We start from the raw sequence: 116,638 nt of genomic DNA, 5'->3' as shown, positions 1-116,638 counted from the left end.
CATTCCTTGAGACGAGAAGCAAATACTTCCCTAATTTCAACGAATCCAAAAGAGGATGATCCTGAAGTGTCAGATCTGTGAAACTGCGAAGTTTCAGTAACGCCCCGCGTTTCCATAACGAAGTCTGCATTGAGAAAAGCTGAAAACTGTTGTAATTACTCCAACAGAGTAGCTTCTATGTCATTGAAATGTCTTGAAGAGGTTTCGCTTTTTCAACAGCATCGTTAGCCAAGAGCTCTCTAAGCTTTAAAAGAAAGCCAAAACTTGCAGCCGGAGTAACGCGAGCATCTCCGCAATTCAGAGTGAAGATTGTGAATTATTTCGAGGAAAGTACCTGTACGAAGGTACAGGCTGGAGTCTGTGTCACTTCAGCCTCCGATCAAGGTTCATCGTACAGGCAATTTCGTGTAAACAATCGTCTCGCTTGGCTTATATAATGTTTGAATTAGGCTCTTTCCTTTGCTTTCAGCTTTTCAACGAGGTTTCGGCTTTTTCTTTGTCATAGCCAGCAATTTCTTCTACATGCGCATTAATTTCATTGTAGCCAATAAGTAGAGCCATCGAGTATCTGACATTCGTTTTGCGTAGGGCAACCCTTTTCTCGTCGATGACTTTTGATAAAGAGACCGTGATTCACCCATCATGAATTGGCCATAAATATAATAGCAAGCACATGTTTGAGCCTCATTACTTTAGCAGCGTTAAATCCATATAAGCCTCGCACTTGGATGAGTGCTGCGATTGGAAGGGATTTAAGACTGTTGGAGCCGTATGATTGTATGTAGCCACGCGCTTCAGGGGCCTATGTGAACGCAGGGACCTGAATGTTGACTATTTGTATTTGCTCAACCGAGTTTTAATTTTACCGTGAATAATTGCAAAATTAAAAATTTAAGTTGAGTGAAGCACTGGACTCCTAAAAGCGTGGGGCCCATAACTGACGCCGCTTAAACATATGGTTAATTCGGGCCTGCCGACTAGTGTAGCCGACGTAATCTGCATCACATTGATCACTTTTGTATTTGTGAAGAACATATTGGCAATTTACTAGGAATGGTTCCATTCCATTCCATTCCATTCAAGATTATACAGTTGTCTGCGTATCATACATTAGCTGAATTCTGATCTTCAATTGGCAAAGAAAATGAAGTTTTTATAATGTTTCCGTGCAGTTCACAATAACATACATTTATAGTGAGCTGCACTCTTCATAGTACTCTTCAATCGAGGTCATTGAACAAGCTAACTAAATCTAAGTAAATTGCATTTTTCAATCGTTCAGTAAAAATTTACGGAGAAAGGGAAGAGAACTAAGGTTATCTCTAGACAATCGAGAACGTTTACTTTGCAAATACGAATGTGATCTGTGTGATGCAGATAGTACGTACCTACACAAAGTGGCGTATACCGGCCCGCATGTTTTGGTCACGAAATGTAATTTCAAAGCAACCATTACTCGATTTTTTAGAAGTGTTATGGATTTGCAGTGAGTGAACATAAAAAGGAATACATTCTGTGATATGGAATCATGTAATGAAGCAAACGATGAAAATCCCAAATCTTAAAAATTTTATACCTTTGCCAAAATTTCAAGCAACAACTCAATGACGCCATCTCTAAGTTGTCGTTCATCAAGAAGATTTCCTAACTGTTCTTCATGCTTTAAAAGTTGAAGAACAGCTTCGGTAGAATCACCTTCTAATATTTTCTTCAATTTATTAAAATGCAGAGGAGACGGCTTGTGCGATCGTTCACTGGAACTTTTATTTTTTTGAGCTTGATTTGGATTCCCCGGTGACGTCGGCAGTGGCTCTGGATTTAATCTCAGATGAGTTTCGAAATTTCTGTTTGAATTTCTCTTTTCAAATTTATTTTCTCTGTCATCTTGAAAGGGAATTCCACCATTTCCAACACCACGATGGCCAGTTCTTATCTTTCCTCTTCCTCTTCTTCTGGAGTCTATAATAATAATTCTTATATCAGCAATTAGGTATGAAATTACATGCTCATGCTGTACAGAACGGTTTATTTAAATAGCCTATTCAAATTGAGAAGAACTTTATTTTGTCGTTCATTCAAAGAATACAAACCTTAGAAATAGTTTTCCGATAAGAAATTAAAGAGAAATTAGTTTGCCTAGTGTAAATTATGCAGTCCACACATTTAAAAGAAAACTAGAAACTTCCTGAAACGAGGCTAGGTAACGTGTGCTTCTAAGTATAGCAAGTTTCAGTATTTGTCATTTTTATTTAATTAATTTAGCATTAAAGCTGCATTGTAATTTTGAGTGAAATTTTTTTATCTGTCTACATGTTTATCCAACTCTAATTCATAGATACGCGCTCTATGATGGACTGAAACATTTTTAAACGAGAAAACTGTGGCGACATAACAGTAACTTAATTATTGTCACATAAATTATAATATTTATAATCAAAGTGAATAAAGGAATAAAAAGCAGAATTATCAAATATTTCAATCATAGGATATGCAGTGACAACAAATATTTATAATCTTGTAACAGTCACATAGTTTCACTTTTGCCATCTTGGGAAACCGGATAGGAATAAGTATTATTAGTTACGATGATTTTGACTTGAGTTTTAACCAAATTAATGATGAGTAAGACAAGAAAAAATTATAGAGGTTAATCATTTATATGATATCAACACAATAATCTATTGTCATTACTCAAAGCAATCGAGAAGGCATTATATTATAAAGCACATGACAAAGTTTTTAGATCGACGCACCACTTAAACATCAAACAATAATACACTCACCAAAACCTCTGGAATATGCGCTAGCCATTTATATTTAAAAGATAATACAGGCACGTCTATTCTGCGCCATATCAACACAATGCTGAAGTCGATTAAAATGTGCGGCATTTATGTTCACTTCGAGTCTTCGAACGATGCGAATGTAAATTCCCGGAATTCATACTTTCATAATCAAGGAATAGTGAGCACGTCGCAAGATCAAATCAATGAAAGTTTGAAACTACGGTGCAGGAACAGGGATTCACGGAATGGGGGAACAGAAAAGAGGAAGGAAAGAACAGACTTGAGGGACGGAGATGACATTCATAACATCCGGACGATTGATCAACATTTGTCACCATCACTGAGAAAAATGATGTAAAGGATGAACTTTTGTATACGCAAGTCAGTGCCACGGCTACATAACATGACGGTGTTTGGTGTGTGATTATTTTATTTTTTCATTTGCAAACGATAGAAAAAGATTAATTAACATGACAATAGTCAAGGCGTCTTTCCACCTTTTACGAGTCATGCCTAAATATAAACTTCTTGAATCAATAATAAGAAGTATTTAACTGTATCATAATCATAAGTTTTAAAATAATTATATTCTTTCGAACATGAAATCTTTCTGAAAATTAATATAAGTTAAATATAGTTTGTCCAGAAACATGAAAAAGTTGCAGGTCAATTGCAACTTACTAGGAGTTTCCATATCAAAAATCATCAATATATTCGGTTTGCAAGTGCAACACATTTGGTTTTTGTCTTAATCCTGTAATGTCTTATCTGACTATCAAAACATTTTTTTCATAGATTTGTAGTAAATAAACATGCATGCAATTACGTATGTGGAAATTATGTGACATGTCAAACGTTATTATTTTACAGTCCATGCTATTTATAGTTTACATGTTTTATCATATATAGTTGACACGCAAAAACCTGACGTAAAACATTGCGCAAAAAGTTTGCGCCGATTGGTTGCCAAACAGGCACTATTTTAATATTAAATTGAAATTATGTTTTTAAAAGTTTCTTTGTGAGGCAGAATTTTATTGAAAAAATACGTTATATACAAAAACACAAAATGACAAATAAAAAAAAGGACTTAATTTGTCATTCGTCACGATGCATTAAATGTTTAGTCAAGGAGCTGTTGCTTCGTCATAACACCATCAATTAATATATTTTCTGAATTCTGATTATTCAGGTCAAGTCACATTTGTCGAAAATTTATAAGATTTTGATTTATCTCATTATCTTTAATTTGGAATGAAGCTGTGCATGGGAAGCATAATAATTTGAAAAACTACAATCTTCTGCATTAAAAGAATAGAAATTGCCTGATGATAAACAACAGAACAACATTCGACGCAATGAAGATTTATTTTATAATTGTGGTTATGTCTGTTTTTCACTTTGCTGAATTTTCTAAGTCAAACAAAGAATGCTATGATACAATGAAAAAAGGCTTACAAAATTTTCATGGTAAAGAGAATTTTAGAATTAATTTCGAGTTTGCCACAGATAACATGGTCACGAATTGACGTACACAGATACACCGAAAATGTACATACAAGAATAATTTTCTGCACGATTTGCATAATTCACTGCATGTTTTTTTAACTTTCCTGTTTGATAAACTTCTAAAACAGTCAGAGAAAACAATTATGTATGCAAATTAAGTCAGCTTACTGAGCTATGACAAAGGCAAACACGTTTCTAGCATTTAAACTTATTTGACATGTTTTTAATTCATTTATTGAAAAATGTTTAAAGTAAGATGTCGCTCTAATTTCATTGCTAATTTGTATGCAGCATGTATAGCTATTTAACTAAAATGCACGCAGCTACGTATGTAATCATATTTCTTTTCAGGTATTAAAATCAATCAATTGAATCAAAGGAACTTCAGTTATTGCAGGCAAACAAGATGATAAGGTAGAGAAAAGCAATTTGCCTTACAAGACAATAGTTAAAGATCATAAATATTCTTCGGTCACCACTAATTATACAATGGACAATGGAGATAAATTTTTGAGATGGGAAAATAAATTAGAGAATAACAGTAACAATAACGATTTTAATTAATACAAGCTGTACGTAGTTTGTTAGCTAAGATGAGATATTGTTGTTTTACTTGTCAAAGGGCGCAATTTTTGGTTACAAAGGTCACAAAAGAACTAAGGTAGTAACATGATAAAATTTGTCTTTGGTACAGTTCCTGTGATAAATAGTGATTGAAAACAGATTTTTGTTTGACTCCATTCCAATAATACTGTAAGAATCAATGCTTTTAAGATTAAGCTACAGCAAGAACTCTTATCCTTTCTTTCTGCATCATGTTACTTCATTACAAAAACTCTATATCAAGGGGCGGCGTGGTGATAAATGAGGAGCGGACGGAGAAGTTGGAATGGATGGTGAAAAGGTACGTTCTAAATTTTCTATTTTAGTTTTTTAAAATTTTTGTACTCTTATAAAATTACGACTTCAAGTTTCAGAAAGACAAAATCAATGGCTTCCTTTTATTATTTTTCAGGCAATAGATTTTTTTGAAATACAAACCAAACAAAGCCTATAAAAATCTTATTGATAATGCGATGCAACTTTTAATAGTTTATTTTGCTGACACAACTATGCACTTTTCTGTTAGAATGCGTGACAGCTAATTCCTTGTACACAGAACTTTTAATTTCTGAGGTGATCATTGTGTGACGTTCAATCTTTGATAACTACATTACTTTACATTCAATAGTGCCTTGGTCTTATTAATCTTCTTATAAAAACGATATAATTACCATTTAAGACTGTGTTCTACATGTATGCACTTATTTAATGAGTAGCAGAAATCTCGTATTTGCATATAAATCTTATGGTGTTTTTGAAAAAGATTCCAGCTTTATTTTGGCGAAAACTGTAAAAATTTGAATACTTAGTTAACTCAGATAATAAAATAAAATGGTGTTAACTTTTACGAACATTAAAAGTTTGAATGAAATTTTAAAGTTCAATTTTGAACATCAAACGTGATGACACTTATAGAATTTTTTGTATGGTTTTAAAGGTCGAACAAGGACATGACGGACCATTGGTAACATTCTAAATACTTTGCGCTGCAGCTTGTTGCTTTTTAGTAACCTCGCTTCATTTACAGGGCGATCCTTGAATGGTCGGTGAACATGGTCTAAAAGGGGAACAGGTATAAAAGATGCTTTTAGTGTTAGAGCTGCGCCCCTGAATCTGCCTCTTATGAGAAAAAGCAGATCTGTATTTGCAGCAATAGTAAAGCACAATGATCAAATGAAAATGGAGTTTTACGTTAATTTGCCTTATAAAATTAATTTAGCTAATAGCAACCAAAAGATACTTGCACAGGAACATGTTGGATTTATAAAAATTGTTTCGTGGCAAGTAAAAAAATCAAAAGCATCAAAATAATAATGCATAAGAATGTTGAGTACGTTTAGCATAAGATAAAAACAAACCTTTATTCGGAATATGAGCAATATACTGAGCTTTAAAACTGAATACACTTTTTGGATTCGACCTATAGCTACCAGAGTTACCGAAGATATACAAGTGATTTGTCAAAGAGCGTATTTCCATTCCTGCAGTTGCGTTTTCTCCACAATATTCACCAAGTAGAGGAAAAGTATCATTTGAGCCATTGTAAATGTTGAGAAATGTATCGTTGCATTGTGATATATTTAATATCGAGAATTTCAATGAGATGAAAAATGTTTCTGCCACAGTAATTACCATTAACAGTATTGAGAGTGTATATCCATATCGTTTTGGGATATTTTGTGTGAAGATATTGAATCATTGGTGTTATTGATCGAGCTACGACAATCTAAAGTGTGGAAAGACTTTCCAACTATGAAAATTAGAAAAATTCAAAACTACAACCGTTTTAGAATTATTTCAAACATATGGAGGACTTATGTAAGACTGTTAATGTAGCGAGACGAAAAACTTTATGCTTGACTCATTCACTTTTTTTTCAATTTTGTCCTTTACCTTTGTAGCATCAATACTAAAGCTTTAAGCAGGGAAATGTAGCACTAACTGCAACAACAGATCACCATATTTACTTTTACAAAAGTAACAGGGAATAAGTGAATAATGGAGACAGTTACCTTAATAACAATAGTAATAACAATAGTAGAACTTGATGCGACCAGAACTGTTGGAAGTATGAACAAAAACATGATCTCCGGAAAATCCTTCACTATTATCGTTATCCTCCGTATCAAATAAAATATACTCAATTTGCCTTGTTGCCCACTTTACCATTTGACATTTGGGAGATGACAATGAATTGGATGTCAACCAATAAAAAGATTTAATAACTGGCAATTCAATGGAATCATACCAGTTGCCATTTGTTTGACAGCAGTAATGAGTAAGAGTGTCATTATTATAGACACCGTCAGGTAACTGTTCTCCTTGTTTGTTGGCATTTTTATTGTTTTCATCATCCTATTTCACAGAGCCAGTTGAACTCATACCATTTGGACAAATACTACTCGACTTGTAAATACAATATGTACCTTTTAAAGGATGTGTTTTAAAAACAACATTAAAATTTTGACGTTTGGTCGTCGCAATTCCTGCAGTTTGTGCTACTGTGAAACAGGACCATCAGAAGCAAATTAGGATTTCGTAGGGGGATGATCCAAATATGTTACTACGTTTCAACAAATGAAGTGAAGATCATTTTAAAATCTTCCAGCAGTTTTAGTAAATTATTGGGAATGGTACATTTCAGCGTGCTCAGCACCTCTTCCCGCTTCTGATGGGCAAATCGAATGTGATCCACAAACTTAATCATAACTTTAAATTCCAAACTCCAAATGATAAAAGTTTGGAAAAGTAAGTGAAGTAATAGTAAGATTTGTACGAGTAGTATAAGATTTGTCAATGCCAACAAGGCCATAAACATTGTTTAATCACGATTAAAGATTTCACGAATGCCACAGGACAGCTTTATTTTTTTTGCAAATATGGTAAATTGTTTCATGTTGATGTTCAATGACTGTCATGCAGTAAAAGATTAAATTTATAAATCACAATTTTGTGGGTAACTTTAGAGTTGCAAATTATGTGTTAATTTGTTATTCATTTTTAACAACATTGACAAACAATATAAAAACATCCACTAACCTTTAGGCCAAGATTTTGTTTCTTTGTGTATTTGGCTGAACATACAAAATGCGCTCGCGTAATATCTACTTCAAATTTTCCTGTTATAATGGTAACAGCCATGTGGTTTCAAATGACGCCATTGAACTTTCACCTTCATCTTTCATACCCTGGTACCTCCACTTTTCCTCATATCCTGGTACCTCCACTTTTCCTCATATCCTGGTACCTCCACTTTTCCTCATATCCTGGTACCTCCACTTTTCCTCATATCCTGGTACCTCCACTTTTCCTCATATCCTGGTATCTCCACTTTTCCTCATATCCTGGTACCTCCACTCGCGCCATCCACTTTTCACATCACCAGGGCATCCTGTTGTAGCCTTAGGTAGACCAAAATTCCCTGTTGGCCATTGGTCTTCTATAAAACAAAAACAATTCCAGTGATTTCATTTTCTTTCCAATAATGATGATGTCATGGATGGAAGTGAGTGAGTAGAAATTGTCGATTTATAATTAAAATATTTTGTTTTTCACACGAAACAGTTTTGAATTATACGTAATGCAAGTTACAAAAAGTTATATGTCTGCAAATAAAGAAAGAAACGGTTTAAACAATTGTATATATTAACCGTAAAAACGACAAACGTTAAAAAAACCTAGCTCATTTTGTGATAGACGATAAAGTTGACGATAGAGCGTGCGTGTTTAAAGACAGAGCAACAATTGCCATTTTCGACCAACGGCAAATCGTATTTCCATTTTATAGAGGCATAAAGGCACAATGTATATATTTAAGCTCATCACTTGATACAAATTGAGGCTTTCAGCTATTTTCGTCGCGTAAACTCATTAAATGTCATGAAGTAAAAATGTTCGACGTGCAGCTGTTCTTCATCAACGTTATACCAGTCATAAGAATATAGTCGAATATAGAAGAAATCTAAAATGATAAATTACGTTACCAGCGTTAGTAAAGTTCCCAAATGTTTGAAGCACCAAGATGAAATATCTACGACTAGATATCACAAATCCCTTACAAGAAACAAGCTATATTACAACTGAGGAAGACATTTGGGACTTGCATGAGAACGTATATGGTAATCCACAAATGACGAAAGTTTATAATTGACAAAAACAGTCACATAAGAGAATAGTGATCAGTTGAAGACATAATGCCTGGTTCACACGAGTAAAATAAGCACGAACGTCGAGAGTTTTGTTTCTATTGCTCTAGAGGTTTATAAAGACAAAGACATTGGGATTTTCTTTAAATCTTCTTTTTGTTCTTCTTTTGTTCTTCTCCTAGCTTATGCTTGAATTTTTTCCTTATGCTTGCGCTTATGACGATGGTTATGTCACATGCTTCGTTACTTATCTTTGTTTTATCTTTTGTCTACGCTTGTTCTTATCCTTATTTCACTCGCGTGAACCAGGCTTAAACTTATTGTTGATAAAGCACGGGATTAGTTTATTCAATTAACACGGACCATAACGCATAACTATATAAGTACAATAATGAAAGACAATTCTTTACAATTGAAATTTTAAAACTTAATAGGAATGAACACAATGAGTGTAACTCAAAACTTTAAAACTTTCAACTTCATCTTTCACCACCTTCACTCAGTGGTGCACTAAACATTGATTTTTTGGGAGGCAAACTCACCTAAAAATGGCTTTAACATTTTGTGGTTAATTACTTTTTTACAACTGAGTAAATTGAACGTTAGTTAGACCATATTTATCTAGCCTGCAATACCTTTCTAAAGCAATGTCACTTTCTATAGAAATCAGCATGATATAGTAGAAGATATGATTATGAATATGATTTCTCCTAATTTAACGTTAGATTTACGCCAGTAGTTTTTTAATTGTACAGGAACAACTCCTTTTGCAAAGAATAATCGTTTCCTGCGACGATGCGATTGGAAATCATCTTTTGAGTAACACCATTGATTGCTGCTAAAGTAACTAGTAATTAGTATACACGCCAGTAACACTCGTTGTTGTACTAATTCTTATTCAAATGATAAACTTAGAATTGTAAAAATTTTTCCCTGCGCCCCTCTTCGCTTTTAAATTTCTAAAGAATATAATTTTACCAATGGATTAGCCTCTAAGGTGTTTAGAAATGTAAATATACGCCAAAATGTGCTGCAGAGTTGAGAATGATGTGATTTCATATGATTTCTCAAGCTGTCATATTGTTGGTTTACCGCCAATGCTCAGCAGAGTGTGAAATCAACAGAAATTTTTTTCACGGCATAAGTTTTTTGCAAAAGCAGCAGAATAAGGACGATATTTAGTGGAAAAGAATATATGTTAATTAAATGCTGTGTTGAGCATCGGCAGTTTGATGTAGACCTCCATTATGGCTGCTTTAACGTCACATGTAGCTTGCATCTTGAATCATTTTCAACTCTGGTGAATGGTTTACTGTTTGCCAATTGGGTCAGCTAGTATACCCAGAATATTTACTAAAACTCTGACGCCCAACTTGGCTACACTTGGCTACATAAAAAGGGACACATTTCAGTAGCAGACACACAATCATATAGATGATTGCTATCTACAAAGCCCGACATACGAGCTATGTTTCGTGAATGTCATAGACAAAATTGTGTTATTTGATAGTCTTGGGTGAGTTACGATCCTCATAAATGAATGCTCATAACAACTCAGTGACGTCATACTGAAATGTAATTTATTTGTTAAGTAGATGAACTAATGTCATCATTATCATTTTGCTATAATAGTTTGGATGTGTAGTTATCATGGCAGGAAAAGGCAAGAGACAAATGCATTTTCTCTTTTATATATTATCACAAAACCAAAATACTGTAGTAAAACAAAACAATACATGATTTAGACAGTTCATATAACTCTTTTTTATCTATATATAACTTATGCGGAAAAAACATCAAAAAGTAAAATACAAAAACAGGAACTTCTCACAATCATCCCGAAATAATGTGAAAATATGCTATTGACGATTTTAAAAGTTCAAATCAGAAAATTAAACCTGATTAAACCTAACATTATGTACTACTTTCAACCCTCAACTAAAAGAGATGATTAAATCACTTCTTGACCAGTACTAAACATAAACTATTCTTCTTTTTTGCACAATACATAGGTCATTCCAGCGTAGGCTTTAGTGCTTCCGGTAACAACATGCATGGAGACTTGTAACAGTTGATAAGACATGTTCACAATGGTTTTATGGCAAGTAGCTTGGAAACTTATTGTTTGTATTAGCAGTTGTAAAATGTACCGTTAGAAGAAAATATTGGAAAACGTATGAAAATTCCAATCATGATCTATGAGTATTCTTTGTGTCATGTAGTTAGAGTGGGACCAAATATTGATACTTTAATAAGTTCTGTCATTTGATTGTTAATGCTATATTTCCTGCCCACGCAGTCCTTTATGATTTCTTAGAAAAATTGTAGAGCCCTGAGTTCTTCAGGATCATAATTAACGAGATTAACTTGATTAGACCAAGCAGGATGCCTAGCGCCATCCATTTCAGAAGCCAATTGGTTATCAGCTTCTAATGTGTGATTTTCACCACCTATTACTGCATGACATTCAGGACATTTACCTCTTTCCATTGCGCCACCACAATCTCCAATAGCATATATATGACCATTGGGACACTTGAACCAGTGGCCTTTTGTTAAGCCCATCGCTTTAACAATTTCGGCTTTTTCTTCAGCGGTAATTGCACCAAGTTGGAGATCCTGACTAATTTGATCGAGATCACGAATAGCTGATTCTCTGACATCATTATTAATTTTACGGGGGGAGCGGAATAATGACGAGATTGCATCAAGCTTTAATTGTTGTTCATAAGACACTGTCTTGTTATACTTCTTTATATCCTCTTGGAGTACTTTCAACTTACACGCCAACGCTGTTCGCTGGATTTCTTGTTGTACATCTGCGATCAGCTGCGACGTTAATTTATCGCACTTTAACACCAATGTTTCTAGTTCCATAATCTGCGACTGAAGAGGTATCTTTTCCTGTAAGCGCGATATGAACTTTGCTTTGATTTCATAAATAGGTCGAAGAAGCTGTATTTTATAAGAGATCAAGTCCAATTTCTGATTGCTGTCGACATTGTTTATTTCAGTCTCAATTTCAAAGAAAACTGAAGATGTTGCATCGACCAAGTCTCTTCTAAATGGAATAATTGGTCTCCTACTTCGACGGTTGCGGTCTTGATCTAATGGATGTAAAGGGTCGGGATATTTAGAACTGATTTCTGACAGTTGTGCTTTCAACTCTTTCTTTCTTTGATCTATGTTGGCACCATTCTCTCTGACTTTACTTTTGATAGTTTCAATATCTTGCAAAACCTTTTTAATAAGATTTCCATAACGAAAGCTCTTTCTTATTGGAGTTTTACACTTGGGGCAAGCCTTGAGTTGTATTCTAGAGCCCTCTTCTTCGGCAAGGGACATCCATTGATCAAGAGCAGTGACCTCAAAAACGTGGTGACAGTCCAAAAGCTCAATAAATCTTGCACCATGCCTGTCTTCAGTGCCAAAGAAAATTTCTCGAAGCTCGTCTTTGTCACAAATGCGACATAGCCGTGGGCATTTTTCACCACATAATCCAACGCATCTGTGATTGCATGGCAACTTTTTACGACATTTTACATTACATGGCATGCGATCACAAATCTCCGAACATTTTTTAGTACACTTTTTATGCTTACATTGCCACGTGCATGGTTCTTGACATGGTGCACACGGTTCTCCACATTTCTTTCCACATGCGCTATGAACACAACGATTTTCGCATTTCCGTTGACAAGGTGGACAATCATTTGTACATGGTTCGTCACATGGATGAGAACAAATCAGCGTACGACCACATGGATGCTTACAGACAATGTGAATACGACCCTGCTTACAATCATGGCAATTACCTTGACACTTGTGCCCACACTCCAACAAAGTGTCACAAGGTTCATCGCATTTACATTCTTCAATAGGAAGCCAGCATTCAAATGATTTTGTATGCCCACAAAATAAAGTTCTGTCAACAATTTCTTTGCATTTCTTTTTTGAGCATATTTCGCCACAAGTAGCTCGACATGAATGACCACATTCCAAGATTCTTTCACACGGTTTGGGGCAGTTGAATAAAGAAGGATCTTGACCGCATTGCATTTTTACTTCATGCCCACATTTCGGGAGTTTTTTAGTAACTATCTCTCTGCAAGGACCACAGGGCTCTCCATGATGACATTTTCGACGGCACTGATGTTCAGGACACACCTCCTTTTTGCACAATTTTTTACAATCATACTCTTTATGTTCGCGATCAGCTGGATGACACACCATCTCACACTTGTGCCCACAGTCAAGGCGGTAATCACAGGGAAGAGTACACCCACCTTGAGGTACCTTCTTAAAATCTTGAGCGCTCCTCATTCCAAATTTTGTATTTTTATGATTTTGACAGTAAACTGGCAAAGCTGCTCCAATGGCTCTCTGGACTTCGAGATCTTTCATAATTTCGTGCCATAAATTGCTCTTTTCAGCTAACATTGAGATGTTTCCAATACAATAGAATCCTTTGCGTGCACGAGATAGGGCGACACAAATGCGGTTGGAAATACCAAGGAATCCAATTTTCTTTTCTTCATTGCTACGGACAAGGGACAACAAAATTATATCATTTTCTTCCCCTTGAAAGTTATCGACAGTACACAAACGAACACCCTCAAATTTTGTTTTGGGCATAAGACGTTTGAGATGCAGCAATTGCCCAGTATAAGTTGTAAGAACAGTAATAGTTGATGGACTGTAACCCTGTTGTAGCAAATACTGACATAAAGCAACGATGAAATTTGCCTCATGATCGTTTGAGTGACTTTTAAGTTCGTCATCTGACTGTTCCGCTTCTTGGTGATTAATAAAGAAGATATTCTTGGAAATTCCCATGACATCGTCAAACCGTTCCACACTTGAATGATTTTTTAGATCCTGATAAATGAATTTCATTAAACGAGCGATCTCGGGACGCATGCGGTGTTGTGTGTCTAGTGTATGACATTTCATTCCGTTTCTCACCATACGCTCAAACAAAGATACTTCAAGATTGTACTGCTTAGCAAGCGTAAAGACACACGGATTAGGTTTCAGTTGTTTGTGATCTCCAATCAAAATCAAATGTTCCGCTCCTTCTGACAAAGCAGTAACAATATGGGCTTCTAAAACCTCGGCAGCTTCTTCTACAATTATAATTCTGGGTCTGATCATTTGCAAAACGTTTCTATACTTAGCTGCTCCAGTTGTAGTCATTCCAATTACAGTGGCTTTCCGTAACGTATCTTCTTCTTGTCCATGTTTAATTTCTTTGAATTTTCTGCACTCAGTTTCATACTCTTGATAAAGCTCTTCTAATTTCCTGTTATGCATTTCATGGTAAAGATTGCACCAATGTTGGTAGTATTGATGACGTGTGTTTAAATCTAATTCCCATAGACTGAGATCTCTCGTCTCTTGCCAATGGCCGTTTCCTTGTTTCTCTTCAAATGCATTAAATCTTGCTTGAACATTAACGAGGTTAAGTTGATCTTGAGTCATATGCATTTTTATGTCATCCTCGTACTGTTGCACGGGAGCGAATTCATCATTAAGGATGCGTTCATTCTGCAATCTTTCTGCATCTTTTTCCACATTTACAGTAACTATTTCATCAGTATCCTCATCCTCCTCCTCTTCATTACTATCTTCATCGTCGTCGTCGTCAGTCAAATCATTTTCTCTTTTATTGAAGACGTAATTTTCAAAAATTTCCTCGTTCATGTTCTGAGAGTTACTAGCATAGAATGGCAAGTGTTGCATATTAAGCCAGGCATCAAGAACGGTAGTTCCATGAAATTCTGCGAAATACACATAAGGCAATAATTGGTTAGCTTCGCGTTCACCAATGACTGTAATCAAGTCTTCAAACTTAAGTTTTCTCTCGTTAGCTTTCTGAATACAGTATTTTCTTTCTTTGATACTACGTGCAGTCATATCAAGCTGGTCGCTGGCTAAATACCAAGCAGCAGTTCGTCTAGCTTTATTGGACAAGTTAAAAGGTTTTAACAAGTCACTGTCGCTTCTACCACCGACACGAACAACATCGTTTTGGTTAAATTGAAGAATACCTGAAAACGTTTAACAACATATTACTATTACTTTATCTAAAGATAAGCTAATTCAGGAAAAATATTTAAAAATTGTACAAGGATTATTTCATTTATAACTTAAACGAAAAAGAGAATGGAATGTACTTTAAATACCATTGTTTTGTATACTCAAGGTTCAGGTTATATTATCAAAGAAACAGAAATCTAAGCAACTACTTGGCTGAATTTGTTGTTTTAGTAGGGCATCATCGATATCAATCTGCTCTTCCTCAATTTTTTTTGGCCAGTATGCGTATGTATTATTCTTTATTTTAAAAAACTGACGTTAGGTAACTGAATTGAAATGATATAGATGCTTAAGATAACTGGTACTGAATTCTACAGCTCTTTCCTGACACTTGCAATTACCTTCAAGAAACTGATCTAAGGCGTGGTTTGTATAACAAACAACAAGCATTGGTCCGGCGCTCATTTGGTTCCTACGCCAGTAATCCTTATTTTTTAACAAAGCTTGCACGATCTTGAGACCAACATACGTCTTTCCAGTGCCTGGTGGACCTTGAATGACTACAAACTCTTCAGTTAGAGCAGCTTGAATTGCAATCAGTTGCGATCGGTTCAAAGAAACACTGCCAGCTCTTGGCCAACTTTCGGGTACCAAAATTTGCACTGATCGTGCATCCCTTGAACGTAAAACGCCTTGAAGATTATATCTATAAAATAAATAATGCGTATTGAAAAGACAAGACCAACACTTTTTCACAAGCAATTTACAAAATAAAATATAAATTTCGCAACAAAAAATAACAACCTGATCCTTGTATCTTACAAGACCTTTAGATTTGGACATGGACTATGAACAATTTATATCGCATGAACGTGTTTCAATGTGAAATATCAGTCTTCAAAGCTAATGGATTTCAAAATTTGAAAGTTCAAAGCAAAGAAGCTTAAAGAAAATTTCAAACGTTTATCAGCAATCTCCGAAATATTTCAGCCAGCTTCAGAACAACATGGCAAAAACTAGTAGATAGGGGAAATTAAATACAAAGCTCAGTAAAGCTGAAACCCCCCAATATGTTTGATAATGGAAATGTATCAATTGTTATCATTTTAGAACAAACCTTGGGCTAATTGGCAACACGTCATTATCTGCTACTTCAAAATCAGGGTGAATTGGTGGTTCCATTTCATGGACAGTAAGGTATTTTGGTGGATTAACAATTGTTTTGCATTGGACAAGATAACGACCAAAAGGCATTTTTTCGTCAGAGATTTCCTGTAGTCCTTCGAGGTTATGGCAATAGGCCTCGTAATAACCAGGTGATTCAACCATTTCATAAATTTCACCAGATTTAACATCAGGTAAATCACCAAGAAAACGGACTTGCACAAAACCATGTTTTAGTTGCTCTGTTTTTCGTTCGCTTACCGTCGCAAAAACGAGTGTTTTAAATTTATCGCTTGAAAGACAAAGAAATGTTCCAAAGATTAATCGCTTTGAGTTCTCCCACTTCACTCTTTGGAATCGGCGAACATCAAAGCGGATAAGGTGCACAATTCCAGAGACAGTACAAACTGTATCGACAACTTCTACATTCCTGTATACCCGCAGATTCTGATTTCGCTCATTTCTATGAACACCTAGTGCAATTTCGTCGACACCTTCGCGAAGTGGTCCGATAAAATCCTCTCTTAGCAATCGGAACTGTACGTCAAGATAGTGAGCCACGTTTTCATATGTGCCATCTATTATATTTTTTCGAAGGAAAACGGTTTTATTTTTATCAAAATCTCGAGCAGTAGGATAAACAGGAATCCTACGAAAATCATCTGGTGGTTTCTCTTCCTCATTATCTTTCACCTTAGATCGAGGCTTTGATTTCCTTTCGATAATACTCTGCCTTGAGCTAACAAGATCCTATAAAAACGCAATATTCGGAGTATGACAAAGATCATGGACGTATAGAAAGATTGATGTTTGCAGTGGCTCATATTTACATATAAATGTTATAATACATAAAACAAGATGGTTTTCAAAGGAACTTAATCTGGAATATCATGTTTATATGAATATTTACCCCCATTTATCTATAAAGCTATGTCCTTCAAAAGAAAAAAGAACATTTTCAATTCTTTGTGAACGAGTGAACTTGGGCAAATATTTTAAAATCTAAGAAAAATTTTGACAGTGGAGCTCAATTAAATGTTGAAAGTTGTAACATAATCGATTTTCCTTGAATTTTAACACCTATTATTTACAAACCTGCACTAGAGCTTTTGCATCCGAACTTAACGTGAGCGTCATTGATGCAACGACCAGGGAATCAATGGGAATGTCACTGTAATTATCAGGGAATCTTCGCAAAATTTCATCGAAAAACTGTATGATATTCTTGACATTTTTTTCCACATTTCTTTTAGTGTGAAGCGTCATTATGTAGCGTGAAAGGGGCACACGTAAAAATACAGTATTTGGAAACAATGCCATGATTTTCATCAAATTTTCTTTCATGTGAGTATCGTAAACCTATAAGGTGAGGAAATATATTAACGTATAACATATCTTTCAAATTCATCGATTCCTATTGCCTGTTGCATTTTTAAAACGCGTTTTATCGTTTATTAGAAAAGGGGCCGAAAAGCAGGGTTGGACTAACGATAAGTGGGACCTGTGGTTTTTTCCTAAGCGGGATGCCCTTATCCTCGAAATAATCCCCCCATTCAAAAGTTATTGTTTAAGGACAAAACACCAATTTGTCATAGCAAACTACTCTCGACAGCAAGCACAACAAAGTTGTTCAGTCTTTTCTGCGTCATACTCATACCTGACCATAATTTAATAATGATCACAACTTATGTTTAGAGAATGACCGTGCTTCTGAACAGTTTTCGATCATTACGCTCAAAAATATACAGAGCGGAATGATTGTTCTGGGACATACTGTTTCCATATTCTTGGAGACGAGAAGCCAATACATACTTAATTTCAACGAATCCAAAAGGTCTTTCACTAGCTCGATAAATTAATTATCAGTAATTATGCGGAGGATGATCCTGAAGTGTCAGATCTGTCAAGTTGCGAAGTTTCAGTAACGCCCCGCGTTTCCATAACAAAGTCTGCATTGAGAAAAGCTGAAAACTGTTGCAATTACTCCAACACAGTAGCTTCTATGTCATTGAAATCTCTTGAAGAGGTTTCGCTTTTTCAACAACATCGTTAGCCAAGAGCTCTCTAAGCTTTAAAAGAAAGCCAAACCTTGCAGCCGGAATAACGCGAGCATCTCCGCAATTCAGAGTAAAGATTGTGAATTATTTCGAGAAATGTACTTGTACGAAGGTAAAGGCTGGAGTCTGTGTCACTTCAGCCTCCGAACAAAGTTCATCGTACAGGAAATTTCGTGTAAACACTCGTCTTGCTTGGCTTATATAATGTTTGCATTAGGCTCTTTCCTTTGCTTTCAGCTTTTCAACGAGGTTTCGGCTTTTTCTTCGTCATAGCCAGTGATTTCTTCTAGATGGGCATTAATTTCATTGTAGCCAATAAGTAGAGCCATCAAGTATCTGACATTCGTTTTGCGTAGGGCAACCCTTTTCTCGTCGATGACTTTTGATAAAGAGACCGTGATTCACCCACCATGAATTGGCAATAAATATAATAGCAAGCACATGTTTGAGCCTCATTTCTTTAGCAGCTTTAAGTCCATATGGGCCTCGCACTTGGATGGGTGCTGCGATTGCAAGGGATTTAAGACTGTAGGGGCCGTATGATTGTGTGAGCAACCTGCTTCAGGGGCTTATAAGAATGCAGGCACCTGAATGTTGGCTATTTGTATTTGCTCAACCGAGTTTTAATTTTACCGTGAATAAATTCAAAATTAAAAATTTAAGCTGAGTGAAGCACGGGACTCCTAAAAGCGTGGGGCCCATAACTGACGCCGCCTAAACATATGGTTAATTCGGGCCTGCCGACTACTTTAGCTGACGTAATCTGCATCACATTGATCACTTTTGTATTTGTGGAGAACATATTGGCAATTTACTAGGCACGGTTCCATTCCCTTCAAGATTATGCATTTGTCTGCGTATCATATATTAGCTGATTTCTGATCTTCAATTGGCAAAGAAAATGAATTTTTTATAATGATACCGCGTAGTTCTCAATAACATACATTTATATTGAGCTGCACTCTTCTTAGTACTCTTCAGTCGAGCTCATTGATCAAGCTAACTAAATCTAAGTAAATTGCATTTTTCAATCATTCAGTAAAAATTTACGGAGAAGGGGAAGAGAACTAAAGCTATCTCTAGACAATCGAGAACGTTTACTTTGCAAATACGAATGTGATCTGTGTGATGCAGATAGTATGTACCTACACAGAGTGGCGTATACCGGCCGGCAAGTTTTGGTCACGAAATGTAATTTCAAAGCAACCATTACTCGATTTTTTAGAAATCTTATGGATTTGCAGTGAGTGAACATAAAAAGGAATACATTCTGTGATATGGAAACATGTAATGAAGCTCACGATGAAAATCCTAAATCTTAAAAATTTTATACCTTTGCTAAAATTTCAAGCAACAACTCAATGACGCCATCTCTAAGTTGTCGTTCATCAAGAAGATTTCCTAACTGTTCTTCATGCTTTAAAAGTTGAAGAACAGCCTCAGTAGAATCACCTTCTAATATTTTCTTCAATTTATTAAAATGCAGAGGAGATGGCTTGTGCGATCGTTCACTGGAACTTTTATTTTTACGAGCTTGATTTGGATTCCCCAGTGACGTCGGCAGTGGCTCTGGATTTAATCTCAGATGAGATTCGAAATTTCTGTTTGAATTTCTCTTTTCAAATTTATTTTCTCTGTCATCTCGGAAGGGAATTCCACCATTTCCAACACCACGATGGCCAGTTCTTATCTTACCTCTTCCTCTTCTTCTGGAGTCTATAATAATAATTCTTATATAAGCAATTAGGTATGAAATTACATGCTCATGCTGTACAGAACGGATTATTTAAATAGCCTATTTAAATTGAGAAGGAAGAACTTTATTTTGTCGTTCATAGAAAGAATAAAAACCTTAGAAATAGTTTTCCGATAAGAAATTAAAGAGAAATTAGTTTGCCTAGTGTAAATTATGCAGTCCACACATCTAAAGAAAACTAGAAACTTCCTGAAACGAGGCTAGGTAACGTGTGCTTCTAAGTATTGCAAGTTTCAGTATTTGTCATTTTTATTTAATTAATTTAGCATTAAAGCTGCATAGTAATTTTAAATGAAATTTTTTTATCCGTCTACATGTTTATCCAACTCTAATTCATAGATACGCGCTCTATGATGGACTGAAAATTTTTAAACGAGAAAACTGTGGCGACATAACAGTAACTTAATTATTGTCACATAAATTATAATATTTATAATCAAAGTGAATAAAGGAATAAAAAGCAGAATTATCAAATATTTCAATCATAGGATATGCAGTGACAACAAATATTTATTATCTTGTAACAGTCACATAGTTTCACTTTCGCCATCTTGGGAAACCGGATGGGAATAAGTATTATTAGTTACGATGATTTTGACTTGAATTTAAACCAAACAAATGATGAGTAAGACAAGAAAAAATTATAGAGGTTAATCATTTATATGATATCAACACAATAATCTATTGTCATTACTCAAAGCAATCGAGAAGGCATTATATTATAAAGCACATGACAAAGTTTTTAGATCGACGCACCACTTAAACATCAAACAATAATACACTCACCAAAACCTCTGGAATATGCGCTAGCCATTTATATTTAAAAGATAATACAGATACGTGTATTCTGCATCTTATCAAGACAATACTGAAGTCGATTAAAATGTGCGGCATTTATGTTCACTTCGAGTCTTCGATCGATGCGAATGTAAATTCCCGGAATTTATACTTTCATAAACAAGGAAAAGTGAGCACGTCACAAGATCAATCAATGAAAGTTTGAAACAACGGTGCAGGAACAGGGATTCACGGAATGGGGGAACAGAAAAAAAGGAAAGAAAGAAGAGACTTGAGGGACGGAGATGAGATTTATAACATCCTGACGATTGAGCAACATTTGTCACCATCACTGAGAAAAATGATGTAAAGGATGAACTTTTGTATACGCAAGTCAGTGCCACGGCTCCATAACATGACGGTGTTTGGTGTGTGAACATTCTATTTTTTCATTTGCAAACGATAGAAAAAGATTAATTAACATGACAATAGTTAAGGCGTCCTTCCACCTTTCACGAGTCATGCCTAAACATAAACTTCTTGAATCAATAAAAAAAAGTATTTAACTGTATCATAATCATAACTTTTAAAACAATTATATTCTTTCGAACATGAACTCTTTCTGAAAATTAATATACGTTAAATGTAGTTTGCCCAGAAACATGAAAAAATTGCAGGTCAGTTGCAACTTATTAGGAGTTTCCATATCAAAAATTATCAATACATTCGGTTTGCATGTGCAACACATTTGGTTTTATCTTAATCCTGTAAAATCTCATCTGACTATCAAAACATATCATTGATTTGTAGTAAATAAACATGCAAGCAATAACGTATGTGGAAATTGTGTGACATGTCAAACATTATTATTTTACAGTCCATACTATTTATAGTTTACATGTTTTATCATATATAGTTGACAAGCAAAAACCTGACGTAAAACATTGCGCAAAAAGTTTGCGCCGATTGGTTGCCAAACAGGCAATATATTTAAATATTAAATTGAAATTATATTTTTGTAAGTCTCTTTGTGAAGCAGAATTTTTCGAAAAAATACGTCATATACAAAAACACAAAATGACAAATAAAAAAAGCATTTAATTTGTCATTCTTCACAATGCATTAAATGTTTAGTCAAGGAGCTGTTGCTTCGGCATAACACCATGAATTAATATATTTTCTGCATTCTGATTATCCAGGTCAAGTCACATTTTTCGAAACTTTATAAGATTTTGATTGATCTCATTATCTTTATTTTAGAATGAAGCTGTGCATGGGAAGCATAATAATTTGCAAAACTACAATCTTCTGCATTAAAAGAATAGAAATTGCCTGATGATAAACAACAGAACAACATTCAATGCAATGAAGATTTATTTTATAATTGTGCTTATGTCCGTTTTTCAATTTGCTGAATTTTCTGAGTCGAACAAAGAATGCTATGATGCAATGAAAAAAAGACTTACAAAATTTTCATGGTATAGAGAATTTTAGAATTTATTTCGAGTTTGCCACAGATAACATGGTCACGAATTGACGTACACAGATACACCGAAATTGTACAAACAAGCATAATTTTCTGCACGATTTGTACAATTCACTGCATGTTTTTTATAATTTCCTGTTTGATAAACTTCTAAAACAGTAACATCAATTTCTAAAAGTATGTCAGAGAAAACAATTATGTATACAAATTAAGTCAGCTTACTGAGCTATGACAAAGGCAAACACGTTTCTAGCATTTAAACTTATATGACATGTTTTAAACAAAAATTCATTTATTGAAAAATGTTTAAAGTAATATGTCGCCCTAATTTCATTGTTGTTTTGTATACAGCATGTATAGCTATTTAACTAAAATGCACGCAGCTACGTATGTAATCATATTTCCTTTAAGGTATTAAAATCAATCAATTGAATCAAAGGAACTTCAGTTATTCCAGGCAAACAAGGTGATAAGGTAGAGAAAAACAATTTGCCATACAAGACAATAGTTAAAGATCATAAATATTCTTCGGTCACCACTAATTATACAATGGACAATGGAGATAAATTTTTGAGATGGGAAAATAAATTAGAGAATAACAGTAACAGTAACGATTTTAATTAATACAAGCTGTACGTGGTTTGATAGCTAAGATAAGATATTGTTGTTTTACTTGTCAAAGGGAGCAATTTTTGGTTACAAAGGTCACAAAAGAACTAAGGTAATAACATAGCTAATAAAATTTGTCTTTGGTAGACAGTTCTTGTGATAAATAGTGATTGAAAACAGATTTTCGTTTGACTCCATTCCAATAATACTGTAAGAATCAATGCTTTTAAGATTAAGGTACAGCAAGAACTCTTATCCTTTCTTTCTGCATCATGTTACTTCATTACAAAAACTCTATATGAAGGGGCGGCGTGGTGATAAAGGAACGGACGGAGAAGTTGGAATGGATGGTGAAAAGATACGTTCCAAATTTTCTATTTTAGTTTTTTAAAATTTTTGTACTCTTATAAAAACGCCTCTTAAAGTTTCAGAAAGGCAAAATCAATGGCTTCCTTTTATCATTTTTCAGGCGATAGTTACTGATTTTTTTGAAATACAAACCAAACGAAGCCTATAAAGATCTTATTGATAACGCGATGCAACTTTTTATAATTTATTTTGCTGACACAACTATGCGCTTTCCTGTTAGAATGCGTGACAGCTAATTCCTTGCACATGGAACTTTTAATTTCTGAGTCGATCATTGTGTGATGTTCAATCTTTGATAACTAAATTACTTTACATTCAATAGTGCCTTGGTCTTATTAATCTTGTTATAAAAACGACATAATTACCATTTAAGACTGTGTTCTACATGTATGCACTTATGTAGTAAGTAACAGAAATCTCGTGTTTGCAAATCAATGTTATGGTGCTGTTGAAAAAGTTCCAGCTTTATTTTGGCGAAAACTGTAAAAATTTGAATGCTTAGTTAACTCAGATAATAAAATAAAATGGTGTTAACTTTTACGAACACTAAAAGTTTGAATGAAATTTTAAAGTGCAATTTTGAATATCAAACGTGATGACACTTATAGAATTTTTGACTCTATGACTACCGCTAAGGATGTCGAAACGTCAGTCAACAACAACAAAAACAGTCCTTCTCAGGACTATACCAACCTGGACGATCTGCATTTACAAACATGTAACAATACTCCCAGGTTCAAACCATTTACTTTATGGTTTTAAAGGTCGAACAAGGACATGACGGACCAATGGTAACATTCTAAATACTTTGTGTTGCAGCTCGTTGCTTTTAGAAACCTCGCTACATTTACAGGGCGATCTTTAAATGGTCGGTGAACATGGTCAAAAAGGGGAACAAGTATAAAAGATGCTTTTAGTAATATACAATTTTTTCTTCATCCCCTTTCGGTTGCTCCCTTTCCCTTCTTCGGAGTTGCCACAGCGTGTTTTTATTCCCCAATAAGTTCTGTCCACCAAATAATTTCTAATACTCCCATGTTCCTCATATCATGCTCACCACATCCATCAACCTCCTGCAGGGCTTTCCCTCTTCTTCTCTGTCCTGATACAGTAGCTTTCCAACATCTTTCCCCAAAATAATCTTCTTCTCTGCTCAGCCTTTCCTCTTTTAACGGCTATCCAATTCTAGTGATTTTTGAAGGGCCTCGAATGTACTCATTCCTTATTTTGTTATTTAATCGTTACTCTAAGTGCCCATCTGACCATTCTTAACTCTGCTACTTCTAGCCATTCCACTTGTTTTGCTGTCACTGCCACCGTTTCCATATCATGCATCATGGATCGGCTAAAAGCCCTCTTGTAAATCTTCTCTTTAAACTTTTGCTGATAATGTCATGTTACACAGCACCCCACTTACTTTCTTCCAGCTTGACGACCTTGCTTGTATCTCCTCCTCACTTCTTCATCATTTTTTCCATTACCCCTCATCATTGCATCTATGTACTTGAAATCAGCAACTTTTTTGACAAAATCATTTTTCAGTTTTATTGGCTCATCATCATTATTCTTTCCGATATCAACTATCATGTGCTTTCTCTTGTTGCGGTTACCTTAAGACCCTTCTTTTCAAATGGCTCTCGATCTCCATTTCCCCAGATTCTCATTCAACTTTTTAACATCTGTTACATGATAGCAACTACTATCATGTAATATCATTTTAATGTCATATTATAATTTCATATATAATTAATTAGAACGTTATCTAGAAGCTTGCTTGCATGCGCTAGAAGCTTGCTTACATGCGTAAACACTTTAGAACCGCAACCGCATTTGTTGTTATTGTGGTTAACTATATCTTGCTGTAACATACTGTATTGCGTATGGGATGTAGGTCACAAAACCACAATACTTCCGATTAGATTATATATATATATCAGTAGTTTAGACCACTGAGTACAACCTACGAGGACAACCTACGAGCACAAGCTACGAAGACAAACTTAGGAGGCATAGCCTACCGAAGTAGGTTGACAAGCTACAATCTACCAGACAACTATCTTGGCTTCTGTCCTTTAATCTATTAGAAAACTATTGTGAGTCATTGTTGGACTCACGAACGCTCAAGAATAAAGACTCGCGGTTGTACTCAGACAGAGGAGATAAGTTTTACTCATACTTATTGATATAATTATTAAGACACTTATCTACTTTTAATATTTACGCTTTATTAATAAATTGTTTGAGAAATATAACTGGTTCACACTATCTTTGTTGCGTGTGGAAATAGAACCAAAATTAATAGTTATTCTTTCGGGACCACGCACGTAACAACATCCTCTCCATATAAAGAAATATCATCAGCAAACAATATCATCAAACAACATGCACCAAGGTGCTTCTGATCTTATATCCTCTTTCAACTTATCCATGATAATAGCCGTAGTCACTGATAAGAAAAAAACATAAAAAACATAAAAAAACTCAAACCGAACTTCAATAAACAAATACATCACATCAGCACGATATTCAACTTGTAAATAATTCCATCATCTATAGTAATGATACGCTCTCACTTAAATACTATAAATGTAACTGTAAATAGATAGCATTGGTATTTCTTGTACTGACGATGGCATATATATACATGCCTGATATATATAGTGCTATTAAGAAATTATGGAAATATACATAAAGACTGGATAACGCAACCTAATTCTGGTGCCTAGAGGCTAGAAAATTTTGAAGCCAACTTTTGACATATTGGATTTGGCACTTCTAGTATATATTCTATAATGAATTTTCTCGTGATTTGTATTTTTGTTATTTTATATTTCCGAAATCATGCCAAATCGTATATTATGATATTTAAACAACGTGAGAAGACTTCCATAAGAAATTTAAAGAACATAAGTTTTTCCCCCAAACCGTTGTATTGCAGTCTTGTTATCATAATAATTCTTTTTTATACCAAGAATAAAATATAAATGATCCAAAATGAATGTAAGAGTAGCAGTTTATTATATAAAAAGTATACAACGCACTGAAAAAGTGGATAGTCCAATATGGCCGCTGCCTGGCTTCAAGTCAAGCACTAAGTTGCGTTATCCAGTTCCTATACATATCAGTGCTTAATTGTAGTCGCCAGAGTGTGAAAGCGCAATGCATTCTGTGTCAATAAAGTCAATTATCGACCATTCTCGACACCTCAAGCCGACACCTCTACTCGTGCCCCTCCAAGAGCACGAGAAATAAATATTATTACCAAATTGCCAAATGCGAAAGTCAGTTTGTTGTTTAGTCACAACGTTACTGAAACGTTGTGAAAATCCCTTCCTGCGACGTTTACTGGCTTTACTTTCATAACGTTAATACAACGTTCTTTGGACGTTTGCTTTCGGTCATCTTTGACCAGACCAAACCACAGCCAAAGCGCGACGTTGTAAGAAGGTCGTATTGTGCTCGTCTTCGACTTAACAAAATCACAACAAAAACACAACGTTGTATAATCGTCGTATTTAGGTTAGGTCGGACCAAACCACAATATGACCAAAATATAACTTCGTGATAACGTTATGTGATAGCTGGTGCTGAGCAGGAAGAGGTGCGATAAGAAAATTTACCGAAAGTGCAAATCTGTCTAAATTGCCAAATACACGTCCACTTGCATTCATTTACAGCACATCCACATTTTGAGTAGATACGCGGATAGGCAGTGGATATTTTATACTATATTACAAGATGATTCGATCTTCCAAGAAAATAATCAAAGGTTTCAATGAGACGACCCACAGATATGCAAAGAATTAATGAAATTTTAGATATCAGACTAGACAAATGTTAATTTCATAAACTTATTGACTCGTATTCACGCGTCAGTTTTGTCCTCAGTTATAATAATTTACTCATGTCTCCTTATTGTCTCAATGATTTGCTTGAGTTGTAGTTCATGTGATTATCTCCACCATTCTTGATCACCGTGGAAACGGTTGACACGTATTATTTTTTGATGATGAGCGACTAGCACGAGTACAACTAGCACAACTTTATTCTTTTATTTGTTGTTAATATGTAGTTATGTATTGTAATATATCTTTTTTGAAGCATTCATTAATTACTCAAGATTGTATGAGCGTAGAATACCGTGTTGCTTGTGTACTGGCAATAGCATAGTTTCGAGTGCAATTCGGGAAAAACATGCATTAGAGTCTCTTAGCGTACGAAAGTCATTTATTCGTCAAATTGCTTATAAAAAGCCATATATTTCAATAAGCAAAGAAAAAACAAGTGAAAAATTCTTTGCTTAAGCACTATTGGAGTGACAAGGTCACTCATTATTGGAGTGACCTTGCACTGTTTTGTTGATTATTTATTGCGTTCGTGACGATATCACAGAAGGGTCACTCAGGTGTACAACGCGTCCACATGTCGGCCATTATTCCAGCTGGATGATTAAGATTTCTCACTTATTTCCAACCATTAAATTTCATGATGTTAATACTAATAATGAAATCAAGTATATTTTGACTTAAGAAATGACTTCGGATCATTTTAGAGGTTTGGAAAAAGTCAGAAACCTTAATCATCTGGCTGGAATAATGGCGGCAACCATGCGCGGCACAACATGCGAGAGGACAAAAACATCAAAGGCGCCGCATAAGCGACTCTCCTGTATATTCTTATTCTGTGACGTTATTATATTTATATACGTATAATATCAATTCAAATGTAAATTTCACAAAAAATGATGAACACAAAGACAGAAAGACAGCATAGAACAGACACTGTTAGTTTCCAGTTGAGTATTCTGTTCACTGTGAGTCAAACTATTTGATCGAGAAAAAATCATGAAGACAACCGTACCAGCTTTGCTCACAATCGTTTTACTTGGCTTGGCCTTCATGTTAGGTAAGTACGTTTGAATTTTACCGTAAGTTGGAGCCATCGATATTTACATTACTTATGGTGCGCGTCACTAATTAGGGATGGGCGATAGTAGCTTTTTTATTCGATACGATATTTTTTCGATAATTGCCCTTTTTTTTCGATATGGATATGGATATCGATATTTTACCAGCTAAAACAACAACAGCAACAACCACTTAATATTTTTAATGACCAACGACAGCAGTTGTAAACAATAAGAATGTATACTCCATGGTGTATTTAGTTGAGCCAAATAATATGAATAATATAAATAACTAAAAAGTTCATGTGTTCTTATTTAAAAACAGTAACATGTCAACGTTTTTAGACTTAAGTCTGTTTCGTCGAATTGAAATAAGTTCTCCTGCTTTCGAGAAGAGTCTCTCTGCTGTTACAGACGTAGCAGGAATACAAAGATATTTTTTGCAAGATTAGAGAGAATTTTGTAATCCTTCTCTTTTTCTTTCCACCATTTCAGCGGATCTTCATCTCTTTGCAGGATCTTATTATGAAAATATCTTCCAGATTCTTTCTCAATAGCGATGGTACAACTTGCTTGCACTTTTTTATCTGCAACTTTTTTATCGAACAGATCCGATAATCCGACATCTTCTTTCACCGGATTTGGTGCTCTTATTTCTGCCTGTGCATCAGTGCGTACTGCAGGAACATGCTGTTTCATCTCTTGGATAATCCATTTTTCCCCCTGTCGTGCAGTTACCAAACTAAAAAAGGCCAGCTTTTTTATGCGTGGGTCTAGTAAAGTCGAAAGGGCTAGAAAATTTACACTTTCCACGCCTGTAAAACGGCGACGCAGTTGAACACTTATCGCAGAAGCAAGGGCTGTATGTTTGTAGATACTTGACGAGGTCAAATGCTGGAGGGACTTAGCAAGAGGTATAACATTTGAGATTGAAATGTATTGCTGATATCCGCTGACATCTCGCTTGTGGCACGTTCAAAAGGTTTTAAAACAGCCATTGCCGCTTTAAGCAATTCCATATCTGAGTTATTGAGGCATAGATCTTTCGATTCAAAAGACAAAGTGTTGTCGTAACGGCTTTATGCTGCTCGATCATGCGTTCAAACATATGAAACGTAGAGTTCCATCTTGTGTCTCTTTCCTGAAGGAGTTTGTGATCAGGAAACTGCGCTTGAGCTTGAATCTCCTTCAACTTAGCCGTGGCTTTTGTACTTTGATGAAAAAATTTCACAATTCGTCTGCATCTTTTTCTTATATCATTTACCAGATCAGTCTTGATTGCTTCCGATACTACAAGGTTCAACGTATGTGCAAAGCATTTGATATGATTCCAACGAGTTATTCTAACGGCGGCAACTACGTTGGTAAATTCTAATGCAAAAAAGTGTTTTTTCTACCCGCGACTTTATCCGCTACATTTTACCCGTGACACGCGACTTTTTACCCGCGATCCACAACAGTTAGATACACTCCTTTCAACGCGCGAAGACTTCGCACAATTAAAGTGACCAGTGTAAACATTTCGGATTTTATTGTATAACAAGCTAATGTTCATGGTACAGATATTATTTTTGATTTATGTATGTTTCGAAAAAAACCAAGATTGAATTTGTTTTTGTCACAAATTTAACACAAAAACACAAAAAACTGTGACCACAGTGAACCGAGCAATAGAAAAATAAAGCGTCATTCTGTGTTAAACATGTGTTGTGTGTTTTGATGCATTGTCATTATGACTTCATGTTAAAGCACACCGCGAAGATTAATTAATTTAATACTAGCAAGAACTTACATTTATTTGCTCTCTCCTTAACATTTTACTCGCCCAATCACTGAGACCAAGGAGTGTTACTGCATAACTAGACTAAATTCAAGTACGGTGACTGAAGTTTCTCGTATTATTCCACCAAAATGAAATATAATCGATGTTTAACATAGCTTACAAAGCTGCAATTTTTTGATATCTTGATCTGTTTGGTTGCATGCACAGGGCTATCCACAAAAACTTATTAAGGCATGAAATGATTGTCTATGTTTATCAACCAAAAAAACATGCTTTTGCAAAATAAAATTTTATCATCCACTCTCCCACATTAAAAATATTATAAATTGTGACGTCATGCCCAGAAATATCTTACCGAACAGACACTAAATCTAGATGTTGGACAGTACATAGTTTGCATGAAGACGGGATAGAGTGAAATGGGAATGAGAAATAGTGTGCTGCCTCGCTGACGCTTGTCAGCAATTAATCCTTCCTGTGGGAATTACCTGTTCATAACATATCATTCTGAGGCAATTTCCACAGGAAGGGTTAATGTTAAGTTGGCTAGGTTTAAACTTTATATATGTAGTGCAATCAAGCACCGCTGAGGATTCATATATTCATGATATCCAGGCTTCTTGAATCTATTGTTTTCTAGGGATTATAACATGAATATATGAATATGAGCCACTACAACTATCGATCCTCCGCGGTGCCTGGCAATACAACAATATTTTTCAAGAACATTTTTAAGGTTAGCTATTACTATCCAGTTATTCAACCAATGCTTAGTACCCATTTTTCTTCCTGATATTGGCAACAAAAAAATATTAGCTACATTCACTCCTCGATAACTGCTTGCACATAAATAAACTTTTAACTTACTTGTTATTATTTTAGCAATGTTTTTATTTATATTTTTTTACCAGGTCAAGCATACGGGAAAGGCAAGCTTAGTTATGCTATATTTTCCGAAGATGAAGGTTAATTATTACTACTTTTTGCTGAATAGTGAATATAAGTGTGATCAGGCAACACATGTGAGTAGATAATAAGCTAACTCAATGGAACAACCACACAAGCAATATTACATGTGGCAGTAGGAACACTTACGCGTGAAACGATCCAAAATTAAAGATTTTGATTGATCGAAGGATTTTGTGTCAGTCACGCGTGATAAATGTAATCTCGCAATAATACAAGAAAATACGAATTTTTAACTCGGACTTACTTTCTGTAGTCCGAACAATAAACGTGGAACTGTAGCGCATTTTGTAAAGTAGGGCAAAGAATGTACTCATTGTTAAGCATGAACTTTTGTCCTTAGATGCTTGTTTTTCAACATTTTGCAATGAAATCATAAGTCGGTTTTGCATGACACCGACTGCCGCCACCATACAGTGCACTTTACAAGGACATATCATAACATTTTTGTCGTATAACTGACAAACGCTTTTACTGTTGACAAATTTTAGGCAGTTGCAGAGCTGTCGAACCAAAAGCCAGAATAGATTGCGGTTATCTAGGAATAACACGAGGAGAATGTGTAAACAACAATTGCTGTTGGGACACAAGCATTAAAAACGTTCCCTGGTGTTTTTACCAATGTACGTACACACCATTACCATTTTTTGTCCTTATCAAACTCTAGCTAGTTCAACTTTGCATAACTCCAGGGCTACAAAGGATATAATTAACGAAGGTTGTAAAAAAATAGCATGTAAAACGGAAAAACGCAAAATAATTTGCAATTTGAATGCCTAGCGTTAGCATATGCTTCAGCAAAATGTCCCGAAACTATTTCAAACATGCTTCTCGGTAACACAGTGCTCATTCAAAAGATGGTTGTCCTTTGCGATAATTTTACTGTCAGATAAGCCATTAAAACTCGAACTACGTATTCCACCAAAGGTGTTTGAAGATCTTGCCCGCTGGTCACTTTAGTGACGTTTTCCTATCTTTTCCGTTTTTTATACAACATACATATAATATTCAATAACAAACGATTTTCTTTTTAATCAGGATTATTTATTTATAGATAGTGCATGTGACGTCGATGATCGATTTTATCTTTACTTGCGCAAAACAAAACAAATCAGTTCGTGTCACCCAAACATATTCATTTCCTCAAATCAAATCAAATCAAAAAATTGTTTAATATGAATACATCTTCTTGTTTTTACAACTGAATTACATGTATAATACACCATTATTATCTATAGTAACAATAATACAGTTATTTACAAGCATTAAGATTAATAATAGTAAAACTTAAATAAAGATTAAATAAAAGATATATTACATATGCAGATCGAATGTACAACATTCTCCTCTATAGTTACTTACGACAAAAACAACAGCACATGCAGTGTGATACTCTACAGTACGGTATTCTGGTGGTCGCACAAATACACAATGCGAATTTTTTCTCTAGCCATGCATACAACACATGCATATCTCGTTCATGAAATCAATTCTTCATAGAAATGGATCAAAACAACGATCTAGAACCCAATCTACTAGATACCTCACGTCGCCAAAATTCAACAGTAACGATTGGGAAGGTTGTTATTTGAAAAAGTTACAGCTGACGATGTGCATACGAAGGAATGTGCTTTTTCTTGTACGTTAATATATAGTTGCCAAGGCGATAGTTCTAGTTTTGGCTTTTAAAATGTTTGATACGATTGGTTTTTGAAAGTTTTTACATTATTTTTGTCCGAGAGTCTTGAATTTGGCCACTATTTGAGATGGCTCATTGCCCCCCTACCTAATTTTTACACGGTAGTTAGACCAGAGACTTAGAGCGCAATCCTCTACATGTCTAATGGTCAATATGAGGCAACGATGTTGATATAGATGGTAACAGAAAACTAGAATCTTGATAATAAGTAAGTTAAAAGAAAGTATAAAAACCATTTCTATTAATCGTGTTAAAAGCCAAGCCTAGACTATCAACTCTGTAACTGAAGCTATATCAACTCCGAAGTTGCTGAATTTTAGTCATAAATATCGTCCGTTTTGCCACCTTTCAAGATGGCAGCTTGCCTCAGTCGTAACTGTAGATTTTCGTTTTAGTTGTGGAGTCTCAAGTAGAATGGGTTCTAGTTTCATAGCTACGTGGAAATAATTTATACAAAACTTTCTTTTAGAACATTTTTGAATGAAGATTTCTGGTGACGCGATGATGAATATTATTGTCAGTTAATTTGACTGTAGATGTTGCAATCAAATATGTTCTTGTGGTATTGTAACATTCGTCAAGCATTAAATTTTCTACTGAGTTAATGAAATGTTTGTCTTAATTTATAAACACATATATCTTCTTGTAAAACATAGTATTGGCCATATATCTTCTTTTAAATTCCAACATTGGCAGACCAACCAGGAATTGGAAATGTATCAATGAACAAAACACATTTTGAATTCGAAAGAAATGCACCAAAGTAAGCAAAACCATAAATGTGCAGCTAAAAATTGCTTGCATAAAGATGAAATTAGGCATATCACCTCAGAAGGCCCTGCTCAGAACGCAAGCCCAATAACTTAATATCAAAAATATGTCTGCAGTTTTTGTTCTTTGGTGTCCCTTTATCCACACTCACGTTATTTGACAAATATTAATAAAACCATTTATAATTAAGGCTTATTGGTGTTTAAGGTAGCTATTAAATAATCTAAACAATGACAAAAACTTCTTATTTCAAAGACACACGTCAAACTAATACTTATCTAATTCAAAGTTTCACAATAGATGAACAAATTATTCGCAAAAACTGTCGTGCAGTTAACAGGCCAAAGGTTTATCTCACAAGAAAGAGTAGCTATACACAACTGAAAAACTGAAAACGCATGGATTATTTACAATCTATTTCACGCCAACTGCCTGTTTGCCTGTGGCGCTGTATTTAAAAAGTTACGTTGAAATATAAATAATTGACTGAAGTACGTATGAAGATAGGTCAAGCACGATAGGAAAGGTACTAAAATTTAGCAAGAAACTTCTTCTCTTACTTGTCCTTTTCTCCAGTGATATCGGACCTCGTTATTTTCTCCATGAAAAATCCCCGTAAAGCTCGAGCGAGCACCGTAAGACAACTAAAAACTGGGTAAAGCAGTTTTTTAAAACGAAGAAAGATTCTCCTCGTAACTTTCGATGTAAAAGATCGATGAAGATAATTCAAAGAGTCATTTCGTCAACTGTGTTTAACGGTCGCAATATTCGCACCAGCCTTCAGCTTTGGCTTTTTGTCGAGCATCAATTTGCAAACAAACCTCAGGGGATATAGTGTCGCACGGAGCTCGATAACTGGGGGTATTCATAAAGGTATGTTAATCAAAAATTATGTTAATCATTTAAGAAATAAAAGATGTTCATTGTGTTTGCACAAGGCTAACCGAGGAGTCCTTTGGGAGAACTCGAGAGCAGATCAGGTCGACTGGTCGAGTGAAACAGCTTCGAAACCATCTTCCTATCTTTAAGCAACTTTCCACATCCAGTAAATAGTTAGGGAGATATCTGGGGATATCAATGTATATATGTATACATATTGTATATATCAATACAAATTGCAAAGTCATTGATTAAACAAATCAAAAAATTTTGTTTTCGTTAATTTTAATGCTGCTCACCATTGGCGATAAAATTTGATATGCATTTTGTCACTTGTGAAAAATATCGTATATCAAATGTAGTTACGACGTTTTTCACTAGTGAAGATAATGGTACATTACATGCTCGGAAATTTGAGGCATATGTTTTTACTCTACCGTTTTGATGCGCATAAATTTCAATACTCTTATAAAATATATGTTATTATATTCAAACACAACAAGGCAAATTAATGCAATCCTCTTTTGTTATTTGCTGTTGTTTTAGTTTTTATTATTGTTGTTGCTATTGTTAGAAGTTGTTTTTAGAAATATTTGTAAACCTGAAGGTGATTTGAGACTTCAGTGTCACTTTATAGCTACAAGATTGTCATTTGGCATTTACAGTTTCAAATTAGATTCAAAACCATTCGAAAAATCGGCACATTCAACGTTTACATTTGACTTGTCTTTTATATCAAAATTTAGCAAAATTATTAGTTTAATAGCACAATTAAATTACTTTCAAAGAAATTGTTCTTATTGAACTTTTGAATGGCAGTTGTCTGTGTCATTATGGCGTAATGTAATTTATTATCTGATTGCCAAAATATTACTAAATTTCTAGAACATTGACAAAATAATTTACCAAAAATTTTCAATGAGCTATTAAAAAAGTATAAAAATTGCGTAGAGATTATCGCCACAAAACATATATTTTAAATTACCAAATCTGGTGACACTGCATTAAGAAAATCAATAGGACTGTGTGTAGCTATACATTTTTACGCATTAAAAAAATGGAGGATGACTATTTACTATGTCAAACCAATCAACATTAGGCAAAAACTTAAATATATTTTATTATAGGCAGTTTGAGGCCTTTCACCTCGACAATGATTGACGGATCAACAAAAGAACAGCTAATTATTGGCGTCTTGTATATGTAGTTTTCATCAAGTTTGCAACGAATCCTTTAACTTGATGAGTTCATTTTAGCAACTTTGTCTACGTTTGAAAATAGTAAACTGCGGAAATAATTATGAATTCCATCAGCAATGCTTACAAGGATTTTAGCATTTTAAGTTTGAAAAGTTAGTCATAACTGACGTTAAGTTTAGTCATGAAATTCTGATGGTCAATTGAACATGTTTGCACCTAAAGTCCTAAACAACGATTTTCCTGTATCTTCAATATCTTGGGTGATTAATTTCTTAATACCAGACAAAACTAAACAGACCTGGCATAATATATTACCGAAAGTGCTCTCATTATGTGTGTAAACCTCACAGATATGTTAGTTTTAAAATTGCTCTTTGCATGTGTTGGTATACTTCCCAGCTTGTCTTTGTGAATGACGTAATACTATGGAGAATGCGTGCGTATAATAAATTTAAATGACACGTAGTCAAGCATATTATAAGTGAAACTTAATCATGATAAGCGACAATATGCTTCTAGAAGAAGTGTCCTATAGTTAAGGATTTCTGTTCTATCAAGATCCATACAGTAAACAGCTCTTTTTCTCTTTCCCATGTTGACCAAAGTAAGTTGAAATATTTCATACTTTAGAGAAATACCTTTTGTTCTTAAGTTCTATATTGTATGCAAGAGATAAAATCAGTTTAAATGTTTTGTTGCATGTACATGTCATATATAGCTTATTTTAGAGTAACATGCTGTAATTTAGTTCAGCATAATTTCGACTTCCCAAAGAATATATTTTTTGCAGCATTGCGTGTTTGAACGTTGTTTTGGTTTGTTCCAAACAAAGTTTACATATTAGTTCCTATCTATGATTACTGTGGTTGTGACAAAGATTTTTTATTCCTCTTTGCTCTGTCTGTCTAATAATTGCATGCTACTTGGCTTTCAGTGGCTGATAAAGCACTTTGACCAACTTAACCAGATGCATCTTGTGACTACATCAGCCATCTCTTTCAAGTGAGTTCATATCAAGATTGCATAAAGAATTTTTAGAAATCCACTTTTAGCTCTTTTGAAAGGCAATATCTATCTCAAACCTGCTTTCAAGACAAGATTAGTATCTGTATAAATCAGATGTTTTTTTCCGAAAGATTTGAGTTCAATTTCAGCTAGAAAAGTCGAATTTATGGCTAAGTATTCTCTGGTTAGGTCATTCAATGCATTTCGGCGGTTTTTTAAATTCAAAATACTATAAAAACAACATTAGAAGACTAAAATCTTACGAATAGAATTGGCTGTAACATATGTTGAATTGGAAATAGATTTATAAAAATGCAATTTTAACTATCCTGAATTCGCTACTGACAATGCCAAGTACTCCGACAAGACCTTTCTCGATAAATTATAAAATATTCATTTCTATTAAGCAAATTTTATTTATAGTATCTCGAACAATTATGAAATGGCCACAGCCTTTCACAACATTCCGCTCTCTATTCTTATTATCCACGTGACGTAATCCAGCTAGCCGCTTTTGAGTTTAGTGAAATAATGTATTATAAAGGTTTATTTTCCTAATGACATTTAATAATAAGGATATAGGGACTAAACGTACGGACAAATATATGAAGACTTCGTGCAGTTACTTAAAATGCGTTATAGTCGTGGATGTTCATTCGAGATTAATATTCCTTTGTAACAGACATTACGTGTTTGGACATTGAATTTCTACACAATACGGTAGGTGGGAAGCAGTGTTATAATTCGGCCACCTAACAACTCCGCCTAGCAACGCACAAAATTTAATTCGTTCTTTGAGAAAGAAAGTTTTGTTACAAAAACAAAACAAGAATCGCATTAAAAATGCAATGTCTAATCAAGTGGTTTTATGTATACAGACTTCGTAATTCAGCCTTTCATAGCATTGGCTGACAAAACTAGCCGGTTAATTCATCGGCGAAGATTTATGATAGATTCTTTAGAAGATAAACTTTATTCATTTTGAATGATCACCTAAATGCTTGCACAGCATGAGTGAAAATCTGGCTGGCTTCACCACTTTTTAGTATATTGTTTCTATTGGTTGCACTATAAGATACATTTTCTCGTTCGTATGTGTGTAATAGCTGTCAAATGAGTCATTCTGAGTGGTCATTTAACTACGAGTAAATAGTTGTATTAATATAATGTAGATGCTTCCTAATTATCTGTATTGCCTCGTTGACGTTATTTCCATAACTAAACAATGGTATGATAACTATGCTTTATGCAAAAACGACACATATCTACTTAAATATAATAACAAAATGTGCTTTTATCAAATTTACTTTTAAATTATTAATTTTTGTGGATTTGCAGTAAGTATGAACGAAATGGATCTTTCCAGTCGTAAAAAATATTGTTGACTGGGAAGCCCGGAAATCATACTTAGCATTCAAATTGCTTTTCTTGAAATGGTTGCTCTTGTAGTATTATTCAACAAGTACAAAGAGCGGATGAAGCAGATCAAAATAATTCAATTCAATCACACCTGACACGACAGACAAAACGCCGAATTATTCTTGGAAGGAAGAAAAGTTTAATTTGACAGAACGTATTTAATTTACAACTAGTTAAAGGTAACGTACAAATTCATTATTACTATTAAATGTAAAAGATTCATGTTCAGTACGACTAAAGTTAAAGATTAATGAAACAAAACAACAAAGCTCAAAATTACATCATGTATGCAAAGTAGCTATATAACGATAAAGATCTCTACGCGAATGCGAAACGACAAGTTTTTGTAACATTGATCGTCGAATAAAACATGAAGTTTGTGAATAGATTATAAAGTTTGCTCTTCGTTGCTATAGAAAAATCTCAATTTATAGAGTTTTAATCTATAATGTTGAACTTGTAACGACAGAAGAAAGTATAAAATCACAGGCAAAAACAATATCAATTCCTTTTATAATATTGCACGTACTAGCCAAAATATATTAATGGGAAGCTATATAATTATTTTCGCCGTGTGAAAATATCTAAATTAGCACGACATTATTAAAAGACCATTACCTACACTCTATAGAAAACGGGATGTATCATGCATGCGTGAGCGCAATAAGTGACAACTGTAACAAATTTTTATTTACGAGTGAAAACTGTAACCAATGATTCTTTACGAGACATCTAAAATTTTATAAATCTTTATCATTTTATACCTAGCAACGGGCTACGTAATATACATTATCCTTTTAAACTATCAGATACAGTTTCAAAGTTCTCAACCACACCATTCTAAACGATGTATACACTAACATTTCTTCGCAGGCGTCTCGTGCAGACGTGCTTCGCGAAGTTTGCAAACATCAATAAATTTCAATAGCTACAAAATGGTTGCCACAGTCGTGCTAATATGATTGTGCTACGAAACGTTCAAAACATCGTTCTTTAGTTCTTTGTAGCACACTTTTTACAATGAACTGAAAAATTTGCACAGTCCGAGAAAACATTGTATAGGCTTGCTAAAGAGACCCTTTTCAATCAATCGATCAATGAGTCAAATTATTCGTTTTAACACCAGAAAAAATCTATAAGAATTGACAGCGTTGTTGAAATGACTGCGTGTTTACAATATGATTCTGGCTAATTTATTATGAATTTTACAAAGATCGTTTGGTATTCGCCAAATCAAGGCATGAATTTGGCCATTGGCGTCAATTGAACATTGAGGAGACCATATTCACTGAATGCTACTACGCCTGGCTATAACATCCTTTAAAAACGACGTAACTTTCAAAAGAACTCATCTTGACATAGCAAAACATTTGAATATGGTCCCCCTCACTTGACGTAAACATGACGCCACACGAATTTTAGTGTTTCTTTTGTTTTGAAATTAGGAATGACCGTTGAGTGTTTCTTACATTTCAACCCACAAAATATTCTGATAACGCTTGCGTTTACTTTCACTAATTCGTAATCATTTCATGAATTTCTGCATGAGCTATATCTTGACAGCCAAATTTTTATAATCAACTGCTCAGCAAAAAACCCAAGCAAATGTTGAGAGAGATAAATTTTACACTCAATAAAATACGTGACTGCTCCTCTCAATCGATGGAAACAATTCAACTCGATTCTACTTCGTTTATCGAGTGGGACGTTGAACTCTTGGCAATCTTGAAAGAACTTTTGTCTAAAAGAATTCTCCCACAAATTGCGAAAAAATTTCCACTGTTTAACAGCTGACATGTTTTACGAACATTACATGATGATAACATTTAATATTCATGTTCAACACAGCGAGGGTCTCGTTTGAAAAATATTGTGCTAAGTAGCTATATGATTTTTAAGAAACGCGTAGTTCTTGGCGGTATTTTCATAGAAACGATGTAAGACAAGAAAATTTAAAAAATTAAAAATCAACTTTGTAATGAATTGTTCATCCACTATCCACTGTGTTGTGCCAAAATGAGGAAAAGAATTCACTAACAAAAAACACAACTCACTTGCAAAATACGTTATAGTACAGCTAACCATATACAAGACAGATTTCTAATGTATATAATTTGATGTAAAATATATTCAAAACCATTTTCAAAGAAGATCTTTTATATTAATCATTTCTTAAAGGACATTGGCAACGAAAATTTTTTTTCATACGTTTATCATAGATAGCTATGGAATACTTAATTTCGTGTTTTCGTGTCTCTTTTGAATTTTACTGTTGAGAAAATTTGACATAAAGTTGAATCCTTATCCGCCATTTTGGAAAAAAAGCCTTATGCTAAATTATGCCGGAATACATTACTGACGTCATTGGATGGTATCCACTGAATGACACAATATAAAATAATAGTATTATAATAAAATATAGCACATTTGTTCACTGGAATTTTAAAACAAAAACAACAGTCGGCGGTTGTTAAGATTAACAAAAGTTGTGTAGTTTATCACGCTTATATACTTTTCCAATATTTAGTCGTTATAAGACGTAGAAACGTTCATTTTAGCAGATCTTACAACTAGGCTTTGCCGACAAGTGTAAGCCCAGACGACAACAAGCGCGTTTTATACACTGCACATTTCGTGCAATAGAAATATTTCATTTTCCCATATTACAAACCTGTGACCAACAAATGAGTTATACGTTTAATTTATTATTTGTATACATAAGAGTCTTTGAAAGATTATGTAGTTTTATATAGGTGATAAGCTCTAAGCCGCTATGTCTTGTTCTTGACTGTAGAGTTTCGTTTATCCGTAATGTTTTACGTGCGTGTTTGCGTGCACAATGTACAAGTACACTTTTCGATTAACTTTATAACTTATGAATGAATACAAGTTTTGGGTGGATCACTCATGCATTTTGCTTTTGCGCAGTTCGTGACAATGATATGGCATCGCAATTGCAGATCATAACAAAGAACATGAAAGAGCGTCTGTCTAAGACTAAATTTACGGTCTTTCGTGATAACATGCGTATTTAAAATGTGTATAAAGTCCGTCTGGTGACGCGAAGCGTTTTCGCATGCTAGCATAAACACAAGCAGGAAATGGTCTTCGATGTTTCTTCCCAAAATTTGAAAAATTTTGCGACTATCGATACAGCTTGTGTATTCTCTCTAGATCCTCTTCAGACAGGGGCCAGTTTTCTTCAAGATGCCGACACACATCTATCTTTAACACACTTTCGCATCTATGCGACTAATCGATACAGCTTGTGTATTCTCTCTAGATCCTCTTCAGACAGGGGCCAGTTTTCTTCAAGATGCCGACACAGATGCCGACACACATCTATCTTTAACACACTTTCTGAGAGCATATTGTCCCTAAATTCTTGGTGTGTTGTCAAGCAATTTATCCTTGAGTTTCAGTTTGGCCTAGCAAAGCCTCATACTCATCGTATTCAAGTGCTTTTTCGTGGCAACAAAAACACTCGATTGATTGCCTTTTTTGACAAAGTACAATGTCCACACTTACACCAACTAAGAGTTTGAAGGCGCCAAGCATTTGCTTTATCAAATTCAGCATGTATTTCATCCTCCGACAAGGACAAGTCGCTCTGCTCACTCTCCTGTTCGGAACCGCTTTCTTCGCTTGTTTCGGCCTTCACTTCAGGTTCATATTGATAGGGCAGAACCTCACCCGGTTGATTTTCGTGTATGTCATCCATTGCAGCAAAAAAATCCCGTAAAATACGCTTTAAATGTGTTGTAACGCAGTCAATCACAAAGTATATTGTATTCTTGTTTTGACTGCTCACCAGCCAATGACGTCACTACCGCTCGAGATAATTTTTTCAAAATTTTATCCAAGATGGCGCAATTTATAAAACTTTTGCTGCAAATATCTCAGCAAGAAAATGTTTTTGAGAAAAAATTTTTCTATTTTAGTTGTTAGACATCACAAAGGTTCAAAAATATGTCATAAAAATTTTCGTTGCCAATGTCCTTTAAATAAGTAAATATGTAAAGCATCTACAATTTTTGACAATATGGTTTAGAGGGTAGTGGGGGTCAATGTTATGGCTCACGTGTAAGTATAATGGATGATAACTATAGTTTTGTCCCTTGATTTGTTGAAGCCAATTTGAAGCCAACGTATTTTTGAAAATTTTCCATCATTTTACCATTCTTAGTTTATATATAGGTATAGCAAGATGTTTTCAAGGACAAACATAATCGGCGGGAATCGAGGTTGATCCGACAAACTATTACCAGATGGAAACGCTAAAAAATTGATATAATATTTAAACGTTTTTAGTGTTATTTACTTAACAAATAGATAACACTTAACTGTTGTCTACACAGTTATAGATACACGGCTGGCCGTCATTTGTGATAAGAACTAAAATCGTGGTCACGAGCCGCCTGGCACTACCTAGAAAACACGGCTTCAATTCCCCCAAGTTATCATTTCAGTATACTTATAATTCAATCTTAATATCACGAAAATTTTGACGTGAAAGATCATGCACGCATCCGAGTGCGCAATTCATAAATGATCACGTAACAACAAAATTATTGTTTCAATGATTCAAGCATTTAAGAATACGTTTTAATAGCAAAAAGCCAGGTAAATTTGCATTTAAATTTATACAGAAGCAAAATAAAAATCATGAACCACATGCAAAGTTTTGGCATGACGTCCATATTGCTAGGAACATCAAATGATTACGACTATTTGCGATATGCTATTTATCAGAAATAAACATGATGAATAATTAATAACTCAATCCATTAGACCTCTACTAATTACTAACTGCTGTACAGATTTAAGCGAGGAAAGGATGCATCTTGAATATGGCCTAAAAGCGAACTTCATTCAAACAAATAAGTTAAAAGAAAGTACAAAAAATTTATCCTATCAAACATTTTAAAAAACAAACATTGACTAATCTCTGTATATCTCTGTATTGTCTGGTTGTAAGATTTGGCTTCAATTATTTGCTTCCGATAGCGTTCCAGGTATTTTAGTTGAATGGTTTTGCCCCTACTCAACATGGCGGCTTGCCTAACCCGTACAACGTACTACGTATTCATCTTCATATTTTTCGGCAGAGAAAAGATTTAGTAGATAAAATTAAAAAAATCGTTTTCAAAAATCTAAACATGCTACTCGTTAAATATTAATGATAAAATGAAATAAAACCTCAAACATGTTACACAAAAGTCAACAGAATAGATGCCTTCATATTTACGATACTTGTTTGTTGATCTTCTTAGCCATAAGCAATGGATAATGCAGTAGACAAACAATAGCTAAATGTCGCGGTCACAAGCTGGCCTCATACCGACGATGTGCTAAGCTAACATCAATATTAACGTGCAATATTAAAGTCAAGTCAGCGAGCTTGAGTTGAAGACATATTTTTAAAGCACAAGTGTCCAGTGGATCGCCTTTTTCTCTTCAACCTTTTTGGGGGGAATTATACCGACGAATATCATATTAGAGTTTCTCTTACAATTGTTGTTTATCTTAAGATTCAAGAATGAAGCTTCTTGTGCTCATAGTTATGTTTATGAAAATCTTCGACAAAGGAAGATCAGGTAAGACAAAGTTCAATATATTTCAACGTAGAAGCTTTGTTATTTAAATGCCGCTTGATCTGGAAACTTTATTGTTGCAAGCGAGAAGACAATGTATTACACACAACTATGATCAATTTTCGCAACGTTAAACACCAGGTTATGTGCACGGTTGCAAAGGACAGTTAACAGGCTAGATAAACCACTAGACTTGAATAATTACCAACATGAACTAATTTTATTCAAATATTGAAGGTATGAAATTGTTCTTTTTTGAAAGGCAAAGACGATTAAATACTTCTTTTGAAAAGTTTAAAGCATAAAATACTAAATAGAACAAAAATAAAATCGTACGTGTCTTGTAACGTTGTCTTACTTTCCGAGATACTTTCTGTCAGTTTTCTTCATAGAATTATCAAGAAGTCCATCATTCATAAATAGCAATGCAATCATTCATTTTACCACCTTTGACTTGTTTTCCGTATAGACAACGAAGTGAATGATTGCGAAAATATAAAAGAAGAGATTTGCTCTCTCTGTCTACAAATTCCAGAATGCTCGTGGTGCACATCTAAGGTAATTTTCCTATATTATGTTTCATCAGCACTAACCTATGGCATTTCATATGAATAATTATGTAAAAACTCAAGCAAAAATGTACTAATACATATCATAACATAATAAAAAAAATAAACGTAAATATTAGGAAAGATAAATTTAATAGGTTAGCTTATGATTCTATATACTATCAATTAGTTGCTTTGCTCGAAAATTCTGTTTCATTACTCAGAAAGGAGTCAACTGTTTACTACAAATGCTAATTTAAAGAACTTACAACATTCATTGTACCTATTTATGGGGCAATGGTTAAAGGGCTTTTTTAGTTTGAGTCAATTAAAAAAGTCATTCGGATATTCATTTGAAAAACAAATCAATTATAAGAAAAAATATTCAAATATAAATATACTTGAGCTCGTTGTAAGGAAATTCGCCGCTGTAGTTCCATAAGATTTTTGATTTTTGAAAAATAATATGTAAGAATAGTGTGCAAGTTTGATAAATAAGTTTGCTTTACCTATACAGAATTACTCACATGGCCGATGTAACAAAGTGACAAAACATATAGAACAAGGATGTCCAAAAAACCAGACCATCAATCCAAAACAAAGAGTTACAGTAAGATGCTAATCACTCAAGTATTCCCAATGTTTGCAGGAAAAAACCAAAATATAATCATGCTTTTATTTTTAGTTAGTGAATGCAAGTGACACAACAGCAAGTCAAATCTTTCCTAGGAAAGTAAAGATAAAAGCGCGAGTTGGTAAAGTTTACGATTTTGCAATTGTTTTTAATTTGATTATTAGTCATTTTATAACTAACACTGTATGACTGAAGTTTATGTTCTGAAAATAATCATATCATTACAAAATACTATAACTATACTCAAAGCAAACAAGCGTTTATTGAAATTAATGGTCTACTTTCAGTAAACTGTATTATAAAATTTACTTTATACATAGGCGAGCCAGTGACATTTAAAGTGAATGTTCGATCAATTGAAAACTATCCAGTTGACCTTTACTTTTTATTGGATTTATCAAATACGATGAAAAATGATCTCGGAAATCTCAGACTTCTGGCTGGAAACTTAAGTACGTATTTACAAACATCGTAGAACGTGTTTTTTGCATTGAAATTCAGAAAAAAATGCGATGAATAAATATAATATAACCTTTTCTAATCAGCAAGGAAGTTAAAGGAACTTACAAAGAGACATAGATTGGGATTTGGTTCATTTGTTGACAAAGTCATTCCACCATTTGTAAAGCAAGAATTGTAAGTACAGCTATACTTTAGTAAAAGTAAATTTATACATGCATGAAAACGAACAAATCCTCGGATTACTTATCCACCAGTTGTTAAGCTCGTTCAAACGTTTCATTATTATATGATTGAGGCAAATGCTGTCATATTTAATAAAATGTCGACATCGAAATCTAGTACGATTGGATTATGTATGAATTAAAAAACTTTACAAATTTACGAGTAAAATTAATGTGAAATTAACTAAAAATGCGTACGAATACGAGATATAAATCTTCTTTCCCATGCAGAGAGTAAATGCATTCGTATATTGATGAAAAAATTAAAATAATTCTATAGCCAGTTGAAACAAAGGGGCTGTTCACATGAGCCCGGGTAACCGGGATTCAGCAAGGCGTGAAATGTTTTGAGTCATTGAAATGAGTAAAAATGTTAAGCGCAAAACTTACAACCTTTTCATAAGCGTCATAAGTCATTTTAGTTGTAATTTTCATATCAGACTAAATTATTTGTTTTCATTTTTAAAGGTTTTGTTAAATTGCAAAGTCAGAGTATAGAGAAATTGCTCAAATAAGTTTTTTGTTGTGAAATATTTAACCTTTTCCATCTGCCAAAATGATTTAACGCTACGCTGAATCCCGGCTACCCGGGCTCATTTGAACAGCCCCAAAGTTACTGCACAATGTCAAATTTGTCATTTTCACCAATTGCGTGTATATATGAAACAATGTGAAATCTTATACGTATACAGCCTACAGCCTCATTGTTATATCATTTAGAATAAACAAAAGTTTTAATCCAAGCGAACGTCCACCCTTCAACTACCGACATGAACTCGATTTCACGGATCAGCAACAATTATTCCAGGTTGTTAACTATAGAAATTTTACTATATAAGAAGCGAAGTCCTCTTATCACTTTAGACTCTCCAAATATAGGAAACAATAAACAATCAAACAAATTCCAGAAGTCAAGATCTTCCTGAAGCGTCCCTTGACGCACTTATGCAAGTTGCTGCTTGTGAATCAGAGCTTGGATGGAATCCCGTGAACACAACACGACGTATAGTCCTCTTAGCAACTGATGCTCCATTTCATTTGGCTGGAGAAGGAAGGGTATGTAGTGCTGTCTACTTGTGATTGATCAATATATAGCTTAAAGCTTTAGTGTTAAAGTTTTTGATGGAAGCGAAGCTGTTTGGTAATTGGCTGTTTTATTTAAAATGAAATATATTTGGAAGTAGGCGAGCTGAAATATACTGTTAGTCCGTTACTACGTATAAAAAGGAACTAGAGTCCTAAACAAAACACGCTTTAAGGTGGTTTTTTCTACTTTAATCTTTAGTTCGGAGGTATTCCCAACCCTAATGATGGCAAATGTCATCTAACCAAGAAAAGAAATGGTGTAAAAGAGTATCATGGTTTGCATCAGGTGAATTTGGAAGATTATATATACTAGGATAATTCCCATGGTATTTTTGTTTTTTTTTAAAAATTTGTATGCAGTTAAATACCCAGAATTCCTTGAGTGTATGCGCAATCCTTGATCCAGTAAGAGGCAGGCAAATAACGTTCGCAATGACGCTTTTTGTTTAAGGCAGAGTTAGCTATTTCAAGAATTCACCATTAATCTGGTTTACATCGAAAACCTAAATCATAGTACACTAACTACATTTATACACAATTTCAACAAAAAAAACACGCTATCTTTAAAAAATCGCTTTTCACATGAGCTACCAAAGCGTATAGATCATCTTGTTAAACATCTTGCATCTTTAAATCAACTAATGCCAATGCATGAAAAACTAGCAAACCTTCAATTTAGCTACAAAAATTTTCGTTCAATAAATTTCATGTATGTTTGATTGCAACAGGATTATCCGACAGTAAATCAAGTTTATAAAAAATTACGGGAATCCAGAATTCAACCTATATTCGCTGTTTCACAGAGCGGCAAAAAGTACTTCAAGGTAATTTCAACGTGGATACAATAGTAAGAAATATCTAAAAAATCAAAAAATGCTAATAAACACACAAGGAGTGTTACTTTTCTCTGCAAGTTCATCATGATTATTACACAATTTCTCAAATCCAAAATGTGTATTTTGACAACTACAGGGGACAGTTTTTAGCAGGGACGCCGGTACGTCGATAATTGTGTGTACGTGTATGTGGGAGAGGAAGGGGGAATATTGATATATTCGTAGTCCCAGATGGTAAAAATAATTTATTTCAAAAGAAAGTAATGAGGCAAAACACGCATATATGAATATTTGTCCCTTCAATTTTCGACGTTCCGTCGTTCCTGATCTTTGGTCCATTCAAACAATGAAATTCTATCTCTATGTATAAAACCTCAAATATACTAAGAAGAGTGTTACGTGGTTTTACCTACAATGCAACACTTTACTGAGATCACCCAATTGAATCACGCAAAAAAATTACATAATTGTAACGATTTATTTTAATTTACAATACACAGCAATTAGCAGAGACATGGAGAGATCTTGGAGCTACGTATGAAGAACTAAGCCTTGATTCCAATAATATCATCGAGCTTGTTGAAAGAAGTTACAAGGTGAGAAATTTTAACGTAAACACTGTGTCATAAATACGTCTTGTGCACTCAAAATATACAACAAATTGACACGCAGGGTATCGTATCAAGAGTATTTATAAAAACGGAGAATACAGAAGATATTGATGTACAATTTAAAACGGACTGCGGGTGAGTATTGAATGATTCTGAATTATGAAAAATAGGGTAAAAGAAAAAGTTATTGAGGTAGCTACCACACATTAAAATTATCGTTGACAGATATTCTGATTTTATGAGCAAGCACAAACTAGTTCATTATCGAATGTTTTCATCATGACTTATACAGTAAATGATATTTTTAGCAACCGTAAAATTGGAACCAACATTTGCCAAGGAATAGGTCTTGGAGAAACTGTAAGTTGAGTATAAAAATTTAAAGATACAAAAAATCGACTTATAAGTTCATATACAAATATTTGTAAAATCAGTTCATTAAATAGCTCTTCATGCATGAAAAGCAAATATTTAAGATGATCATAGTCTTAATTGATTCATTGGTTTTGCCAATTTAACGAGCTTGCTAAAGACAGCACTAATAGAAACTGAAATGTTTCGAATTGTAGGTATCGTTTAATGTGACGCTAACAGTCAATTCTTGCTCAGCAAAGACTTCAAGGTGACAAAACGCCGCTCAATGCAACCATGAAAACTTATCTTTGCACACATGTATTGTATGTATTTATTATAATAATTTATTTGATTACAGTTTTAAGATTCTAGCCAATGCCTTTGGAGAAGTTATGGTGGATGTCGACACTATTTGTAGCTGTGGATGTGAAGACGATTCGGTAAAAAATAAAATAAATCAACTGGTCTATTTCTTACAGTCATTTCATGCCTTTTATTTTATCTTCAGCTATGTAATGATACATGAGCAACAATTAAGATAACTTATACGCTACCTCCTATGTTTCTCCACTTGTTTTCTCCCCTATTGTGACGTAGCTATATTGTAGTGAAGTCATATGAACGTAATCACGACAAATTAAACGCACAGCTCTTAGAGAAACTACTGCCAAAATAATATATTCATCAGTTTTTGTGTTAAATATTACAGGAGTACAACTCCAGTTTATGTTCTAACAATGGAAATTTGACATGTGGACATTGTATGTGTGATAATGGAATGTAAGTTGAATAAAGATTGAAAAACTTTTAACACAATCTGTGAATGAGATTTTAGAACCTCTACGTTAAAAATCAATCAATTCACGAGCACAATAATCAGTGTCTTCATATGTATAAAATACTGTTCAAACTTCAACTTTCATTTACTTGAGTTATACTGGATTGTTTTTGAAAATTGTCTCCCCCCCCCCACCCAATATGCGTTTTACAAGTGACGAAACATCCCTACTCATTACGAACAGACTACCCCCTCCCCCATTTCTATATTTATACTTCATTGGATAGTTGCAGACGTTGAACTCTAACTTGTTATTTGTTTACAGGTACGGCAGAAGATGCCATTGTGATTCACGAAAGAGTAATCCAAGTTTAACAAATGTATGCAAACGTACAAATACGAGCAAAGTGGACTGTGAGGGACATGGTGAATGTGATTGCAATGAATGCAAATGTCATTCAATTGAGGTTAGAAAAAATTAGAGCTATACTCGATTTATACTTCTGTTATATTCAAATCATAGTTGAGTTATGTCGAGTTATAATTGAGTTATACTCGAATTTTAAATCGCTCATCTTTACTCTTGTACACCATAAGAAGTACTTGAAAAACAAACAAATAATTGTTTACTTTCATTTCTCCTATAACATTTAGAATACAGACTCGTATTATTATGGAAAATATTGCCAGTGCAGCGATTTCAACTGCCACAAATACAAAGGGGAAATATGCGGAGGTAAAAATCGTAGAATTTTTTCGATAACTAGACACTTTTGGAAAATAGTGCAATTTCATTTGCCTTTAAAAATGGGGGCAATTTTGACACAAAACTATAACTTTGCAATTGCAGAAGCGAATTAGGCGCGTATTTCATGCAATGTGTGCGAAAAGAATTAGCTTATACATTACTGCAAATATATCATAAATAGGAAAAGAAAGAGGTTCATGCAAATGTGGTAAATGTGAATGCAAAAGAAGTTATGTGGGATACAACTGTGGTACAATAGACTGTTCAATAGAAAGTGAAAAATGTTATAACGGAAAGGATGTAAGTGAACTTTAGCTCACATAAATATAGTAGAAATATTGAAACATCTTTTCATTTATCAAGCTCTTTAGAAACGTGATTTATGATTTATGACATACGATTGTCTACTTCAGGAAAAATGCAGCGGTCATGGCAAATGTAATTGTGGTAAATGTGATTGTGAGCCATTTTACGAAGGTGATCATTGTGAACGTTGCCCGGTAAGATATGCAAGCATTTCATCCATATAGATACTTTTTTATAATAAGCTTTTTCTTTTCAATAAAATTTGAAGGAGTATTAACGTGTCATACTGACTGTAAAGTTTTAGAAAGCACATGTTTTTGGAAATTATAAGCTTAAAAATGGTCACATTGTGTAAATAATTCCGTAATCTAAACATATGTTTTACATATGACGGTACATATATACAGAAAAATACAGCGTTGTGGTGTAACCATCGATAAAAACCACCAACGACAAATATTTGCTTGCGGCAACGCAACTTGCTATCGCAGAAAATAACTCAACAGATTTAAATTGAATGTATAAAACAAACTTTTTTATTGCAAACAAGTAATTTGTAAACATATAGTCTACGCTTAGCTCTATTGCCTGTATACGTAAATAAGTAATTCATACATGGTATACAACATTCATGTAACATAGTTCATTTGTTTGTACTAACGATCCATAAGATTGCCGAAACATGTTTGCAATAAAAAAGTTTGTTTCGTAAATGGAATTTATAATTTCAACAAGTTTAACATTTCATATTAGTTCATTAGTTCATCACATATTAGTTCATACAGATCATCACGCTTAAGAACAAAGTTTGCAACTTTGCAGTCTTTATTTTTAATGCTATTGATTAGAACAAACACGACCACTGGCAGATTAATATGAGCAAAATGCCGAATGTTTTCACACTATATTGATTGTTGTTTTTTTCTCATAAATTTAAAGACTTGCACCTATGAATGCGCGGATTTGAAGAAATGTGTGAGATGCGAAATTTTTGGGGAAAAATCGCAACACAGAAAAATATGCGATGACTGCCCGCAAATGACAATTCTCCAATCCATTGATCAACTGAAGGAATGTAAGTAAATGCAATCCAGGGGTTAATTTTATTGTGAAAAGTTATGATGAGAAATGTTGTAAGCGTTGGTCCTAGTTTTTGCGATAATTTTTTAAACTTCTGTTTCTTATATAAATTGAATAATATTCTCGTGCAAAATATTCTATTTCTACATTAAACGGAGCAGCGACGTGCAAAACAACAGTTGAAGAACTTTACACATTAAATATATATTTCAAAATGAATGAAAACAAAAAAAGAAACAAAGCATGATGAATACTTTTACGTTAAATTTAATGAAGCAAGTGCAACAAAGAAATTTTTGTGAAAAATAAAAAAAAATCGACTGCAGGTAACAAAAAGTAAGTTTTTAGTGAATTATGGTTGAAATCGATTTGCAAATTAGGTAATTGTTACTTTCTACTTACGAAGATCTACGTCTGATGTATAATTAATACGCTTCACTATATCATGCCTTATTCATTTATCAATAAATTTAGGGTTATAATCATTTGTTTAAATTAAAGAGGAAAATTTATAATTTTTGAGTAGAACTTTTGTCCAAACTTGGACAGATAATGCTTTTTCTTACACGCTACAGCACAAAATTTTTTAGCAGAGTTGGCCTACGAACAGGCCTATAGTAGGGGGTCACTCTCTGGGTAAATATTGGAGAGAGCATTCGTTGACCATGGGTTCTTAGTTCATATGAAGTAATATAAATTGTCGCTGTAAAAGCTATAAATAACAAAACTTAGCTGATGACGTAATGCAACTGAACGCGAATAACTAAGACGTATAAAATGCTAATTAAATCTGTTATACGTGACGTCTTTAACATACAACGTCGATCTCTTTTAGTAAAATATCCTGTGATATGCCAGGTGAAAGATAGTGAGGGCTGTAAATACTATTTTACTTATGGCGAAAGGAAAGAAGAAAACGCAACAAAAATGTTCGTGGTTTTAAAAAAAGGTATTATAAAAGGCATAGAAATCACCCATATGTCATTAAGAGAAGTTACTTTACAGCGTGAATGCAAGCGAAAAGTTTATCTGAATCAGTTTATCACGATCAATAGTTGCAAAGGCATGTCTACATAGTTTCATTTAATGGCTTTCGTCATGCGCAAATCACTCGTAGAGAGAGCATAGTATTGTGGAAGAGAAGATTTGCCTAAAAGTTAGTTTAGTCAGGCAACAAAGATGATGCTCATTTCTGTTGGTCTGTCGATTTCCTCATTAAAGAGTTATAGCTAAGAATCGCGAAAAACAAATTGCCCAAAATGCAAGTCATGCAAAAAATGTACAGACAAATAAATTTAAAGGCTGTAGTTAAATCACTAATGTGTTTTGTTTCATTTTGGTAAAAGTTCAATTTTTTTTTTAGCTAAACCACTAGACTGCTAGACTGATCTGAGATATTTTCATCAACTACTCATTTAGATTGTCCTGAAGAGCCAGATCTTCTCGCCATCATAATTGGTGTGATGAGTGCTATAGTTGCAATTGGCATTATGCTTTTGTTGCTTTGGAAACTTTTAACAGTAATGGTGGTACGGTCAAATACCATAAAGAAATAATATTTAAGTCTAATATCGAGTAAAATGTTTCGAGAAATGCATGAATGAGTATACATAGAACTCAACAATAGGGAACAATTTCTTCACTAAATCATACTGTGAAAAAAAACGGGATAATAATGAACCCATATGACAGGCCATACCGTTCGTAAATCAGTCCCGTTTGATCTATTTCTTTAAGGATCGCAAGGAATACAGAAGATTTAAAGAAGATCGAGCAAAATCTAGATGGCACACAGTACGTATAAAATACATGCACAATTACTTTGAAGTTAAAATAGCTAAAAGATTTTAAGCTGTAAACTATACTCTAATCCAATATGAATCTATAATTGTACCCCTTTAGGAAAAAAATCCACTGTACTTGTCCCCAACTCAAACTGTCTATAATCCAACATACGTCGGCGGTAGAAGGCATAAACAATACACGACGTTAACGTAATCACGTGGTTAAAGTTGCTACCTTCAATAGAAACTAGTGACGTCACGTGATGGCAAAAATATGATAAATTATCATAGTTTTTTCTCGTAATTAGTCATATGCAAAGAAAATATTTTGATATGTGCATATATACACAAATAAGTGAAAATTACTGTAAAAAGAAGCTGGAATTCATACAAATAGCAACTACTGTACACATCACAGATATATGGCAGCACTTTGGTCTTACATGTTAAAAGATGAGCTTTGGCTATTTCTAGATCAAAAAAGTATATAAGTAGTATATAAGTATTTATTATTAAATTAAATTAGTTAAGCACTGTAATGTTAGAAATATACATATATATATATATATATAATTGAAAATAAAATAAACCACGAATTACTTCATAGGAATTTATTCCCTGCAGAACTGTTTCGTATGGCAGTTGTTTAACTTGCCACACTCGTCAATTTTATTTTCAATTATACCGCTCTGCCGTGGCATTGAGCACTCTATCCGTGCGATTTTGTTTGCGATAGTTTTTATCACAAAATCCTATTATATATATATATATATATATATCTTTTGAAAATTGGTAATCCAGGCATTTAATAAATAAAAGATAAAAGTTTCTCCGGATTTTAAATGATTTTTATTGAGCTTTCGACTCGTTGCTATATATATACACTGCATCAATAGGTTTTAAATGTAAGTCATAGACGTCTATGCTACAAGTGTCAGCAATAGTACAAGTGCACAACTTTAGCAATTATAACGCGTATGGTAATGTTTTAATGTTTTATTTAACTCGCTTAATTCTCTTTTATGATTTTTGCATGTTTATTTTGCAAGCACATGTTGCAGTGGTTTCTCGACTAAACGTCTTTCTATAATCAATCTTACAACAAGAGTAACTTGTTCCACCTACCTAACTTTGCACAAAAAAATTACATTGCAATCAGCATCCATCAACCAGGAACATCTCCTGCAAATAAAATGCATATTTATATTGCGCAACGAACGTCATCACACACTTTTGGGATTTTTTTATGGTCGAGTTCTCCGGTTTTATTTTAACATTTACGCAAAAACAGATAATTGGATAGGTGAATTTCCCGCATGTATTTCGAACGACGAAAACAGATTGTCTGCAACATTATGAAGACATGGAGTCTTTTTTCAGCCAAATCAGTTGGCTGATAAAAAATGGCAACCTTGCTTGCACAAATTGTGGGATTTTTATACAATGCAACATGATCATCTGTATCTGAAATAATTAACAGTCCACAATAGTGAAATCATTGACTTTTCAATTTCGAAAATACTTTTTTGAGCCAATTGGTCATTGATTTATAATCCTCAATAGCTCTCAATCTGTACAATATTGTATAAAAATTACACGTATTAGAAATTTTACTATTGAATGTGATGCATTGAATCTTTTGTATACTTATATGCGATAGAATATTCAATAATATAATCTGTGATTTCTATACAATATGACAATGAAAAATGATAGAGCATAAAAAATACTATAGAATAATCAATAGTATTTAGAATATGATTCCATAGAATATTTTGGTAAGGTTACTGTAATATAACTGGGTTGTGCGACAAATGAATAACACAAGCAAACATAAACTTCTCTGAACAATTATACATTTCAAAGGAAAAGTTGAATTTGACATAAACATGGAAGCAACAGCAAAAATACTGGTTCTTCTAAATGTTACTTTTTTCAAAGAGCAACCCATGAACAGATGTTTGTGTTGTGAATATTTGAAATATGTAGGAGGCATGACATACATTAAAATCTCACCTTTGTAAGCATATTCCAAAGCTCCGGCAATAGTGGTCATTTCAGCTTCAATTACTTGAGACCAATTCTCAATATCACCCAACTCCTGAATAAAAATTATAGTATTATGTATAGTATTTGTCACTATAACTTGCCAATCTAATTAAAGTATTTGTCAATGTAATTTGCAAATCAAATTATAGTATTTGTCAATCTAATACTTTAAAACACAAAAGGCTAGAGCTAGGTGCATACTTGTATCATTAGGTAGCAATCAATGGGTGGAAAAAATGTAGTCCCCATAGCAAATCATTAAAATAGGTTTGTAGCCAGTCAAATTTGTGAAAATGCATGTGTAGAATGACAATTTTCAGGTTTTTTAAGACATTTACTTATGACTAAAAGTTCAAGAGCTTTAAATCTGCTGACTAGGTAGGCCACTGCAGCACATGAACTTAATCCATACAATTACATTTAGGGTTGCTATGATAAAGCACAATAAATCGCCATTTTTTACGTGCTTGCTTTGTTTTAAAATTAAACCAACAACTAAACATAGCAAAGTGCTAAGAATATTTGAAAAGTATTTAAGTTTCAAAACGATTTTAAGTGTAAGACAAAAGAGATTATGGAAAAACACTCCCTTCCATCAGAAAAATCTTCCAAATTAATTATGCACAATCAAGGTATAAGGTAATCATATCTTTCAATTGGCATTAATTATGCACAATTAAGGTATAAGCCAATCATATCTTTCAATTGCATATTAATTATGCACAATTAAGGTACAAGCCAATCATATCTTTGAAACAAATACATTTCAATAACAGCATGGTAAAGAGAAATGTAAATACATAGTTTTATAATAATAAATATTTGAAATTTATTCTGATAAAATACAAAGCTGTATCAACCAACCTTTAAAGCTCGGTTAAATCCTTCAGCCAATTGAAGCCATTGAATTGACTGTTTCGAAAATTGAGCTGAAATTTATTATTTATAAAGTGACATACAGTTGAAGATGAACTTAGTTTTACTGGATCAAAACACATGACTGATCACTGACATTTTTCATTCCTACAATAATATAAAGTGATACCTGTATGTGTTTGCAGTTGTTTAGCTTCAGATTCCAACTTCTTTTGATTTTGATAAATTTCTTCAACACTAATGAAAAAACCCCATCTGTTTCATATTATGAAATCTACTTAAATCAATAGAACTTTATACAAGCAATAATTATTTACTAATCAAAATTGACATTTCGAAGGCGCAATTTTTTTGCAAACCTTTTCAGACAGCAATTACATAGTTCAATTTAAGAGTGAGTAACAGCTAAAACTGAGAAAATGTTGGTTTTACATTCATATGCATGTAGTTGAATATGCAGGCTGGCTATGTTGCTATGTACTCATAACCAGGCAAGTATGAACCATTTTTGTTTGATACAAACATATTTAATAAACATATTTGCAAAAACTTTAATCATTCCCAGAGTTATTGCATTGTTCCTTCAGAATCAGTCTAGTCATTTCGGTGGTGACTAAAATAACCATCTATAAGGTCAAATGTTAAAATAGCTTTGCAACCTACCCATCATTTAATGTGCTGACCAGTTTATCAACAACAACATTTGTAGATTCAAATACTTCTTTTCTTTTTTTCTCTATTAAAAAATGAAAAAGAAAATTATGATCATTTTAAAGACAGAAAGCAAATATTTAAGCAAAATGGTAATTGTTACTAGCCCAGAGAGCTTAAATATTTTGTATTTTGATAATTTCTCAGGCGCTAGGTGCAATAGTGTCTCAGCATGCCCTTCTTGCCTTTGTTATCCAGCCTAGACGGCCTACAAACCTTGCTGATCTTTTCTATTTTGTCTTTGAGCAGTGTGTTCCTTTACAGCACGAGAAAGCATAACTAAACTAAAGTGTTCGAGAAAATAAGAATGTACTTTTCTTTCTTCCCGTATCTTATCTTGCAAGGATTAAAGTTCGTTTTAAACTTTTAAATTAAAACTCAAATGTCAATGTAGTTTCATCTTATTTCATTTGTTTTATTCAACACTGCTTTTCATCCGTCACTCTGCGGATAAAGTGTCCGCGCTAGAACCCAGACCTCTACATAATCCAAAAATAGGTACTACGCGTACATGTAAGAGCCTTCGGTATTTTACCTGTTAATTATCATTTTCACTAAAAATAATTTTCGCAATAAATAATATAGCGTCAACAACTTTTCTTTCGAAACAGTTTTCCGATATGAGAGATACTGTTCACTCAATCGGTAATTAAATACGTCCATATGACTTGTATTGCTATATTGGGCGAACAGTTCGTGCTGTTTGTTGCTAATTTTTTCTTGAACTATTTTGAAAAGAAATTTTTCCCAACGATTCTGCATCGTTCTGCATGTGTTGATTGGGTTGACAAAAGTTGACAAGTATAATGTTTCATTGTCGTTTCACGTAAGCACAAATAAAACTTGCATTTCATACAAGATTCGAACGCCATTAAATATATTTATTTGCTGTCTGTGTTTCATTTAAACTCGCCAACTCTTTTAAAGTCTTAATTGTGATGTCTTGTCAAGAGTGCGATTATTCGTTTGCTTGACCGATAAATCAAGTTCATGTGTTTGATTGCAAATAACATATGCTTGATCTTTGGACGCCTCACACATTACAAGAATCTCAATGTAAGTATTGCACAAAATTTGACATACACCATTAAATACCGTTAAGTTTCGATGAAAATGCACAAATGAGCAATCGAGGTAGCATATTGACAAAAATGATATGCATGAATGATGACAAAGGCATGAACGATATATTAACATTTTAATTCACTTAAAAACTTAGCTTACCTCACTAAAGCTTCGCGCAGATTAATTCGAGCGAATGAAAGTTATGAAACAACACCCTGCGATATTTTTCGGAGAAAGCTGCGTCTACGAACGCTCTAAAGGGCGCATGCGCAACAGTTACACATTGAACCGCTCAGTCTATTGAAAGAATTTCATTACATTACAAGATGATCCCTTGATATGTTTTCTTTGACGAGTCATTAACGAATGTCTACAGTGCACATAGTATGAAAAAGACAAAGAAAATTAGAGAGTATCGTAAATATTATGTGAAAAACGAAATATCATTGTACACTTCTAAAAAGTAGTAGTAACACGTATTTATTTTCCTCACAAACGCTATACTAGGTTTGTTTATTCCATTAAATAAAAATACAAATCAAACGACAAAATACAAAACATTTAAAGAGAGTGTAACTAGCATAAACACGAATAAAAAAATTTCCAAATTTTATTATCACTTGATAAGCTTGTCCCACTCAACATACAGGTCAAGTTGTAATTTACAAATATATCTTTCACAAGATGTGTCAGTAGTAAATAATTCTTCTTCACTTGTAATCATTCATAACATCAAATGACAAATAAATTGAGCCAAGAAGAGCGATGTTCAGGATTTACCAACAAACGTAGGATTTTGGACGGTGGACACCGCAGGTTGATACAAAGGATTTTTTTCCTAAAATGAGCATCGCAATTTTAAATCTTTGAAAACTAGAAGATGCGCGGATATTGTATCCGGGAATAAAAAAGATCATATTTCGGAGATTATTAGTTACTCGTAGATGTTGTTATTATGATCCCATTTAGAAATTAAATTATTGTGGATGATTTGCTATTAGAAGTCATGCTAAATTCCCAGTTTTTGTGACAATAATATATGTACGTAGCCGACGATATTTTATGCACACTTGGGTTTAGCATGGGCATTGAAATAATCCCAACGTGTCCATTTGTAAAGTCCTTATTTTTTGATACACCCTGTATAATCATACAATTTCAATAACAATGTTCATCACTGCTTCAGAGTGCAAAAGTTTCTCCCACTATCGATGAGCTATGTACATCAGATATGTCGGTCGTTTGATAAAAAAATTTATGCCTACCCTGTGCCATTTCGACTTTGCTCTATCTTGTTCAAATTTCTGATATTCGCGGCGGTCCTAAGAAAATTTTCCACGTTTTATCATTTAATACAGAGTAAAAGAATACTTTATATATCATAAAATATATAAATTATAATATAATATAATATTAATAATATAATTATATTATTAATATTATATTATATTAATAATATTATTTATTATATTATATTATAATACAATTATAATATAATATAATAAATTATACAAAAATAAATAATACAAATTCTTACCACCATGGCAGTGAAAAGTTTCCATAATATCAAAAGAATTATACCGATACCAACAATACCACCAATAACAGCAAGCACAATAGTAAGAACATCAGGACCTTCAGGACAATCTAGAGAAAATAAATTGGTTAATGCACTTTAGTTGTACTATTACGTAAGCCGGCTTAAATATTTACAACTTCTTTTTGGAAGACATGCAGACGAGAGTGCAGCCACGTGACATACAATCTAAGCGACAGCGTATAGGGCAAATAGGTTGAAGGCATTTATTGAATAATTTTGAGGTAAGACTGAAAAAGCACATTTCTGTCATCTCAAACACATTATTTTAAGTTAGATGCTAATGATATCAAATTTGTAACATTATTTGAGTTCGTTCATCAATCCACTTCCTTTCGTGGATATTTATTAGGCCCCCCCACATGTACGCGCGTACGTATTATACTGGGAGTACTGTTTTTTGCCTACACTTTGATCATTATCTTCGATTCGTATTGAAAACCAGAAAAACAGGCTAGCATTCAGGACGTGCTGGTCGAGTCATGAATGACTAAACGTTAGCAAAGTCTCACTCTCCCACAAAGATACCGTGAGTCCAAAAGTGAACAGAAAACATGCATCAATGTTTGAAAACAGTTTGGGATATTCTAGTTAAAGACGCGAAATCGTATATTACTAATCCTCTTTTTTACCAAGCTCGATGTCTTTACCGTGAAATATAGGAAAAAACGTTTTTGTGAATACAGAGCCCGTTGGCGAGGTTTGTACAAAAAGATATAGGTCCGATATTTTTTTGCAAAAACCGAGCAAGCGAGGATAAAAATGTATTACTTGGCATGATTTGATAACTTTCTTTCTGTTTTCTTCCTTGCTTTTTTTTCAAATGTTTGCTTTTACTCCTTAAGTTTTCGTAAATGAGAAATTGTTTGGAATCGTGTCGTCTGGATAACACAACTCACTTTCTGAGTGTTATTCCTTCGACTAACATTCGAACAAATTTTTCTGTTTCGCATTTTTTGCGTTTTCAATATTTTTGCAGTTGGCTTCATGAAATTTGTTTACATTTATTTGTAAATTACGTGTATTTGACCGAAAAATATTACAGACCGGCAAAAAATGTTTCTTTTATAAGCCAACCAAATCACGCTATTTCACAGGACGGAACGCTTGCAATATAATAACATATGATAATGTGCTCAGATGATGTAAATGTATCAGGAAATAAAAGTTAACGTTAATTATCTAACAGTCCCATGATCCTTTTAAACATACCTTTAGTTTTCACAACATAAAGGGTAGTGACGTTATTTTTTTCCTCGTAACTATAGAAGTACGTGCATCCTTCATCGTCCCTTTCTTCACAAGTTGTTGGCAACTGCTCTAATTTTTTGGAAAGAGGTGAAAGAGGATGATAACGTAAAACGGTAGATATCCATATTTAAATAAACACTAAAGGTGGACTTTACTTTTACGAATTACGGAATACGTACCTTTTATTAGATCTGACAAGGTAGTGAGTTCTTTAATACTTGGGCAAGCGTCACAAAGCGTCCTGTTTTCAGGTACAGGATCAAAAACTTTACATAAAACACAGGTTTTGAAATCTCCGCATCGTCCACCACATGACTGAATAAAAGTAGAAAAAAATTGAACAACAAAAAGATGACATTACTAGCATAATTAATATAAACTGATGAACTGCGAGACAATAAACAAAAGAGATGACATTACTAGCATAATTAATATCAACTGACGAAGTGCGAGACAACAAACAAATGAGATGACATTACTAGCGTAATTAATATAAACTGATGAACTGCGAAACAACAAACAAAAGAGATGACATTACTAGCGTAATTAATATCCACTGATGAACTGCGAAACAACAAACAAATGAGATGACATTACTAGCGTAATTAATATCAACTGATGAACTGCGAAACAACAAACAAAAGAGATGACATTACTAGAGTAATTAATATCCACTGATGAACTGCGAAACAACAAACAAATGAGATGACATTACTAGCGTAATTAATATCAACTGATGAACTGCGAAACAACAAACAAATGAGATGACATTACTAGCGTAATTAATATCCACTGATGAACTGCGAGACAACAAACAAAAGAGATGACATAACTAGCATAATTAATATCAACTGATGAACTGCGAAACAACAAAAAAAAGAGATGACGTTACTAGCATAATTAATATCCACTGATGAACTGCGAAACAGCAAAAAACAAAAAAGATGACATTACTAGCATAATTAACATCCACTGATGAACTGCGAGACAACAAACAAAAGAGATGACATTACTAGCATAATTAATATCAACTGATGAAATGCGAGACAAAAAACAAAAGAGATGACATTACTAGCATAATTAATATCAACTGATGAACTGCGAGACAAAAAACAAAAGAGATGACATTACTAGCATAATTAATATCAACTGATGAACTGCGAGACAAAAAACAAAAAAGATGACATTACTAGCATAATTAATATCCACTGATGAACTGCGAGACAACAAACAAAAGAGATGACATTACTAGCATAATTAATATCCACTGATGAACTGCGAAACAAAAAAAACAAAAAAGATGACATTACTAGCATAATTAATATCGACTGATGAACTGCGAGACAACAAACAAAAGAGATGACATTTCTAGCATAATTAATATCAACTGATGAAATGCGAGACAAAAAACAAAAGAGATGACATTACTAGCATAATTAATATCAACTGATGAACTGCAAGACAAAAAACAAAAGAGATGACATTACTAGCATAATTAATATCAACTGATGAACTGCGAGACAAAAAACAAAAAAGATGACAACAAACAAAAAAGATGACAAAAAAGATAGACATTACTAGCATAATTAATATCAACTGATGAACTGTGAAACAACAAACAAAAAAGATAACATTACTAGCCTAATTAATATCAACTGATGAGCTGCGAGACAACAAACAAAAGAAGTTTCTTCTGGAGCCAGTGAAAAGTGCCTGGCTTAGCTAACGAGCTACCATGGGAAAGTTAATTTGCACAAGATATTACTCGTTTGTAGCCCCAAATACAAAATGACCAGGGGGGGAGAATGCTTTGTTAGGCATACAGTAAACGTCTAGTTATGAAAAACGTCTTTACAACATTGTTCGTACAACGCAGAAGTTCTGAAATTCAATGGACTTTAAAAGACATACTTCGAAAATTTCAAGGACGATTAAGACCTTGATTTACATGCAAAGCAAAACAAACGCAAGAAATTATCAAAATACATAATCAAAATAAAAAACAAAAAACCTTTTTAATGAATTGAGACAAAAACAAGTACAGTAAAATAAAACTAAATTATTACAAAAACGATCATATAATATAACGCCAAATAAGGGTTTTTGTGAAACAATAAAGAGAGAAACATAAGAAAAATGGCTTTTCGAATTGTTTTCAGTTCGATTATGGTTATGTGGCGATGGTTCTAATAAATATTATTGGGTTCTTACGTTTTATAACTGGAAAATATTCATGTTCCCTAAGTTATGGTTACGTTTCGAAATAATATTTTATGATAATGCACAACTGACACAAATGAGAATTGTTCTTTTAATTTCATTAAGGTGAACATACGTACCGGACATTTTTCACAATGCTTTCCTTCATAAAATGAATCGCAGCGACACGTTCCATCACATTGACAAATTCCTTTGTTACTGCAATTCACTTTGACACCATTCTAAACAAAGTAATTAAAATTAAAAACATGCATAGTCCTCGTCGCTGTTGAACATAACGCAGCTGCTTTGTAGCCAAGTAACGTATATTTTATTAACGTGTATTTCTGATATTTTTGCAAATAAAATCAACATTAAAAAAAATATGAAAGCATGCACGCTTGATACTACAAAATAAAAAATGGCAATTTACTTTAAACCAACAATCGAAAAATTATTTACATCATTCAAAGGAAGTCAATAATAATGTTCAACTATAAAGATTCACAGAGCGATAGTTAAGCAATGAAGATTATGTTAATGAATTTATTATTTCACATCAGATTTGTAAACAGTGTGAAGGATGATGTTAACCAACTCACCTCATCATCAATAAGACAATCTTTTGCATGGTATGAACAATCAATTCGGCCGCAATTGCTTCCAAGAAATCCTTCCTCACATTGACAAGTGCCACATCGACATTTGCCCTGATCCTCTACAGAATTGCACAAAAATTAGCTCTTACATCTTTACGGTCAAACACACATGGAACCTTGTCACCAATATGTAAATTAGCATACCATTTTAAGGTTGTTCTTTAGTATAAACCATAGATATGTATAATAAACTAGATAGCGCATTGCAATATAACGCCCAATCAAAAGTTGAAGCCAAAGTAATCAGGTGCCCCTATTTTTACCATCCTATACTTAGGTCCCACTCGATGAGTGAAAACAAACTTTACTATACGACAGAGCTTAATGACGACGTATTTATGTTATTTTGGAACTTAACGCCATGAATAAACATAGCAAATTTTGGGGAAATATGACTTTGATTTATATTATGATTACTTTTTCGTATCAAGTGGGACCTTCCAATGTGGCGATCCTGGCTTCAAAAAAATAGGGAAGTGCGTTATCCAGTCTATTTTCAGTTCAGTGCTATTAACGTACACGAGTAATGAATGTATATAGTACTTTAACATAATTAAGTCATAGATACAAGTATTCTTACTTACTCCCACCACAAATTTTATTGTTTGCTCGCGGGCAGCTGAAGTCACTACACTGACAGTACTGTCCATAATACTTTTCACCATCCTCTCTGCCCTATAAACAAATTTGTTTCGAGAAGATAAGTTTTGTACTGACTTCCGTTATTTCTTGAGAATGCATGGCAAAGAAAATGAACAATTCTTCAGTAAAGCAAACAAATGCAATAATTGCCATTCAAGTACAAACTGCGATTGCAGAAAAACAAATTCAAAAAACAAAAGAACATGGCAATTCCGGTAATTCTTTTGTTACAGCCATTTATGATGTTGACCCTATTCATACGTATGTTGTACTTTACTTGACATATGGTACATATACACCTATTTTGTTTGTCGTCTGCATGTCATAAATAAAATGCGCAACTTACTGGTATAATGTTGCACCTGCAAACACCACAATCACATTCACCGTTGCCATCACAAACGAAACCGCGTGTGTCATTGGGATTTATACAGGCGCCTTCGTCGACTCCGCCGCTACTTAGGGAAGTATCACATTGACACAATCCTCCAGACCTGTCGGTTTTTTAAAAAGAAAAAGTGTGTAAAAGAACAGAAGGTTTGCATGCTATTATAACATGGTAGTTTGGCTGTGCATGATTCAACCCAAATGCCCAACTTAAGATATAAAGTAATTACCATCCTTCATTACATTGACAACCACCACATACTAAACTTCCATTATAATTACATCGAGGGCTGTTGGGAATCTACAAACACAAAAATTATCTGTCACCAACTAAAATATGGGTTAACTCGTATCACACTTAATACAAATGTTTTATGAGCAAAACTGTAATAGACTGTTTTTAATGTACTTAGACATATGCCAAATAAAAATTGCATAAAAAAGCAATGCGATTGTGTCCTCACCTTAATGTCCTCACAATCGCATCTGCAAATAACTTCGAGATCCACCTGAATACTTCCAAATCCAGCTGCGTTTATCAGGAAACTGTCAAATGATATATGATAAACTGAAATTAAACATATTATATATGTATATTTATGATGTAGTGAGTCAGCCAGTATGTTTGATATCCAGCTTCGTAAAATTACACTAAATATAAAAACAATATATTTCTAGAGATACACATAATGAAACTGCCACAAAATTGACAACATTTACATAGTACGACCAAATTTGCAAGCTGGCTACGGCATTATCTAATGTATTTATGCTTGAAGTAAAGATGTTCCGTAATTTTAAGGTACGTTGATAAATACTCTTATTTTTTGGTCTACTTGTTGTGGTATTATCACTATTACGCGTTACATAGAGATATTATCTTACACTTTAGCCTACATATGGGTACACATATATCTATATTATCACATACCTGGTCGAATTTCCATGTTTTTCACATGAGGTAACAGTAGCAGATACTGAAAATTCCACCTAAAATAGCAAAAAGATTGTCATAGCTACGTATGGAAAGAATAGCAAAAATTTGAGCTGCAAGATTGACATTCATTATTGGCATAAACAACCAATACAGCTACCATTACAACACCTAAAAAGGCCTTGATATACTAAACAGTCTTGAATATTAAGTCATTTGTCTAAAGAGATATCAAAAATTCCTTAAAAAAAGCGGAAATAAAACGCAAGTATGAAAATCTTCTTTTAAGATTACACGAAGCTAGTTTTCCTGTCACAGACTGGTTTTAATCGCTCGTGAAAAGGACTGGAAATCGTTATTCATTCCCAAAAACAACTAACTATTAATCAACGAGCAAAATCTATTCTATATGTATTTATGAAATAAAAACAATAAATACAACACGTTTTAGAGGAAAAATTAAAACGTTTGTTTAAAATTTGTCTGTTTCGCATTAGTGTTATTTTATAAGGGAAATAGCCAAAAGAAATTTTTCGTGTTCACACTGGCTCATGAAAACCTCGGAGAAATTTGTGAATACCCTCGAAAAGGTGCAATCTTTTACTTCTCAGATGAACTACAGCAAAAAATGCCAAAATATGCATCAAAATGGTCTTACTGTTTCTCCAGGTTTTACATTTGAACAAGATCGGTCATCAGCACCAGGAGATCTAATAAAACAGAATAATAAAGAAAATGTAAAAATTATTCATAGTTAAGTTTTCCGAAAATGTTACATTTGAGAGGTCTTTTATAAATCCCAGTGTTGTTGATGTAGGTCTTCATAATTTCATAAAAATAAAACCTACACATCAATTTAGAGAAATATCATTCTTCCAACTAAATCATTCGAAGATTCAGCTTCCTATCTAATCTACCACAAACAAATATTCATCTGGGAAGCTTTTTTGGAATGTCAAATGATGCAAGTGACCATTTTAAGGCAAAACATGAAGACAAGTTCAGATAAAACATGAAAACAAGTTGAGAAACAAATGAAATAGCAATAAAATTGGAAGTTTGGAACATTTTCAAAAGCGAATTGTCATCTTTACATTTTGATTGCCCAGTTCAAGATGTCCCTATCTTTCCTATACTACCACTGAATTACACAGACTGTCATTGATTTGCATATACTGCTATTGCTTTGATCTATATGCCAATGCCCTTTCACTTTCTTAAATTCATAGTGTCATAGGATAGCCAGATATAGACTTACCATAAGGTGATCTACAATAATGCTTTCTCTGGATTGTTATAAAATTATTTTATTGAGCTTTTGACTCGGTGCTTCGAGCCTTTATCAGAATGATATATGAAGTTATATGCAATTGTTTTTAATTTGTAGACGTTTAGGAGAAACTTTCATTTTTATACGATAATTCTTTCATATGGCGAACATACACATGAATAATATGGAGCTTAATTGATTCATTTTGTTTCCGAATATTTCCACAAGCTTGCAGTAAAGCTATATGTATGTCCATTGCCTACATCTCACAATGAAGTAAAAACATCGAACCATTTGAATGATGAGTTCGTTCGACACTTACGTGCAGTTGACTTGCTTGATTTCCACCTCAACTCCTTCAACAGTATTGAGAGCCTTGAGTTGAACCTCGGAAGTAATTTTCTATAAAATATTTAGCATTCCATGAAAAATTAACACATTGTGGCACAGCTCATATTGTATAGTATATTTCAAAATGTTTTGGTGAGCTGCCAAGGTTTCCTTCAAATAGTACCAATGAGTGCTTAAATCTTTTTGTATTAAACTCGTTCAATCATTTCGCCCTTCACCACACGCGTAAAATAGTAAAGGGCCGAACGAAGCAGACAGATGGACAACGTTACATTTTTATACATCAATTTTTCGAGTACTCAAACAATAATCCTGCAAAATTTATGAAAGAAATCCCTGATGAATGAAATTCATTAAACTGATAAAGAATTTATGTAATATTTCAGGATTAAAATTCAAAATCCAACACCACAATTCGAGTTGTCTAGTTTATGGAAAGCTTTATTTGTAAAAAAAATTATGGGTTTAAGATCAACGATAGCGAATACCGTGTCAGATAAACGATTTGATATTTACCAAAGCATCACGCAGCAGTCATCACGATATGATATTCAGTGCATGCGCAATGAAATAAAAATGGCGATTTCCCTTAGAACTTTTTTAGAAAAGCTTGAAGATTTACTTACATCATAACTATCTTGAATAAGTTGAATAATATCTCTTGAATCACTACTCAAACTTCCATAAGTTGCACCTGAGTCTTCCCAAGTTTTAGCTAACGCCTGAAGAAGAAATTTTGGTAAAGTGTTTATTTTAAATTCGAAAAATCAAGTATACAGTTCAACCTAAGAATCGATGCCCGAAAAAAAAATACATTGAAGTAAAATTATCAATTTTATATCATTTGTCAGTTGACTATACGGAGTATCTTTACACTACGCATCTTCACAGTTCTGAAGACACACTTTCTTCAGAGATATGGAGACACAAATTATCTTCAAGTTATGGAGACGATTTTGTTTTCTCTTACACTACGTTCTACGTATATTTTATTGAAAATGATTGCGTAAACTAAAAAACTTAGTGCAAAAGGGCTGACAATTTCCTGTGAAAGTACATTACCTCATAAACATTGCCCACACCTCGGGCCTGACTGCTTACAGCAAAAATGGGTTGGATGCCGGAGGACAAAATTCTTCCGTACAATTTACTTGGTGAAGGGTAATCCTGAAATGATAAATAAAGATATGTACCTTAATGCATATGATGATTCACAAACACTAGCAGCGTTCTAAAAAAGCAAAAAAGTCAGTTTTACTAGAAACAACAATAAGCAATATGCATAAAACATCCTAAGATTCGTCTTAGGTCTCGTTTTCCTAGCGCTTCTACATTAATATCACTTTCAGAAAGAAAAGAATTAGAAATCAAAGGATAGGGCAATCTTTCAAACCAATGCATATTTTTAATAGACAGACAACATGAATAATACTTAAACGTGTTTCAGTAAATGCTTTCCTTAACCGATTCAAAGTTGTAATGAACACTTTAGTCTATATAATTCATAAATGATACGAAAGAGTACACGTAACAGCTAGTTCAAATAGTAATTTGCTACAGTCTATTTATAAAACCGCTTACGTAATGTTATGATATACAACGCACATCATTTTGTCAAAGTAACTGGCATCGTCTAGTGTTATCTCAGCTACAATCTTAGGTTCAGTTGATACAATAACAACTAGCAACTCACCCAAATCAAAGATTTGTTGTAAAACCGGACACCATTAACATCAGTGGCATTAAGGGAACATCTGGCCTCGTTTGGGTTAGCAACACCGCCAAACTAAATTCAAAAAAGTTCAAAATTATAACACGAATACAAAATATGTACGAAGTTTTCATTCATTTCATTGGTTGAAGTATACACAACGCATGGATATAGATATGCTTGCACAGGTTTAATGTCGCACACCTTTCTAAACTGTCAGAAGAGCCATTCAAATAAAAAAGTAGATAGGTACGTGCATCGAATTTCTGAAATAAAAATCCAACACGAACTTACTCTTCCTTCACCAGCTATATGAAAAGTAGCATCTGTAACAATAAGAACCATCTTTCTGGTTGTTTCCTTGCTACGCCAATCAAGTTCCTGCAAATAACAAAAACTTAAGTACACAGTAATACGGAAGGGAATAGAAGTTTTTATCAAGCTATTTCTTTTACCCAGCTTTCCAATAAATCTGGTCGACCAAGAAAAATTCCCATAGAATCAAACATATATAAATATATACTGAAAGATTTGTGACAACAAGAACAAACCTTTTCACAGACAACTACTTGCATCAGAGCATCAAACAAGCCTTCCGGTACGTCACGATTGCCAGAAACTGTTTGTTCACTAACTTTATCCTTCAAAAACAAATGGACACATTGAAATTATACTCCAACCTTAATGATTATTCTAACAACAAACTATTCAGAAAACAACCATATATAAGATAAGTTGCAGGGTTGCGGGTTAACTTTGACTGAATAGACAGGATGAAACTCAAATCCTTGGTTGGAACGGCATTGTTCATCTTCATAAGTGAAGGCAAGAATTTACTAATTGCAACAACGAAATATTAACGAATAGAATATTTTCATTACTTGCAAATATGCTTGTAAAAATAAGTACGCACAACGTACATCAAGACAGTGGCATTGAGAATAGATAAGTAAGCATTGTTAATCTATACAAAGTCAAGACAAATTACGTACGCACAACGTACATCAAGACAGTGGCATTGAGAATAGATAAGTAAGCATTGTGAATCTATACAAAGTCAAGACAAATTACGTACGCACAACGTACATCAAGACAGTGGCATTGAGAATAGATAAGTAAGCATTGTGAATTTATACAAAGTCACATTCCTCAAGCCTGTGAATGAGTACGTAAAATTCTGAGGTGCAACTGCTAGATCCAAAATAGTCTCGTGTAAAGTAGCCATTACCACGTCTTCATAGAATTAAGAGAAAACCTTATGGTAACTTTGTGGACGCAACAGTTTTTAAACTTACCCTGAACTCTGTTGATGAGTTAGTAAAAGATTGTATGTGTTTGAAATCGTAAGGTGGATCACCTTTTTCACTCTGAGAAACACTAAATGGTTTTCCAATACTAGTAAAACAGAAATTGACTTTTTATTGGCAATCATTACACACCGATCATTTAGACAGTTACATGTACGTAAAAATGGGTGTTTTATTTTCGTCATGATTGTTATTCTTCATGAATTATATAGTAGACCTCAGTGTTACATACTTACTCTTCAAATTTAACAAATGGTGGGACGACTTTGTCTACAAATGATCCAAAAGCCAATCTATGGTTGCTGGTAAGCTCGTTTAACTTGTCAGCTGAAATATATTAGATTATCTTATATCGCTAATCCTTGATCACGAATCTACTTTTTTGAATCTGTATCGTTTTGAATCTGAATCTGTATCGTTATCCGCACAGTAAGTGTAACATTTCAAGATGTTTAACTTTTTCATAACTTTAACAAAACAAAACATGACTGACAAAAGACTTACAAATGTTAACCGCAAGTCTCTTTACGCTATTTAAATCGTCGTTCATAGAAAGCGATAAATCCATCAAGATGTAGAAGTCAACAGGATAGTCTTTGGAAGGTCTCACAAGAAAATTAAATTTCAAAGGTTCACCTGGTCAAATAAATATATACAGCAATTACAAATAATAATTACTGCTATGAAAAAAAAATGGGACATCCAGCATTGAAAAATTCAAACTTATCCATAAAAACACGCTTAAACCAAAAGGAAAAAAATTTCGAAATCACATGTGAAAAGTCTTCAAATTATATCCGAAAAATATTATCATGAAAAATTCACATGCTATGAAAATATACACAAAAACCTATGCTGAGACTACGAACCAACACGTATTTTTGCTTTAACCAGTCTTGGTGATATCTGATTGTTGTTATTGAGAGTTGAAGCATCAAACTAAATAACACAAAAAAAATTGATTGACACTAGGAATCTAATTCCTAAGGCTAAAACCTTATTTTTTATAATAAATAATGGTGAGATATTGATAAAAGAATAGATCAAGGATGTACTTGTTGTCATTTAAAATAGGGCTGTGCAAACTCCGGTTTTTCAGCTCCGGCCTCTTTTCAAATCTGAACTCTGGCTTCAAACACCGGCTCCAGGCTATTTTACTGATAACTCAAATCACTGGTTGTGGCGAGTTCATTTTGCAAGTCACTGTTCAACAGCTTAAGGTGTATCATATTAGTAAAATTATTTTTAGTAAAATTTTTATATGTAAAGTTAAATTTTCGCACTCCGACTTTGAATCATAAATTAGCATGTGTGAACACAATCTAGCATCATGTTCTCTCATGCATAAAATGCTTTATTTTCATGCAAGTTTTTCAATTTAAGCAGATAGTTATAGTTCGTTGATACAAAAATGTATTGATCAGACACATTTACCAAAGTTTGACAGTATTTTGCAGCACAAACGACTGCTGCCGGAGATTTGCCAAACATGAACAAACTTCGGCTCAGTAAGGCAAAAATAGTTGGAGCTCCGGCCTAACTATGGCCTCCAGTGCACAATGATGCAACAAAAATGGTAAGATGACTAATCAAATAACTTTCATTGATTTACATTTCAATATGTATCATAGACTTGCTTTGTGAAAAACACAAGGGATAAAATATCTACACAAATCAAGTCATAATTACACTCATGTGAAAAAAATCAGATAAAATAGTACTTGGAATAAAAATTTACGGTCAGGGCTAAAATTTCATACAGCACTGTAAAATTTATAAACATTTAATCAACAACAAATACATCCAAACTACAAATGAGGCATTTTATGCAATTTCAGTACATACAAATGTCTATTTGAATGTTTCATTTTTAGTAAATGATCATTAAAAATATCATTGACTTACATTAGGTATCTTATCTGGATTCCCAGTGACAGTCATATTGCATTTTAGTCTTACATGATTCTTTTCTGTATTACAGCGACTACTGGTATAGTTCTAAAGAAAAAATTATTCCATAGCATTATTTTTGTGATTTTATGTATGTACATTTTGTGCAATAAGCATAAAGTTTGGGGCCATTTGATGTTGAACATACCACTTCAGAACACCAAGCGCATCCAACAAGCTGAAGACATTCTGAACATGTATTTCTCTCTTGTCTTTCACAATTACCTGCGATTGATGCACAGATGAGTTTTTTCAAGGATATGTAATCCCCAAATTTTTACACAAAAATTTTGATGAAAATATTTTTAAAATAGAGAGTCGTGCTTTGACTTTCAATGAAAGGCTCTAAATAAAAATATGTAACTTTGAATAATATGTACACTAAGATAGATCCTAGAATGGCAGTTGCCCTCATGTACAGATAGCATGCTAATTTGAAAAAAATACTTTGGTCACATAGATTAGCTTTTTCATCTTATTTATTTGAGTTATTCATCTTTTATGGGCACAAGATGCATTTTGGTAAAACATGAAAAAAAAATGCACAAAAATGAACAATGCAACAGGCATTTAAATAATGACAAAGAAATACCAGGTTATTACAAAGAAATGGAATATGAACAACATTATTCTGATTTACTCAACCCACAGAATTTGAATATGTATTTTCAAATTTGGCAGTGAAGTCTATGATAATTATAGGTTCGTAAATACAACTTGTAGATGATTCAATTAAATTGTTTAATATTGAAAAAACCTATAGTTAAATAAAATATAATTTCTTTTCCATCTGCCAACCAGAAACCCATTGTTGGGATAGCTGTGAAGCTCGAAAAATCTTTTCATTCAACTTAATTAGTTACAGTAAAACATTCCTGTTTTTTTGTCTAAGCAAAATGTCATATAGGCCTGCAAATATATGTCTTTCCCCAAACCTCTTTAGCAATCACCCATAACAAGATGACACAAACTAATACTTGTTTTATAATCATACTATGAGTGTTTGTACTAACTTGACTGTCCATATGTGATGCCAATGAATTGCAAAGTTGCAAACAATAAAAGTGCTCTCATCATAACTTTCTGTATCCTAAATTCAAATAGTTTCATTTAATATAAATACATGTAAGCAATTTATGAGAAATAAATTCAGATATCTGGTGATGAAATTTTATATATTAGTAGTATATAATATTAAAAATAATGCAAATTTATAATTATAATTACAGCATTTGGTGATCAATAAATTCTATTGAAAACACAAACAATGAAAACGAAACAATATAAAAGCATTGATGATTTTTTTAATATTAGGCTGCAATAAATATTTCTTTCATTTTCTAAAGTAGTGTTCAAATAGTGAGTGGAATATTACTACTAAGTGCAATCAATTTTCAAATAGAAGCAAATGACGATTTTTCATGAATATGAACATTATATGTATATCATGAATGTCATTATGTAAATTAAACTAGAATTAACACTATTCCCACTACAAAAAATACTTTTGTACTTAGAAACAACTTTCTTATCAATAATAATATTGGTCATCGAGGAATATGTTGTCAAGAAACGCAAACAATAAAATAATAGCAACACTGCAAATTATTTGTCAAAAATAATTCAAAATTGCTTCATGGCGTGCTGCATAATGAACTTAACTAGGTTGTAGCAGCACAATACAATTTTAAAATGACAAGCTTGACATCAACTTAAGGTCTCTACAACTCGTGAAAGTTTATATTTATGTGAGCAAGATGCCAAACTATAACAGAACGAACAACAGAAGGAGGCAGCCTTCGTCACATCTGTTAATTTTATCAGCATACGTACCGTTATACTTGGCTGAGGCAAAATAAATACCAGTATTAGAGTAGGGATTAGGTATGACATAGTCTGGAGAAATTAGAAATGGTTTATCATCCCACTCAGACCCACTGATGTGAACACAACAAGGAATAGTTATTGTTTGTGATGGCTATCTGATGAATAATAACTTATCTCCTCGAAATTCTTTCGTAAGACTGGTTTTTAACTTAATAAAATGACAAGATATTGTCATACACAGTACTTTCATAATATACCAAACATCACATCTACATTTTTCCTTTTAGCTCGATTGAAAAAGTATCCCTTAGTAGAAAATCATTGACCCATGTTCAGTTTAATCACTTAAACTGACTTCACTGACAATACAACCTATACATATTTCTCACGATCAGCAAAATGACGCCCAAGACAGTGCCTGCCACAAAGACCAACAAGGTTTACTAATAGCATATCATTGTTAGCTGGACAATATATCTCAGCCAATATGCTAGTAAATGTATCGAAGAAAACAGTAGAACAAAAAGGGAGGATATGAAAGCTTTTAAAACGTGTGTTAACTACGATTCCGAATACAAACGAAACAACTTTAAAAATAAATACTCACTTGTACCTGACCCAAGTAACGAAAGATCCCCGATAGATTTATTTCTGGCCTAATATTTTTCTAAAATTAAGCCGTTGACTTATTTTGAAGTTTGTTGATTGACTATGTATATCTTCTGGATATCAATGTGTTAAATATTCTTCTATTTCTGCATAACGTTTAGAAATGACAACACACCCAAACCATATACTTCCGGTATGGCAAAGCGGATGTGAGTAATGGATAATACAATGGCACGAGTTTACTCATGGTTGCGACTCAATACCAAGTCTAAACTCTATACAATATACATGAACGCAATACATCTGCTGATAGAAGTTAAGAGAGTCGACTGCCCTCATAGAAACCTGGTTGTATATATACATCACACTGTAATAGATATATAGGTAAATGTGTAGTAGAAACAGAAAAAAGTATATCACGAAGAACGATCACACTCAAATGCAACGTCGTCCAATGTCGGTTTACGCACTTTGATTTATTTCCCTTTACGTCAGCAAAAGGACATATTTGTTCATACAGACTTGACATGCACAAAACTAAACAAAAACGCCTTTTTTACACTACGGGCCTCGACCCGCATTAAAACCTTTTTATGCTAACATTAATTTTTCAAAAATGAAAAATTCATTTCGACCAGGGTCAAACTCCCATACCACCAAAAAAGTCCGTTTTAAAGTTGTGTCCACTGGTCTATACTCAGCTCATGGATACATCACCCGAGTGAGCCAGGGTTGCCATGGACAAACGTCATTGAAACAAAGTATACTTTCATAGAAACGTTCTCCGTTCTTTTAAATTTTACCATAATTTCTAATTAGCAGCAATTTTAAAAAACACTTGAGAAAAACGACGATTTTTTTGAAAGCAAACATGTTTGGACATTATCAGAATGCCATCTTCAGTGCAGAATGGTTAGTGTTAAGTAATATGATACGTAATATGATATGAATAAATTAATTACAATATGAACATAATAGCCCAACATAATATTCACCATAACAATCATCAATCAGTCAATAGAGAATAAAAAGATCATATCTCATTTGCATTATGATAATCAAATAGAGAAGGATTTATTAATCTCTATTTGATTATTGTGATGGCTTTTTTAAAAGTATTATGTTGGGCTATTATGTTCATATTGAAAATTCGCTTTCCGCCTGGCAAATCTCTGGCCACGATTTTAAATTAATTACAATGATATGATATGAATAAATATGAATAAATATGATATGAATAAATTAATTACAATGAGTAGGTTTATGATTTAGTTACAAAATTATAAAATATTTACAAAAAGGAAAAGAAAAATAAGTATTAAGAACTTATAACAAAAAATATTATTATAAAGTAAATATAGTGTTGTAGTGGTGAACTTGGATATTTAAATCGGGATTAGTTTTATTAATGTGTAGAGCTTCCTTGATTTTGAGTGAGAAAGTGGATTGATCAGTGTCGATGATTTTAAAACAGGAAGGTGAGAATTTGTTTTTACATGAAGGAGAGGCTTGAAGATGTTTGTAGATAGTGGAGTTTTTGTCTGTGTGAGTATGTTCCTTTATCCTGGTAGATAATTGGCGAGAAGTTTCACCAATATAGCGGGAATTACATCCCGCACATGAAAATTGATAAACTACCATAGATTTGGAAAGTTCGGGAAGTGGGTCTTTAAACGAAAATAAAGATTTTATTTTAAAAGGTGTGAAAATAAGTTTAACGTCAATGTCAGTGCAGTAGCGTTTAATGATTTGTGTGAGTTTGCGTTGTGTGTGTCGTGAGTAATCACCTATGTAAGGTAGTTTGAAATAACGTTTATTGTCAGGTTGTTGTATATCGTTAGTGTTAGTTGTGGAGTTAGATGAGTCAGTGCTTTTCTTGTTGTCAAATTGTGTTGTATAGTGTTGTTGATGAAATGAAAAGGAAAAGAATTACGTTGGAGAGTGAATATTAGTTTCTTTAAATCACGTTGAAAGCCGATGTCTGTGTTGTTAAGTTTCCGTGCTCTGTCGGTCAGTGTTCGTATCAGTCCAATTTCAGTGTTCGTATCAGTCCAATTTTGTTCGAACAAAATCAAGGAAGCTCTACACATTAATAAAACTAATCCCGATTTAAATATCCAAGTTCACCACTACAACACTATATTTACTTTATAATAATATTTTTTGTTATAAGTTCTTAATAATTATTTTTCTTTTCCTTTTTGTAAATATTTTATAATTTGTAACTAAATCATAAACCTACTCATTGTAATTAATTTATTCATATCATATTTATTCATATTTATTCATATCATATCATTGTAATTAATTTATTCATATCATATTACGTATCATATTACTTAACACTAACCATACTGCACTGAAGATGGCATTCTGATAATGTCGAAACATGTTTGCTTTCAAAAAAATCGTCGTTTTTCTCAAGTGTCTTTTAAATTTTATTGATTTTTCTCTCTTCTTTCATTGATTTTTCTCATGCGAAAAATCTATGAACTTAAAACAAAACAGGGAACATTTATTCTATCATTCTGTCTACAGTCTACACCTGGTTACACTTAATCAAATAATTTCAAGGAATATCTGTGGCGAAAAATTGCGAACTACAAATGTATACGCAAAAAGATTATTATATTTTGTGTTTATCATTTCACACATGGCAAAATGATGCTTAACTATTTACAATCATATCCATCAACGTTCTCTACCACATCTACTAAGGAATAATTCAACATCCACAGCCATGAATTCTTAAGAGGTTTCCATTTTAAGAGTAAGAATTCGCTTTGTGTTTTGGAAGAAATTGAAAATCAGACGGAACGGGTCCAAGGAACATTTCACTGTAACAAAAGATAAAAAACACAATTATTGAAAGTCTAAATAAAGACAGTTGAATTAATATTTTATCAGTATTTGATCTTTATTTACATATCATAAAAAAATGAAAAAGAAGTTCTCCTCTTTTTCTAACGCGCTTGATTTTCAACCAATATTTTTACATTTAGCAAACGATATAATTCGCACTCGCCAGTCTGCTTCACATCCCTCCCTTTACACCACACCTCTCCCTTCGCTTCACAACAATTATGTATAAATGTGAGCGAAAGGTATCCAAACATGAATAATTGATGAACTTTTAGAAAAATGGGAATTGAAAAAGGAAAACGGAAAATAATCCAAAATTTTGATGCCTAGCGTTAATGCGCGGTTTGGCTAAATTTCCCGAAGGTTTGTAATCTTTGACAACATGTGCCCCATTTTAACCCATTGTTTTCCAATTGCTTTTCCATTTTGTCATTTTCATGCAAGCTATTTCAAAAGTGTTTCTCGGTCACACAATTCTCAATCAAATAGCTATTACTTGCGAAAATTTCACTATCAGACGATCCATTGGAAGTCCAACTACCTATTCCATCAAAGGATTTTGCAGATTTTGATGCAATAACTTAATTGGGCTACAAATGTTGAGATCATTTTCATACAGTCAATTCCTGATTAAAGTTGAAAAAAATCGTAAAAAAGAAGACCTGTTTACATAATGAGACCCAAGGAAAACAAGAAGATAATATTTACCTTATTTTTACCCAATCTTCACACTTATTGCTCGCGAACAGTGTTTCCAAATCATTTCGTCCAAAATACGGTGGAGGTCTTTCATTGATTTGTTGTGGTAGTCTCTCAAGTAATCCAACGGGAATATATCTACGTTAATAATTTATGTATCGTATTTAAAAACCGGAATTTTCTAACAACCTGTATTTTCTTCATTTAATGAAAAAATACAAAAATTACAAAGGTTAGTAAGGTATTGCACAGGATAAAAAATGTTGAAGCAAAAATAAGCACAGTACTCACACATACAAACTGGAATATTGATCACATGATTATGATTGTTACAATTTCAACTATATTTAAAACGGCGCAGGATATTTTCCCGTGTCTTCAAAAATTCATCAATAATTGCAACGTGAAAATACTCGCCATGATCAATAAACAGGGACCACAGAAGATAATGGGACAGGGATGAGCAATATTAAAATATGTATGTTCTACTTTATTAGTTTCTAATAAAATGAATTTTTATTCCATATTGAAGCATTTAAATATATAAATGTGACCCATCCCCATTATTATCAATCTTCCTCTGTGGTCCCTGATGAATTGCCATTCGCCATACCATACGTTGACAAAAAAATAGATTCGTTTCGATTACTTACGTAATACCTGCGTAAATATGTCAAGCAAATTACTTGCCTGTATAGGAATGATAACCATTCTAAAAGAAAACGCCTGGTCCTTTCAACACCCTACATTACAACAAAATATGACAGTGTGTTTCACAGAGAAGACAGAATGTAAAAATACGTAAATAGCAATTAACACGTAAGAAAAATGAAAAAAATAAGTCTCGCGATTTTACCTCAGTATCAGATCCCCAGTGCTCTAAACCGTAGTTCACGTATTCTTTGACAATATCTAATCGCTCTGTTGAGGATATATCCCAATGTCTAAAGTTTATGTTTGACAAGATAAATGAGATACAAGGCACAAACAACATGCTTACCTAAAAAAATATTCAATGATTTCAAACGAAGAATATAATACAATACCATAAACATATTGTTGTACATATATTGTAGTTTCACACCTTTTTTCTTTAATTTCCGTGAAAATCCACGGTTTTATCAGAGCCCCTCTACAAAAGAAAAAATATACTTAAAACAGTAAAGATTCAAAAAATACAAACAAATCTATAGTTAGCTACCTTGCTATCATGACTCCAGAAACTCCAGTTTCCTGTCTGTGTCGCTCCACATCCACAAATGAAAAAATGTCCCCATTTCCTGTGGATTTAGAAAAAAAACAGTTAAGCTAGTGTACAAAACAATAATCAAATTTTGAAATAATTTTTTTCAATAAGTTTTCATGCAAAAGTAAAACATAGCTACTACATAAAAATTTAAAAGAATCAATGCAATGACCAACCAAACAAAGGCATTGGGGAAGCGGCTTGAGCACACTGATGTATATAATTCCAATCTGCTGACTTAGTATAGCGTTGTTCACGTGATCTACCATGTAACTAAAGCAAAAAAATACTGTAAAAATTTTCTGCGAGATTTCCCTTTTAATTCAAGTTTAATTATACTAAAGGCTTTAGTATCATTACAACATTATTTTTAAAAAATGTCTTTGCTTTAGCTTTTAATGGAAAGTGAAAACCTAGTTATTTTTTACCAATCTTTAAAGAAGAGAAAGCTATCAGTATTCAATAATAATATATGTGTTGAAAAATAAAATATTTATTCAATGATAAACTTTGGAGAAATACATACAGTCACAAGGGAGGCTCCCCAATTTCTGATTTTAGGAATAAGTTGAAGAGCATTCCACTTTTTATCATGAACGCCTGTTCTCATTTTTACAGTAAGAGGAATATCCAAGACCTAAAAATTTCACACAATCGAAAACAATTTCACAAAATACTTACAGAAAACAACATACATGCACTAAAATATTGTTCAAATAGTGAGAGAAAGATTAGTACTAAGTGCAAACCATTTTTAAACAATAGAAGCAAATTTTGAGGAAGATCATGAGGTTAAACATAGTAAAATTAAATCATTACGTGGTTCATTGCACAAACGATTTCTCTAAAGCGTCTTGATCTTTCCATCAAAGCAGAACCCGCTCCCTACAGAATAATTTTATTTGATATTTTAAAAGTAAACAAAACTATACACTATATACACGTAAGCACTGGTAGAATTTTTATGAAGAAAACTTATAATTATCCTCACTACTGCATAGCTAAAATTAACGATTTCAAAGCTATAAAGCAAGAAGATTGGACATCAAATGTTTTAAAAGAAAAGTAATTTACGGGATACAAATGCAACACAACACTTCTGGTCATGTATTGAAAACAATTCCTATTCTATGATATATGATTATCAGAACAATAAATGAATGAAAAGCAAATCCTCACGTTTATCAACAAATTGTTTACCTTATTAAAGACCAGATCGATGGGACATCCAACATTAACATCAATAAAATCAATTTCAGCCTGATCTTGCAATAGTTCGGCGCATTTACTCATAGTATCGGGAAAGCTTCCACAAAGCTGAAGAAAAGCACGGATCAAAGTTAAATAAATATAGAATATAGCTAGAGCTTGTTATGTTCCTGGTCCAAGTGTTAATGGAAAAGCACGCAGACGAAAATAAGTAGATTGTATATGACATGTATAGGTCTTTTTCAATACATTAAGTTAAAAAACATAAACCTTACCTGGACACCAAATATATCTTCACATGAGTGGCGCTTTATTAAGGCCCACTCGGAAAGCGTACCCTAAAAACAGACCAGTTATCTTCTATGCATTAAGTACAACCAGAAACTAATTATTGCAATGAACAATTTTTCTATCAAAACCGGTGATTTCAGAAGTTTGAAAAAATTCATACAACATAAGCAATTCATATAATTTTCCCGCCTGCGAATGGTTGTATAATGATTGGCTCTTAGATTACTTCTTTGTCTTACTAACCAATCAGGAGCACAGTTTTCAAAAATAAATTGCACTGCATTTCTTTTTTTTTGCACTGTGTTTCCTATTTTTGCACTGGTATCTACGATAAATTAGACTCCTCCAAACCAATCAAAATTGAGAAATTTTTTCATGTATATTATTACTTGCTAAAACGTGATTTGGTCATATTTGTCAATGATATGCACTGTTTTTTGTTTATTTTTATGTTAGTGACGGCATTAATACATCTTATAAAGTGTTAATGAAAGAATGATTTTACCGACCTACATAGAAATAGAAATACAAAAATTCATTATTCAAAATTATGGTCTGTTGATATAACAAACAGCCAAGAACTTCTAAAACCAAAGAAATCCAACACTTCACCAAAGTTGCACTTCTATGCAAACAAACTGCATGCACCACGCTGTGGATCCAACACTGATTTAAGTAAATACAATAACATACAACTTATTGAATATGTACAGCAAGTTTACATATATACCTATGCATATGGAGAAAAAATAACTGAATAATCTGGACAACAAAAAAATAAATAAGTGAATAAAACAAAATGTGTACCAGTTAAACGTACTTCACACATATGTACAATATACATAATCACAAACCTGAAGAAGTTTGGTACACATAGCCATTTCACCACATGTAACATCTGCTCCATGAGATTTGCATAATCTTCTGAATGGTAAATTACCAACCTGTCATACCACAAATATTGAAAAATAGCCATCATTCACAGAATTGAATGTACAAGATGTTAAGTACAACCATAAGATGCCCATGACATTGATGATACCAAATGGAATTTGTCAATGAAATATGTCATTTCTCTTAATCAAAGGTATGAATTAACAATTTGCACAAAAAAGTCATGTTATATTCATAATGTACTTAAAAATTCATAATATACATTGTCAGGTGATAATGCATATAAAAAAATGATTTTTCATGATGTCACTTAATTGAACATGACAACTTAGCACTTGGACACTAGCCAACATGAAAAAATAAATTGCTAAAAATGGGGTTTGTCGAGGACCAATCTGCAATATTTATGTACCGTATAATTTATAATAATAATGTACCGGTAAAAAATTTATAAAGGATCAGCCACTTACTGTTGTAAGAGGAGCCAAATATAACTTGCCAGAGAAATCAATCTAAATTATCAATAACAAAATATCAATAAATAGTTTTATTGACAAAATAAATGAACTCTATGACTGGAAGATAAGACATTGCAGTGTAGAGCTCAACATTTATAGAAATTTAAAAAACCTACAGTCAGTGATGACCTATCCAACAATGACATATTTCTTTAATTTTGACAACGTATATGCTCTATAATGGTTGTTCACTCCAGCATCTCAAGGAAACATCTGCATGTTCAATCAGCCACTAATTGAACATGCAAGAATTCACTTGAGAATTTACCTTCTTCTTTTCTGCAGGCTTCATACGTATCACATTCTCATTTGTGAAAGCTCCCAAAGTCTGTACAGTTTGATCTTTATCTTGAGATTGTACATTTGATTCTTTTATCTGTTTCATGTAATCATCAGATTTGGGAAATAAAAATTGTTTTTTCCTTAGTTTAACTTGCAAAGATTTACTTAAAATATTCATGATTTGATCATTGTATGATCCATTGCAACATTCTCTTGTAACATTTATAAAATCCTCAGTGAGATGCTGTTTGCCAAATCTACATGTAATGCTGTAAGGACAATTTCCATACAGCTCAAAGTTTCTGCACTTTCCAGGAATATCTGGCTGACGATGTTTTATTAAGATCTGTAAGTCATGAGAATAGTAGCATTTATCTCCAAATTTACACTTGCCATCTAAAAACTGCAAGCAAATCTTATCTTTTGCCAAGGGATTAGGATTCCTTGGTCTTTTCTTGTTCATGCCCCTTTGGCGTTTCTTGTGGGGTGGTTCATCCTCATTTTCATTCACAATTTCATTGCTTGCTTGAGTTGCATTTGTCAATAAATCATCTTTTTCAACAACCTCTTCGCATTTAAAAAGTTGATAAGGAAGTAGATACCTAAAAAGACGATGTACTCAAAAGTCAGTATTTTGTATTATTCTTTATGCCATGTGAGAAACTTTAGGATGGGATATTACAAACTTACAATCGGTCTCACTTACTGTGCCTTAATAGCAGCTTCTCCTCGGCGATATGGTATTTGATGATCACAAGTTTGTGAGGTGGAGTTACTTTTATCACTTTCGTCCGAATCAAAGGAACGAGTTGCCACAGACTGTATCGGAGATTCATTGGCAGCCATTAACAAAAGCAATAAGTGAATTTATTATACAACAATGTATCTTAGCTTACTGGTTTACATAATCTACCATCAACCATGGTACAAATGGCACAAAGTTTGTAAACTTTAAACGTTCTGTCAGGTGGATTTCTCAAGAGGAGTCATGGTCAGTGAGGGAAGCTGAAGACTGTCGTGCAGACTGTCCAGTACTGACCTGCACTGACCTAAATATCTATGAAATCCTGGAATAAGCCCTCAATTGATTCTGTATGACTCTAGATACAATCTAATAATTATCGGTTACTCTCGGTAATTAATTAACCTCTTTTACTATACTATACAACTATTACAACTAGTGTACCTAATATCCTCTTTTTCAAAATAATAAATAATTACAATAAGTGTTGTAGCCATCCCCGCAAATTTTGTTTCTGCTTTGTAAATGTCAGAGAATAATCATTTTTCATTTTTATGAAATCTTTTGTTTTTGCAATTTGTGAACGCAGAAAAACTTGCACAGCAGGAGAAAATTTCCAGCTAAGTCACTGATTGGTGATTACTATAAAAAAGTTTTTTGAAGTCATTTTGTTTCACACAAAGGCATGGACGTAGGAAGATCGATGATAAACGGGGGCAATGCAACTTTAGTGGCAGACTAATTACGGGGCCTATTTGTTGGACTTTAATTCGAATTGAACAAAATTTACTATGAACAAAATTTCTTTTTTATGAATTTAGAGAGACATTCATTTTTTTCATCCTTGCTAACTATAACTATCGTGTTTTATCTCAAATTAAGAAATAAAAGTTGTTTACTGTGTTTGTACAGTCTTTTGCAAGCCGAGGAGATCTTTGGGAGAACTCGACAACAATCAGAGCTCAAGTGATTCATACCTTAATCCGAGGCAAATACAGTGATGTTTTTAAATATGTATGTTTTAACTTATAGTTTCTGGTGACACTTCACAAGTTATAATATCATATTTGGAAAACTTTCTCAGAATGAAATTTTGCTTTATACTTACCGTGACATGATTCAGTTAGCACAAAATAAGATTCCTTATTGAATCGTTTTGGTTGAATTGATGAGAGTTTCATTCAACAGATAAATGGTTTGGAAATTCGGTGAGATAATTTTTGTCCAAAAGTCTACGTAAAGAGCACTGACGTGCTGGTAAGTAAGTGTTTTCCTATGTTGCGTGTTTGACAAACTACTGCGATATCTTCAAAATACATCAGTTGGGAAGAAGATATTTCATATTTTTTGTTTTTCTCTGTATCCATTTGGACGAGTCTAATTCATAAGTAGAGTAAAAGCAGTACTGACGGAAAGCTTACAGTTGGTGGAAAATCATGCAGGAACAACTTTTTATGAATGATATCAAGTAATAGAAAATTGTGCTGAAATAGTTTAATAATATATTGCAATAAAATAATAAATATAATTTACAATAAGAAATACATATATGGTAAATGAAAACATTGAAAATGCTTTCAATAGTTTTTAAATTGCTCTATAAGTGACTTTATTACTTCTTATTAGATTTATCTAAGTACATGCATCAACACTATTATACCGTAGTGAACCCGAACAATATGAAGAAAATAAACTTTGTTTTGCATGCATAAATAAAAGATTATAATTCCCGTATGTCAATGAAATAAAATTCCGCGTGCAAAATGATCTTTACTTTCTAAATGTAACATAGTTTTAGAAAAAGTTATCAAATGTTAACGATGCCGTTTCCTCTTTCACCATGAACTTACTTTCCATTTTCTTTATTCATGTATCGTTTCCTTGGCCTTTCCTTCATTTCCGTTTTCATTTTTCTCGTCGTGGATGGAAGTGATAACTCTTGTACGAGTAAATGTAGGGGCTCGCAGGGGAAATGGGGTGAAATAGATGTTGTGAAGAGGTGGGAAAACCGGGTATGTTGGTTGTGTTGGATGCCTTTGATAGAGGTGCGGGTTGTTAAAAGAACGGGTATTGGTGTGTGGAAAGATTCTTGATGGTTGTGGAATTAATGCAGCATCTTTCATTAGAACGTCGATGTACTTGATGGTATACATGAGGTCGCCATTGTTACGTTGAAGGAACATTTCGAGTCTATCAGGAAAAATGTTTGGAAATATTTTTACGAGCAGCTGGATATTTGAGGGAATTGGTTTTGAATTTTGTCCATTTTGGATGATTTTGGATTGTAAATCAGCTACAACTTCGTGAGTGGATTGGCTGTAAGAAGATTGTCTTTTTCCATTTTGTTTTGGCATTTTTTCTTTTTTATCAACACGTGACTCTTGCAATTCGTCTATAAAAGACAAAATCACAAATTGATAATTAAATTTTGTGTCACGTGATTGTTTGTTTTACGCATCCGAATTTTGTCAAACACGTAGGCATATGATATTAACCTTACACCTAGTGACAAAATTTCACAAAGTTAACACATTCAATTTCATACATTGATACAGATAGATAATATTGAGAAGACAATAATGTTCAACTATAGTTTTGTTCTCACTATCCTCTCAATAACCTTTTGATAGGACCTTAATCAACTTATTGCCGTTGATTTTTGCAAGTTGCGATTAAATGAGAGGTTTAATCTTCGAGCCTTGAGTCATTGCAAGTATCGAATATTTCATTGTATTCATTAGCCAGGCCAGACTCGCCTGATATTATCGGTACTCATAAAAATACAAGCTAAACATTTTCTATACCAGAGCACTTTTGTAGCCGAGCACTTTAAAAGTGGCAAAAAAAAACTCAAAATGGAAAATTAGATAAAAAAAGGTTTAAAACACCAATCTTATGAAACGTTTAGAGGAATAAAATCGAGACTATAACTTTTAAACTTTATATGATCTCAGGAAGCAGATATTAGTCATAAGTAAAACGTTTACGCTTTAGAAATTGACCTATTGTTCATAAAAGGCTTATAACAAAGAAGATTTTCGCGTCTAGTAATCCTGACTGTGAACAGCAGTTTATGAACAATAGCGGTTTATACGATTGCTGAGATAGTATTGTCATTAACTGTTTTCATTCAACACATACATTTCTTGATGTTTATCTTGAGAAATTCATAATCAATAACTTTGTTATAAACGTATTTTAATTTCAAATTAGTGGTTATAATATTTTTGCTCAAAACTGAAGCCCGGTTTGGTTATGTTGTATAATGAAACATATTCCAACGTAATAGTCATCTGGAAAAATCATGCATTAGAGCTCTTAGTATTTATAGAAACATACATGAAAACGTAGTTCTACGACTGGTGATATTCTGACTCCATTTCAAAAGCGACATTTCATACAGTGTTTACAGTGCACAGTGTTTAAGATAAAATTGAGTAAAAGTTGTTAAAATAACTATATTTTCTTTGCCAACGTCAAAAGTGTTAAATAAGAAAAATCAAATTTATCAACTTTATATTGTTTCAGTTCTTTGTTTGATAGCGTGGTCTTGTAGAAACATATAAATGTAAACGTATCTTCGTTCAGTAAATAATTTCATTAACTTACGCTCTAGGCACTTTTTGGTGTTAAACCTGTACAATCTAGGTTTCTACAATTGGAAAATGTTATACATATTTGGCGCAAAATTAAAACCCAAACTATACGTTGCGCAAAATCATAAGTGACCATATAATGTGAACACATAATTATATAATTTTTAATCGGTTAGAATAACACTCCCATGCAAAAGCATTCTGGTAAAGTATAAGCCCGTCTGAATTATGTAGACCGAAACGGTGGCCGAAACGTTGTTAAAACGATTCTTGCTATCCAAACTTGAAGAAATAATATGAAAATAGTGATTCAGTTCATTTGTATTAGTTCCCAATGCCAAAGAGCTTGCCATGGCCAAACAAACATTTGTAATGTATTGACTCAATGCAAGAAGTGGTAAATGTTGCTGTCTTTTCAGCATGTGAATTTTTCCTCACAATGCCACGCACACAGAATGATTCAACGCAAACATTTCTCCGACGGGCGCGATGTTTCTACCACGCGGTAAACGAAAATAGATACTAAAAGTGCTATTTATTGGCGAAGTGATGGTTGTCGTAACACTGAAAATATTTTTAGTTTTACTCATTTCAAAATGATAAAAGTTCTATAGAAATGAAGAATGGTAATTTTCTATAGCGCTGGCATTTGTTCAGAACAGGTTACGTCAATGACAGAAAGAACAACGTAAATAACTTTCGTTACTAATGCTTCTGACACATGTTTCATTTTTCTAGACGATAATGCCATTCAAGTGAATCAGATCATTTTTCACACAAATAGTTTTTGAAAGATTTTGTTTATCGTAGTGATGTGTGAAAAAACAGTTTGTAGCTAAGATGGCTTTAGTAAAATTGAACATAAGAAAATAAAACTTGTTTAGTTGGACGAAATGATTTTTATTATTTCACCAAACAAACATCGCATATAGTGCAGGAATTATTGGGAGAATCAAATATTGTATCAGTTAAACATTGAACAAGAAAGTATAGATTGTTGTAAAACATACCATCTGATTCGAATAAGCGTTTGCTTTCTCTATATATTGCTATTCTTGCAGCCGTCTGACGTCTTTCTTCTTCAGTATTCTTACATAAATTGCACTGGCAATCTTTATAAACACAGTCTTGTTTATGTCCTTTAACATTAACGGATATTCCGTGATTTCGGCATCTCCTACATTTGGGAGGACTCCTTCTCTTGCTTCTGACTTTGCTCTGACTTTTTGGCATTTTTTTGTAATAAAACCTCGATAAGCCTCTAGCGCGTCACGATAAAGAATGACTACAAACGAACAAATCAAAACTAAAGAATGATATGCAAATAGTGTAAGTACGATGACGTATTGGCGTCAGCAGCATTTCATTGTCTATTTCATTGGCTAATGCATTGTCTATATCGCTAAAATTAGCATATTATTCATGATAAAATTAATGCTGGTTAATGTGTCAAATTACTTACACCATGACAGAAGAGAAAAGTAAACCACCCTATCACCAGGTGAGAGGAGAATAATCAGAAGATATTAAAGATAACATTGGTGATATAAAGAAAATGGCTTATACATGAAACATTTTTCCACTAACGAAAATGACTTTGTGACACCCCATGTCTTCTTTATTGACTAAAATAAAACTGCACTGTATTCAAAAGTAAGAATTGTAATGGATAAATCATAGTCGGTTTTAAATTCAGTCTTGCACAGGTGGTAAGTCGTTGCTAAAAAAAGAAAGTAAAAAGGAAGTTATTTACATTAATGAGACAAACATTGTTCCGTTGAATGGACATAGTTAACCTGCTATGCGTGCGCTTAAATAGCACACGAATGACAAATACTATACCACAATTTCTTGCTTAAGTGGCTCAAAACAAGTTCACTCTTAAGCTTAATAAAGCTAAATGTAATATATCATATTGATGAACTTCATTTCATGATATTTTGGTGTTTTTTGTAGTCTAAGTAGAATCATAATATGTTGTTCCGGTTTTGTGTGGATATAGTTACAAAAGTCATCGCACCTCTTTTTCCTCTTGCTATTTTCTGTCCAAGGCAAGAGGAAATGTTTTCTTATTCGCGCTCTTTGTCTTGGAGTAAATGTTTGATGGCTCATATCCACTAAAGAAGACCTAATGAACGTTGTTTGTAGACTAAATACATAAAGAATTGCGAAGTGTAGCCTAAATTTAAAAGAATGCTATTGTGCTATAATTTATTTGAGTAAAATCTGTTATCTTTAACAAAAACTAAGCTGCATGGCCTCTAAATTTGCATAGAATTCTTAATATCCGAAACTATCTTTATTATCATTTCTTTCTTTATAAAATGACTTATTTTACTATAGGCGTACACAAATATTTGGATTACAGAGCCTGTGGTAGGACGTACTAATCAAAAGCTGTATTCATGTTATACTCCGGCGTTTTGTAGACAAAATGTAGCATACATGTATTACTTCATTTACATTAAATTTCCTTAAATTAGTACTATATTTCGTACTGTGGTCTTTACGGACTATTATAATTTATCGCATATTATATGATTGTTATTATAGATATAAGTAACTAAAAAACAAGAAATCTTTTAAAGGATCTTATATAATCTCATTGGAAACTTTTCCGTTCTGTGAACACTTTGTAAAAACATGATGGCATATCTCACTGAAAATATTATTTAAAAAATTTTGTAGCAAGTTTTAGGGTGGAGAGCAAAGACGATTTTTTTACTTACATGCATGGAATACAAGACATGTTGTACAAATTTCCTTGCTGTAGTATGATAGAATGGATCTTAACAATTATCAAATGTATTATACAAAGTTTTTAATTGCATAAAGTTGTAATACAAATAGGAAGTCATTTATGCTGAAAAATTTCAAGTATGTGTCACTTTTGTTTACTCTGCATGTATCTTTCTGCGTTATATCAAATTATTTGTTATGACATTGCCATGACAACTGCATGTACAATCTGGTGCTTGCAAATTTTAGTGCTTTTGGTCACCTACATTAGAAATTGGTAATTTGATAAGCAGCAGAGAAAGCCTTCATGCTAACAAATCATTTTTGAACTTGAAATAAAAAGACCAAAAACATGAGTGATTTGAAAAAGAAAAGTCTAAGACTGTAATAAAGTCTTTGTCATTTTATAAGATATCAGCCCATTTAAAGCTCTGCAAATTCAGCGCTGATTACAAAGGAAAAATGTAAAATTTTTTTTAAGAGCAAGGTGTCATTATCGGTTTAATATATCGCTCATATCAGCAATATAAACAATGATAAAATAACACAATTTCTTTGATTAAGTGGTGTATAAACTATCCACCTGAAACGAATTTTGTATTTGGTTAAGTTCTGTGCAATACAGCTGATGAAATCTGCTACTTTTAATAAGCGTAAAGAAAAATCTGTTCTGGAAATAATTTGACAAATGTCTGAAATTTGAGAAACATTTAATATAATGATACTGTAACAATACAAAACTGCGTAGGCAATTCTTTTTAAAAAGATATCTCTGTATAACTGAACTTTATGGTAAATTAAAAGATACATAAATATATGTGAAATCATTGTTTTGTTTATTGAAAATTACTCAAAGTGAACAAACGAAACGTTATGAGATTAGAAAGAAAATTTGGAGCTCACATAAAAGCGCATAATGTACTTTGCTTTATTGCGGCCTAAATTGACATTAAAATCAAAATGTGGTCTTTATTAGTAGCTGAAGATATAGTATCATTTAGAAGCCAATGATTGTCTAAAGCATTTTAGAGGTTCAGGCTTTCCGCTTAAATGAGGAAGTGGAGAATCCCCGCTGAACTTACAAAACACCTTAATCGATGTAATCGATGTTCTTTATTATATATTTTGGCGAAACATTATATTTTTCAGACATGCCTGTAATCGAGGCATTGGCAAATTGCTTTATATTTACATCGAAGATTTATTTTTTTATATAATATTGGGGGTAACAAACTAACAACATGTCGGCAAATATGAAATGACAAGGATGGGGATAAAACGTCAAGAGTAAGAGTAAAGTGATGAGGGTCAAGGGTAATACGTCAAGTGAACGATAGTTGAATCTTTTAAATTATAGCCATGTATAGCTAGTAGACAACACCACTTAACTTTTCCACACATCTTCATGAAATTAAGAAGTTCAGTTAACTTACTTTTTTATCTCACTATAGATTACAGTATCAAAGACATAAGTCGGCAGAATGTGACATATCACAAAAAGAACAGCTTGTATTCCTGCAATGTCAATAAGCACCTTGTCTAGAATTTAGAGTGGTCTGACAGTGCAACTAATGAGTATTGCAAAAACATAAACAATGTTGAAGCAAAAATAAACATTGTAGTTTCACATGTAAACAGGAATATTGATCACATGATTATGATTGTTAGAATTAAATTTTTAATCATAACGGGGCAGGATATTTTCTCGTGTCATCAAAAATTCATCAATAATTGTTACGTAAAAATACTCGCTATGATTAATAAACAAATATATATGTTCTACTTGATTAGTTCCCAATAAAATGAATTTATATAAATATATAAATGTGACCCTGTCCCCATTATTATCGATCTTCTTCTTTGGTCCCTTATGAATTGCCATTCGCCATACCATACGTTGATAAAAAATTAGATTCGTTTCGATTACTTACGTAATACCTGCGTAAGAATGTCAAGCAAATTACTTGCCTGTATAGGAATGATAACCATTCTTAAAGAAAACGCCTTGTCCTTTCAACACCCTAAATTACAACAAAATATGACAGTGTGTTTCTCACAGAAGACAGAAGCGATTAACACGTAAGGCAAAATGGAAAAATAAGTCTTGTGATTTTACCTCGGAAAATACGTAAATAGCAATTAACACGTAAAGAAAATTGGAAAAATAAGTCTTGTGATTTTACCTCGGTATCAGATCCCCAGTGCTCTAAACCGTAGTTCACGTACTCTTCAACAATATCTAATCGCTCTGTAGAGGATATACCCCAACTTCTAAAGTTTATGTTTGACAAGATAAATGAGATACAAGGCACAAACAACATGGCTCATCTAAAAAAAAATATTCAATGATTTCAAAGGAAGAATATAATACAATACCATAAACATATTGTTGTACAAATATTGTTGTTTCACTTCTTCTTTTTAATCTCCGTGAAAATCCATGGTTTTATTGGAGAACTTTCTACAAAAGAAAAAAATATACTTAAAATAGTCGAGATTTAAACAAATCTACAGTTAGCTACCTTGCTATCATGACACCAGAAACTCCAGTTTTCTATCTGTGTCGCTCCACATCTTCGAATGAAGAAATATCACCATTTCCTGTGGATTCATACCGTTTGGAAAAAAACAGTTAAGTTAGTGTAGAAAACAATAATCAAATTTTGAAACACTTTTTTTTAATAGGTTTTCATGCAAATGTAAAACTTAGCTACTACCTAAAAATTTAAAAGAATCAATGCAATGACCAACCAAACAAAGGCATTGGGGAAGCGGCTTGAGCACACTGATGTATATAATTCCAATATGCTGACTTAGTATAGCGTTGTTCACGTGATCTACTATGTGTTAAAAAATATATATTTGTTTAATGATAATTTTTGGACAAAAACGTACAGTTACAAAGGAAGCTCCCCAACTTCCACTTTTTATCATGAACGCCTGTTCTCATTTTTAAAGCAAGAGGAATATCCAAGACCTAAAAATTTCACATAATCAAAAACAACTTCACAAAATACTTACAGAAAACAACATGCATGCACTAAAATATTGTTGAAATAGTGAGAGAAAGATTATTACTAAGTGCAATCCATTTTTAAACAATAGAAGCAAATGATGATTTTTGTAAATAAACTTAATCTCACTTTACGTGCTTTGAGGAAGATCATGAAGTTAAACATAATAAAATCAAGTTTAAATCATTACGTGATTCATTGCACAAACGTATTCAAACTCGTAGACATGATACATACATGATTGGTGATTTGTAATTGTCTTATTTAGGACTTTACTGTATGACATGATTCAGTTAGCACAAAATAAGATTCATTATTGAATCGTTTTGGTTATATTGATGAGAGTTTCATTCAACAGAAAAATGGTTCGGAATTTGGATGAGATAATTTTTGTCCAAAACTCTACATAAAGGCCGCTGACGTGTTGGTAAGTAAGTGTTTTCATATGTTGCTGTTTGACTGCGATATGTTCAAAATACATCAGTTGGGAAAAAGATATTTCATATTTTGTGTTCTTCTCTGTATCCATTTGGACGAGTATAATTCATAAGTAGAGTAAAAGCAGTACTGAAGGAATGCTTACAGTTGGTGGAAAATCATGCAGGAACAAGTCTGTTTACGTTTCTCTCACTTTTCTCTCACTTTTTATGACTGACATGAACAAATGGAAAATTGTGCTGAAATAGTTTGATAATATATTGCAATAAAATAATAAATAAAATTTACAATAAGAAATAAATATATGGTAAATAAAAACATTGAAAATGTTTTCAATAGTTTTTAAATTGCTCTATAAGTGACTTATTATTTGTTATTAGTTTTATCTAAGTACTTCTATTAACACGATTATACCGTAGAGAATCTAAACTATATCGAAAAAATAAACTTTTGTTTTCCAAGCATAAATAAGTGTAATTCCGGTATATAAATAAAATAAATTTTGCGTGCAAAATAATCTTTATTTTCGAAATGTAATATAGTCTTAGACATAATTATTAAATGTCAACTATGCCGTTTCCTGCTTCACCGTGAACTTCCATTTTCATTATTCATGTATCGCTTCCTTCGCCTTTCCTTCATTTCCATTTTTATTTTTTTCGTCGTGGATGGAAGTGATAACTCTAGGGGCTCGTGATAACTCTAGGGGCACGAGTAAATGTAGGGGCTCGCAGGGGAAGTGGGATGAAATAGGTGTTGTGAAAAGGTGGGAAAATTTGGTATGTTGGTTGTGTTGGATGCCTTTGATGGTGGTGCGGGTTGTTGAAAAAACTGGTATTGGTGAGTGGAGAGCTTCTTGATGGTTGTGGAAGTAATGCAACATCTTTCATTAGACCTTTGATGTACTTGATGGTGTACATGAGGTCGCCCTTGTTACGTCTAAGGTACATTTCGAGTCTATCAGGAAAAATGTTGGGGAATATTTTTACGAGCAGCTGGATACTTGACGGAATTGGTTTTGGATTTTGTCCATTTTGGATGATTTTGGATTGCAAATGAGCTATAACTTCTTGGGTGGATTGGCTATTAGAAGATGGCCCTTTTCCCTTTTGTTTTGGCATTTTTCCTTTTTTTTCAACGTGTGGCTCCTGCAATTCATCTATAAAAGGTAAAATCACAAACTGCAAATTAAGTTTTGTGTCACGTGATTGTTTGTTTTACGCATCCCAATTTTGTCGAACACGCAGGCATATGCTAACAGTCTTACACGTAGTGACAAAATTTCCAAAAGTTAACACAATCAATTTCTACATTGATACAGATAGATAATATTGAGAAGACAATAATGTTCAACTATAAATTTGTTCCAACTATCTTGTCAATAACCTTTTCATAAGACCTTAATTAACTTAATCCGTTGATTTTGTGCCAATTACGAATAAATGAGAGGTTTAATCATTGAGCGTTGAGTCATTGCAAGTATCGAATTTTTCGTTGTATTCATTAGCCAGGCCAGACTCGCCTGAATTATCGTTAATCATAAAAATACAAGCCAAACATTTTCTATACCAGAGCACTTTTGTAGCCGAGCACTTTAACAGTGGCAAAAAAATTCAAAATGAAAAATTAGTTAAAAGAAAGTTTAAAAAACCAATCTTATGAAACATTTTAAAGAATAAAATCTAGACTATCATTGTTAAAACTTTATATGAACTCAGGAAGCATATATTTTTCATAATTATAGTCAATTTTGCCATAGCCCATTGTTCTAAAATACATAAAACGCTGCCTAAAGGAAATAACAGAAGCCAGATCTTACACCATTACATGCCGTTGCATGTGTAGTTCTTCGAGATTCTCTCAAAAATTGATTGACTACAAACTAGGCTGTTGCAGTTTTTCGAAATATCGATAAATATCGTTTTTTTTAATATCGGTTCATAGCTATTGGTTTTCTCGGTATATCAAAATATCAATATACCGAAAATATCGAAAAAAATACCAAAATACACGGCGCTACGATATATTTAGATATTATAAACAGTTTTTAGGGGATTGGTATTTTGGTATGAGTAGTGCTAGTGAGGAACTGTAATACTTAGCTAGATTATAACTGTATGCTTTAATTGATGATACTATTAAATGGTTTTGTATATCATTAGACAATTTTGACTCAATCACACGTGCGCAGCAATTGTTGGCTAAGTTTCAATTTGATCTACCTATATGCGTCATCACCAACAATACTACAAATAACAACAAAAATATCGGAAAAAAACGTATATCGATAAATATCGATATTTTTTTGATATATACCGCAACAGCCTTACATACGCTTGTCTTGGTGTGATTTCGCTTGAAAAAATTATTAGACTTTTCAATTACAGGTAGCGTTTTATGTATTTTAGTTCAATGGTTTTGCCTTTTTTTAAGATGGCGGCTTGCCTCACACGTAACTATAGAATTTTGCAGAGTCAAATATGTAGTAGTTTGGGTTTTACATTCTTTTCTTCAATGCCCTAGTCCTGTTTAAGATATACCTTACCAAAAAAGTTAACGCTATTGAAATCGACCTTTTGTTCATAACAAAGAAGATTTTCTCGTCTAGTAATCATGACTGTGAACGGCAGTTTATGAATAATAGCGCTTTATGCGATTGCTGGCACAGTATTGTCATTAACTATTTTCATTCAACACATGCATTTCTTGATGTTTATCTTCAGAAATTCATAATCAATAACTTTGTTATAAACGTACTTTAATTTTCAAATTAGAGGTTATAATATTTTTGCTCAAACTGAAGCCCGGTTTGGTTATGTTGTATAATGAAACATATTCCAACATAAAAAGTCATTAAGAAAACTCATGCATTAGAGCTCTTAGTATTTATACAAACATACATGAAAACGTAGTTCTACAACTGGTGATATTCTGACTCCATTTCAAAACCCACATTTCATACAGTGTTTGCAGTGCACAGTGTTTAAGACTAAATTGAGTAAAAGTTGTTAAAATAAATATGACATTTTCTTTGCCAACGTTAAAATTGTCAAACAAGAAAATTTGTCATCAACTTTAAATTGTTTCAGTTCTTTGTTTGAGAGCGTGGTCTCGTAGAAACATATAAATGTAAACCTATCTTCGTTCAGTAAATAATTTCATTAACTTACGCTCTAGGCACTTTTTGGTGTTAAACCCGTACAATCTAGGTTTAATTGCAAAATGTTATACATATTTGGACCCAAAGTATACGTTGCGAAAAATCGTAAGTGATCATATAATGTGAACACATAATTATATAATTTTTAATCGGTTAGAATAACACTCCCATTCAAAAGCATTCAGGTAAAGTATAAACGTGTCTGAATTGTGTAGACCGAAACGGTGGCCTTGTGAAAACGATTCTTGCTATCCAAACTTGAAGAAATAATGTGAAAATAGTGATTCAGTTCATTTGTAATGTATTGACTCAATGCAAGTGGTAAATGTAGCTGTCTTTTCAGCATATTAATTTTTCCCTCCGATGCCACGCACATAGTATGATTCAGCACAAACATTTCTCTGACGAGCGCGAAGTTTCTACCACGCGGTAAATGAAAATTCCAACTAAAAATGCGTCTTGTTGGCGAAGTGGTGGTTGTTGTAACATTGAAAATATTTTTGGTTTTACTCATTTCAAAATGATAAAAGTTCTATAGAAATGAAAAATGGTAATTTCTATAGCGGTGGCATTTGTTCAGAACAGGTTACACCAATGACAGAAAGAACAACGTAAATAACTTTCGTATGATTTTTGAATGAAATATTTCTCACTCTGAAATAAAATCTTTCTCTCGACCCAGGATTAAGTCGTAACTAAGGCTTCTAACACATGTTTCATTATTTTCTACGATAGTGCCATTCAAGTGAGTCTGCTCGTTTTACACAAATAGTTTTTGAAAGATTTTGTCTATCGTAAAGATGTGTGAAAAAACAGTTTGCTAGCTAAGATCACTTTAGAGAAATTGAACATAAGAAAACAAAATTTGTTTTGTTGGACGAAATGATTTTTAATCTTTCACCAAACAAAAATCGCAAATAGTGCAGGAATTATTGGGAAAATCAAATATTGTATTAATTTAACATTAAACAAGAAAGTATAGATTGTTGTAAAACATACCAACTGATTCAAACAAACGTTTGCCTTCTCTGTATATTGCTATTCTTGCAGCCGTCTGACATCTTTCTTCTTTAGTATTCAGACATAAATCACACTGGCAATTTTTATAAGTACAGTCTGGTTTATGTCCTTTAACACTAACGGATATTCCGTGATTGAGGCAATTCCTACATTTGGGAGGACTCCTTCTCTTGATTTTCAGGTCTTTCTTATATCCTGGTTTGCTCTGACTCTTTCGCATTTTTGTAATAAGACCTTGACCAGCTACTAGCGCGTCACAATGAAGAATGACCACAAACGAACAAATCAGAACTTATATAGGATATGCAAATAGCATTATTACGATGACGTCACTAATCCCCATTCAATTCTAATGGCATTGTCTAAATCCCCAACATTAGCATATTCTTCATGATAAAATTAATGCTGTTTGATGTGTTAAATTACTTACACCATTACAGAACAGAAAACTAAACCACTCTATCACCAGGTTAAAGGAGAATAATTAGAAGATCTTAAAGATAACATTGGTGATATAAAGAAAATGGCTTTTATATGAAACACTTTTCAATAACGAGAATGACTTTGTGACACCCTACGTCTTCTTTAATGACTAAAATAAAACTGCACTGTATGCAAAAGTAAGAATTGTAATCGATTAATCATAGTTGGCTTTAAATTCAGTCTTGCACAGGTGCTAAGTCGTTGCTAAAAATGGAAAGTAAAAAGGAAGTTATTTATATTAATGAGCGTAACATGGTTCCGTTGAATGGATGATATATTCAAAAATAATATATTCAAAATCATCGACACTGCCGACACCTTAAAATCAAAGAAGCACTCCACATTAACAAAACTAACCCTGAACTTGATGTTCAAGTTTTTAAATTCAATACAATATTTAGTTTATAATACGCTCGGACGCTCCCCAATAATTTATCTTATTTCCTTTTTATTGTTGTAATTATGTATCATATTACTTTTATATAAACCTTATATCATTTATTATTTCACTTATACTGAAGATGGCATCATGAGATGTTGAAACATGTCTATTTTAAAAAAACTTGTCGTGTATATTAAATGCGGATGATATATTGTTAACTTGCTATGCTTGCGCTTGAATAGTACACATATGACAAGTACTATATCACAATTTGTTGCTTGAGTGGCTCAGAAACAAGTTTGCCCTTAAGCTGAATGTAGCTAAATGTAATATATCAAATTGATGAACTTTATTTTGGCTTATTTCGGTGTTTTTTTTTATATCTTAAGTAGAACCATAATCTGTTGTTACTATAAGCGTACTCAAATATTTGGATTACAGAAGCTGTGGTAGGACGTACTAATCAAAAGCTGTATTCATGTTTATATTCCGGCGTTTCTCACTAAAAGAGGACCTAATGAATGTTGTTTGTAAACTAAATACCTAAAAAATTGAGAATTGTAGCGTATATTTAAAAGAATACTATTGTGCTATAATTTATTTAAATAAAATCTGTTATCTTCAACAAAAACTTAACTGCATGGCCTCAAATTTGCCTAGAGTTTATTAATACCCAAAACTATCTTTATTATCATTTCTTTCTTTATAAAATGACTTAGTTTACGATAGGTGTACACAAATATCTGTATTACAGAACCTGTGGTAGGCCGTACTAATCAAAGGCTGTATTCACGTTTATATTCCGACGTTTTAGAGACAAAATGTGGCATACATGTATTACTTCATTTACATTATATTTCTTTAGTTTTGTACTATATTTCGTACTGTGGTCTGTATGGACTGTTATAATTTATCTCATATTATAAGATTGTCATTGTAGATATAAGTAACTAAAAAACAAGAAATCTTTTAAAGGATGTTATATAATCTCATCGGACACTTTTCCATTCTGTGAACACTTTGCAAAAACATGATGGCATATCTCACTAAAAATATTAATTAAAAAACTTTGTAGCAAGTTTTAGGGTGAAGAGCAGACGATTCTTTTACCTGAATGCATGGAATACAAGCCTGTTGTACAAATTTCCTTGCTGTAGTATGATAGAGTGGATCTTAAAAATTATCAAATGTATTATACAAAGTTTTTCAATTGCATAAAGTTATAATAAAAACAGGAAGTCACTTATGCTGAAAAATTTCAAGTATGTGTCACTTTTGTTTACTCTACACATATCTTTCTGCGTTATGTCAAATTGTTTGTTATGGCATTACCATGACAACTGCATGTACAATCTGGTGCTTGCAAATTTTGGTGCTTTTGGTCACCTACATTAGAAATTGGTAATTTGATAAAGCAGCAGAAAAAGCCTTCATGCTAACAAACAATTTTTGAACTTGAAATAAAAAGACCAAAAAAATGTGTGATTTGAAAAAGAAAAGTCTAAGACTTTAATAAAATCGTTGTCATTTTATAAGATATCAGCCGATTTAAAGCTCTGCAAATTCAGCGATGATTACAAAGAAAAAATGTAAAAATTTGTTTTACAAGCAAGGTGTCATTATCGGTTTAATATATCACTAATATCAGCAATATAAACAATGACAAAATGACACAATTTCTTTGGCTAAGTGGTGTATAAACTATCCACTGGAAACGAATTTGGTATTTGGTTAAGGTGTGTGCAGTACAGCTGATAAAATCTGCTACTTTCAATTAGCGTAGAGAAAAACTGTTCTGGAAATGGTTTAGCAAATGTCTAAAATTTGAGAAACATTTAATATAATGATACTGTAACAATACAAAGCCTCGTAGACAATTCTTTTTAAAAAGATATCTCATATTTATATAGAATTCTATGCTGCTCTAAAATATTGTGGAGACTATATCTCGGTATAATTGAACTTTATGGTAAAATAATAAATACGTAAAATATATGTGAATTCATTGTTTTGTTTATTAAAAATTACTTAAAGTGAACAAACGAAACGTTATGAGTTTAGAAAGAAAATTTGTAGCTTACAGAAAAGCACATAATGTACTTTGCTTCATTGCTGCCTAATTTGACATTAAAATCAAAATGTGTTCTTTATCAGTAGCTGAAGATACAGTAGCATTTAGAAGCCAATGATTGTTTAAAGCATTTTAGAGGTACAGGCTTGCCGCTCAAATGAGGAAGTGGAGAAGTAGCAAACTAAAAATATGTCGGCAAGTGTGAAATGACAAGGGTTGAGGATAACAAGTCAAGAGTAAGAGTAAAGTGATGAGGGTCGATGATATTACATAAAGTATTGGGGTAAAGTGACGAGGTTTGAGGATAATACTTCAAGAATGTGGGTAAAATGACCAAGGTTAAGAATAATACGTCAAGAGTGTAGGTAAATGACGAGGGTTGAGGGTAGTACGTTAAGTGAACGATACTTGAATTTTGTAAATTTTAGCTATGTATAGCTTGTAGATAATACCACTTAACTTTTCCACACATCTTCATGATATTAAGAAGTTCAGTTAATCTTACCCTTTTATCTCACTAGATATAACAGTATCAACGACATAAGTTGGCAGAATGTGACATATAACAAGAAAAACAGCTTGTATTCCTGCGTTGCTAATAAGCCATAGTTCTAAGACAGCTGGAACAGCGGCCCAATAAGATGCAACAAACGGTACGACCCCGGTTACGGCGCCAATCGCTAAATACAAGCAAGATATACATATATAGAAAATATTTGGTAAGAACCAGAGGTTGTATGTAAGAAAACTTACTTCTAAACAGGGGTGGCGCCTGGAATTCCTCGACGGAGGTACGACGGTCCCTGACGGAGGGCTGACTTACTAGGCTGATGTGACATTGCTCTTTCCATGCAAATCTTTTTCTCAGACATAATTACTATCAATCTTCGCTTTAAATAAATCGTTGAAACATATATTTTGTTTTGGAAACAATAATTAACATATTTATGAAAAATTAACAACACGTATTCGACTAGTTGTGAGAGTGGCAACAAGAACGCTAATTTGGGGATGAGTTGTTTTTTTCAGATATTCGGTTGTGCCGAATTGATGTTTTCAAAAGAAATTTAATTTTAAAAGAAGTCAATCTGACACAGCTGCTTCAAACAACTTCTGCCTTTTCGGCGTTTATTTTAAACTGACTCTAAGCATGTTTGTACGTTTTTACATTCATGGGCACCGGAAAACGGGAATTATCTAATTCTTATAATAGTTTCTACAAAGATAACATTTAATAATTCAAGCAATTTGTATCGTCTAAATTAAACCTTGCTTTCAACCCTTATGTTATAAAATTTCGATTCATTTTGGATAGTGGATTTCTTTTTACCTTATGATATTTTCATGATTCAATCAAGAAAGTAACTTCTCTTCCCGAGTAATTTTGCGATTAAACAGCACACTTTTCGGATTCAAAGGAATTCTTTTGATGGAAACCATAGAGACAGACTTCCAATTTATTACGTACCTAAGCGTATATAAAGCATTTCCAAATCACGTACAAAATTTTTTTCACATGACCAAATTACCGTCTATTTGAAGGATGCATGTAATAAAAAGTTACCGCGACAACTGAAGCAAAACCTCCTTTTTTCAAGCAATCATGCGTCCTTTTTTCTCTTGTGTCATGCTTGAGTTTGTTTTACTGTTGGAAGTTCATTTTCAAGTACTTCTTCTACCTCAATCCATGAATTCTAAAATCTGTCAGAAAAATATTAGAGCATTGTTTAAGCACTAAATATGCAGATACAAAGTTATGGATGAAAATAAAAACATCTCTAACAATGTCAAAGGGATACTACGAGTGGCGTAACAAAGTGCTGATGCGATTCTAAACTGTATATGCGATTCATAATTATTTCGTTTGAACATGTCTTCAGTAGACTCCGTGTTATTAATGTTTGTTTTTGTATTAGAGCCCTTTCCTTGCCAGAGCTTTTATCGTCGTCAACTTGCTTGGAATCATTCGTGTTTTTAGTGGTGAACGGAGTCCTCATCCAAAACTCTCGAGCATACGCTGAGTGCTTGAACTATGTTCAATTTTATCAAGCAATCTTCAACCAAGGAGTCGTTGTTTCTCCTCTGTCAAGCTTGATTTTGTTACACCGTTGGAAGTTTTATTTTCAAGTATTTATTTTACCTCACTCAACGATATACAATATCTGTCAAAAATATTAATTGTTTATGCACAGAATATGCAGTTACAACGTTATGGCGAAAAATAAAAACATCTCTTGCATTGTCACAGATATTACGAGTGGCGTAAGAAAGTGCTGATGAGTTTGATATGCATTTGTTAAAACAAGCTTAAAAAGACAAAGAGCGTGCCAAAAATATATTATTGAAAACTTGCTAAGCGCATATAAAAGCACCAATTTCAGAGCTTGCTCCGTCACAAATTAATTGAGAATTAATCTGAGCATGCGTAGTCAACTGCACCAACTCTTCAAGTTCATGGTCATGGCAACGACCACCTTATGCACTAGTACCAATTATGGAGTAATTAGCTCGCTCAGTCACAAAATTTTCAGATAAATCACCTGCGCATGAGCAGTCTACTTGAACATGCACAGTCGACTTGACCATCTGCCCAAGCTCATGGCAATAGCTAACTGCATCTACCAGCACCGATTTTGAAGCAAATAGCATCCTTATCAACAATTTAATATAGAAATCATTTGCACATTATCACTCATACGAGTCTTTACTACAACTATTTATTATAGATAATTTAGCAATATCTGACATATTTCTCTAACTGAAATACTTGCAATTCTTATGGTTATATGTTTTCCAAGCGTGCGTGAAATATTAGAATTTACAACCCTGTTTTTATATTTTAATTACCTGAAGGAGTAAAAACAAATTTCATTCCAAATAAAGTATGAGTAAAGGCAGGTGCGATACAGCCATAAAATGCAGCCATTTTTAACAAAGCGCTAAAACACCGCTGAAACAGATAATAGAAAACATTAATCACACATTCAGGTATAAAACTTGGCATTGATACAGGATTTTCACACATCCCTGTATTGTTTACAGATAAAATGTCTTAGAATTTTATAATTATAAACAGTATTAACGAAGCATAATTGCATCTGAAAATTTCTTCAATTTATAAATGTAAATATGGGATGATTTTCATGGAACGACTTTCACATAATTTACAGGGTGGGGCTAATTTAGGGGGGTAGGCTGGTAAGGAAATGACGCAAGACATTTTATGGGTCTAGAATTTAGAGTGGTCTGACAGTGCAACTATTAAGTATTGCACAGTATAAAAAAATGTTGAAGCAAAAATAAACATTCGTAGTTTCACATGCAAACAGGAATATTGATCACATGAGTATGATTGTTAGAATTTCATTTTTAATCATAACGAGTCAGGATATTTTCTCGTGTCATTAAAATTCATCAAGCGTTCTCAAAAAGCGTTCTCAATATTTCGAGGAGTCTAAAAAGACATTTTCGCTGCTTATGTATTGTTGCTTGCTAAAACGTAATTTAGTCAAGTTTGTCAATAGCATGCACTGTTTGTTTTTTACTATTTCATGTCCGTCATGGAATTAATAGATCTTATAAAGTGCCAATGAAAGAATGATTTTACCAACGTACATAGCAATTAAATACAAAAAATTCATTATTTAAAAATTTGATTTATTGATTTAACAAACAGCCAAAAACTTAACCAAAGAAACCCAGCACTTCACCAAAGTTGCATTCATCTACAAACAAACTGCATGCACCACACTGTGGACCCAACATTGATGTATGTAAGTACAATAACATACAACTTATTGAATATGTACAGTAAGTTTACATTTGCATATACCTATACATATTGAGAAAATATGACTGAATAATCGGGAAAACAACACAAAAACCTTAGTACATAATAAAAAAATTATTTTTACAAAACAAAATGTGTAGCAGTTAAACTTACTTTACACATATATAAAATATTCATAATCACAAACCTGGAAAAGTTTAGTACACATAGCCATTTCACCACATGTAACATCTGCTCCATGAGATTTGCATAATCTTCTGAAGGGTAAATTACCAACCTGTCATACCACAAATACTGAAAAATATCCATCATTTACAGAATTAAATGTACAAGATGTTAAGTACAACCATAAGATGCCCATGGCACACAATAATACTACATGCAATTTGTCAATGAAATATGTCATTTCACTTAATCAGAGGTATGATGCAACAGTTAGCATAACAAAGTCATGTTATATTCATAATGTACTTAAAAATTCATAATATACTTTGTCATGTGATAATGCATGTATAAAAATGACTTTTCATGATGTCATTTAATTGAACATGACAACTTTGCACTTGGACACTAGCCAACATGAAAAATAAATTGCTAAACACAGGGTTTGTTTGGGACCAATCTGCAATATTTATGTATTGGTATATATTATAAAAAATTAATAAAGGATCAGCCACTTACTGTTATAAGGGGAGCCAAATATAACTTGCCTGATAATCAATCTAAATTATCAATAACAAAATTTCAACAAATAGTTCATTGACAAAATAAATCAACTCTACAACTGCAAGATATGACCTTACAGTGGAGAACTCTACATTACAAACATTTAAAAAAACCTACATTCAGTGATGACATATCCAACAATGACATATTTCTTTAATTTTGACTATGTATATGCTCTATAATGGTTGTTCACTCTAACATCTCAAGAAAACATCTGCATTGTTCATTTAGTTACTAATTGAATATGCAAGAATTCACTTGAGAAAATAAAATTCCTATTTTCTGCTTGTTTGATATATATCACATTCTTGTTTGTGAAAGCTCCCAAAGTCTTCACAGTTTGATCTCTATCCTGCGACTGTACCTTTGATTCTTTTATCTGTTTTATGGAATCATCAAATTTGGGAAATAAAAATTGTTTTTTCCTTAGTTTAACTTGCAAAGATTTACCTAAAATATTCATGATTTGATCATTGCATGATCCATTGAAAGATTCTGTTGTAACATTTATGAAATCTTCAGTGACATGCTGTTTGCCAAATCTACATGTAATGCTGTAAGGACAATTTCCATACAGCTCAAAGTTTCTGCACTTTCCAGGAATATCTGGCTGACGATGTTTAATTAAGATCTGTAAGTCATGTGAATAGTAGCATTTATCTCCAAATTTACACTTGCCATCTAAAAACTGTAGGAAAAGCTTGTCTTTTGCCAAGGGATTAGGATTCCTTGGTCTGTTCTTGTTCATGTCCCTTTGATGTTTCTTGCGAGGTGGTTCATCCTCATTTTCATTCAAATTTTCATTGCTCGCTTGAGTTGCATTTTTCAATAAATCATCTTTTTAACAACCTCTTCGCATTTAAAAGGTTGATAGGGAAGTAGATACCTAAAAAGACGATGTACTCAAAAGTCAGTAATTTGTATTATTCTTTATGCCATTTGAGAAACTTTAGGATGGGATATTACAAACTTACAATCAATCTCACTTACTGTGTCTCAATAGCAGCTTCTCCTCGGCGAAATGGTATTTGATGATCACGAGTTTGTGAGGTGGACTTACTTTTATCACTTTCGTACGAATCAAAGGAACGAGTTGCCACAGACTGTATCGGAGATTCATTGGCAGCCATTAACAAAAGCAATAAGTGAATTTATTATACAACAATGGATCTTAGCTTACTGGTTTACATAATCTTTGTAAACTTTAAACGTTCTGTCAGGTGGATTTCTCAAGAGGAGTCATGGTCAGTGAGGGAAGTTGTAGACTGTCGTGCAGACTGTGCATTCCTGACCTGCACTGACCTAAATATCTATGAATTCATGGAATAAACCCTCAATTTATTCTATATGATTCTAGATACAATCTTAAAATTATCGGTTACTTTCTGTAAATACCTAACATCTTTTTCTCTACTATACAGCAATTACAACTAGTGTACCTAATATCTTCTTTTTCAAGATAATAAATAATTACAATAAGTGTTGTAGCCATCCCCGCAAATTTTGTTTCTGCTTTGTAAATGTTAGAGAATAATCATTTTTCAGTCTTATGAAATCTTTTGTTTTGGCAATTAGTGAACGCAAAAAAACTTGCAAAGCAGGAGAAAATTTCCAGCTAAGTCACTGATTGGCGATAACTATAAAAAGTTTTTTGAAGTCATTTTGTTTCACACAAGGGCATGGACGTAGGAAGATCGATGATAAGGTGGGATGTGTGTGCAAAGGAATTTAGTAGCAGACTAATTACGGGGCCTATTTGTTGGACTTTCAGTCGAATATCTATTCCTCCCTCTAAGTTCAGTCTCTTGATGGCATTTGTGTTCTTTACACTCCTATGTCTTTCCCAGTTGGTTTTTGACTTTTGTAACTCATAGTAACAACGATAATGAATGAATTTAAAGTTGAAACTGGTGGCAAAACTCACTACTTCATGAGTTCTGACTATCGTTCATTTGAACGGTAGATCGTACAGTTTTAACAATATAGATGGTCTAAATTAAGAAAACAAAATTTCTATGTTTAAATTTATGATTTTGAACACAGCTAAGATGGATTAAATTAGGTGTTGGACGATTTAAAACGACCAAATGTTTATGATTTAACCAATTCGCTTGAACGCTTTCTCCATTTTCTCACTATATGTAGAAATATATAAAGATAAAAAAGAGAATAGCTAACTTGTATATTACCAGAATCCAACCAACCTATATTGACTGGGCTCATGTCATCAGCTTTTTACAACAGCAACTTTTATTCATAGATGGTTTTTTGAACTTCATGTGTAAGAAAAACAAAATTTCTTTTTTATGAATTTAGTGAGACATTCGTTATTTTTCGTCCTTGCTAATTATAACTATCGTGTTTTATCTCAAGTTAAGAAATAAAAGTTGTTTACTGTGTTTGCAAGGGCTTATGCAAGACGAGGAGATCTTTGGGGAACTCGAAAGCAATCAGAGCTCAAGTGATTCATATCTTAATCCGAGGCAAATACAGTGATGTTTTTTAATATGTATGTTTTAACTTATAGCTTCTGGTGACACTTCACACGTTATAATGTCATATTTGGAAGAAAGAAATAGAATTTTACTTTATACTTACCGTGACTTAAGTGCATAAGCGATGTTTATTATTTTGTTTCAAAGTCTTTGCAACTTCTTATTTTTATATTCAAACTCGTAGACATGATATATACATGATTGGTGATTTGTAATTGTCTTATTTAGGACTTTACTGTATGACATGATTCAGTTAGCACAAAATAAGATTCATTATTGTATCGTTTTGGTTATATTGATGAGAGTTTCATTTAACGGTTCGGAATTTGGATGAGATAATTTTTGTCCAAAACTCTACATAAAGGCCGCTGACGTGTTGGTAAGTAAGTGTTTTCCTATGGTGCGTGTTTGAGAAACTACTGCGATATCAACAAAATACATCAGTTGAGAAAAAGATATTTCATACTTTGTGTTCTTCTCTGTATCCATTTGGACGGGTATGATTCATAAGTAGAGTAAAAGCAGTACTGAAGGAATGCTTACAGTTGGTGGAAAATCATGCAGGAGCAAGTCTGTTTACGTTTATTGCTCTCACTTTTTATGACTGACAAGAACAAATGCAAAATTGTGCTGATATAGTTTGATAATATATTGCAATAAAATAATAAATAAAATTTACAACAAGAAATAAATATGTGGTAAATAAAAACATTGAAAATGTTTTCAATAGTTTTTAAAATTGGTCTATAAGTGACTTATTACTTGTTATTAGTTTTATCTAAATACATGCATTAACAATATTATACCGTAGAGAACCTAGACTATATCGAAAAATAAACTTTTGTTTTCCATGCATAAATAAAGTATAATTCCCGTATATAAATAAAATAAAATTTTGCGTGCAAAGTAATCGTTATTTTCTAAATGTTATATAGTCTTAGAAAAAGTTATTCAATGTCAACTATGCCGTTTCCTGCTTCACCGTGAACTTCCATTTTCTTTATTCATGTATCGTTTCCTTCGCCTTTCCTTTATTTCCATTTTCATTTTTTTCGTCGTGGATGGAAGTGATAACTCTTACACGAGTAAATTTAGGGGCTCGAAGGGGTGGGATGAAATAGGTGTTGTGAAAAGGTGGGAAAATTTGGTATGTTGGTTGTGTTGGATGCCTTTGATAGTGGTGCGGGTTGTTGAAAAAACTGGTATTGGTGAGTGGAGAGCTTCTTGATGATTGTGGAAGTAATGCAGCATCTTTCATTAGACCCTTGATGTACTTGATAGTGTACATGAGGTCGCCATTGTTACGTTGAAGGTACATTTCGAGTCTTTCAGGAAAAATGTTGGGGAATATTTTTACGAGCAGCTGGATACTTGACGGAATTGGTTTTGGATTTTGCCCATTTTGGATGATTTTGGATTGCAAATCAGCTAACACTTTGTGGGTGGATTTGCCTTTAGAAATTGGTTTTTGCCCTTTGCTTTATGATTTTTCCTTTTTCTCCACGCGTGGCTCCTGCATTTCACCTATAAAAGATAAAATCACAAACTGCAAATTAATTTTGTGTCACGTGATTGTTTGTTTTACGCATCCCAATTTTGTCAAACTCGCAGGCATATGCTAACAGTCTTACACGTAGTGACAAAATTTGCAAAAGTTAACACAATCACTTTCTACATTGATACAGATAGATAATATTGAGAAGACAATAATGTTCAACTATAGTTTTGTTGCAACTATATTGTCAATAACCTTTTGATAAGACCTTAATTAACTTAATCCGTTGATTTTGTGCCAATTACGAATAAATGAGAGGTTTGATCATTGAACGTTGAGTCATTGCAAGTATCGAATATTTCATTGTATTCATTAGCCAGGCCAGACTTGCCTGATATTATCGGTAGTCATAAAATACAAGCCAAACATTTTCTATACCAGAGCACTTTTGTAGCCGAGCACTTTAAAAGTGCCAAAAAATTCAAAATAAAGAATTAGTTAAAACAAGGACACGAACATCAAAGCTTTCAACATTGAGTGGCGCTTCTGTATATATCTATTCTGTGACTGTATGCTTTAATTGATGAAACTATTAAATCGTTTTGTATATCATTAGACAATCTTGACTCAATCACACGTGCGCAGCAATTGTTGGCTAAGTTTCAATTTGATCTACCTATATGTGTCATCACCAACAATACTATAAATAACAAACAAAACATCGGACAAAAACGTATATCGATAAATGTCGATATACTGTATGCTTTAATTGATGAAACTATTAAATGGTTTTTATATCATTAGACATTCTTGACTCATTCACGCGTGCGCAGCAATTGTTGGCTAAGTTTTAATTTGATCTACCTATATGTGTCATCCCCAACAATACTATAAATAACAACAAAAATATCGGAAAACGTATATCGATAAATATCGATATTTTTTATATACCGCAACAGCCTTACATACGCTTGTCTTGGTGTAATATCGCTTGAAAAAATTTTAGAATTTTCTATTACAGGTAGCGTTTCATTTTCTATTACACGTAACTATAGAATTTTGCAGAGTCAAATATGTAGTAGTTTAGGTTTTACATTCTTTTCTTCAATGCCCTAGTCCTGTTTAAGATATACCTTACCCAAAAAGTTAACGCTATTGAATTCGACCTTTTGTTCATAAGTAAGAAGATTTTCTCGTCTAGTAATCATTACTGTGAAAAGCAGTTTATGAATAATAGCGCTTTATGCGATTGCTGGCACGGTATTGTCATTAACTATTTTCATCCAACACATGCATTTCTTGATGTTTATCTTCAGAAATTCATAATCAATGACTTTGTTATAAAGGTATTTTAATTTTCAAATTAGTGGTTATAATACTTTTGCTCAAAACTGAAGCCCGGTTTGGTTATGTTGTATAATGAATTATATTCCAACATAAAAAGTCATTCAGAAAACTCATGCATCAGAGCTCTTAGTATTTATAGAAACATACAGGAAAACGTAGTTCTACAACTGGTGATATTCTGACTCCATTTCAACACCGACATACTATACAGTGTTTGCAGTGCACAGTGTTTAAGATAAAATTGAGTAAAAGTTGTTAAAATAAAGATAAAATTACCTTTGCCAACGTTAAAATTGTCAAAGAAGAAAATTTGTCATCAACTTTAAATTGTTTCAGTTCTTTGTTTGATAGCGTGGTCTCGTAGAAACATATAAATGTAAGCCAATCTTCGTTCAGTAAATAATTTCATTAACTTACGCTCTAGGCACTTTTTGGTGTTAAACCAGTACAATCTAGGTTTATACAGTTGCAAAATGTTATACATATTTGGACCCAAACTATACGTCGCGCAAAATCATAAGTGATCATATAATGTGAACACATAATTATATAATTTTTAATCGGTTAGAATAACACTCCCATTCAAAAGCATTCAGGTAAAGTATAAACGTGTCTCAATTTTGTAGACCGAAACGGTGGCCTTGTAAAAACGATTCTTGCTATCCAAACTTGAAGAAATAATGTGAAAATAGTGATTCAGTTCATTTGTATTGTATTGACTCAATGCAAGTGGTAAATGTAGCTGTCTTTTCAGCATATTAATTTTTCCCTCCGATGCAACGCACACAGTATGATTAAGCACAAACATTTCTCTGACGAGCGCGAAGTTTTTACCACGCGGTGAATGAAAATTCCAACTAAAAGTGCTTCTTATTGGCGAAGTGGTGGTTGTTGTAACATAGATAATATTTTTGGTTTTACTCATTTCAAAATGATAAAAGTTCTATAAAAATGAAAAATGGTAATTTTCTATAGCGCTGGCATTTGTTCAGAACAGGTTACGTCAATGACAGAAAGAACAACGCAAATGACTTTCGTTACTAATGCTTCTAACACATGTTTCATATTTCTCTACGATAGTGCCATTCAAGTGAGTCTGCTCGTTTTAAACAAATAGTTTTGAAAGATTTTGTCTATGGTAAAGATGTGTGAAAAAACAGTTTGCTAGCTAAGATCACTTTATAGAAATTGAACATAAAAAAACAAAATTTGTATAGTTGAACGAAATGATTTTTATCCTTTCACCAAACAAACATCGTGCAGGAATTATTGGGAAAATCAAATATTCTATTAATTTAACATTAAACAAGAAAGTATAGATTGTTGTGCAACATACCAACTGATTCAAACAAACGTTTGCCTTCTCTAAATATTGCTATTCTTGCAGCCGTCTGACATCTTTCTTCTTCAGTATTCATGCATAAATCACACTGGCAATCTTTATAAGCACAGTCTGGTTTATGTCCTTTAACACTAACGGATATTCCGTGATTGAGGCATTTCCTACATTTGGGAGGACTCCTCTTGATTCTGACTTTGCTCTGACTTTTTGGCATTTTTTTGTAATAAAGCTTTGATAAGCCTCTAGCGCGTCACGATAAAGAATGAAAACAAACGAACAAATCAAAACTTATGAATGATATGCAAATAGTGTAAGTACTATGACGTATTGACGTCAGCAGCATTTTATTGTCTATTTCATTGGCTAATGCATTGTCTATATCGTTAAAATTAGCATATTATTCATGATAAAATTAATGCTGGTTGATGTGTCAAATTACTTACACCATGACAGAAGAGAAAAGTAAACCACCTTATCACCAGGTGAGAGGAGAATAATCAGAAGATCTTAAAGATAACATTGGTGATATAAAGAAAATGGCTTTTATATGAAACACTTTACCACTAACGAAAATGACTTTGTGACACCCCATGCCTTCTTTATGACTAAAATAAAACTGCACTGTATTCAAAAGTAAGAATTGTAATAGATAAATCATAGTCGGTTTTAAATTCAGTCTTGCACAGGTGATAAGTCGTTGCTGAAAAAAGAAAGTAAAAAAGAAGTTATTTACATTAATGAGACAAACATTTTCCCGTTGAATGGACATAGTTAACCTGCGATGCGTGCTCTTAAATAGCACACAAATGACAAATACTATACCACAATTTCTTGCTTAAGTGGCTCAGAAACAAGTTCACTCTTAAGCTTAATAAAGCTAAATGTAATATATCATATTGATGAACTTCATTTCATGATATTTTGGTGTTTTTTGTAGTCTAAGTAGAATCATAATATGTTTTTCCGGTTTTGTGTGAATATAGTTACAAAAGACATCGCACCTCTTTTTCTTCTTGCTATTTTCTGTCCAAGGCAAGAGGAAATGTTTTCTTATTCGCGCTTTTTGTCTTGGAGTAAATGTTTGATGGCTCATATCCACTAAAAGAAGACCTAATGAACGTTGTTTGTAGACTAAATACATAAAGAATTGCGAAGTGTAGCCTAAATTTAAAAGAATGCTATTGTGCTATAATTTATTTGAGTAAAATCTGTTATCTTTAACAAAAACTAAGCTGCATGGCCTCTAAATTTGCCTAGAATTCTTAATATCCGAAACTATCTTTATTATCATTTCTTTCTTTATAAAATGACTTATTTTACTATAGGCGTACACAAATATTTGGATTACAGAACCTGTGATAGGACGTACTAATCAAAGGCTGTATTCATGTCTATATTCCGGCGTTTTAGAGACAAAATGTAGCATACATGTATTACTTCATTTACATTATATTTCTTTAGTTTTGTACTATATTTCGAACTGTGGTTTGTATAGACTATTATAATTTATCTCATATTATATGATTGCCATTATAGATATAAGTAACTAAAAAACAAGAAATTTTTTAAAGGATGTTATATAATCTCATTGGACACTTTTCCATTCTGTGAACACTTTGTAAAACATGATGGCATATCTCACTAAAATTTTAATTAAAAACTTTGTACCAAGTTTTAGGGTGAAGAGCAGACGATTCTTTTACCTGAATGCATGGAATACAAGCCCTGTTGTACAAATTTCCTTGCTGTAGTATGATAGAGTGGATCTTAAAAATTATCAAATGTATTATACAAAGTTTTTCAATTGCATAAAGTTATAATACAAACAGGAAGTCACTTATGCTGAAAAATTTCAAGTATGTGTCACTTTTGTTTACTCTACACGTATCTTTCTGCGTTATGTCAAATTGTTTGTTATGGCATTACCATGACAACTGCATGTACAATCTGGTGCTTGCAAATTTTGGTGCTTTTGGTCACCTACATTAGAAACTGGTAATTTGATAAAGCAGCAGAAAAAGCCTTCATGCTAACAAACAATTTTTGAACTTGAAATAAAAAGACCAAAAACATGAGTGATTTGAAAAAGAAAAGTGTAAGACTTTAATATATCGTCGTCATTTTATAAGATATCAACCGATTTAAAGCTCGGCAAATTCAGCGCTGATTACAAAGAAAAAATGTAAAAATTTGTTTTACAAGCCAGGTTTTTATCGGTTTAATATATCACTAATATCAGCAATATAAACAATGATAAAATGACACAATTTCTTTGACTAAGTGGTGTATAAACTATCCAATGGAAACGAATTTGGTATTTAGTTAAGGTGTGTGCAGTATAGCTGATAAAATCTGCTACTTTCAATTAGAGTAGAGAAAAATTGTTCTGGAAATGATTTAGGAAATGTCTAAAATTTGAGAAACATTTAATATAATGATACTGTAACAACAGCCTCGTAGACGCTACAAAGCCTCGTAGACAATTCTTTTTAAAAAGATATCTCATATTTATATAGAATTCTATACTGCTCTAATATATTGTGGAGAGTATATCTCTGTATAATTGAACATTATGGTAAAATAATAAATACATAAAATATATGTGAAAACATTGTTTTGTTTATTAAAAATTACTTAAAGTGAACAAACGAAACGTTATGAGTTTAGAAAGAAAATTTGTAGCTTACAGAAAAGCACATAATGTACTTTGCTTCATTGCTGTCTAATTTGACATTAAAATCAAAATGTGTTCTTTATCGGTAGCTGAAGATACAGTAGCATTTAGAAGCCAATGATTGTCTAAAGCATTTTAGAGGTACAGGCTTGCCGCTTAAATGAGGAAATGGAGAAGTAGCAAACTAAAAATATGTCGGCATGTGTGAAATGACAAGGGTTGAGGATAACAAGTCAAGAGTAAGAGTAGAGTGATGAGGGTCGATGATATTACATAAAGTATTGGGGTAAAGTGACGAAGTTTGAGGATAATACGTCAAGAATGTGGGTAAAATGACCAAGGTTAAGGATAATACGTCAAGAGTGTAGGTAAATGACGAGGGTTGAGGGTAGTACGTTAAGTGAACGATACTTGAATTTTGTAAATTTTAGCTATGTATAGCTTGTAGATAATACCACTTAACTTTTCCACACATCTTCATGATATTAAGAAGTTCAGTTAATCTTACCCTTTTATCTCACTAGATATAACAGTATCAACGACATAAGTTGGCAGAATGTGACATATCACAAGAAAAACAGCTTGTATTCCTGCGTTGCTAATAAGCCATAGTACTAAGACAGCTGGAACAGCGGCCCAATAAGATGCAACAAACGGTACGACCCCGGTTACGGCGGCAATCGCTAAATACAAGCAAGATATACATATATAGAAAATATTTGGTAAGAACCAGAGGTTGTATGTAAGAAAACTTACTTCTAAACAGGGGTGGCGCCTGGAATTCCTCGACGGAGGTACGACGGTCCCTGACGGAGGGCTGACTTACTAGGCTGATGTGACATTGCTCTTTCCATGCAACTCTTTTTCTCAGACATAATTACTATCAATCTTCGCTTTAAATAAATCGTTGAAACATATATTTTGCTTTGGAAACAATAATTAACATATTTATGAAAATTAACAACACGTATCCGACTAGTTGTGAGAGTCGCAACAAGAACGCTAATTTGGGGATGAGTTGTTTTTTTCAGATATTCGGTTGTGCCGAATTGATGTTTTCAAAAGAAATTTAATTTTAAAAGAAGTCAATCTGACACAGCTGCTTCAAACAACTTCTGCCTTTTCGACGTTTATTTTAAACTGACTCTAAGCATGTTTGTACGTTTTTACATGTTACCTTTTACAATTTAACTTTCTCATAACTCTCTCGTTATGAACAAGAGCCTTCTTATACAATATAACGCTCTCATCATGAACGAAAGCATTCATGGGCACATGGAAAACGGAATTATCTAATTTTTATAATAGTTTCTACAAAGATAACATTTAATAATTCAAGCAATTTGTATCGTCTAAATTAAACCTCGCTTTCAACCCTTATGTTATAAAATTTCGATTCATTTTGGATAGTGGATTTCTTTTTACCTTATGATATGTTCAAGATTCAATCAAGAAAGTAACTTCTCTTCCCGAGTAACTATGCGATTAAACAGCACACTTTTCGGATTCAAAGGAATTTTTTAGATAGCACAGAAGAGACAGACTTCCAATTTATTACGTACCTAAGCGTATATAAAGCATTTCCAAATCACGTACAAAATTACTTTCACATGACCAAATTACCGTCTATTTGAAGGATGCATGTAATAAAAAGTTACCGCGACAACTGAAGCAAAACCTCCTTTTCCCAAACAATCATGCGTCGTTTTTTCTCCTGTGTCATGCTTGAGTTTGTTTTACTGCTGGAAGTTCATTTTCAAGTATTTCTTCTACCTCAATCCATGGATTGTAACATCTGTCAGAAAAATATTGGAGCAATGTTTAAGCACAAAATATGCAGATACAAAGTTATGGATGAAAATAAAAACATCTCTAACAATGTCAAAGGGATACTACGAGTGGTGTAACAAAGTGTTGATGCGATTCTAAACTGTATATGCGATTCAACATTATTTCGTTTGAACATATCTTCAGTAGACTCCGTGTTATTAATGGTTGTTTTTGTATTAGAGCCTGCTCCTTGCTAGAGCTTTTATCGTCGTCAACTTGCTTGGAGTCATTCGTGTTTTCAGTGGTCAACGAGTCCTCATCCAAAACTCTCGAGCATACGCTGAGTGCTTGAACTATGTTCAATTTTATCAAGCAATCTTCAACCAAGGAGTCGTTGTTTCTCCTCTGTCAAGCTTGATTTTGTAACACCGTTGGAAGTTTTATTTTCAAGTATTTATTTTACCTCACTCAACGATATACAATATCTGTTAAAAATATTAATTGTTTATGCACAAAATATGCAGTTACAACGTTATGGAGAAAAATAAAAACATCTCTTGCATTGTCACAGATATTACGAGTGGCGTAACAAAGTGCTGATGAGTTTGATATGCATTTGTCAAAACAAGCTTAAAAAGACAAAGAGCGTGCCAAAAATATATTATTGAAAACTTGCTAAGCGCATATACAAGCACCAATTTCAGAGCTTGCTCCGTCCAAAATTTATTGAGAATTAATCTGAGCATGTGTTGTCAACTGCACCAACTCTCCAAGTTCATGGTCATGGCAACGACTACGGTATGCACTAGTACCAATTATGGAGTAAATAGCTCGCTCAGTCACAAAATTTTCAGATAAATCATCTACGCATGGGCAGTTTACTCGAACATGCACAGTCGACTTGACCATCTGCCCAAGCTCATGGCAATGGCTAAATGCATCTACCAGCACTGATTTTGAAATAAATAGCATCCTTAGTAACAATTTAA

The 116,638-nt window shown here is 33.1% G+C and overlaps 5 protein-coding genes and 4 long non-coding RNA genes across 20 annotated transcripts in view; 2 read left to right on the top strand and 7 right to left on the bottom strand.

The window, feature by feature from the left end:
* Positions 1-10,718: 10,718 nt before the first annotated feature.
* Positions 10,719-21,013, bottom strand: LOC124440140 (NFX1-type zinc finger-containing protein 1-like). Its single transcript, XM_046990470.1, has 6 exons — positions 20,846-21,013; positions 19,637-20,019; positions 17,342-17,605; positions 16,200-16,996; positions 15,484-15,788; positions 10,719-15,093 (listed from the first exon to the last, which is right to left on the bottom strand). The coding sequence occupies exons 1-6, from the start codon at positions 20,871-20,873 to the stop codon at positions 11,357-11,359; spliced, it is 5,514 nt and encodes a 1,837-aa protein (XP_046846426.1). The 5' UTR covers positions 20,874-21,013; the 3' UTR covers positions 10,719-11,356.
* A 7,007-nt stretch (positions 21,014-28,020) lies between these two features.
* LOC124440786 lies at positions 28,021-34,558 on the top strand. Of its 3 annotated transcripts, XR_006946765.1 has the most exons (7): positions 29,106-29,120; positions 30,630-30,725; positions 30,901-30,954; positions 31,447-31,578; positions 33,124-33,417; positions 34,002-34,298; positions 34,364-34,558. It is a non-coding gene; the product is annotated as an uncharacterized LOC124440786 (long non-coding RNA). The 3 variants fall into 3 exon arrangements; XR_006946763.1 differs by lacking the exons at positions 29,106-29,120; positions 30,630-30,725 and adding an exon at positions 28,021-28,205 and having other exon boundaries at positions 34,364-34,556; XR_006946764.1 differs by lacking the exon at positions 30,630-30,725 and having other exon boundaries at positions 29,039-29,120; positions 34,364-34,556.
* A 1,393-nt stretch (positions 34,559-35,951) lies between these two features.
* On the top strand, positions 35,952-53,678 carry LOC124440783 (integrin beta-2-like). 4 transcript variants are annotated; one of them, XM_046991214.1, is made up of 27 exons: positions 35,952-36,107; positions 37,958-38,106; positions 43,459-43,524; positions 43,991-44,079; positions 44,587-44,679; positions 44,755-44,824; positions 45,024-45,155; positions 45,249-45,339; positions 46,107-46,194; positions 46,266-46,442; positions 46,672-46,758; positions 47,201-47,296; positions 47,809-47,904; positions 47,981-48,054; positions 48,228-48,279; positions 48,489-48,541; positions 48,632-48,713; positions 48,983-49,053; positions 49,377-49,518; positions 49,706-49,787; positions 49,981-50,099; positions 50,213-50,299; positions 51,045-51,180; positions 52,021-52,134; positions 52,605-52,714; positions 52,923-52,979; positions 53,088-53,678. In XM_046991214.1, exons 3-27 carry the CDS (start codon positions 43,467-43,469, stop codon positions 53,181-53,183), a joined length of 2,352 nt encoding a protein of 783 aa, XP_046847170.1. In that variant the 5' UTR covers positions 35,952-36,107; positions 37,958-38,106; positions 43,459-43,466; the 3' UTR covers positions 53,184-53,678. The 4 variants fall into 4 exon arrangements, with proteins under 4 accessions (XP_046847170.1, XP_046847173.1, XP_046847171.1 ...); XM_046991215.1 differs by lacking the exon at positions 35,952-36,107 and adding an exon at positions 36,438-36,505; XM_046991216.1 differs by lacking the exon at positions 35,952-36,107 and adding an exon at positions 37,211-37,228.
* LOC124440784 (biogenesis of lysosome-related organelles complex 1 subunit 1-like) lies at positions 41,895-57,341 on the bottom strand. Of its 4 annotated transcripts, none has more exons than XM_046991221.1 (7): positions 56,822-57,341; positions 56,558-56,630; positions 56,064-56,131; positions 55,883-55,947; positions 54,986-55,070; positions 54,095-54,151; positions 41,895-42,204 (listed from the first exon to the last, which is right to left on the bottom strand). In XM_046991221.1, exons 1-6 carry the CDS (start codon positions 56,880-56,882, stop codon positions 54,135-54,137), a joined length of 369 nt encoding a protein of 122 aa, XP_046847177.1. In that variant the 5' UTR covers positions 56,883-57,341; the 3' UTR covers positions 41,895-42,204; positions 54,095-54,134. The 4 variants fall into 4 exon arrangements, with proteins under 4 accessions (XP_046847177.1, XP_046847175.1, XP_046847176.1 ...); XM_046991219.1 differs by lacking the exon at positions 41,895-42,204 and adding an exon at positions 46,930-47,330; XM_046991220.1 differs by lacking the exon at positions 41,895-42,204 and adding an exon at positions 53,274-53,439.
* A 793-nt stretch (positions 57,342-58,134) lies between these two features.
* Positions 58,135-74,567, bottom strand: LOC124439872 (integrin beta-1-B-like). 2 transcript variants are annotated; one of them, XM_046990146.1, is made up of 27 exons: positions 74,363-74,567; positions 72,942-73,018; positions 72,077-72,153; positions 71,884-71,976; positions 70,848-70,917; positions 70,483-70,614; positions 70,215-70,305; positions 69,967-70,066; positions 69,223-69,312; positions 68,966-69,052; positions 68,654-68,746; positions 68,023-68,127; positions 67,587-67,682; positions 66,932-67,011; positions 65,998-66,049; positions 65,337-65,395; positions 64,870-64,951; positions 64,636-64,706; positions 64,365-64,512; positions 63,961-64,051; positions 63,320-63,435; positions 62,858-62,959; positions 60,698-60,833; positions 60,480-60,587; positions 59,208-59,317; positions 58,936-58,992; positions 58,135-58,508 (listed from the first exon to the last, which is right to left on the bottom strand). In XM_046990146.1, the coding sequence occupies exons 2-27, from the start codon at positions 73,003-73,005 to the stop codon at positions 58,440-58,442; spliced, it is 2,379 nt and encodes a 792-aa protein (XP_046846102.1). In that variant the 5' UTR covers positions 73,006-73,018; positions 74,363-74,567; the 3' UTR covers positions 58,135-58,439. The 2 variants fall into 2 exon arrangements, with proteins under 2 accessions (XP_046846102.1, XP_046846103.1); XM_046990147.1 differs by having other exon boundaries at positions 74,369-74,528.
* A 2,224-nt stretch (positions 74,568-76,791) lies between these two features.
* LOC124439743 (tRNA-dihydrouridine(47) synthase [NAD(P)(+)]-like) overlaps positions 76,792-116,638 on the bottom strand; it is a 50,567-nt gene continuing 10,720 nt past the window's right edge. For 2 of the 3 annotated variants that reach the window (XM_046990012.1, XM_046990011.1), the window contains exons 4-14: positions 80,656-80,718; positions 80,372-80,488; positions 79,991-80,056; positions 79,698-79,808; positions 79,348-79,444; positions 79,127-79,205; positions 79,010-79,057; positions 78,782-78,869; positions 78,616-78,668; positions 77,935-78,063; positions 76,792-77,201 (exon numbers count right to left, since the gene is read on the bottom strand). In XM_046990012.1, coding sequence (XP_046845968.1) covers positions 77,129-77,201; positions 77,935-78,063; positions 78,616-78,668; positions 78,782-78,869; positions 79,010-79,057; positions 79,127-79,205; positions 79,348-79,444; positions 79,698-79,808; positions 79,991-80,056; positions 80,372-80,488; positions 80,656-80,718 — 924 coding nt within the window. In that variant the 3' untranslated portion in view covers positions 76,792-77,128. Of the gene's footprint in view, positions 77,202-77,934; positions 78,064-78,615; positions 78,669-78,781; positions 78,870-79,009; positions 79,058-79,126; positions 79,206-79,347; positions 79,445-79,697; positions 79,809-79,990; positions 80,057-80,371; positions 80,489-80,655; positions 80,719-81,525; positions 81,616-82,035; positions 82,078-82,351; positions 82,962-116,638 lie in introns of those variants that run through there. The other variant, XM_046990010.1, reaches the window with a different exon arrangement.
* LOC124439746 lies at positions 84,509-94,373 on the bottom strand. Its single transcript, XR_006946441.1, has 3 exons — positions 93,607-94,373; positions 85,603-85,609; positions 84,509-85,045 (listed from the first exon to the last, which is right to left on the bottom strand). It is a non-coding gene; the product is annotated as an uncharacterized LOC124439746 (long non-coding RNA).
* Positions 98,586-104,590, bottom strand: LOC124439745. The gene is made up of 9 exons (XR_006946440.1): positions 104,482-104,590; positions 103,988-104,077; positions 102,858-102,960; positions 101,575-101,711; positions 101,341-101,478; positions 100,764-100,900; positions 100,516-100,690; positions 99,050-99,111; positions 98,586-98,985 (listed from the first exon to the last, which is right to left on the bottom strand). It is a non-coding gene; the product is annotated as an uncharacterized LOC124439745 (long non-coding RNA).
* On the bottom strand, positions 114,636-115,675 carry LOC124439747. The gene is made up of 3 exons (XR_006946442.1): positions 115,558-115,675; positions 115,305-115,441; positions 114,636-114,772 (listed from the first exon to the last, which is right to left on the bottom strand). It is a non-coding gene; the product is annotated as an uncharacterized LOC124439747 (long non-coding RNA).

The sequence above is a fragment of the Xenia sp. Carnegie-2017 genome, unplaced genomic scaffold (genome assembly GCF_021976095.1).
Source record: "Xenia sp. Carnegie-2017 unplaced genomic scaffold, XeniaSp_v1 HiC_scaffold_2, whole genome shotgun sequence".
NCBI classification, from domain to species: Eukaryota; Metazoa; Cnidaria; class Anthozoa; order Malacalcyonacea; family Xeniidae; genus Xenia; species Xenia sp. Carnegie-2017.
The sequence above is the reverse complement of the archived record's forward strand: the minus strand, read 5'-3'. Positions and strand labels throughout refer to the sequence as shown.

Bases quoted from the DNA above. Each gene is read 5' to 3' on its own strand.
- LOC124440140 (XM_046990470.1), bottom strand. From the start codon at position 20,873: ATGGCTAGCGCATATTCCAGAGGTTTTG. The intron at 16,997-17,341 runs GTTTGTAAATAA...GCGTTTTTATAG, and splicing joins ATGCAAAAGCTCTAGTGCAG to GATCTTGTTAGCTCAAGGCA. The intron at 15,094-15,483 runs GTAATTGCAAGT...AAACGTTTTCAG, and splicing joins CTTAGATCAGTTTCTTGAAG to GTATTCTTCAATTTAACCAA.
- LOC124440783 (XM_046991214.1), top strand. From the start codon at position 43,467: ATGAAGCTTCTTGTGCTCATAGTTATGTTTATGAAAATCTTCGACAAA. The intron at 45,340-46,106 runs GTAAGTACAGCT...TATATCATTTAG, and splicing joins CCATTTGTAAAGCAAGAATT to AATAAACAAAAGTTTTAATC. The intron at 51,181-52,020 runs GTAAGTAAATGC...GATCTCTTTTAG, and splicing joins CATTGATCAACTGAAGGAAT to TAAAATATCCTGTGATATGC.
- LOC124440784 (XM_046991221.1), bottom strand. From the start codon at position 56,882: ATGCTTTCTCGTGCTGTAAAGGAACACACTGCTCAAAGACAAAATAGA. The intron at 56,132-56,557 runs GTAGGTTGCAAA...TTTTTTCATTAG, and splicing joins GTCAGCACATTAAATGATGG to TGTTGAAGAAATTTATCAAA. The intron at 55,948-56,063 runs GTATCACTTTAT...AATAAATTTCAG, and splicing joins ACAACTGCAAACACATACAG to CTCAATTTTCGAAACAGTCA.
- LOC124439872 (XM_046990146.1), bottom strand. From the start codon at position 73,005: ATGATGAGAGCACTTTTATTGTTTGCAACTTTGCAATTCATTGGCATC. The intron at 63,436-63,960 runs GTAAGTAAGAAT...GCAATTCTGTAG, and splicing joins CAATAAAATTTGTGGTGGGA to AGGATCAGGGCAAATGTCGA. The intron at 59,318-60,479 runs GTATGTTTAAAA...TATTTTCTCTAG, and splicing joins TTATGTTGTGAAAACTAAAG to ATTGTCCTGAAGGTCCTGAT.